Source organism: Peromyscus leucopus, chromosome 22, assembly GCF_004664715.2.
Source record: "Peromyscus leucopus breed LL Stock chromosome 22, UCI_PerLeu_2.1, whole genome shotgun sequence".
NCBI classification, from domain to species: domain Eukaryota; kingdom Metazoa; phylum Chordata; class Mammalia; order Rodentia; family Cricetidae; genus Peromyscus; species Peromyscus leucopus.
Window position 1 is genome coordinate 41,112,923 of NC_051081.1, and position 144,179 is coordinate 41,257,101.

General features: G+C 41.9%; 2 protein-coding genes and 1 pseudogene across 12 annotated transcripts in view; 2 read left to right on the top strand and 1 right to left on the bottom strand.

The window, feature by feature from the left end:
* The first annotated feature begins 37,206 nt into the window (after positions 1-37,206).
* Pum2 (pumilio RNA binding family member 2) lies at positions 37,207-119,788 on the top strand. 11 transcript variants are annotated; one of them, XM_028867598.2, is made up of 22 exons: positions 55,168-55,236; positions 56,189-56,313; positions 57,411-57,485; positions 62,867-62,975; positions 67,712-67,899; positions 68,628-68,794; positions 71,655-71,925; positions 72,149-72,242; positions 78,909-79,034; positions 81,395-81,537; positions 83,100-83,232; positions 87,064-87,207; positions 87,329-87,613; positions 91,986-92,222; positions 106,949-107,216; positions 107,582-107,711; positions 108,529-108,663; positions 111,499-111,636; positions 112,674-112,799; positions 113,012-113,133; positions 113,537-113,729; positions 116,850-119,788. In XM_028867598.2, exons 5-22 carry the CDS (start codon positions 67,720-67,722, stop codon positions 116,979-116,981), a joined length of 3,024 nt encoding a protein of 1,007 aa, XP_028723431.1. In that variant the 5' UTR covers positions 55,168-55,236; positions 56,189-56,313; positions 57,411-57,485; positions 62,867-62,975; positions 67,712-67,719; the 3' UTR covers positions 116,982-119,788. The 11 variants fall into 11 exon arrangements, with proteins under 11 accessions (XP_028723427.1, XP_028723426.1, XP_028723429.1 ...); XM_028867594.2 differs by lacking the exons at positions 56,189-56,313; positions 57,411-57,485 and adding an exon at positions 37,207-37,275; XM_028867593.2 differs by lacking the exons at positions 56,189-56,313; positions 57,411-57,485 and adding an exon at positions 37,588-37,739.
* On the bottom strand, positions 67,447-67,613 carry LOC114692044 (annotated as a pseudogene).
* Positions 119,789-142,196: 22,408 nt separating the features above from the next.
* Sdc1 (syndecan 1) overlaps positions 142,197-144,179 on the top strand; it is a 23,382-nt gene continuing 21,399 nt past the window's right edge. The window contains exon 1 of the mRNA XM_028867592.2: positions 142,197-142,579. Within this exon, the coding sequence (XP_028723425.1) occupies positions 142,514-142,579 (66 nt within the window). The 5' untranslated portion in view covers positions 142,197-142,513. The remainder of the gene's footprint in view (positions 142,580-144,179) is intronic.

Sequence of the window (144,179 nt, forward strand, 5' to 3'; positions counted from 1 at the left end):
TCCAGTTCATATATCACATATTCAAAACAACAATAAATACAAGCCTCTGCGTGGAATGCTCATATTGCAATGAGTAATGTTTACACTCTAGGTCACCTAAACAGGATGAGTTAGAGTGACTCAGGGTTTTGGCTTGTTCCTTCTAAGTTTCAAGGAATTTTCTTGGTGGTGGTGGTGAACTTTGATGGATCATTATTGGTCATTTAAACAGGCAGGAGCTCCTACCCATGTGAGTCTGTCCCTAAAAGAGCCCCCCTGCAGCTAATGTAGCCTCAGAAGATCTTCAGCTCAGAGATGATGCTGATTTTGTTTTGTTTTGTTTGTTTTAGAGAGCTGATTTTTCTCTGTGCTGAATTTAGATTCTTCTAAATTACCATTAAATATAAAACACCATTAAAGACAAATCTCCCACTTTGTCCCATTTGTTTGAAATCATGCTTTTCCAACTGAATGAGGAGACACACACTTCAGAACTTCAGAAGACCCTCGCTCTAGCCACTGGAGTTCGAGCTTTCGTCTTGTTTCATTTCGATCCTGTGCTTGTATATACCACGGATGTGAGTGCCAGCAGGTGGGCAGGTGTCACGTGTTCATATGCCTATGGAGGTTAGCAGGTAACTCTGTAGAGCTGGCTGTCGCTTTCCTCTTACACTCTAGAGATAAAATTCAGGCCACCAGGCTGGCATGGCCAGGACCTCTACCCATTGAGCTATCCTGCCTGTTTGCCACTGAAGTTTAACATCTTCCTTGGTCTCTTCTTGGTGTTTGCAGCTGAAGACATGATCTCCTATCATTCTGTTCCTGCCATCATGGCTGCCATTCGCTGTCCCACCCACCATGGTGGACTCTAGGTCCATCTAGAACCATCTTGACCAAGTCATTGAGCAGATGTGGAGAATAGAAAAGAATTCGTGTTCTTGGGCAGTGAGAAACAGAACCAGTGTCTCAGAATCCATATTCAAAGATGAAAACAGGAAAAAGCATCCCTACAGTCAAGAGAATGTTCAGCTCCAGCTGAGTCACCAAGACCAGTTTACGCGGAGAAAGAGACAATGAGATCTACACTGAGGAAACAAGGGCATTTCAGGCACAAGGTGTAGTGGGTAGGCTGTGCTCAGAGAAAATAAAAACGCAAATGGCCTAAGCATTCCCACTGGATGTTAGAGTCCAGAAGAAAACTTAACCAAGAGGACAAAGGATGGGCTAAAAAGTTCTGATCTAGTGGGGTTCTTGACACACGGCCCCGATGTGTAAGGATTTAGAAAGTGTGTCAGCACATTGTGTCCCCTGGGGGAAGCCGACAGCGGGGAAACAGAGACATATTTTAATTTACTAAGATATAGACCACAGCAAAGGACCCAGTGTAGTTGGGGCGTTTTTGTCTTTTTTTTCACTCTTTACTCTTTGGGGGCCTGCCACCCAGCTCCCAAATAAATACACTGAGACTAATTCTTTCTTCTGAATGCCTGGACTTAGCTTGGCTTGCTTCTAGCCAGCTTTCCTTAATTTAAATGATCCCATCTACCTTTTGCCTCTGGTCTTTTACCTTTCTTTATTTCTGTGTATCTTTTCTTTTCTTTTACTCTGTGGCTGTGTGGCTGTGTGGCTGTGTGGCTGTGTGGCTGTGTGGCTGTGTGGCTGTGTGGCTGTGTGGCTGTGTGGCTGTGTGGCTGTGTGGCTGTGTGGCTGTGTGGCTATGTGGCTGTGTGGCTGGCCCCTGGCATCCTCCTTTCCCCACTTCTTTCTTTCTCCTATCTATTCTCTCTGCCTGCCAGCCCCACCTATCCCTCTCTTGCCTTGCTATTGGCTGTTCAGTTCTTTTTTTGTTTGTTTGTTTGTTTGTTTTTCAAGACAGGGTTTCTCTATGTAGTTTTGGTGCCTGTCCTAGATCTCGCTCTGTAGACCAGGCTAGCCCTCGAACTCACAGAGATCCACCTGGCTCTGCCTCCCGAGTGCTGGGACTAAAGGTGTGCGCCACCACCCGGCTGGCTGTTCAGTTCTTTTTTTTTTTTTTTTTTTTTTTTAATGACTGGAGAGACAGCCGTGGGTGCTGGGAACCGAACTCTTATATTTTTGGTTGTGAGCCTAGCCTTTAACGGCTGAGCCATCTCTTCAGCCCTGCTCAGTTCTTTATTAGACCAATCAGGTGACAGGCAAAGCAACACAGCTTCACAGAGTTAAACACATGCAACATATAAGAATGCAACACATCTTTGCATCACTAAACAAGCCTTCTGCAGCATAAACGAATGTAACACATCCCAAATTAATATCCCACAACCACCCATGAGAAAAATGCCTAGCATTTCTGAATAAGAAATTGGCTGTGTGTGATGTGCTTTGAAACTATATGCAAATTAAAATGTGAGTAACCATTTGGGGGGACATTCTCGGTCTCTTGGGACCCTTTTCCTATGGTTACACAGGTGTGGTCTATAAAGCCAGCTGGAGTTTTTAGGGAAGGTTGTTTCCTAAAGGGAAGGCTCAGATGGTGGGTCTTGTAAATCATGTTCTTTCCAGAGTCCCATACTCACGCCAATTGCCTGGCCGAGTGCGTGGTTTGTGATCCTTGCTCCTCCACATCTCTTCACCTTAAGAGTTGATTTTATTCTCTTTTGTTGCTTAGAAACCAGTTTCCAAGAAAGTGCTGTGTTCAAGGTCCAGGTGAGCAGATTTAATGTGCATCTTCCAGGTGAGCTGAAAGTCCCCTTAAAAAAAAAAATTCTAGTAAGAATATCTACACAACCCAGGATGTTGCACATCACAGACCAGTGTCCTAACATTTTCCTTGAGGCTCTTAAGTACCCTTTTGGTCTAGAAAGAGCCATGTAATCTCTTCAGAGATTTATTCTCATGGTTTTAGTTGCTTCATTTGGAAGGACATGGGAGAGGAGGGGTTTTTGGGGTTTTTTGTTTTGTTTTGTTTTTTTAAAGATGTACTTACATGCCGGGTGGTGGTGGTGGCGGCGGCGGTGGCGGCGACGGCGGCGGCGGCTCACGACTTTAATCCCAGCACTTGGGAGGCAGAGGCAGGTGGATCTCTGTGAGTTCAGGGCCAGCCTGATCTACAGAGCAAGATCCAGGAAAGGCGCAAAGCTACACAGAGAAACCCTGTCTCGAAGAAAAAAAAAGGTACTTTATTTGTATGTATGAGTGTTTTATTTGCACATATGTATGTGCACCGTGTGCATGTGTGGTGCCCAAGGAGGCCAGAGGAGGGTGTCAGATCCCCTGGGAACTGGTTGGAGTTACGGATGGTTGTGAGCTACTAGGTGGGTGTTAGGATTTGAACAATTCAAATCCTGGGTTTTGAGTAAGAACAACAAATGCTCTACACCTCTGAACCTCTCCAGCCCTCCTCCACCCCCGGGGGTGGTATTTTTTTGGTTTGGGTGTTTGGAATTTTTGTTTTTAGACAGTCTCTCACTAGGTAGCCCTGGTCTGGAACTTTCTGTGTAGATCAGGCCGGTTATAGATCAGCCTTGCAGTGATCCTTCTGCCTCAGTTTCCCAAATATAGGGATTATAAGCATATACCACCCCACCCCACCTGGACATTTCTTTCATTTTTTTTTTTGTTTATTTGTTTTGAGACAGGATCTCATTATATCGCCCTGGAGGCCTGAAATTCACTATGTAGACCAGGTTTGTCACAGTCTGACAGGAATCCCAAGTGCTGGGATTAAAGGCATGCACCACTATATGCCCAGTCTGTTATTTCCTTCTTTGAAATTAAAAACAGACTAAAGACGATGATTGACAAAGGTAGATACAAATCCCCTCCCCGCCTCACACACACACAGAGACATACAGACACAGAAAGACACACAGACATAGATACAGATACAGATACACACACACACACACACACACACACACACACACACAAACAATTGTAATTTATAAAGTGCTCATACTAAATCAACCCACACAATAACCACCTTAGGACTTTACTGGTAACCAATCCTGACCTCATCTGAGACTCAAATATTCTGCAAAGGAAGGTAGGCTCGGTACCTATCTTACGGATATAAACTAGGCCAATTCTCACAGAGAAGGTCATAAAACAGCTCTTAAAAAAACACAATCTCACTGGGTGGTGGTAGTGCACACCTTTAATCCCAGCACTCAGAAGGCAGAGGCAAGTGGATCTCCGTAAGTTCAAGGCCAGCCTGGTCCACAGTCCCAGGACAGGCAAGACTGTTACACAGAGAAACCCTGTCTCGAAAAATCAAAAAACAAAGCCAAAACAAACAAACAAACAAACAAACCCCCAAAGCACAGTCTCACTCAAAGACCCGGGAGACTTGAGATCCTGAGGGAACTCAGGCCTGATGTCTGGACGGGCCCTGAGCCGAACAGCTGGGTTCACTATCCCAGCCAAGTCTGAAGTTCGTAGAGACACTTTGGGAGCCCTTGGTTAGGCAACTAGTTCGACATTAGCCTGGGAAAACATTAGGGCTGGGCCCCCTATCTGATAGTCAGGAGCCTAAGAAACAAAGGACTGGAGGAACATTGTTTTTAGTAACTGGTTTATAAGAACTGGGCTGAGTCATGTCTCTGGCCCTGGAGAAAGACATGGCATCCTGAACTTCCCAGAAGGTTATTAATGGAGAACTTTCTAAACCTGACTCCAGGAGCCACAAATCTTACGAGATTACTACCTAGCAGAAGATTTTTTTCTGATGGATAAAAATCAAAGTCAGACCATTGCTCCCTCCTGAAAACTCACTCAGAATCAGGCAGTCAATCAATCGGGTGGACAGAACAAAGGCTACTTGCTCTGGACAGCACTTAGAGAACACACACATGGGGTTGGGGATTTAGCTCAGTGGTAGAGCGCTTGCCTAGCAAGTACAAGGCCCTGGGTTCGGTCCTCAGCTCCGGAAACACACACACACACACACACACACACACACACACACACACACACACACACAAATGCCTGCCTAGACTGTTGTTCAACATAGTGGTCTCTGGCCATTGTCTGTACTCCACCCCAAAGTGTGCACTCTACTCTGGTCTACAATAAACTCCATCTCTCGTACTGCTCTGCGAACTGTTTATCTCATCTGAATTCTTTTCACAGAGATAACAAGGATCCTGCAGGTAAAAGAAGATCCAGTTCTTTTTTTTTTTTTTTTTTTTTTTTTTTTTTGGTTTTTCAAGACAGGGTTTCTCTGTGTAGCTTTGTGCCTTTCCTGGGACTCACTTGGTAGCCCAGGCTGGCCTCGAACTCACAGAGATCCGCCTGGCTCTGCCTCCCGAGTGCTGGGATTAAAGGCGTGCGCCACCAACACCTGGCTTGAAGATCCAGTTCTTGATAGTCACCAAAAGTATCACCCTAAGATGCCAGTTGAGGCCCGTCGAGTGGGTGAAGAGAGAGGATACCGCAGCCAAAATGAGGTGGGTAGCCTGAGAAGAAAAAAAAAAACGTGAACTCAAGATACTCAGAATGAGTGCTCTTACGTAAATTTGCCCCTGGGATCTGGGATCTGTAGATTAAAAGAAGGAAGTGGGAGGTGTATTTCAGAGATGGAGTGTTAGTCTAGTGTGTACAAAGCCCTGAGTTCAATAACAACCACCAAGAACAAGAAAGATGGTAGAGAAATCAGTTACCATAGTAACACGGGGTGCTAAGAACAGCACAAGACATTGGTTGGCTAGCAGTCTCTTCCATTTTATGTCCCCAGTAAGGATTCTGGTAAGCAGGGAGGAGCTTGTCCCATCAGCCTTTATTATCTCTTTGTTGTAAGAGAGTCCACACAAACCGGTTGTGCCAGGTCACAAGGACTTAAGTGACTTCGGTCTGACCATTCGGATTCTCTCTAGGCTAAAGGATGCTGTGACCTCATCCGTATGACAGTGTAAATTATTTTTCATACTTAGTAATAAATGCAAGAGCCAGGGAGAGGGCTCAGCTGGTTCAGCGCTCGCTTCACAAGCCTGACGTCCTGAATGCGATCCCGAGAACCCAGGCGGAAAAGAGAACTGACCCCACAAAATTGTCTTCTGACCTACACACACATACACAATGTACACACAATAATAGTAAATACATTTTAAAAATAATGATTTTAAAAAATAATAAATGAGCCGGGCGGTGGTGGTGCACGCCTTTAGTCCCAGCACTCGGGAGGCAGAGGCAGGCAGATCTCTGTGAGTTCGAGGCCAGCCTGGTCTGCAGAGTGAGTTCCAGGAGAGGCGCAAAGCTACGCAGAGAAACCCTGTCTCGAAAAACCAAAATAAAATAAAAATAAAAAGTAATAATAATAATAAATAAAGCACACAAATAATAATAAATCTTATCGTCAATAATGAGATAAGAGCCACTGGGCATAATGGCAATTGCCTGTAATTTTAGCACTTGAGAAGTGAATGCAAGCAGATCTGAAATTCACGATCATCTTCAGCTATATATTGAGTTCCAGGTCAGCAAAAGAGAGCTCTCCAAAAAATAAAAACAAAAATATAAAAAGAAAGAAAAGATAAAGCAGAGTAGGGGCTGGCTGGAGCGACAGTTCAACACTTAAGAGCACCAGTTGTGTAATCACTGAGGACCGAGTTCAAATCCCGGTCGGTACCTATGTGACAATCTAACCATCAAAAGGGCTGAGACCAGAGGATCACTAGAGCTTGCAGGCTTCCAGGCTAGCCAAGAAGGCATGAGATCCAGGTTCGGGGGGAGACCCCGCCTCAAAGGAATAGGCAAGCAGAGATAGAAGACACCCTCTTCTGGCCTCTAAGCACATACAAGCACATGTGCATACACTCACACACAGAGACGTACACATATGAGTAAATAAGTGAATAAATAAATAAAATTTCTTTAAAAAAAAATTATTAAGGGCTGTGTATGGTGGACGCCTTTAATCCCAGCACAGGGGATGCAGAGACAGTCAGATCACCGGGGTTGGGGTCCCAGAGTCCACATGGTGAAAGGAGAGAGTTGGCTCCCCAAAGTTGCCCTCTGACCTTCACAGGCAGGCTGTGGCGTACGTGTGCACACAGGCTTCCCACACACAAAATAGAGAAACAGTATTTTAAAGAGCAAGTGAAATGATTGGGCGCTCTCAATAAAGAAACAAGCCCTCTTTTGAGGGACCAGGAGCTTGGCAGGCAGCTGAGAGGCAGACAGACAGGGAGAGTGCTACGATGGCAAACTTCATTTTTCCTCACACGCCTGACCTGATATCAAGGCCGGAGTGGACTAGACCAACAGTTTGAAGCCAGATGTTCACCCCAAGGTTGTGGGCCCATCCTCCTCCACGTCTCCGTTCAAACTGACCAGCCCTACTTTACAGAAGGAAGCCACTCAAAGACCCTTAAAACCCCCAGCCCTCAGGCCAGGCGGTGGTGGCAGCACTCGGGAGGCAGAGGCAGGTGGATCTCTGTGAGTTCGAGGCCAGCCTGGTCTACAGAGCGAGATCCAGGACAGGCACCAAAACTACACAGGGAAACCCTGTCTTGAAACAAAACAAAACAAAAAAACCTCAGCCCGAGAGGACAAGTCATGTTTGGCTTCACAAGCCTCACCCCTGGGCCTTTCTCTCTCTCTTTCTCTGTATATTTCCTCACTCCTAATGAAAGCCTGTCTTCATCTACTGGTTCTGTCTGCTGTGTCTGAGATTTTCCCTGCTGCTCCCTGTCCTGCCTTTTCACTCTTTCAACAACAGAGAAAATGAACCTTATCAACACCCCTAGATAGGTGACTTTATAGCTTTGTCTCCCTTTCTCCCTCTTTTTTTTTCTTTTTGGTTTTTCAAGACAGGGTTTCTCTGTGTAGTTTTGGTGCCTGCCCTGGATCTTGCTCTGTAGACCAGGCTGACCTCGAACTCACAAAGATCCGCCTGCTTCTGCCTCCTGAGTGCTGGGATTAAAGGCGTGTGCCACCACCGCCCGGCTGCAGCAAGCATTCTTAACCCCTGAAGCATGGCTCTATCCTTCTTTCTTTTTCAGACAGGGACATGTGCAGCCCAGGTTAGCCTCCAACTTGCTATGTAGCTGAGACTGACCCTGAACTTCTGACTCTCCTGCCTCTACTTCTGGAGTGCTGAGATTACAGGCATGCTTCCGTGTCAGGCTTATGCAGTGCTGTGAATCTAAGCCCGGGCTTCATACCTGCTAGGAATGCACATAGCCCTCTTCCCCCTCTTTCTCTTTGATTCAGTGCAGTCCAGAAGTCATTGGGTGACACACACACATGCACACACCTGGACATGTGCCGGGTGTGGTGGTGCATGCTTATAATCCCAGCACTTAGGAGGCAGAGGCAGGTGGATCTCTGTGAGCTCAAGGCCAGCCCAATCTACATAGCAATTTCAGACCACTGAGAGATACATAAAAAGGTGGGTAAGGACCTGTATATAAGAGCATAGAGCTGTGACAATCTCCAAAATAGTAGTGTTGGAACTTGGACAGAAGATAGACACCTAGCTAGAACAGTAACTGGTCCTTGGATGTCTGGGCCCAGGTAATAATGGGGGAGTGTCCCTGCTGGAGGGCAGTCTGGCCTGGGGTGTGGGAGTCAGAGTTGGCGAGGAAGGGACGGCTCAGCACAGAGCGAGAGTCCAGTAGTGTGTGAACGGCCCCAGCAGAGTGTGGGAGGCAATCCGGCATGAAATCTTGGAGCCTGACCACAGCCTGGGGCAGCAGGAAGCAGCCAGGATGAAAGGGAGACAGTGTGTCGTCAGCAGAGCTCAGACACTGGGGCAGCGGAGGCTGGCTGGTTATCAGGACCCACGTGAAGGTGATAAGAAGAGATGGAGGTGTCGGCTATGTCTTCATCCCGAGGGGAAACGAACTGCCCAGCTCAGCATAACACAGCGTCCAGCACAGCCAGGAGGACCAAGGCTACCCAGACCACAAGGGTGGCCCCACACCTGTCCATGTGGTCCAATACAACTGCAGTGCCAGATGTGACATGTGACGATGTGAAGGTCCCTGGCGCCAATCAGAGACAGGATGGATGCTGGGCAGGTCAATTTCCCACCTTCAGAGTGTCCTGCTTTTTCTTTCTGTCCATCTCAGAACTCTATGAAGGGCTGTCTCTGAGCAGAGGCAGGCTTCTGGGCATCCTTCAAGAGCCAATAATTACAACAGCCTAAGAGAGTCTGAACCGAGAGATGAACAGTGAAGTCACTCATCTCGGAACCTCGATTCTCTGTCTTAGACCTCCTGTGTCAATGAACGGTACGTGGTAGCTCAACCGAACTTCCAGAGAGGTTTTAGTACAAACTCCTCCTATGTGCTTTCTACCACTGTTGGTGTAGAACTAAGAGAAGAGGATTCTGGGATTAAAATATAGACCTCAAGCCATTAGAAAGATAGAAAGTCAGAATTCTCCCAACTGAGCTGGCAGGATGGTTCAGTGGGTGGAGGTGCTTGGGGTGGGGCCCGATGACCTGAAATTGATGTGCCGGAAGGAAAGCTAACGCCTGCAGGTTGGTATAAGGAGAGATGCTTACACTGGGAGTGGTGGCTCATACCTGCAACCCCAACACTTTGGAGGCTGAAACAAGAGGATTGACACAAGTTCAAGGCCAAGCTGGGCTACATAGTGAGTTCCAGGCTCGCTGGTGCTACACAGACAGATTCTGTCTCAAAACAAACAACAGTCAAAAATACTGCTCATTCCAAGCCAGGTGTGATGGGTCAAGGCACCAGAACAGGGACAGCAGAACTCAGGGAGAATGCTACAGTGGATGAAGGATGAGGTCAGTATAGACAAGACCAGGACTAAGTCCACTGTGCACAGAGGAAGGATTTAACAGGAGCATGTCACTCCAGTACAGAGCCCATAACGCCAAAATGTCCTGTTGCAGGAATATGAGATACACAAGGCTAAAGAGCACTTGAAATGTCGTTTGTACAACTGGGAAATCGTATTTTTTCAAGTGTTTTTGTCAGCATATATTAATTATACATAATGGGCTTCATTATCGGAGTTTCATATTTTATAATTATGATGTTTCATTCCTATTCATCTCTGTTACCATCGCTTGTCCCCTCCCATTGCTACTGACTCCCTTTCTCTTCCCAACTAGCCCACCTTTTAGTTTTATGCCTTTTTTTTTCTTTTTTAATGACCACATGAGCTTCCTTAGGGCATCTTATAGAAGTACTGATGAGGGTCTGTTTACAGGTGCAGGAGCACCTTACAAGATGCTACACCACCAAAGAAAATGTCTCTCCCTACCCCTATCAACCATTAACTTTGTATAAATACACAAGGAAGGGCTGGAGAGATGGCTCAGTGGTTAAGAGCACTGACTGTCCTTCTAGAGGACCTGGGTTCGATTCCCAGCATCCCCATGGCAGCTGACAACTGTTGGTTAACTACAAGATCTTAACACCCTCACACAGACATGTAGGGAGAACACCAATGCACATGAAAATAAAAATTTTTTAAAATTAGAAATAACAGTAAATACACAAGGAAGTGTGGGTTCCCATGGAGCTCTCTCCCCTCCATGCCAGGATGTTGACGGACCCAATTTTGTGCAGCTCTTGTGCAGGTAATCATCAATGTTGTGAGTTCAAGAGTACAACAACCCTGTTATGTTTGGAAGTCAACATTTCACACCACTCCACTTTCTTCTAGCTCTTACATTTCTCCTGCCTTTTCTTTCTCAATGTTCCTTGAGCCTTGGAGGAGATTATGTAGACGATCCATTTGTGGCTGATGTAGAGGATCCAGTGGTCATTTATACTCAGCACACTGACCTGTTATAGGTCTGACCCCCAAAGTTACTAATGTCCACTGAAGAATGAAGCTTTTCCTAGCTTTTTTAGAAGGCAATCTGATGAACACATCCATTTAGCAAAATGACAGCACTAACTTCCTTATTAGGGTCTATGGCCTCCCAGCCTTTGCCAGTTTTACAGTACAAGATGTGAATTCTCGGGGCTAGAGAGATGGCTCAGAGGTTAAGAGCATGGGTTGCTCTTCCAGAGGTCCTGAGTTCAATTCCCAGCAACCACATGGTGGCTCACAACCATCTGTAACAAGGTCTGGTGCCCTCTTCTGGCTTGCAGTCATACATGCTGTATACATAATAAATCATAAATAATAAATAAATAAATCCATGATGGGTAAGGTGACCTGCTGACGTCCCCCACAACCTAAGTCAGAAGCCCATTTTTTAGTAAAAGGGGGACCAGTTGGGCCCCGCGGGGGGGCCCCGTTTTGGGTAACTGTTGCCTTGCTTGCTGACCTTGACCTTGATATCCTCCCTATGCTAATTCCCTGCCAGGTTCCACCCTCCTGAATGCTTAAGGGAAGTTCCTTATCTGTGTATCCTGCATAATGGGCATTAACAGCTTAGACACAAGATTGTAAAACATCGGTAGCAAACTTCTGCTCAGGGGTTCTCCCATTGTGCTGTAAGCCTGTTAAGACCTCCTCCCTCCTTCAATAAACGGCATTCGGCATTAAAAAAAAATTAAAGGAAACACTTTCTTAAAATGTGTGTGTGTGTGTGTGTGTGTGTGTGTGTGTGTGTGTGTGTGTGTGTGTGAATTCTCTCCTGTGGAGTAGACCTTAAGAAAAAAAAAGGCACTTGGTTACCCCCATAACTGACTTGCCACTACAGCACCAGCGGCTACATCTTTTCTAGCGGATTGGTATTGTTGCATGCAGGGTCTGAAGCTGAATAAGATTATTGACAATAATTCTTCTCCAGCAGCCTGCATAGCATCTCCTAGCACTATGAGGGCTGGGTAACAAGGAGGACACTCCCATTCCAGTTCCAACTTAATTGTTTGATGACCTGCACCGGATGGCACATGGTAACTTCAGTAACAGGGTCTCATAAGCCAGTTTTGATAAGCAACCAACAACAGTGGCAATTGCTAGTGATTTTTTTTTTAATTTTCAATTTTAATTAAAATATTTAAATAGGCACAAGTGTCTAGTGCAGTGGTTCCCAACCTGTGGGTTGTGACCCTAAAGACCATCAGAAAACAGGTATTTACATTATTATTCATAACAGTAGCTAAATTGCCAGGCGGTGGTGGTGCATGCCTTTAATCCCAGCACTCAGGAGACAGAGGCAGGAGGATCTTTGTGAGTTCGAGGCCAGCCTGGTCTACAGAGCGAGATCCAGGAAAGGTGCAAAGCTACACAGAGAAGCCCTGTCTCCAAAAAAAAAAAAAAGGAAAAGAAAAAAGAAAAAAAGAAAAAAGAAAAAAAAAACCACAGTAGCTAAATTACAATTATGAAGTAGCAATGAAATAATTTTATAGTAGGGGGTTACCACAACACCAGGAACTTTACTAAAGGGTCACAGCGTTAGGAAGGTTGAGAACCACTGATCTAGTGGCTACCATACTGGACAGTGAGTCGGGTTAAATAGAATTTGAGGTTACTGTTTGACTATTGGTACGCTGTGTAGGGTTTCTGCGATCTTCAAGTCTCTCTGACAATTCTAAGAATATTTTCAAGCAATATAAATGAAATTATTTCTACAAATCAAATTTGCACAGCTCTTGAGTCCCATCTAGGCAAGTCGAATGCACTCAGCTGCTAAGTGTACTTCATCTGGTGCTATCTGGACTAGGTAAAGGACGTGTAAAATTGCCTCCAGACGGACATTAGTAGAGCACAATGATGACCAGCTGCTATCTGGCCATGTGTTGCTTATGTTGTGACGCTTCCCAGGCATCAATCCCAATCTAAACCCTTCTACAAAGGCATTCCACAAATGCCTCGTGGATGGATGCTAGAAAATGTGGCCCTGTTCAGTTCAGATCAGCACCCATGAGGTTTCCTAGTGCCTAAAACACAGAAAGGAGGAAGGAAGTATGAGGAAAGTAATAAACAGACAGGAAATGAGGACAGAGAATGGAGCCAGTGGGAAAGGAAACCTCTTGAGTCAAGAAAACAGCGATTTCTAGTGCTTCCCAGGTGAGGGCTTATTACGGCATAAACAATCCACAAGCATGAAAGACAAAGGACTGGGAAGTCTTCTGTGGTCCATAAACCCACAGGAAGACGGGATATGAGGTAGGTGGGTCCCAGTGCACATCAAAGCCTAGACCACAAAAAGAAAGCTGGATGATAAACTGGGAGAGATGAGGACTTCCAGGAAAATCCCAGGAAAGGAGAGGGAGCTGGCTACTTAGGTTTCTTTCCAGTTTTTGTTGTTGTTGTTGTTGTTTTAGTTTTTCAAGACAGGGTTTCTCAATGGGCAATAGTGGTGCACACCTTTAATCCCAGGACTCAGGAGGCAGAGGAGGTAGAGGCGGAGGTAGAGGCAGAGGCAGAGATCAGATTGTCTGTTGTCCTTTCTACTGGCTCACTTCGGACTCAGGGGCCCTCAAAGTTTCTGGTACTGTGGGGAGTTCCCAGGGGTGTGAACATTCACACACCAGTTTGTCAGCTGCATGGTGCCAACCACGTTCACCTGTGCTCCTCTGCCCTGCTCCTCTTTGTCGCTGTCCTGGTTCATGACTCTGCAGTGGGGGGTGCCTCATGTCCTTCTCCTGGGACTGAGTCACTCAGGAAAATGGCAGCGTCTGTACCAAGAAGGCTGTCTCCAGTCTTTCCAAAGCTGCTGACTGGAGGCGCCAGAGGAGCTGGCCTCTCTTTAGAAATGCCCCTGGTTTTGTGTATTATTTTACCACTTCAATGCTGAAGCAATCCTGCTTGTAACACTCAAATGTCAGATCTCAGCAGCCTGTGACTGCCAAGTAAAGTCTCAAATGTAAAGCAGATGGAAAGCCTGCCTCGAGATAGCAGGGACGAAGCCCAAATCAGTCTCCTACCCCTCTCTATCTGAGGTGGAGGTTCAGGTCAATAATAGCTTCAGCAACTTTGAGGTCCAGGAGTTCCTGTTCCTCACTCAAGCCATTTCCCTGTTGGGGAATCTGAAGCCCAGCCACATCCACAGAGCCAGACTGCAAACCCTTTATCCAGCCTTATACCTCCATTGGGTTCCCTCCAAAGTACCTGCAGGAATACACACAGGAAAAGGCACATCTTGTCTTCGGAGCTCCTATGTCCTTCCACAAACGAGGTCCCCGAAAGCCTGTAAGATAAACTCTTCTTTGGGTCTGAGAACAAAGGCACCATATCTTAGAGCTTCTGTTGTGATGAAACACCGTGACTAGGGCTGGAGAGGTGGCTCAGAGGTTAAGAGCACTGACTGTTCTTCCAGAGGTCCTGAGTTCAATTCCCAGCACCCACATGGTGGCTCACAACCATGTACAATGAGATCTGGTGCCCCCTTTGGCCTGCAGGCCGAACCTGAACACTCACTGTAAACATAATAAATAAATAAATCTTTTTTAAAAAAAGAAAGAAACACCATGACTAAAACCAAGTTGAGGAGGAAAGGGTTTATCTGGCTTACATGGAGTTCATCAAACGAAAGAAGTCACGGCAGGAACTCAAGCAGGGCAGGAACCCGGAGGCAGGAGCCCATGCAGGGGCCACAGAGGAGTGTTCCCTGTTGGCTTGCTCCCCATGGTTTGCTCAGTCTGACTTCTTATGACCTCAGGACCAACAGCCCAAGGGTGTCACCATAGTGACCTGAGCCTTCCCACATCCGTCACCAATCAAGAAAATGCGCTACAGGCGTGCCAACAGGCCAGTCTGGTGGGGGTGTTTTCTCATTTGGGGTCCCCTCTTCCAAAATGACTCTAGCTTGTGGCAAGCTGACATAAAATTAGCCAGCACAGATCACTAGAGGTGACCTGAAGTCATTGTCTCTGCTCATTTTCCTCTTGTGGAGACAATACCAGCCTTGCTCGGCTGTTATAACCAGAACTCAGGGTGGGTTGAATGGACCAGGCAAGGGACTGGCCATATTCCGGAAATGAGATCACATCAGCCTTCGAGTGCTCTTAGCCTCACCCAATTGTTTCAAATGTACACACAGATGTTTATGGATGATGTCACCCCTCCAGCCCCCAGGGAGCCACCACGCAATTCCAGCCATTCCCAGTGGACCCCATCCAAAGGTGAGTGGATTGAGCTTTCAGGAAGGTTCAGTGGATTCTCCCGTGGCCTCCAGTGACATCTCTGCTACTCCCTATGCCGGCCCTGAGCGCCAGTGGCCTCCAGTGTTAGTGGCTGAACTCCATTTCAAACGTCAACATGGCTCGTTGATAATTTGCCCCTTGTTCATCTCTGCTGGAGGTCCCTTCACCTACAATCCTGGCTGGCACCCCCAAATACCCTACCCTATAGAAATACATCTTGCCGGGCTGGAGACATGGCTCAGTAGTTAAGAGTACTGACTGCTCATCCAGAGGACTCAGGTTCAATTCCCAGCACCCACATGGCAGTTCACAACTCTCTCTAACTTCAAGATCTGACAACCTTACACACCCAGACATACATGCAGGCAAAATACCAATGCAAATGAAATAAAGTAAATCAATTACTTTTTAAACGGGAAATATATCTTGTATCATTTTCTGCATTTCCACATGAGAGGGTTTTCTTAGCTGTAGCAAGCCTCTGTCTAGAGCCCAGGGCAATAGGTGCTGGAAACATTGGTAAATCTGTCAAGGAGTTAGAAATAGTAGAGGGATGGGTAGGAGGGATTCCCATGATGATGGGAGCCTACAGGGGCTGCTCGGGCCTCATTGGCTCCCCAACACCCTTGGCACAGAGGGGGGGTGTCTTTGCAGCTGCTTCCACCCAGGAAGAGAGGGAAAGATTGGAAACGCTCTTGGGCTGACAGGTGCCCTTCCTGGGGACACCCGGGGAAGGCATCTTAGGAAGCTTCATCTCCCGAAACAGTCCTTACTGGGAGCTCGGTACACAGCACCTACGCGGTAAACATCTGTGGAACGGCGGACTTGGAAAGTAAGGTCTGCATCACCACTGCTGGTTTCCTGGCAAAGGAGGCAGCAGCTTCAGCACTCTGTGTGTTGAAAGGTTGACTTCACAAGAAGTCTCAGCCTGGGGGCCCACAGCTGGATCAGGCCCTCTGAATAGGTGAGACAGTTGATTGGCTTGATCAGTTTGGGAGGCAACTAGGCAGTGGGACCAAGTCCTGTGCTCATTGCATGAGTTGGCTGTTTGAAACCTGGAGCTTTTGCAGGGACACTTGGCTCAGTCTGGGAGGAAGGGACTGGACCTCCCTGGACTGAGTCTACCAGGTTGATAGCAGTCCTCGGGGGAGGAATGGGGGGTAGACTGGGGGTAAGGGGAGGGGGTGGGAGGGGGGAGAATAGGGAAACCCATGGCTGATATGTAGAACTGAATGGTATTGTAAAATAATATATATATATATATATATATATATATATATATATATATATATATACAATAAAAAAAAGAAGAAGTCTCAGCCTGTCCAGTACCCACGTTCCAGACTTCCTCAGGAGACAGAGTGTGGGAGTCCCTGTGAGTCTCTTGTCCAGCAGGACTCCCGGCTTTACTCCGGTCACACCCATTCTGGTGACTTACTCATAGCACCTACAACTCCTCAAGCAGCATCTGGAACAGTTTGGGGCTTCATCTCTCCCCTGGCTCAGCCTCTCTTTCCCAAAGCAGTTCCCCTCTGCGGTGAGGTAGAAGCCAAGGCAAGCCTGAAGCCTACGCTGTAGAGGGTACAAGCTATGTCACCAAAGCTCTTTGCCCAGAGAGAGTTAGGATGAGCAGATGTCTCCTCCTGACGTATTCCTTTATCATTCATTCATTCCCCGATATCCTTCCTGAGTGCAGTACCGTCTCCGAGATGGAGTGCAACAAGGGAAGAAGTATATTTCTTCTGTTGTGGTGCTTCATTCTAGTGCTGGAACTGTGGAGGGGCCCCAAAACAGCTTGACCACACAGTAGCCATGACAGGCTTAGGGGCCTAGACACAGCTTCCGTGACAGGCTTACTGGCAGGCAACACCCAGATGCAGGAAAAGCCCTCAGCTGCTACCACCCAGGGATGAGGAAGTACCTGACATCCCAAACATTCCAGCCCTTAGATAAGGTGGCCAGATGCCCTTGAGTCTAGCACACACCTGTTTTTGTTTTACAGATAACCCTAGACAACTGTCAGCCAACCAGGGTCCTGGACCCTGAAAAATCCCCTCACCCAAACCTCTGCTATGATAAAAACTCCATCCCACCTGAGCTTGGGGCTCTCTGCTCTCACCGCTGCGGCGGACAGACAGAGAGACCAAGCTCAGAGCTTGAAGAGAATAAAGGTCTGTGTGGTGGTCTTTTGGGGGTCCCCGTGATCTGGGGGTAACAGGAACAAAACAGTAAACAGATAAACAACATTTCAGGCAGTGATAAGTGCTGAAAAGTAAAACTCATTAGATGAATGGGTATGGAATGACAGAGAAGGATGTAAATACTGATGTGTAATCGAGGGAGGAGCATTTGGAGAAGGTATTTTAGACATAGTACATCTGAGCGGAACCCTAAGGAGTAGAGGAATAAATAGCATGTGGATCTGGGAGGGAAGAGGGCCAAGGAAATACCCCACGGTTATTCTAAAGCAAGAGTTCCTGCTGTTGGAAGAGTAGCACACACCCAGTGTGGCTAAAAACAGCATGAGACAGATAAGGGATTTGAGAGGGAACAGGGAGCCAGATTATAAGGATTGTGGTAGAGATTCTGGACTTCCTGCCAGTGACACCCAGAGCCATTAAAGGGTTCCAGGAGCAGAAGTGAATTCCTTTTATAAAAGGAGCACACTGAAAGGCAGACAGCCAGAGGCAGAACTGCATCATCTCACTCATGTGTGGAAACTAAGAACAAAACAAGTCATCTCAGCCGGGCAGTGGTGGCGCACGCCTTTAATCCCAGCACTCGGGAGGCAGAGCCAGGTGGATCTCGTGAGTTCGAGGCCAGCCTGGTCTACAGAGCGAGATCCAGGAAAGGCACAAAGCTACACAGAGAAACCCTGTCTCGAAAAACCAAAAAAAACCCAAAAACCAAAAAAAAAAAAAACAAGTCATCTCCCAGAGCAGAGAGTAGAGCAGTGGTTGCCAGAGAGTAGGAGAGGAAAATGTAGGAAGAGGTTGGTGTTAGGTTAGCTCGTAGTTAGAAAATGAAGGGGCTAGATAGATGGTTCAGTGGTTAACAACACTTGTTCTTGCAGAGGACCCAAAGTTCAGTTCCCAGAACCTATGTGGAGGGTTTCTCTGTGTAGCTTTGGAGCCTTTCCTGGATCTCACTCTGTAGACCAGGCTGGCCTTGAACTCACAGAGATGCTCCTGCCTCTGTCTCCCGAGTGCTGAGATCAAAGGCGTGCGCCGCCGCCACCACCACCCAGTAAAATATGTTTTTTTAAAAAAAATAAAATTATAGTGCAGTGAGTTGACTACAGCTACCATAATCTATTGCATATTTCAAAACATCCAGAAGGAATTTGAATATTATCACAAAGACCTGGCATATCTGAGGTGACAGATATGATAATAACCTTCCTTTGATCCTTATATGATGTACGGCTGTCTCAACGTATCATGTTGTATCCCACAAATATAAAAGTCATTAGAAGAAATCCAAAGAAGAACTGGTATAACAAAATGGCTGTTGGAAAACACGGTAGTGGCCAGCGAGATGAATGGGCAAGTCAAATGGCTGCTGCCAAGCCTGTCGGCCTAAGTCCTACGTAGTACAAGGTGAGAACCATCACCTGCCATTGTCCTCTGACCTCTACATACACATATTACATGCATGGGTCCACACATAGACACACCCACACACAAATAACTGTACTTAAAAAATTCTTTTTTTTTTTTTTGGTTTTCCGAGACAGGGTTTCTCTGTGTAGCTTTGCGCCTTTCCTGGAGCTCACTTGGTAGCCCAGGCTGGCCTCGAACTCACAGAGATCCACCTGCCTCTGCCTCCCCGAGTGCTGGGATTAAAGGTGTGCGCCGCCGCCGCCGCCGCCGCCGCCGCCGCCGCCGCCGCCGCCGCCCAGCTTAAAAAATTCTTTTGAGATAAGGTGTCTCGGGGGTTTTTATTCCTGTGACGAGACACCATGGCCATGGCAACTCTTATAAAGGAAAACATTGAATTGTAGGTGGCTTACCATTTCAGAGGTTTGGTCCACTATCATCATGGCCGGACATGGCTGGGGTCCAGGCAGACATGGTGCTGGAGAAGGAACTGAGAGTTCTTCATCTTAAGCCACAGGCAGCAGAAGCAACTGTGCCACTAGGCATCCTCTGAGCACAGGTGACCTCAAAGCCCACAGTGACACGCTTCCTTCAACAAGGCCACACCTACTCCAACAAAGCCACACACACCTCCTAATAGTGCCACACCCTATGGGGGCCATTTTCTTTTAAACCACCACATAGGGTCTCATTATGTAGTAGTGGTTGGCCCGACACTCACTCCGTAGACCAGACTCCTCTTGAACTCACAGAGATGCACCTGCCTCTGCCTCCGAGTGCTAGGATTAAAGGCTGGTGCTACCATAATACCAGCACTGATGAGGCAGAGGCAGGCAGATCTCTGTAAGTTTGAGGCCAGCCTGGGCTACATATGATTTCCAGGACATCCAGAGCTATGTTAGGAGACCCTGTCTCACAAAACAAAAGACAAAAGCCCCCAAAGCTGTAAAAGGAATAAATATTTTAAAAAGTAAAAAATAAGTAAGTTAATCAATTAATGGGAAAAGAAACTGGGTATGGTAGCTTATAGTATAGCTATAGCTATAAGCTATACTATAAGCATTTAGGAAGTGGAAGCAGGAGGGTTAGGAGTTCAAGGTCATTTGAAGCTACATAAGGAGTTGGGAACCATCGTGATGCCAGCCACCATGAAGTAACACACCCAGGGAGGCTGGCAGGCAGGGCCAAGCTGCTTTCACATTTATCCTCCAAAACTGAGAGCTGAACAAACTTCTTTCATTACAGACTACCCAGCTTTGATCTTCTATTATGGTGATAGAAAACAGACTGATGGCATGTTCTAGGAAGAGCTATTTTCACACCAGTGCACAGGAAACCATGAATACTGAGTCTGAACCTGCTGTCTAACCAGGAAGTTTTCAATATTACATATGTATTTTTCTAGTAGGGGTACATCTCTAGTTTAATGACAAAGCAAAAAAACATGTGTTTTGAAAATGTCCATTCCTGATAGTGCAGAATGATAAACAACAGCAGGTAGCTTTTCCTTGAAACCATCAACTACTTAATTCCTAAGCATATGACTCCCTGACTCACCTCTTTACAAGCTGAGAATCACCCCAACGGTATGCAGTTATAATCTGGAAGTCACAAAAGTATGGTATATCTGCAATGGTATGGGGACTTTTGGTCAACTTTTGCTCCTGCCCTAACCAGAGATATTAAATAAGGTCATGGATTTCCTGTGTCTAAAATCTATCATTCATGTTTTAAGGTGAGGAAATCTATGCCCAAATGTAGATGGAATATTCTGTATCACCAGCCAGCTCCCAAATAACCACACAGAGACATATTATTAATTATAAATGCTCAGCTGATAGCTTAGGCTTATTTTTAACTAGCTCTTATAACTTAAATTAATCCATTTCTATTAATTTATTTGCTGCCATGTGGCTCGTGTCTTGTTTCCTCATCTTGTACATGTTCTGCTTCCTCTGTGTCTGGCTGGTGACCCTGACCTTCTTCATCCCAGAGAGCTCTCTACCTCTTCCTGCCTAGCTATTGGCCAGTTAGCTCTTTATTAAACCAATGAGAGCAACACATCTTCACAGTGTACAAAAACCACTCAAATGTGAAGAGGAGCTAGGATCTGCCCCTAAGAAACAATAAGAAGTTAGGAAAACCATCCTGTTGAGGTTTGAATGAAAATGTTCCCCACAGGCTCATGTATTTGAACACTCGGTCCCCAGTTGGTGGTTCTGTTGGGATAGACTATAGACCCTTTAGGAGGTACAGTCTTGTTGGAGGAGATACATCACTGGGGGGTGGGCTCTGAGGGTCTATAGCCTCACCTTGCTTCCTGCTAACTCTCTGCTTTCTTTCTTTTTTTTTGGGGGGGGGGTTTCGAGACAGGGTTTCTCTGTGTAGCTTTGCGCCTTTCCTGGAACTCACTTGGTAGACCAGGCTGGCCTCAAACTCACAGAGATCCGCCTGGCTCTGCCTCCTGAGTGCTGGGATTAAAGATGTGCACCGCCACCACCACCTGGCTGGCTCTCTGCTTTCTGTGTGTGATGGAGATGTGATCTTTCAGCCTCCTGCTCCTCCTACTTATTGCCCCCTCCATTGTGGACTCTTCCTCTGGGAATGGAAACCAAAATAAACTCTTCCTTCTCCAAGCTGCTTTTAGTCATGGTGTTTCATCACAGCAACAAGGGTGACTAACTGAAGAACCCACTCTATCCCTGTATGTTTATACCCAGGACATTCCCTCTGGCTGTTCATCTAATCATGTGACCTCTTCATCAAGGGGTACTACTACAACACACACAATTACAACAGTACCGGTCTTGTGCACAAACCCGCCATAGCTTATCCGCGCTAGGATAACCGTTCCCAGAACCCAAACACTGAGATCCAGATCCATACTGTGTTACTGCATATCATGGTGGAACAGTCTAGCTGACAGTGGAGGTGTTTTTGTGCCTGAGGTTTTGGGCATAAGAGTGGAATTCAAGTTAGCCACCATCAGCCATGGATATAAAGATGTGGTAGAAGTACTTCAGGATGGAAACAAAACATTGGGAGAACTCCTGTACGGGACACTGGCTGTTTCAGCCAGAAGAGCGCCATATTCCGTGTCTCTTCAGCTCATTCGATGACGGCGAGCACTAAGGCATTTCTTCCATTTAGAAATGAAAATTTGGTATAAATCAAGGCTCTGCCAACATATGAATCCTGACAAAACTAGACTGTCTTGGAAGAGAGGGGAGCTTATGGTAGCGATGCATTGGCAGGCTGTGAGCTCTTGCTTTATTTCAGAATCAGAAGCGGGTTCAACCATACCAGGACGCTATGAGGAGAAGCCGCAGCAAACGCTGCAGATGTCACCCTAACCTGACATCTACCAGGCTACTCTTAGTTGGCAGAACACACCAAGGCCCATGGGAGTGGAACAGACCCATAACTGGGTGGCCTAGGCGCTGGCAAAGAGTGTTCAGAGGATTTCTATTGAGTGATCAGAAAAGCTGTTCCTCAAGAATTCAACTTAGCACTGACTGAACTCTTATTCCCCATGGCCATGGTTTCCTCAAGCTAACGAGAGGTGGCTCTGTTACTGGAGTTTTTAGGATATGAGCCTGCGCCCTGGCAGCCCCAACAAGCTAGATTCAACCACTCACCCTCAATTTGTCAATTAAAAAGACAAGTTGTAGTGAGAAGCATAGAAAGGAAATTCATTCAATGTCATCATAGCTGGAAGAGGAAAAGATAAAGAGGAACAGTGATCCTTAAGTCCATCCTCCAGGTACTGATGGGAGGTTTGGGTTTATAGAGAGCAAATGGTATGCTTACATCAACAATTCTGGTAAAGGCAGTGTCTTGGCCTCTGATCTAACCTGAAGGTGGTCTGACAAGATGCCAGACTATGAAATCTCCTCCTGGGAGACAAGTTCCTCCTCTGACTGGTACTAAGGCTCCAGCCTTTCCTTTTCCCCCAGCATAAGATTATTGGAGAAATTCCAATATCTTGGGAACCACTCTGTCAATAGTCTGATAGCCAAACAGAAAGAACCACATGGGTCTCTAGTTAGAATGTGTTCCCTCCTGCCAAGATGGTTACAGCTTTACTAATGACTGTAGCTAGGACTCCAGCTGCAGATCGCATGGGAAGATATACTGGTTCCAGATGAGTAACACAGCTTTCAAAAATATTTTACTTGGGGCTGATGAGATGGTTCAGCAGGTGAAGATACTTGTCACCAAACCACATGACCTAATTTTGGTCCCCAGAACCCACATGGTGGAAGAAGAAAACCGACTCCCACAAGTCCTCAGACAGTCACATGCCTACCCCTCAAATATAGGAATAAATGTAGCTTAGAAATATTTTAATTGCAATATTTTTTAACAGCAAAAAGGTATATTAGATATGCCCGGGGGGGGGGGGCACTTGACTGGCAAGAATATAGAATCCAGAAAACAGTGGCCCTTCTATTTGACTGTCAGGCAGAAGGGTAGGAAGAACACATTACAGGACAACAAAGATCCCAACCTGAAAGAAGTACAGCCAGGCTGGGGATGTACTTACTTGGTGTGCAGAGTGCTTGACTAACATACACAAAGCCCTGGGTTCCATCCCCAGCTCGTTGTTAACTGGGAGTGGTGGTGCACATCTGGAATCCTAATACCAGGGAGATGAAAGTAGGAAGTTCAGGAGTTCAAGGTCATCCTTAGCTACTGAGTGAGTTCCAGGACAGCTTGGGACACATGAGACCATCTCTCTGAATGAAAAAATATACAAAATGCTTGTTTTAAAAAAAAAAAATCAAAGAAGGCCGGGCGGCGGCGGCGGCGGCGGCGGCGGCGGCGGCGGCGGCGCACGCCTTTAATCCCAGCACTTGGGAGGCAGAGGCAGGCGGATCTCTGTGAGTTCGAGGCCAGCCTGGTCTCCAAAGCAAGTTCCAGGAAAGGCACAAAGCTACACAGAGAAACCCTGTCTCGAAAAACAAAAAACAAAAAACAAACAAACAAACAAACAAAAAAGCCAAAAATCAAAGAAGCCGGTGGTGTGTGGGAGTCTGTGGGGAGACCAGCTCCTCCGACCTGCTCCCACCTTTTGAAGGGTTCTTAGGTGGAAGAGAGAGGAATGAGGAAATACCAGAATGAAAGAGAGATCTAGACAATGAGAAGAAAGACAGAAACACAGATAGCTTTAGAAGGACCTGGATCAATACCCACCAGCTTCGTCCTTTATTCAAAAGGACTTTTCATAATATTGCCAAGGAGAGAGGTAAAAGACCCCCCCCACACACAAGATCAAAGCACACCATACAGCCAAGTATAGACCCTTTCAAACACCTAGTAACCACGCCCGTGGCCAAATCATCCATTATGCAGCCCTGCTGGGTAAAGCAAGCTCAGATTCTCTGATCCTGAGTAATTTGTCACTAGGAAGCCTCTGCGGACTCCCACAGATCCCCCTTCTTAATAATATAAAGTGAGGGTAACAAGTCTATTCAGATCTGAATCAGGTCCCCACAAGAGCTCTCAAGTAGCTGGAATTACTACCATAGCATTACTCCTGCTCCCTTTGGCTGTCATACCTCCCAGTAAAGGAGTAGAGGATGACCAAGATAGATGGCCTTTTTGAATGGGTCTAAGATGTCTATAACAGTCTTGGCTGCATCAAGCCTTTTTTTTTTTTTTTTAAATCAATAAACTCCTGATGCAACCACGTCAAACCTAAGAACTCCTTAGCATCACCATTAACATTAACAGATTAATGTAATTCTAGAATGATTATTACTATACATAATTACAATTTTCAAACTTACATCCAAAAGCAAACTCTCAATAGAACTATGTACACTTTACAAACTTTAGCAAACATCCAAATGCAGTTTCTTAATAGAACTATACAAAATACAGGGTACATCAACACAAGTTAACATTAATCCACTCAAGGGACAAGACAAATTTTTTTTTTCAAAAATTGAAGAGACTGAGAAATATTAACTCCCCTTTTCCTTATAATTTTTTTTTTTTTGAGACAGGGTTTCTCTGTGCAGCTTTGCGCCTTTCCTGGAACTCACTCTGTAGACCAGGCTGGCCTCAAACTCACAGAGATACACATGGCTCTGCCTCCCGAGTGCTGGGATTAAAGGCGTGCACCACCACTGCCCAGCTTCCTTATAATTTTTTTAAGCTGCATGTTGAGCCTGGGTAGAAAAAACAAACTTGTCTATTTCTACACTAACAGTTCCATTTTTTACACATGCAGTTCGTGAGTCACCACAGATAATAAAGCATACATGCATACACAAAACAATTCATAAGTCATCACAATTAATAAAGTCTGTATGCATGAGTGAATTCAAAATTGTCCCATTGCAATTGAATCATTCCTGTCCATCCCATTTCTTAAGTCTGAAAAGTTCAAAAAGACAGTTCTGGTACAAGTCTTACAGTTCCTCTGAGTGCTCAAAATCAGGGCCTGGCTCGTCAGATGCCCTAAAGTCCCTGTATAGCAGTCCAAGTCATAAAGACTCTGAAGCAAACAGCTCCAAATATGAGGAGTCCCATAACCAACACTTTTGTTGCAGGTCTCTTGCATGCAACAACTCAGGTAAGCATCTCTGAAACCTTGCTTTGGGCTACAGCAGCACTTTACGGCAGTCTTTCCCTAGGAACTCTGCCTCAGGACAAAGGTGGCTGACACAGTAACTGAGCTACAGAGCTCTTCAAAAAAGCTCTCTGCACAGCCCGCAAACAGAAACTGCATGGCTTTTTTTTTTTTTTTTTTTTTTTTACAGTTCCAGTCCTAAGACCGGAGGGCTCTCAACCTCCTCCAGCAGCAGGGGCTCCAGGTGACCTCCCGGTGCCTCTCAGCCGCTACAAACTACAGCTTCCTCGGGTCCCATTACCTGCTCTGCTGGCAGCCCCACGTTCAGTACCCCAGGTCCTGAAAGCCTTCATGTGCTGCCCCACTTGCACTGCCAAACGTTGACCTCAGGGTAGCCACATGCCTCACCCTGCCATTGGAAGCTCAGACTGGCCTCCAGCGAGCCTCCACCATTCAGCCTAGAGCGCTGCTGACCCTGTACATTTCATTGCAGGGGTGATTTCAAAACCTCCACTGCTCTCTCCACACCAAGCCTCATCCCACCCCAGCGTCCTGTCAGCCAGCAGTTTTCCTCCCGGTCCGCACTGCCTCTGCCATGGTTCTGCCCTTGGGAATGCTGCCTGGCCTCTGCAGGGCTTCCCCTTTTCACCTCTGTTAGCCTCTCCCAGGATGTCTCTGCTGGGTTCTGGCTGCCAGGAACTCTGGCTCCAGGTGACAGACCTGCTCTGGCCGCTGGGGTCCAAAGTTTCTGCTGCAGTCCAAGCTGCCACCTCTGCTTGGCTTGTCAAGGTTGCACGTAACCTCAAGTCTTATCCTCCAGCTGGCTGACTGCATGCTCCTCACTGAGGCTCAGCCATGGCAGAAAGCATGCAGAAACCCACTGTTTGTGCTGGTTCTTGGAGTCTGCTGCCTGTAAACTTGATGATACCCTACAGGTCTCAGCTGCTAATGCCTTGTTGCTGCTGCTGCTTGAGGTGGGGGCTGCTAGGTCCTGGACTCTGCTTTCTGCATGCCAGATCCTGTCCATGCTGGGGCGGGGGTAACTACTCTACTCTACATTACTTTATATTAGACCTTCACCATATTCCTAGACCTAAAGCCTATATTCCTCAAACTAAACTTCACAAAACTTTTATGACTTACTTTAAGAAAGAGAGAGAGAGAGAGAGAGAGAGAGAGAGAGAAACAGACAGAGAGAGATACTTGCTGCAGCCTAACTTTAATTACTTTGCTTTATATTTACAATTTTACTCCCGAAGATTAGAATATCACCACCTCCTTTAATTAATTATCGGGCATGCCCCCTTAACCCACAGTGTTCCTTCTCTTTGTCTTCTTATTTCTAAGTCCCATGTTCAGGACACCATCTGTGGGAGTCTGCTCCTACCTTTTGAAGGGTTCTTAGGTGGAGGAGAGAGGAATGAGGAAATAGCAGATAGAAAGAGACCTAGCCGATGAAAAGAAATACAGAAACACAGAATAGCTTCGGGAAGACCTGGATCAACACCCACCAGCTTCGTCCTTTATTCAAATGGTTTTCTATAATATGCCAAGGGGAGAGGCAAAAGACCTCCCCTTGCAAGATCAAAGAACACTATACAGCCAAGTGTAGACCCTTCCACACACCTGGTAACCACGCCCGTGGCCAAATCATCCATTATGCAGCCCTGCTGGGTAAAGCAAGCTCAGATTCTCTGATCCTGAGTAATTTGTCACTAGGAAGCCTATGTGGGTTCCCACAGTGGTGGCAGTGGCAGCACACACCTTTAATCCCAGCACGCGGGAGGCAGAGGCATGCAGATCTCTTGAGTTCGAGGCCAGCCTGGGCTACAGAGTGAGTTCCAGAACAGGCACCAAAAACCACACAGAGAAACCCTGCCTCAAACAAACAAACAACAAACAAACAAACAAACAAAACCACCACCAACAAAAACAAACAAATCAAAGAAAAGAAACATATTCTAAGAACAAAGGTGCTCTGCACTAAAACATGTGCACAAATGTTTATTGTTAATAATAGACAAGGTAGAAACCACCAAAATATTCATTAGTTGATGAATAACTAAACAGGATGTGAAACATCCAATGCAATAGGATATTATTTTCCCAATGACAGGAATGAGGTTCCTCTGACATGGATGAACCTTCAAAAAATCAAGTGAACCAAGCCAATAACATGAAATCATAAATAATTCCATTTTAATAAAATAGTCATCTATTTAGATAAAAAGTGTTGTAAATGGCGGTGTACAATTATGATCCCAGAACTTGCGGAGACTGAGGCAGGAAGATTCCGACCGTGAGACCTATTGAACTACACAGTCTCAAGGAAACTAAAGGAAGCCCTTCAGTGGTTGCTTCGAAGTAGGAGGAGGAAGAGCGGAATGGTAGCCTAGAGATACACACTTTCTTTTTGAAGTGCTGAGAATATTCTAAAATTGGCTGGGGTAATGGGTACGCACATTTGTAGACATAAACAAACACAAACACAAACAGTGAGGGGCTAGCTGGAGAGCTGGCTCGGTGGCTAAGAGCACACTGGCTGCTCTTCCAAAGGACCTGGGTTCAATTCCTAGCATCCACCCGCCAGTTCACAGCTTTCTGTAACTCCAGTCCCAGGGTATCCAATCAGATTTTGTCTTCTGGCCTCTGAGGGCACTACACACATGTACAGACATGCATGCAAGCAAAATATCCATACACATAAAACAAACAATAACAGTGTAAAAACATGCAGAATAGTAAATGTTAAATGGACAAATTATAAAATATATAAATTCTATCTCCATAATTCTGTTTCAAAATCAGAACTAGCAAGGTTGTCTATAAATTTAAATATCAAATAACATGCAGAAAAATTGTTAGTTAGGGCATGGGGAAGCATAGTTTACTGAAGGAAAAAAAAAATCATTTTCCAGGGCTGACAAGATGGCGCAACAGTGAAGAAGGCTTGTTACTTTTGCAGAGCACCCTGGTTCGGTTCTCGGCACCAACACAACCATCTATAATTCTAGTTCCAGGGGATCTGACATTTTTTGGCCTCCATGGGTTCCTGTATACATGTGGTACACATAAACACAGACAAACACACATATAACTAAATAAATAGTTTTTTTAAAATTATATTTTCTGCAGATGCCTACACTAAAGAAACATTTAATTCTATGATTTCAATACGATAAGTTTCAAAAGATGATGTATAATCAAGTCATTGATTATTGTATGATAATTGATTATTGATAGTCACATTGATTATTTTACGTTTTTGTTCACTGTGGTGCTGGCGATGGAAGCCAGGGCCTCATGCATGTTGGGTAAGTACTCTGTCATTGAGCTTGATCTCCAGATTTTTTTTTTTGTTTTTGTTTTTTTTTTTTTTTTTTTTTTTCGAGACAGGGTTTCTCTGTCTAGTTTTGGTTCCTGTCCTTGATCTCACTCTGTAGACCAGGCTGGCCGCGAACTCACAGAGATCCGCCTGCCTCTGCACTTGACTCTTTGAGAGTAGGCCACTATGTAGCTCAGGCTAGCCTTAAACTTGTCACCTTCCTGTCTCAGGCTCTAAGGAATCTGGGGTTACAGGTATGTATCACAATGCCCAGCTACACACTAGTGATTTTAACAGAGACAATTTAACACAGGAATTAGTTACCCAGGTATCCGAGAAATGACAAACAGAATGGGTCAGTGAAGAAACACAGAGCTAACAGCTGCAGCAAACACTGACTGTCCTGGGGAAACAAAAGGAGGTGGACACTATCTGAACTGAGAAACCAGGAGGATGAATTCCATGTAGTAGGCACAAGGATTCCTAAGGAAGGGGTGGCCTGGCTACTGCTGTAGCTCAGGACCTTGCAGACCCAAGCCTGGGTCTGAGGTACTACTGCCTGGCCTCTGCTTAGTCTTGAGGAAGTACTCTGAGCTAGTTCTGGGACTGTGCAAAGAAGTTGAAAACAGGAAGCGACTGCTGCAGCTGGGCTGCTGTGTCGTTTGGGGGTCGTTCAGACAGAAGTTACATGCAAACAAGAAGCAGCAGCGGCGGCGGCGGCAGCAGCAGCAGCAGCAGCAGCAGGCTTCTCTTTCCTCCTGGCTTCCAGCATCTCTTCAGCTACCTACCATCCTCAGAGCCTGGCAGGTAGCCGCAAGCTCGCTGGTAAAGCTCGCATAAACGGCAGCTTCAACAGGGGAAGCTCAGAGCTGAGAACCGAGGGACCCCCCCCCCCACACACACACACCATCAGGAGAACTGCCTTGATCACAACCACAGCGTGAGATGAAAAGAATGAACTGCATAGCTGAGGAGGCCTGAAAAAAATCAAAACATCGCTGCAAGCGCAACTGGGCACGCACCACGGCGTGGCTGGGCGATGACCACTTGCTAGTGCACAAACTGAAGGAATGACCCGGGGGAAAGCTTGATTTGATCATAGTGAAATCAGAAGGATGACACAAGAAACTGATCGGCACAGAGGACCAAGGTGTTCTCAGTAACTAACTCCTGCCTCGTGTGGTGGTGCCTGTCTGTGCTCCCAGAATGTAAGAGGTGGAGGCCGGAGGATCAGGAGTGTAAGGCAAGCCTTGTCTATGGGTTGAGTTTGAGACCAGCCTGAGCTACAGGAGATCCTGCCCCAAAACAAACAAACAAACAAACAAACAAACAAATTAATTAATTAATTAATGTACTTTCTGTGAAAATAAAACATGAATGAAAGGACCACACTTTTGAGTTTCCAGACATCTTTATAAAGGACTTGTATTACTGTGATTTAACTTTTTAATTTTATGTGCATGGGTGTTTGGCTTGCAGGTATGTCTGTGTGCCATCCCTGGTGGCTATCTTTGCATGCCTGATGCCTATGGAGGATAGAAGAGGGTGTTGGATCCCCTGGAGCTGGAGTCCCAGCGTTTTTTCTTCCTTCCTTCCTTCCTGGCTGAGGACCGAACCCAGGACCTTGCGCTTGCTAGGCAGGCGCTCTACCACTGAACTAAATCCCCAGCTCCTCCTTCCTTCTTTCTTCTTTTTCTTTTGGTTTTTCAAGACAGGGTTTCTCTGTGTAGCCATGGCTGTCTGGAACTCACTCTGTAGACCAGGCTGGCCTTGATCAACTCAGAGATCCGCCTGCCTCTGCCTCCCAAATGCTGGTGAGTTACAGATTTTGAACCACCCTCTGGGTGGTGGGACTCAAACTCAGGTCTTCTGGAAAGGCAGCAAGTGTTCTTAACTGCTGAGTCATTTCTCCATTCCTAGCTTGTATTATTTTTATAAAGATAACAAAGTTATAAAATGAATTTACAAGACGCTTCACAAACAGTCCCGGGAGGAAAAAGGCCATTTGCATAGGGAATATTAAGATGAAATTATGCTCTAAGATGTAATCTGCCTAAATTGCTGCCCCTCAATTATAACTGCACATTATAACCACTGAGGAGCTTTTAAAAAATACCAAGGTCTAGGCTCCAGCCCAGTCCCATTAAGCCAAAATCTCAGAAGTGGGACTTGGGAATTGATAGGCGCTAAATGTTCTCTGAGGGGCTGGGATGTGCAACTCTGGTCAAAAAAAACCACTTGAGTCAACAGGTCACGTGGACACTTCCCAAGATGCAAGGCACATGGCTGTAAAGTCGAGACACGCCATTCTGTCCTAGCTACAAAAGCAGTCACAACCAGAGTTAGGGAAGAAGGAAGAACGGACACTAGATGGGCGATAGCAGCCTGGCCTGAAGCCTGGCTTCACTTGTTGTCATAAAATGCCTGTCAGCAGGAACCAGGAAGGCAACATGTGTTTTTGTTTACATCCTCTGTGTGTGTGTTGATATTTTGTTTGTACTCTAACCAAAAAAAAAAAAAAAAAAAATGATCAAAGGACAGAGCTAGTCACTAGATTAAACACAGAGGTCAGGCAGTGGTGGCGCACACCTTTAATCCTAGCACTTGGGAGGAAGAGATCTGTCTGGATCTCTGTGAATTCAAGACCATGCTACACTACGTGAGATTAATCCAGTTTAAAAGGCAAACAGAGCCAGGCAGTGACTCCCTTTAATCCCAGCACTTGGGATCTCATGCGTTTGCTCCCAGTACTTGGGAGTCACACGCCTTTAATCCCAGCACTAGGAAGGTTGAGACAGGAAATGATATGGCTGGGCAGAGAAAGGCATATAAGGCAGGAGGAGACAGGAACCCAGCCCTTTTGGCTGAGGACTCAGGGGCATTCAGTCTGAAGATTCGTGGAGAAGGATCTTCCCCTTTCGGCTGAGGAGTTGGTGAGGTGAGAAGTGGCTATTGTTTGTTTCCTCTGATCTACAGCATTTACTCCAATATCTGGCTCTGGGTTTTTATTATAAGACCAATTAGGATCTGAACAACTTGCGGGAGGGGGCGGGGGAGGCTTTCTTTCTCCCCCCCCCCCCATGCTCTGAGTTGGCACCTCATTGTATGTTGCTGATTCCAAACGGATAAGGCACACCCCTTACAGAAGCATTTTCTAGTGAGCATGATGGAACCATTGTGATTAGCTTACTAATGCTTCTCAAACATTACTGTGCATAGGTATTGCTTGAGGAGCCTTTTAAAATGCAGATTCTGATTCAGCAGGTCTGGCCACGGGCCAATTTTGGCATGTCTAACAAGCTCCCCGGTGATTAGAGAGGCTGGTCGAGGTGTCAATTACAATGTCCATCTTAACTGCCAAGCACATGAGATGTTTATATTAGTGGAGGAATACATTCTTTCCTTGTAGGTAACTCTAAGGAGAAGCCAATTATAATCACTAGTGCTTAATGAGACTGGCAGATTGCAAAGCATATGTGAAGGCACAAAAGCAAGAAACTGCTCACCGTGCACCGAGAGATGGGCTAAGGCAGAGTCAGACCACTAAAGGGTTGGCCTTTACTGGTTTTTTTTTTTTTTTTTTTTTTTTTTTTTTTTTTTTTTTTTTTTGGTTTTTCAAGACAAGGTTTCCCTGTGTAGCTTTGTGCCTTTCCTGGAACTCACTTCGGAGACCAGGCTGGCCTCGAACTCACAGAGATCCGCCTGCCTCTGCCTCCCGAGTGCTGGGATTAAAGGCGTGCACCACCACTGCCCGGCGGCCTTTACTGTTCTTAAGAACACCAAACCCTAAGAGATTCTCTCTGAAGAAGAACTCTTCTGGGTCCAATCAGTGTGGGGAACACTGCATTCTACATCTCTCACTTGGGCATTTACAATGGCTGTTTTGATTTTCAAGATGCCAAGTTTTCCTGCAGTAAAGAAACCTTCCCTCAAATAGATAGTATCTGGTAGGCAGGGCAGGGTGTATAATTTAGGGGACGCAGTACAAAATGAAAATGAGGGGTTGCTCTTTGAAAAGCCATTAAAGACTTTGTAGACAGTGACAAGAACATTAGATCAACTGCAGAGCCCTTCCCAGGGAGGCCTTGTTCCAAGGCCCAGAAAGCCAGTATGGCTCGTGGAGAAGTTGGGAGGATGAAAGGGGCAACAATAGAAAGTGTTTACTGCTGTGGATATCGCTCTATATAAATAAAACACTGATGGCCAGTGACCAGACAGGAAGTATAGTTGGGACAAGGAGAGAGGAGAATTGGGGAAACAGGAAGAAGAGGGGAGAGACACTACAGCCACCGCCAGGAAAAGCAGCATGTAAAGACACCAGTAAGCCACCAGCCACGTGGCAAGGTATAGATTTATAAAAATGGGTTAATTTAAGATATAAAAACAGTTAACAAAAAGCCTGCCACAGCCATACAGTTTATAAGTGATATAAGCGTCTGAGTGATTATTTTATACGTGGATTATGGGACTGCGGGGCTTGGTGGAACCTGGAGAGAAGCCCTCCAGCAACAGTTTATGTATTAGAAACACAAACAGACAATAACTATAATATACATATGGGTTTTGGGTAAGACTCTCAGTTGCAGTAGAAACTCAGTGGATCCAACTTCAGCAAGCAGGACAGGAGGAGGAGGAGCGGTAACAATAATAATTCATTATTAAGATTTTTTCCGAGCAAGTTTCTCAGACTCCAAGTACTTAGGCAGTCAGCCAGGCACCTAAACAAGCTGAAGAGAAACTTCCACACTGCAGAGAAACACTGCTACAACTCTCTTGACTCTATTCAAAGTGGTTCTCCATCTACATCCTCTTGTAAGCCAGTCTCCAAGAGACTTTCTAGGGGTGGGGAGTGTCTCATCCCAATTCTCTTTTCTAAGGAAGAGGCTCTGATGGTTCCATCTAGTTTAACCTAGACTAAACAGACTTTCGTTGAGCTGGGCAGCGGTGGCACACACCTCTAATCTCAGCACTCAGGAGGCAGAGACAGGTAGATCTCGGAGTTTGAGGTCGGCCTGGTCTAAGAGTGAGTTCTAGGATAGCTAGGGCTACCCAGAGGAGGGGGGGTTCAATAATCGAACTCTGTGTGTCCCAGTATCCTCTGAAGTTGATTTGGAATGCACAACGATGTGTTTTTACATAGACAAGCAAAACATGTTCATCCCATAATAACTTAATTTGGGGTACAATTTTTTTTTTGGACAGGGTATCACATGTAGTCCCAGTTGGCCTCAAATATGAGACTTTCCTGCCTCAGCCTCCTGAGTGCTGAGTTTACAGATGTGGCTAACCTGCATAGCCTGGGGATATTTCTTTCTTTCTTTTTCTTTTTATAACAAAGAAACAGATTATAATTAAAAAGTCCAGGGTTATTTTAAATAGTAAAATATTTTCTCTGTAGAAAATAGTAAAAATAACATTTCCCAATAAGCCCTTTTAAGCCAAATAATAGCTGAATTATACATATAAATATTGATTAGATTCTGGGATACAGAAGAAACCTAACTTCATCTGCTCAGAGAGCTATGTTTTACTTAAGTTGTATAAGTGAGATTCCTATTCATCTTCCCCTTCACTGTTTGATTTACAGCAGACATTTTTCTATAGGCTAATCCATAATCTAAAAAATTTTAGCCTCTTCTCCTGAAAGTACAGCCAGCATATCCTTTCATCAGTTTGATACAGTACAAATTCTTATCCTAATAGTGAAATGTTTCACTAAAGCTTGCCCAGTGATTGAACAAAACCAAAACTTATTATAAGCCACAGTCATCCTAGGGTCCCCCCTGCTATGTAGCTTCCCTGGATCTGTGGGTTGCAGTCTGATTGTTCTTTGCTTTATATCTAGTATCCACTTATGAGTGAGTACATACCACGCTTGTCCTTCTGGGTTTGGGTTACCTCACTCAGGATGATATTTTCTAGTTCCATCCATTTGACTGTAAATTTCATGATGTCGTTGTTTTTCTCTGCTGAGTAGTACTCCATTGTGTATATGTACCACATTTTCTTAATCCATTCTTCAGTTGACAGGCATCTAGGTTGTTTCCAGGTTCTTGCTATTACAAATAATGCTGCTATGAACATAGCTGAGCATGTATCCTTGTGGTATGATTGAGCATTCCTTGGGTATATGCCCAAGAGTAGTATGGCTGGGTCTTGAGGTAGATCGATTCCCAATTTTCTGAGAAACTGCCATACTGATTTCCACAGTGGTTGTACAAGTTTGCACTCCCACCAACAGTGGAGAAGTGTTTCTTAATGGAGGGATATTTTGTAATGGAGAGAGAGAGAGAGAGAGAGAGAGAGAGAGAGAGAGAGAGAGAGAGAGAGAGAACATTCTGGAGGGAGATGCTGCTGGAATGGACATCCGAAATGGGATGCCTGAAGCAGAGATCTGAGTACCATGAGTTGAACTGAATTTGTGTGATGGATGGCAGTGAGAAGAACTTATTGCACCGAGTGAGACCAACGACGGGAAGGCTACCTGTCAAGTGGGGCTTGTATTAGTGTAGAGACGGGGAAAGAACTGTCTGCAGCAGTATTTGGGAAGTTAAAAATCTGCAAGGCTTGGCGATTTAGTTTATGTGGGGAGTGGGGGAAAGGAGGAAAAGGGAAGTCATTTGGGATTGGTGACAAAATTGCTAACTGGAGACAAAGTAAGCGTCCAGGATAGGGTACAGATAGGACTTCAGTTCTTAGCATGTTTGCGGACAAGACTGATACTCAAGTGGAAGCCTGGAACTTGGGCAGGAGAAGACTTACATGGTGCTGAGGTTTGGATGTGTCTCCAAATGCTTATGGGTTGGAATGTTTGTTTGTTTATTTATTTATACAGGGTTTCTTGGCTGTCCTGGAACTCACTCTATAGACCAGGCTGGCCTCCTGATGGGTTGGAATCTTAAACCCAATACAGCTGGGCGGTGGTGGTGCACGCCTTTAATCCCAACACTCGGAGGCAGAGCCAGGCGGATCTCTGTGAGTTCTAGGCCAGCATGGTCTACAGAGCGAGTTCTAGGACAGGCTCCAAAAGCTACACAGAGAAACCCTGTCTCAAAACAAAACAACAACAACAACAAAAAGCAAAACACAAAACCAGTACAACGGTGTTGGGAAGTGGGAGCCTAAAAGAAGCGGGATTAGGAGCCTGGGGAGACGGCTCAGTTGATGAAATGTCTGCAGCCCAGGCAGAAGGATTTTGAGTTCCAGAAGCTGTTTAAAACCAGGGCATTGTGGCAACGATCCGTAACCACAGAGCTAGGCAGACACAGGCAGGATTCCTGCGACTCACTGGCCAGTCAGCCTTGTCAAATTGTTGAGCTCCAAGCTCAGTGAGAGACGAGGTGGAGAGCGATCAGGAAAGACACCTAATGACCATCATCAACTTCTGGCCTCCAAGCGCCATGCACACACATGCACACCTGCACACACAAAAACACGAATATACGTTTTTTTTTTTTTGAATAGAAGTGGGATTAGTTCAAAGGGCTCCCCTTCATGACTTAGTATCACTATTAAGGGAGTATGTTATCTTGAGAGTGGGTTATAAAAGGAAGCTCAGCCCTTCCTCTCCTGTTCTATTATCCTTTTGCACATCACCATGGGATTTACACAGCACCAAGGATCTTGCTAGAGAGTGGCAATTTAGCATTGGACTTACTTCCTAGTCTGCAGAAGCTTACGAAACAAATTTCTTTGTAAATTTCCTGATTTGGTATTCTGTCAAAGCAACACAACATTAATATAAATTTTAACATCAGTCCGTTTTTATAGTGATAAAAATCCAAAGAGATCCTGTGTTTAACAGGCACTAAGAGACAGCACATGAACAAAACACACATAGTCCCTGGACTCAGCTGCCCAGAGAAGACATATTAAAATTGGGCAGTTCCAAGGCCCTGGATATTTATGAAGTACAGGAATGTCAAAAACCAGTGGTAAGCCGTTAAGAACTAGTCCCACACGTGCCCATGCTCTCCAAGAGAGCTGTGATAGGGAGGGGTCCCAATGACTGTGACCAAATCTTTGGAGTCATTGCTATTCTCTGCAGATTTCAAGGAGGCCATGCCTCCCCAGGGCTGGTCTGGAGCCTGTCACCTGGTGACAAGAAAACATTTAAGTCTGCTACTTAGAGCAACTTAGTTTCCTTTGTGCTTACACAGTATCCGGGTCTCATCACTTGCTGGGGAGTCGGCAACACTTGCCCAACTGAGAAGTCTCTAGGAGACTAGACAGTAGACAGACATTTGCGGGGGGTGCAGTTTTTCACTCCCAAATCACCAACATCTGGATACAAAGGGGAGCTAAACGGTGGACGGCAGCGAAGCGGGAGACGGACCCCCCAAGTTTGGGGGGGGGGAGCGTGGGCAGCAGGGCTTGCTCGCACCAGGCAGTCTGAGGGGAGAACAATGAGATCTCCGGGAGGAAGAGGAGGCTGAATACATCGAGCCTCAAACAGAAAAGTCGGGTGTGTGTGTGTGGGGGGGGGGGGGGGGGGGCTGGCTTTTGCAAGCACCAGACCAGGCGTGCATCCGCCCCCCCGGGAGCAGAGCTCCACCGGGCGAGCGCAAAGCGCCCCCGCCAAGCCCCTGAACCCACAAGGCCGGGGGAATGCAACGCCCGAAGACGGCGGCGGCGGCGGCGGCCGCGCGCGCGCAGGAAGAGCGCCGCGCCAGTGCGCACGCGCGGGGTGGGGGGTGGGGGTGGGGGGTGGAGCCCGGCCGGCCGAGCGGCCCGGCGCGCGGGAGAGAAGCTGCGCGCGCGTCGCGGAGCAGCAGGCGCCGCGTCGGGGTGAGCGCTGCGCCCCCTGCCCCGCCCCCTCCCCTCCGTCCCCCGCTCCCCCCCCCGCGCCGTCCTCTCTTTCTCCCGTAGTGCTTTGCGCGCGGCCGGTGGGCGGGGGAGGGAGGGGAGGGGAGGCGGCGGCGGCGGCAGCCATGTTGTTGTGAGCCTCTGTGCCTCACCCTCGGTACTTCGGTGGTTCGGAGGAGGAGGAGGAGGCGGAGGAGGAGGCGGAGGGGGGGAGGAGAAGAAGGAGGTGGGGTGGGGGGGAGGGAGGTAGGAGGAGAAAGAAGACGTCGCCGCCACCGGAGGGCGGAGGGGGGGGGAAAAGGACGGACGGACGGACGGACGGACGGGCGGGCGCTCGGCCGACCGACCGACCGACGAGAGCAGCGTCGCCGCCGGTGCCCAACGGTCGGTGTCCCCGGCTGAGGCAGCGCGGCCGCCGCCGCCGCAGCAGCAGCAGCAGCCCCCTTGTAAGTCTCGGCCCGTTTGCTTCGCTCCGTCTCGTCCGTGGGCGCCGCCGCGGGGAGGCCGCCCGGGCTCCGGGCTTTGTGTGCGGCGGCCTTGCACGGGAGCTAGGCCTCGGGGCGTGGGGGGGAACGGGGCTCCGGGCCCCGGGCCTCGGCGGGCGGTGCGGCGGCGGCTACTGCGGGCTTGGGCCCCGCTCGCACAATGCCGGGGGAGGGGAGCCGGAAGGGGGTGTGCGCCGGCGGGGGATGGAGGGCGGGAGGAAGGGGTGGGGGGGAGAGAGCAGCTCGCCGCCGCTTTTCCCGCTTCCTTCCCGCGCCCTGCGCCTGCCTGGCCCCGGCCAGAGCCGCTTCCCTCGCCGGCCGTAGGGAACCAAAGGGAAATAAGATAAAATAAGCCGGACGCCTTTCAGCCTCAAGCCAGCCCCGGGCTTCCCCGCAGCCTGGAAGGAGCAGCACGGTGGGGCCGGGAGGGAAAACGTGCGAGTTGGAAGCGGGGTGCCGCGGCAAGGAGGGGTTTTATGAAAACCAGTCTGGGTGGTGGGGTGGTGGGGAGGGGTGGAGGGGGTCGGGGAGCGGGGTAGGGGCGGAGGGTGTTCCTCGAGGCCTTGCGAGCGTCCAGGGAAACCTTGGCAAACGGATGTGGATGTGAAAGAAAAATAAGGACTCGGGATTCGGACCTGTTCAGGTGCCTTAAGTGAGGAACGTGGTGTGGTGTTTTTTTTTTTGTTGTTGTTGTTGTTTTGTTAGAGGGACGTCTTTCGATGCTCGGAAGAAGGTGTAACTTTCAAGCCCAAGGGCCGAATGGGCGACTTGAAATATTTGAGCCCTAGTTGGGCCTGTGAATACGGTCCGATTTGGGGGAGGAAATAAGCTGTGCCTAGAGTTGGTGCCCAAACACGTGTAAAGTTAGTGCTTCTTTCCAGGAACACAGCTACAGAAACCCTGCTTTTCTTCACTCAGCCTTTTATCCTGTAACACGTTTGAACTTTTGGAGAAGGGAAGGGATTTCGGACATTTTTATGTGCAAGAAGATAAAATGCCTTGACAGTTCCTTCGTGTTTTAAGAAATCTGGAGGCAGAGGTTTTCTGTGAGGGTTTTTTGGGGAGGGGGGTGCTTTTAGTGCTTGAACAGGATCTAATGCCTGGAAAGGATACAGTGTGTCACGATAGCACTTCTAAGGAGTTACCTTGGCATGTTAAAAGCTTGTTCATGGCTTTGATTCGTGACTCTTCATCATGTGACCGAGTGAATTGGAGGATGATATAGGATATTCTGGCCAGAAATTCTGTTTAAAAATACAAAGGTGGATATTTTTAATTGGTTAATCATAAGCCTCTTGCTAGTCTAATATTTTGCTTTTTATAAATGAGTTATGTCATGTGAACAGTTAGATAGTTGACTTTTTATTTTTTGCAAGAATGTCTTTAAAATTAATTTCCGGGGAAATTAAGTTTTGTAGTGCTGTCTTGGTGTTTTGGAGCATAGCTCTTCCGCACGGAAAAAGTTACAAAAACTTTGTTTTTCAGAAACTTGTTCCAGTATTCAGGGTTTTTGTTTTCTTTTTCTTATTTTGTGTCCCTCTATCTGCTTTACCGTAAGTGGATTTGCCAGGAGCACTTTCAGCATTTTCAGACAATCTAAGCTGTTGGTTTTTTAATGACATTTCTTTGTCTTGAGTCCAAAGTTCCTTTAGGTGGTTCAGTATTTAGTAAGATTTTAAAGTAACTTTTCTTAAAAATTGTATTACGTTTTTACGGAGCTTTCTGCCGGTGTATTTGTGTTTGTGGCGTGTCTATGGAGGTCAGAGGAGAGATGGTGGCTATCAGTTCTCTCCTCCCACCTTGTGCATCCTAGGGATGGAACTCGGTTGGTTAGGCTGGAAGCAGGCCTCTACTTTAAAGTAACTTCTAATAAGAGTACAAAAATGTGGATTTTCCTTCTTTTGAACCTTTTATACTTGCTTATTCATCTTTTAGTGTTGGTTATCAGAAATACTAAGCGATTTAGGCCAAGTGTGACATCCAGAACTAATCTCGTCAACCCAGACTGCCTCTGTGTGTGCTCATGTACTTGTGTAGACAATAGTGTTGTTGGAATTTAGGACCTTGTGTATACAAAGGTGAGTGCTCTACCACCCAGGTACATAGCCTGCTTCCTTTTTATGTATGCTGAGTATAGTAATTTGAAATGGAAGTTGGTTCGTGTATTGTCTGCAACATCTTCATGGCTCCCAATTTAGAATTTCATTGGGTTTCTAAAATGGAAATATCTTGTATTTTTTCGTATTTGTAAAGCCTATATTTATCTGAAATACAGTATTTGAATACTCAGATCTCACATGCTTTGTCTGACTTGACAATCATTCACAGCTTGAGACCATTTTACTAACAGGTTAATAAGATTGCACTTGCAGGTGGGTAAATTCACTTGTGACATTAAATAGATATTTTATTTCATATTTTTAAGAAGGCATAAAAACTGTCTGGCTTACACTTAACTGTCTTTTCTCCTTGTTTGTCTATTAGGTGATTTGTAAGAGGGAATTACAAACAATGCTGAACCCATTCCTTTTTCCTGAGTGCCCGCCCCCTGCAGAGAATGTGTTCTACCTCAGAGACCAACCAGGATAGACAGCTTCTTTCTATAGCAGAGGACAGTGGTTGTCTACTGTCTAGTAGTTGTCCAGTGCTGCCTGTGTGTTAGGTTAACTACGTCTTTCTGTGTAGCTTTATCAGTAATAATGTTGGATTACTGTCAGTCTAACTTGCCTTAGTTCAGTAGGTTCTGAATTCTGGTGTTGTAGAAAAATGTTGAAACTATAATGGTCTGATAGTGCTATTTATATTGACAAGTCAATTTTTCAAAAATTATTTTGCTTTGTGGTTGAAATGTGAACTTAGACGTATTTTCAAACCTTTCTAGTGCGTGGGACACTAGAATTGTATAGGTAGATGCATGGTGCTTTTTCTTAATTTTTCAGAAAATAGTATATATTTAGAGATGAGGTAATTCATCTTTCAATAATTCAAGAGATTGAACTTATTTATAAATGAGAATTTAGGATTTGCCTAATTAACAAGTATCACCTTATAGAGTCACTTTAAATTTTAACAGAATTCTAGACACTTGTCTTCATTGACTTTTTAAATGAGTAGTTTTTTTGTTTGTTTTTGGATGCTTGCCTGACTCCTTTTTTTAGGCTGAAGTGTCTTAAGAAATTGAAAGTGATTGGATTTTCAAGAATGTTGACTGAAGGATGTTTTGTTGTTATTGCTTTTAGTTAGCCCCATTCTGCAAGTTTAGCTACTGTAGTCTCAATCCATGTCACTTATTTTCACTTTTCTTCTATTCTTTTGTGGAGGGATAAAAGACTTGAGTACTGAGAAACATCCAGATGTGTCCACCTGATGTGCCTGTCACACTAGCTGCCAACTACAGAAAAGTCAAGTAATTTCAAATGCAAAAAGGTGTCAGTATGTTTTAATTAACTGCAAGCGGGACAGGAAGAAACAAGATCATTATCACCTACTTTCTGGCAAAGTATGTGCTTGGGCTCTACAATGATCCCCCCACATCTGTTTCCTGGAAAGGATTTAGTGTACTTGGCTAGGTTCTGATAACACTACAAGACCATCTACTCAGCACTGCCTATCAGACATGTCCAACTCTTGGCCCATCGCTGCATGCCATCAAGAATAGCTGTGGATGCAGATGAACATAAAATGAAATACTTGGTGTTGTTCTCAAGTATGAATTTCATAGATAACAATGTTGTGTCATAGTGTCAAGTTTGGATATCCTTGGAATAAAATCTTTAACTGACTGCCAACAAATATATAATGTGGTGGGATTGGGAAAGTAGGAGAGTATTATTTCTGTATTTCTAGTCCTTAAGAAAAGCCTAATTTCTGTTGTAGGAGTTGACTTGTCAAGAGTAGGAAGTTCTTTTCTTTGTGTGTATGTTCGAGTGTTTGAGCACAGAAATGAATGTGCCACAGTACATGTGTGGAGATCAGAGGATAACATTGGGTATGAGTCCTTCCACCTTGTTGCAATTGGGGTCTCTTGTTTGCCATTGCATACAACAGGCTTGCTGGAGTTTTAGGGGTTTCTCTTGTTTCCATCTCCCACTCACCATAGCACCATTGGGGATCTGAACTCAGGTCCTTACTCTTAAGTGCTTTACTGACATCTTGTTATTCCTTTGGCACCATTTCCGAAAGACTTACTAGGGATAAGTGAGTCTTAACTAAGGTACAGTTGGTTTTATTCAGATAAAACAGCTAAGTGAAATAGAGAGGCAGAATGAATCTATGTATAGCCCTGTAAACAGGCAAAGTTGTAAGTAGAGAAACAATAGACTTTCCTGAGTTCCAGCAAAGGCACCAAGCTACACAGAGAAACCCTGTCTTGAAAAACAAAAAACAAACAAACAAAAAATTAAATGCACCAGGTAGTGATGGCGAGTGCCTTTAATCCTAGCACTAGGGAGGCAGAGGCAGGCGTTACCTCAGGGTACAAGACCAACCTGGTCTACAGGGCAAGTTCCAGGACAGCCAGGGCTACACAGAGAAACCCTCCCTGTCTCCAAAAAAAAAAAAAAAAAAAAAATTAGATACAGGTAGGAGCTACTTGAACTTCTCCATACTATTTTATCTGTACTTTTTGTTGTTGTATTGTTTGAGACAGGGTTTCCAGACAGCCTTGGCTATCATGGAACTTACTTTGTAGACCAGGCTGGCCTCTATCTCAGAGATCTACCTGCCTCTGAGTGCTGGGATTAAAGGTGTGCAGCAGCAGCAGCAGCAGCAGCAGCAGCAGCAGCACCACCACCACCACCACCACCACCACCACCACCACCGACTTTTATCTGTACTTTTGTGATTAAATAGAATACATTTCTTTAGTAAAATCTGAATCTTGAAGTTAGACAGTGGTCTAGGTTTTTCCTACAGATATTCTCTACTTGTATTTGGGGGGTGGATGGGGTGGAGTCGAGTAGAAAGTAAGGGTAGGACTTTAGCCTAGGTTGGTCTGGATCCTCCAGAGAGTATGACTTTGAATTTAAAATCATGCCTCTGTCTAGTAAGTGTGGGATTACAGGTCAACCGTTATGCCTGGTTTGGACCTTTTGATTGAAGCACAATTGTAATTGATTTTCAAAGAATGGAGACTAAGTTCTTTAATTTTAAATTCTGTGTCTTTTACACCAGCAAAAAAGGAGTATTAACATGAATTTTAAATGGTCTTATTAATAAAAGCTCAGGGCCAGATAGTGGGGTGATAGCTGAGAGGTCAGAGATAGAACAAGCCACAGCTAACCTCACCTTGCCAACTTCTCAGCCGATCCTGTTTCCTCAAACTAGAAGCCTCTCGAGTCCTCATCCGAGTGGATCTCAGCTCATTTGCTGCTAAAAGCTTAAAAGGTCTCTAGCTCCTTGTCCTCAGGCCTTATATGCCTGCCTGCTTCCAGTGTGGCCTTGAACAGATCTGCATGGATCTCTGCCTCCAGAAGGCTAGGATTAAAACTACAATTTATCATTGCCTAAAAGACTCCTTTTATCCAATTCAAAGATTTGTTCAAACCATATATTTTATACTATTTCATGAACCATAATATTTAGAGCTTTTCACTGTTACAAAGTCGTTACAAAGTTACAAACCATTATAATGTTAAATCAATATTTTATTTAGCCTATATGGAAAAGTTAGTATACATATAAAAACATTCATTTTTCTTTTAAGTTGTCTTGACTAGATATATTATTGGGGTTTCTGTGTTAACATTTACATAAAACGTTATGATAGGAGATAGAGAGCTGGCTTAGTCAAGTGCTTCGTATATAGGCATGAAGACTTTGTATTACTGGACAGCCCACATAAAAAGCCAGGCATGGTCCAGTTCTGGAGATGGGTGGAAACAAGCTGATTACTGAAATTCATTGATGAACTTCAAGTTCAGCTCTTGCCTTGTCTCAGTACATAAAGCTGGAATGCCAAGATATCTAATATCTGCCTCTGGCCTACTAACAAGTACATACAGCCCCTACACAACACAGTACATAGACAGAAAAGGGTGTGGTGGTATTGGGTTAAAGTCTATAGGATTCTCAGCTTTCAATGGGTGAACCACATTGACTGAGATTAAGCATGTGCTCAGAGCTTAGAAAAGTTACTGAGTGTCGGAGAACAATATATCTTAAACATATTAAACCAGGGAACTTATTTCAAAGAAGAGAGTAAGTAAATAATCTTTTTGAACCTGGTGGTGTGACATATGCCTGTAAGCCCAGCACTTTGAAAGGGGAGGCAGGAAGATCAGGAGTTGAGGGTCATTGCCTACTAGTGAATTTGAAACCATCCTGGGTTTCATGAAACCCTGTTTTGTCCCATCCCCCCAAAGATACACAATGAAAATTTTGAAAGAAAAATCTTTTAAACTGCATATTTGGTGTTTTTCTTGATATAATGGATGTTGTATTAGTACATATAACTTTAATTTTAATGTTTTTTTAAAAGTTAGTGGCCTTTTGTTACTGTTAAACCTTTTTTTTCCTGTTGAGTTTGGGTTGTTCGGTTAAGCACTAGGTAAATATTTTTGTTCTATTAATGCTTCTGTGAGGCAAATTCCCAGAAGAGAAGCTTAGGTCTGAGGATTTTTATATTGATTTTTAAGCAAAATGGCTCATTGAGGTAGGCAATTAATACTCTAGGAAGCGCATGTGTTTCAGTTTTGTGGATTCATGTATTCTGGGTCTTTTGATTTGTGTTTCTTTTTGTTGTTTGTTTTGTTTTGAGGCAGAGTTTCTCTTTATCCCTTGCTGTTTTGGAACTTGCTCTGTAGACCCGGCTGGCCTTGAACTCAGAGATCTACCTGCCTCTGCCTCCCAACGACTGTGATTAAAGGCATGTGGCATTGCTGCCCGGCTATGTTTGGGACTAAAACAATTTTAATTGGAAACCTAGGCCGTTTGATTCCTTCCCTCTTGAAGGATTTGCACATAAAGGGAGAGAACTGGTAGATAAGATGCTGTCCAGGTGACTTTTTTTTTCTTTTTATATTATCAGCTTAATACAATGTAAATTCTTATCCTAATACTGAAATGTTTCATTGAGGCTTGCCCAGTCAGTAATTGAGTAAACCCAAAACTTATAAGCCACAGTCCTCCTAGGGTCCCCCCTTGCTAGGCAGCCTCCCTGGTTCTGTGAGTTGCAGTCTGATTGTCCTTTGCTTGCTTTATTTATTTATTTATTTATTTATTTATTTATTTATTTATTTATTTATTTATTTATTTATTTATTTATTTATTTATTTATTTATTTATTTATTTAGAGACAGGGTTTCTCTGTGTAGCTTTGCACCTTTCCTGGAACTTACTTGGTAGCTGCCTCCCGAGTGCTGGGATTAGAGGCGTGCGCCACCACCGCCCGGCTGTCCTTTGCTTTATATATACTTATAAGTGAGTATATACCATGTTTGTCCTTCTGGGTTTGGGTTACCTCACTCAGGATGGTATTTTCTAGTTCCATCCATTTGCCTGCAAATTTAATTTCATGATGTCATTGTTTTTCTCTGCTGAGTAGTACTCCATTGTGTATATGTACCACATTTTCTTAATCTGTTCTTCAGTTGATGGGCATCTAGGTTGTTTCCAGGTTCTGGCTATTACAAATAGTTCTGCTATGAACATAGTTGAGCATGTTTCTTTGTGGTATGATTGAGCATTCCTTGGGTATATGCCCAAGAGTGGTATGGCTGGGTCTTGAGGTAGATCGATTCCCAATTTTCTGAGAAACTGCCATACTGATTTCCACAGTGGTTGTACAAGTTTGCACTCCCACCAACAGTGGAGGAGTGTTCCCTTTGCTCCGTATCCTCTCCAACATTGACTGTCTTTAGTGGTTTTGATCATAGCCATTCTGACAGGTGTAAGGTGGTATCTCAGAGTCGTTTTGATTTGCATTTCTCTGATGATTAAGGATGTTGAGCATTTCTTTAAATGTCTTTCAGCCATTTGTGATTCTTCTTTTGAGAATTCTCTGTTTAGCTCTTCAGCCCATTTTTTAATTGGATTGTTCAGTATTCTGATGTCTAGTTTCTTGAGTTCTTTATATACTTTGACATTAATCCGGGCACATATGAACACCTGATTTTTTACAAAGAAGCCAAAACTATACAATGGAAAAAATAAAGTATCTTCAGCAAATGGTGCTGGCGTAACTGGATGTCAATATGTAAAAGATTATAAATAGATCCATATCTGTCACTATGCACAAAACTCAAGTCCAGGTGGATCAAAGACCTCAACATAAATCCAGTTACACTAAACTTAGTAGAAGAGAAAGTAGGAAGTACTCTTAAATGCATTAGCACAGGAGATCACTATAACACCAGCAGCACAGACACTGACTGAGCACAACAATTAATAAATGGGACCTTTTGCAGGGCAAAAGACATGGTCATTAAGACAAAACTGCAGCTTACTGAATGGGAAAAGACCTTCACCAACCCCACATCTGACAGAGGACCGATCTCCAGGTGACTTTTACAGTGTAAGCTAAAGAAAGATAAGGACAAAGATCTTTTTAAAAGAGTCAGAAGAGTCAGATAGTTACCAACTTTGTTAGCATTCCATAGCTGTGCCAAATTAATGGAAAGATTTATGTTGATGTAACCAACCGTCTTATTAAATAAGAAACACAGAAACAATGTAAAAGAGAAAGCCGAGAGGTCAGAGTTCAGAGCTAAAATCTCACCCTTCCTCCTGCTGTCCCAGCTTCGCGAAAGAGACCTCCTTCCTGTCGGTTCGTTTTTTTATAGTATGTTGTTCTGCCTTCTCATTGGTTGTAAACCCAAACACATGACTGCCTCGTCACTGTCTGAATGTACAGCCCCCTAGGTCTTAAAGGCATATGTCTCCAATGCTGGCTATATCCCTGAACACACAGAGATCTTATGGGATTAAAGGTGTGTGCCACCACCGCCACACTCTTGCTATGGCTCTAATAGCTCTGACCCCCGGACAACTTTATTTATTAACATACAATCAAAATAATATTTCAGTACAATTAGATTACCACCACAGATTTATGTACTTTCAGAGGTGTTTTAAAATTACATGATGGGTTGTTTCTTTGTTGCGGGCCTGTGGAGAGGCAGCAACTTCATGGTAGAGGAATGCCATTGAACTGGCAACTTAGGAAGCTGAGCAGAGCAGAATGGAGAGTTACGTACCTCTCCATTTGGGTCCACATTTCTAATGTTCTCAAAACTTCATACTGATTGAGGAAATTATTATTAAATTATTAAATGGACTTAACTTTGAGAAGTCATCTTTACAAGCTGCATTATTTATTTATTTGGTTGGTTTGGTTTTTCGAGACAGGGTTTCTCTGTGTAGCTTTGGCACCTTCCTTGGAACTCACTCTGTAGACCAGGCTGGCCTCGAACTCACAGAGATCCGCCTGCCTCTGCCTCCTGAGCGCTGGGATTAAAGGCGTGCGCCACCACCGCCCAGCCACAAGCTCCATCTTATAAGTATTCTGTTTAAGAAAAAAGATTGTTCTGCTTTTAGAACTTTTTTTTTTTTTTTACCAGTGTCACACCTAACAAAATTTGTTTTCTCAAAGAAAGCATTTTGTATTTGATTGGCTTGACTTGTTACTAGCTAGCTTTTCTTGTGTGTCTAACTTTTGCTCCTGGGCTTTTACTCTTCTCTTACTTCTGTATATCTTACTTTCACTCTTAACTCTATGGCTGGATGGCTGGCCCCTGGTGTCCTCCTCTCCTTGTTCTCTTGCTCTTTCTTCTGCTCTTTTTCTCCTTCCATTTATCCTCTCTGCCTGCCAGCCCCAACCTGTCTCTCTCCTACCTAGCTATTGGCTGTTCACCTCTTTATTAGACCATTGGGTGTTTTGGACAGGCAAAGTAACAGCTTCACAGAGTTCCACAAATGTTCCACAGCATAAATGAATGTAACACATCTTAAAATAATATTCTACAACAACACAGTGGTTGTACAAGTTTGCACTCCCACTAACAGTGGAGGAGTGTTCCCTTTGCTAAGTTCTTGTGATATTAAAGCCTTAGGTCTACATAATAGTTGATTTCTCACCTCCCACTTTATAATTTTTGTTTTGTGGATGTATTAGTGAAATCAATTTCTCCCTCACTCTTATATTCTGAATTTGTTAGTTACTTTCTTAAAGTTTAGGTTTGGGGCTGTTTTCTTTTAGGAATGATCCTTTATAAGGGGTGGCACTGTTTCATACTACATTAATTATACTATGAGTCATATGTCTTGTTCTGCTTTTGGGGTGATGAAGTTTTAATTTATTTTTAAACATTTGTTTTGGTGTGCATGCATACCTGCCATAGAGAGTCTGTGGAGGTTAGGGTACAACTTATAGGAATTGGTGCCCTCCTTCCACCATGTGCGTCCTGAGGATCTTCAACTCAGGTTATCAGGCTTGGTAGTAGGTTGCTTTTCTGAGCCATTATGCCAGCCTGGTGCTGAGATGTTACATGAGAAAATAACATAAGCTTAGAAATACTGCTTTTTTCCCCCCTTGGTGGAATAACATATCTTTTCCACTTGTACCTTTTATTTCAACCACTTTTTTGTGATATGATAATAGTTGTCTAAAGCAGGTCATTTTCATTGCCATCTAAATTACCTAACTTCACAGGTTATCTATCACATTGGAAGCTAGCATTGATTGAGGTATGTTGATCTTTGTAGTATTTTTTTCCAAAATAAATCAGTTTCATAAGCACTATTTTGTTTCTCAAAACAATTAAAAGAATGAATGCCTTATAATGTGAAAGACTGTAATGACAAATATAATTCTTGGGTTTTTTTTTTAAGGGAGTTTAATGGGAAGCCTTATTTGCATTTATGGAAATGTATGTTTTATTTTGCCTTCTTGAGGGTTTGGGCTCTGAGATTTAATCTTCAAGGAGCTAAAACATTTTTATGTAGAAACATTTGATAGGTTTTTATTCAGTGGCAGTGGTGGACCGGAATAAAAACATTTGATTAGATGATTGGTGCTAATATCATTTTTGAAGGAGATTTGTGGTTTCTGGGTCAGTAAAATGTAAGTAATGTCCTAGGTCTCCACATTTATTTACTCTTTGTTCATCCAGCATTCTTGTACTCCCACAAGCAGATGCAGCACACTTACATTACTGTATTTCAGTATATTTAGATGCAGTAATACTTAGGCAGTGTTACACTGGTTCACTCCTGTTGCACACTGCATAGATTCAGAGTTTGTAGTCATTTAGACTAGGAAACTATCTGATGTTCACAACTGAGTCACCCAGCAAATATTAGGTAGGGTAGGTCCTGGTGGAATCTCTGTCACAATGTGTAGTGCAGGGTTATCACAGTCTTCCTGCATTTTTATTTTATGTTTTACCTTTAAAGAAGCTTACAAAAATTTGAGGGGGGGCAGGTACACATGTTTACACACCTGTGGAAGTCAGACAATTTGGGAGTCATTTATCCTTTTACCATTTAGGTTCTGGGGAGCCTTGGCAACAAGATACCTTTACCCTCTGAATCATTTTCCTGGCCATTGTTTTTGGTGGTGAGTTAAGACAAAGTGCCTTAGATAGCCCAGCCAGCCCTTGAACTGGTTGTGTAGCCAAGAATGATGACCTTGAATTTCTGATGCTTCTGCTTAAGTGCTGGTATTAGAGGCATATACCCTCTGACAAGCCCAGCTGGAGAGATGATGGCTTAGCAGTTAGATCACTTGACTGCTCTTAGAGGTCTGGAGTTCAATTCCCATCAACCACACATGGTGGCTCAAGCATTTGTAGTGGGATCTGATTCCCTCTTGTGGTGTGCATGAAGACAGGGCACTCATACATGAAAAAAGAATAAGGTCTCACTATGTATCCATGTTAGTCTGGGACCCATCATGTAATCCTTGCTGGTCCTTGTCCTTGAAGCCCTCCTGCTTCAGCTTCTCAGGTGTTGGGATTATAGGCATTGGCCACCTTTTGTGACCTTTATTTTTCTTTCTACTTTTCCCCTCCTCTCTGTCCTTAGATTAGAAAACCTTTTATCTATTTTTAAGTTTTACTGACCCTTCTGTTACATAGTCTGTTAGTAATTGACATTGAAAGAGTTATTTTTCTTTTTCTTTTTTTTTTTTTCTTTTTTTTTTTTTTTTTTTTTTGGTTTTTCGAGACAGGGTTTCTCTGTGTAGCTTTATGCCTTTCCTGGAACTCACTTGGTAGCCCAGGCTGGCCTCGAACTCACAGAGATCCACCTGGCTCTGCCTCCCGAGTGCTGGGATTAAAGGCGTGCGCCACCACCGCCCGGCTGAAAGAGTTATTTTTCAATTCTAGTATTTCCATTTGGTTGTTTTTCTAGTTTGTCTTAACTGTTGAAATTTTGTATTAGTTTTATTATCTTTGTTTCTTTTTCAGTCCTTTGATAAAAAAGCAACTTCAAGGAGAAAGGTTCCCCCTCTCCAATCCCCCCAAGACAGGGTTTCTCTGTGTAGCCCTGGCTGTCCTGGAACTTACTGTGTAGACCAGGCTGGCCTTGAACTCAGAAAGATCTGCCTGCCAAGTGCTAGGATCAAAGGCTTGTGACACTATGCCAGACTTGAGAAAGGATTTATAATTTAACTCGAAGTGTAAAGTACAGTCCACCATAGTACTAGAGGAGTCAAAGCAGCTGTTCTCCTGATGCCCACAATCAGGAAGCAGATAAAGGGATTCTAGTGCTTAGCTCCCTTCCTCCATTTTCTGAAGTTCAGGATCAAAGTCAGTCACACTTGAATTAATGCAATCAAGATAACCCCCCATATGTATTCCCAGAGGTACATTCTAGAGTCTGTCAAGTTGACAATACTAATCATCAGATTCACTTATAGCATGTTTTTTCTTCATCTTGCACAGTTATCTTCTAATTCTGTCATGAGTTATCTTGATGTTGATTGTTATGAACATGTTATGTCAGAAACAGAGAAAAGCATGTTTGTGTCTTTCCACAGTGTCAGGCATTATTTAACAGTAAATTCACAGAGCATGAGGGCTTTTAATGGCAACAGTTTGCCAGATATTCCTGCTTTCCTTGATAGCTCTGGCTAAGGTGAACACATTCTTTTATTACAATCTTATTTATTAGCATTAATTGTCTATAAATCTATACTTACGTATATATGTAGGTTACAGAATAGCTGCAAAGGTTAAAGAGGCAAAGAGTTTCGAGGAAAAGATTCCTGAGAGGCTAAACATGATAGGATTGCCAGAGTCTGTTGATAAGTTAAATAACCACAGTTGGAGAAACTGCTATCTGCTAGTTGCAGTCAGGCTGCAAAGTCAGAGTGAGCTGCAGGAGTAGGGTAAACAAAGCTAAGGGCAGGATTGGGTCTAGATAAATGAATAGACAGGTGAGTGAGTGGCAGGTCCAGACCGGTAGTCAGATGGCAGACCTTGTCAACAGAGGGGCAGAACCAAGCTGAAGCGTTATCTGCCTGTTGCGCTCTCTCTCTCTCTCTCTCTCTCTCTCTCTCTCTCTCTCTCTCTCTCTCTCTCTCTCTCTCTCTCACACACACACACACACACACACACACACACACACACACACACACACACACACACGCACCTTTGGGAGATTACGATCACAGTGCTAGGTGTTTGTTTCTTTATTGTGTCCAGGTGAGGCAGTTAGACAGACTCTTGTCTTGGTCTGATTATCAGATAAATTTTAAATTTTTGGCTTTGCCTTTCTTGATGTGGTTTTAATGAGCCCATGTGCTCTTACAGTTGGAATTACCCAGGTAAATGTATAGGGTGTTACTCTCTCTACTCCTGGACTGAGTCATTTATTAGTTTGCCATGCGGGTGGTGTTTGGACAGATGGTACCTTTTATGTGTCTACCTAGGCACACAGTGCCTCAAAATGGAGTCGAAAGCTGATTGTGGTGGAGCTGGGCATGGTCTCTCAGCACTTGGGAGCCAGATCTCTGATTTTCAGGCCAGTCAGGGCTATACAGTCAAACCCTGTCTCTACAAACCAAAAGCTGTTTGTGATATAGAGTCTCTTAGGCCAGGCACAGTGTGAAAACTGATTTTTGTTTGTTTGTTTCGAGACAGGGTTTTGCTATGTAGCTTTGGAGCCTGTCATGGAACTCACTCTGTAGACCAGGCTGACCTCAAACTCAAAGAGATCTGCCTGGCTCTGCCTCCTGAGTGTTGGGACTAAAGGCATGCGCCACAAATCGCCCAGCTCAAAAATTGACTTTTTAAAAACAATACAGTAGGTCAGGGCACGGCCTGATTTCAGCACTTGTCTTTAATTGTTGATTTTTCTTTTTCATTTTCTAGTTTCTTCATGGGTCTAATAGTATGGATTTCAGACTTTATGCTTGAATTGTTGAGAATTAGATTCTGTTGTGGAAAATGTTGGGTTTTATTTTGATGTAACTCAGTCTAAATTCCTATGATTTTTGTGGTCAGTGGCAGAAATTTGCTTAATTCTTATATTCTTAATTAGCCCTCTTGGAATTGTTTCTACTTCAGAGTCATCTACATATGTATTTTAATTTAAATGCAGAGTTTGTGTTCTTTCTGTGATCCTCCTGTTTTACAGCAGCTCTGGTTGCTCCAAACTGTTATTTAGTTCTTTAGGGCTTATGAGAGTGGGGTTTGATGTAGGAGTTTCAAAGCCCATCTTGCTTATCTTTGGACAAAACTTGCTAGCAAAAGAAACTATTGGGAGGAAAAACAATAAAACTCTACTCTGGATCTTTCTTTTGAGTGTAGGCTCTCAGTTTTTTTTTTTTGTTTTTGTTTTTTTTTTTGTTTTTTTTTAAAGTCTGGAGTTAATATTAATAGTAAAAAGGTTTGGGTCTGATTGAAGTTAACTTCTTCCTTACTAGGAAATATGAGATCCACTAAACTGACAAGTAGGGTTATGTTTGAGTTTATTTCTTTTTCTCTGTAATTTTTTTAAGTAATCATAGAAAAAGCTTATTGAATTAATGAGATGAATGAAATACTCACTTAGTAAGAACTCTTTATGATTATAGTGTTTCTACCGAGTCAAAAAGCTTATTTGCTCTCTAGATCCATATGTTGTTATTCCATTTTCGTAATTTGTCTATTTTGTGTGTGCTGGAGCATTTCATGTAGTGGGCTATCCGGAGGCAGAAGAGGATATTAGATCCTGATACAGGCGCTGGGAACATTCATTTCTCTGGTCCTCTAACTTGAACTGCTGGGCCATCTTCTCAGCCCCTGAATCTCTTTTACTAACTGACTTGAATGCTTGCCTACCAACCACTACTGTCTGATTTAGTATCCACAGCAAATCTTTGTAGCAGCTCTTCATATCAGAATATAGAGAAGAAACGTCAGTTTGTCCAGAGTTCTACAACTACCTGATATCTGAACTACAGTTTGTTTTGTTTATATAATATTTGCTGGTTGGTTTTGGAAACCTGACTGGGGCAATGTGGGAATAAAGAAACCACACATGCAGCCCACCTCTGTTGGTTCTAACGGAGGGCATCTACTAGAACCCTGGAAAGTTAGCCTTTTTATTATGTACAGCACAAGGAGGAAGGGTTAGCTAGCCTCATAGGAGGTCTCTGTAGGGAAGCAGTCATGTGAGAGGAGGAAGCTGTGGCTAGTTTGTGTACATACTGGTCAATGTTCGTAAACACTGAAACTTGGACCAGAAGAAGCTTAGCTAGCCATTATCATGGTTCTGAGGAATTGGGAGTCCATGACATTGCTGTGCCAGTGCCAGCAATACACATTGACTCGGGACTTCATCAACTCCTCACAACTATTTAGTGGAGATCAGAGGACAACCCGAGGGAGTCCTTTCCTTCCATCCTGTAGGTCCAGGCTTGGTGGCAGGCTTCTTCACCAGCTAAGATACCTCTTTGTAAGCCACATGAACGAGTTTGAGCTTTATCTTTAGGGATGAAAATACAGGAGTCACATGATCAGAGTAGTTTCAGAAAGATTATTTGGAGATTAGATTGCAGAATGGAAAGAGGTAAGATTGCAGGGTTTTAGATAAAAGGTGATATTCTCAACTAGAGAGCTGACAAACATTGAGAAGCAGGTAAGCTTGCTTTAACTGGACTTGGTAAATGATGAAAATGGGTGTAAGAAAAGAAGTAAAGGAGAACAAAATGAAAACTTTCTGTGGTCCATTTAAGGACATACAGAGAAGGAGATAACTGGGAGCTTTGGAGATCAGAGGTTTAGTTTATAAATACAAATTTGGTGGGTGTGGTATCCACCTAATCTAGATAGCTTTCAAAGCATGATGATTGTTCACAGTACAGGACTTGGAAAAGGATGCCTTCTACAGAACAACAGGAATGCTAAGATTTAAGAGATGGAGGGGGGATGGGAATCCATGAAGTAGTAACCTAGGAAAGCAAACCTAATTATCATAGGCACAGGGTAAGACAGCAGCATTTCATGAAGGAGTGTAGTTAGTGCTTACTTTCAGTGTGTCAAACCCTAGAAGTTTTGGAGGAAGAGAATGGGGTGTGTGTGTGTGTGGATGGGGTGGATAATAGGATTTTCCAATTGAATTTCAAAGCTGTAAGTTTGGAGAAGCTTTGCATGCTTTGTTTTTTCTTCTTTAGTTTCTAGTTGGAGGAGGCAGGGGACCAATAAGAACACATTGTCACATGAGAGAATGATTAGCCCTTAAGAATGGAAGGGCTGGGCTGGAGAGATGGCTCAGAGGTTAAGAGCACTGACTGCTCTTCCAGAGGTCCTGAGTTCAATTCCCAGCAACCACATGGTGGCTCACAACCATCTGTAATGAGATCTGGCACCCTCTTCTGTATATACATAATAAATAAATCTTTAAAAGAAAAAAAAAATGGAAGGGCTGAGAAGTGCTTTCTCGAGGAAACCACAACAAATACTGTAGTTAATTCACTGTAGATGAAATGTTTTCACTTTTTCACTTGAAAAGTGAATCACCATTTAATTATTTTGCTAAATATTTACAGTGAAAAAATTTTACATTGGATGAGATTTACAAATAAATGGTGAGAATTTTTCAAAAACCCTAACAATCTTAAGTAATACAAAACTATTGTACAGTAATAATTATAACACTAAAAAGAGAAATGCTTTAATGCTTGAACTCACCTTGTTTTTTGTTTTTTTTTTTTAACCTTGTTTTCTATTGTTGCACAAGAACGTGTAGTGGTCTGTTGGTACACAGAATTATTTTAAACACTCATCCATTTTAGTGTAGTTTGATGTCATGTAATTTATTTGGGAAAACCTATTTTCATAGAAACATCTGTTCTTGTGTGTTTTGGAATGCAGTAGTGTTAGTTAAAATACATACATACAATATAATATAATTAATTAATGCTTTGTTAAATTCCTGCTAACTTTCAGTTTTTGTTATTTACCAGGTTTGATCTGTGGATGAAATGAATCATGATTTTCAAGCTCTTGCATTAGAATCTCGGGGAATGGGAGAGGTAAGAATTCATCAATATTAAAAACTTATATCTTTGACTTTAATCTTGAATCATTTAAGTTGATTTTTTAAACCATAAATGTTGGAAATAGTAGTTACAGTTTTCAGACATAGTTTTTTTTTTTAAACCGTTGAAATTATGTACTTGTGTAGATGTGATTATTATTTTTTTTGGTTGCTTATTTTGTAAATCCAGTAAGTAATTATTAGTGTGCTTATTTGTGTTGAGGTGATTTTGATTGGCTTGGTTAAATGATGTCTTAATATTTGGGTAATGAACCGTATAATTAGAATTCTCTCTGTTCAAAAGAATACATCCTACTCTGCCATTTTATATGTGTATGCTGTTTGCTTTAGCTATGCTTGATTGTTACTATTCTTCCCCCAATCTCTCTTGTTCACCCAAGATGTTTGCTTAATAAACTTGTAATCCTGTGCAAGACTCGACTGAAAACACAATATCTAGTATCCCATTGCTGTCTGCAGTAGAATTAATTACTTCCTCATCTGACTTCTCATTTAGTTCTTTATAAATATTTTCATTGTGTTACTGATTACAGTTTGTTTTGTATTTGTCTCCTATAAATTGCTAGCTTTGAATGCTTAGCATATTAGGTACTCTACAATTTTGAATGGGTGTTATCTTTTCTATGAATCTGTGGTTTTCTTTGGGTCACCTAGTTAACCATACCATTACATATTTTAAGGCATCTAAAATACTTAGTTTTCCATATTCCTATTGAACTTTAGAAAACTTTGATGATAAAAACAACTCTTGTGGACATAGCTTTGTTGTGGTCTATATTACACACTCAAGTGTGGACTTTGATAATAGAAAATAACAGTAAACAGACCTAAGATGTGTAATTAATTGCTTGCTCCTGGAGATTATTTTACTTTAGTAGATTAGAGACCTTCATGAGACTCACTCCATCCAATGCTGTGCTCTTCAGATGCAGAAAGAGAGTCCAGTCACTCCTTTGGGCCACAAGAGGGCACCCTGCAGCTAGCTAACCCTCCCTTTCTTCAGAACAGCGTTTTCCAAAGAGTTTGTCATTTTCAGAGGACTGATTTAAGGGTGAGTTAAGGTGCTTAAGCTAAGTATTGCCAAAATAAATTTGTTAGTTCAGTACATAAGGTAAAATCTAATTGGGGCCCTAAGAAAAACTTGAGAGAGGGAATACTTTTTTGCTCTTAAAAGAAAGCCTATATCTTGTAGCATAATGGCTGTTGAGGCATTATTTACACTCGAGTAGACTAAACAGACAGTTGAAAGGGCTTTTTTGTTTTTTACCTGCCTCTTGTTTTCTTTGGTGTTTAGAAAGTAGAATAGCATATCTTAGCAGCAGGTCTGGGAGCACTGTAGAACATGCCTGTCATTCTAGCAATTGTGGGCCAAGGCAGTCAAGTCTTGAGCTCAAGGCAAGTTTAGGTTACTGTAGGAAGACCCTATCTTAAAATATTTAGAATAGCCTGGCAGTGGTGGTAGTGCACACCTTTAATCCCAGCACTTGGGAGTCAAGGGCAGCCTGGTCCTCAGAGTGAGTTTCAGGACAGGCAAGACTGTTACACAGTGGAAACCCTGTCTCGAAAAACCAATATATAAATAAAATAATGCATTCCTGAAGTGTTTCTGTCTTCTGTCTGTGACAGACTTGAACTTGATTTTTGTAAAAGTGAGTGAGAACACTACATTAATTCTAGGTTCAGTTCTTGCATGTGTATTAGAGATTTATGTACAAATTGACTCTTCTATTTGAAAATAACATTTGATAAAGTTAAATATACCATGGTTAAAAATTATGGTCAGAAGCAGTGGTTGAATTAGTTGTATATGGATAGACAAGGTTTTAATAGATTAGTTGCGTTGAATGGTTAAATAAAATAAGCTGAAATCCATTCTTTATTAGTAGACACATTAGATGTGCACACCAGAGTGCTGGAGGGCCTTAGTTTCCTGCTGTCTGGTGGATGGCTGCAGCCAGTTTTGTCAGTGATCTTCACCCAGTAAAAATACAGTTTTAGATAAGCAGGTTTTGCCTTTTTTTTTTTTTTTTTTTTTTAAATAGTTTACCAGTTAATATTGTTACCTCTAAGAGATAGCTAAGAAACCTACTCAAATTTCTGTCTCTGGGTTCTCTCCCACAAGCCTTTCTATCTTTCCTCATCTCACAGGCAGCAGGGAACCTTCTGGGATTTCCTTCTTTGCCTGTCTCTCTCTCACCAGTCCTTCTCCTCCTTTACTGACAGGTGAGGTGTTTGTTTTATTCCAGAATTCATTCATTGGAATAAAGTAAAGCAGCCTGTATTCTCTGGCTCTTGAATTTTCTAAAGTTGCTGTCACGTTGTTTTTATATTGTTAAAAATATATATATATATCCCCCTGTTCTTTCCTTTTAAAGGTAAAGTTTTGCTAATTGGGTCTGAACTGTTATAAATCTCTAACGTATGGAGAATTGTGTTTACTTCTAGGATTCATTTTAAATGTACATTTTTTTATATATATATTTCTTGTTGGGTTTATTGAGCTATCATCAGGAGGTCATTCACCCAAAGGAGGTGGTTCACCCAAAGATAGAAACAAATCTGTATTTATTCATAAACTCACTCTTTTCCCTCTCAGTACCATGCTTTTGTCAAAAGACCTACTGATTTCCATTGTATGGCTTACATGTGGCTTACAACAAATACGGGCCGTAGGAAGGGGTATTTGACTTTATTAGTGTGTCTAGAGATGTAGTATTTTAATTAAGTACACTGAGAGGCACATGCCTACTAACTAATTTTCAAATAACAGAATAAAGGGACCTTGCCCAAAATTTTTTGAGGAAACGAAAATTTAACTTAAGATTACTGAGCTAATAAGTTTTATTTGGGGGGTAGTTTCATAACTTAGTGTGGTAAATAAATTCTATTTTGGCACAGTAATTTAGAAAAATACTGTGTTTTAAAATTTAAAATTTGTGTTTTAAAGTCTCAAGTAGAGAGAGCCTGGCATGGTAATGAACACCCTTAATACTAGCACTCGCGAGGCAGAGGCAGGGTGGGTCTTTGTGAGTTCATGGCCTGCCGCTCTACATAGTGAGTTCCAGCTAGCTAAAACTACAAAATAAGATCCTGTCTTAAAAACAAAATCGTATGTAGAGTGATAGAGTAGAAAAGGTATTGGAGAGACTAAAGAAACCTCTGTTTTTGCAAAAGTTTCACTAAGCTATACAATTAATGCTGAATTCTTTGAGAACAGAATTAAGACTTAACTCAAAAAACTCTTACAGTTCTGAATTGTATTGGATAAATGGAATCAAAGAGCTTTACTATCCAGACATATTGGCACATGCCTTAAATCCCAGCAATCAGGAGGTAAGAGGCAGGGGGATTTCTTGAGTTCGAGGCCAGTGTGGGGTTACATGGCACCAGGACTACACCGAGACCCTGTTCAAAAAATAAAAACCTGTGGAAAAAAATCAGCTATTTCAGATAGTGTTTAGAGGATTGCAATATATTTCTAAAATCACTGTCTCAACTATTCTTAGTTAAGAATATCAGTAATCCTCAACTTTTGATTTACCTAGTAATAATTTTAATACTGAAAATTCTTAGAAATACTTATGAATTACACTAAGATTGAGAAAAAAACTATTTTCTATGAGTAGTTAAAGAGAAAAGCCCTACAATGAAACCAAAGGATTTAAATCCCAGTGGTGCTCTTTACAAGCTGTATGTGTAAACCTTTGGCATTTGAACTTCTGGCTATGTTTCCTTAATGCAGAAAGACTACATTAGACAACTATTCTTAGTTAATAAGTAGGGTTTCATCTCTTTGAAATACTTAAACTAACACAAGAAAGAAGAAATGAAATGGCTAGAGACAAAATCTTGGTAATGAGATACAGTTCTTTGTACCTAATTAAATGACTTATACTTTGGCTATGAAAGGTTCCTAGTATTACTCCTAGGTGCTAGGTGATGCATTAAACAGTCTCTTGGTGGTCTTTCATTGTAGTCTCAATCTAATAACAGGTTTATTATATTTTCTTTACAAATTAAAAATTGAAAAGCTGAAAATTGTTACTATCTTTTATTTACAGAAAATTAAAGACTAGGAAAGCACCATTTTAGGGCTTTGGGAAATTGCATCGTGGTTTCTTCATTGTTGCTGTTCTCTACAACTTCATCTTTGTGTGTGTGTGTGTGTGTGAACTTACTTGTATTATAAGTAGAGTGATCTTATACCTTAATTTTTTTCCTGAGTAGTTCAGTTATGATCTGTTGTCACAACATCCCTTTTCTTGAAAGTATCTGAGTTCAGAGATAAGCTATATGAACTTAGTTTTAGACAATGTTAATTGGCTAACTTGAGATTTTTGCTCAACAGTTTATAGAAGAAAAGTGTGATGCATAAGTGTGCCTCAAATGCTGGAGCAGGAATTTGGTTGACTTGTTTATGAGGCAGTGTGGATAGGGTTCTTACTTATTTCTTCACAGTGAGAGGGCAAGCCATAAATTCTTTCTAGAGGAAAAAAATTCTCAGTCATATCTGAGTTTTGAGGTTGGAGACAAGAAACATTGAGTGTCCCAACCATGGTGTAGACACAGAAGTTTGTGAGTTAGGGAGTGATAATAGGTGAAATATTTTTTAGATTTTAAGGTTTCTTAGCCTTGTTTTCTATAATATGAATCCTTTTTTACACTTAGAATTCCTGGAGAGAGTCTCTTTGTCTTGATTCATTTAATCTCCATTTTTGTTGAACTTTTTGTCCTTGAGTAGTTTCCTTTACCTGTGTTTAATCCATTTTAACCTCTGGGTCACAAGCTAGGAAGAATACTTCAATTACTGTTTAAATTGTCACAGAAGTTATTCTCTAAGGAGCGAGGCAGATGGCTGAGGAGGTAAGAGGGTTTGCTTTGCAAGCCTGAAAATCTGAGTTCAGATCCCTGTCACCCACGTAAAAAGCCGTGATTGCCTATAACTCTAGACTTGGGAAGATTTCAATAGCTCCCTCTGGGCCAGTCTAGCCAAAAAGGTGAGCTTTCAGTGTGGTGACAGACTGATTCAAGGCAAAAAGGCAGAGAACCATAGACAAAGACACATCTTGCTCTGGCCTCCAAACACACTGATGTATATGCACTGCATACAGCATACACACACTCAACTAAAAATACTTAAAAAAATGTATTTCTAAAGTATACTGAAGATTTTTAGTAGAAGTGTTAATTTTAGCTAAATTATTTCCTTGTGTATCCAGTACCTTATACAGATTTGCAAAATAAATATAGTTTTTCTTAGCAGTGATGGGCAAAATGGGCATTGAATATTTGACAAGGGTTTTTTTCCCCACTACTTAAGCAATACATTTTCTAGAAATTTCATTTTTTTGTAGTGCTGAGGATGGAACCCAGCGCCTTATGGTGCTGCTTTACCACTGCTCATCCCTAGTCCTACATTTTGCAGGTAAAGCAGTGGGCTATGAAGGCACTCAGAATATTATCTCAAAGAATGGACTAGTCTTCTCAGTAGAACACTGTTATTTCTACTCTCTCAGAAGATGAATGCTTCAGCTGCTTCTGTTAGTGCCTCTGGTGGTTATTTATCTTATTTCAGTATATAAAATAGGATGTTTTATATTTACTGGAGTCTTGGGTCAGTGGAGGCTATTTAAATCAAGACATGTCATTTAGAAAGATCCTAACTTGTAAAAGCTGGACTTAAAAAAAAGTTGGTTTCTTTAAAATTATGAATTTTATTTTATAAAAGATCTGTAGGCCAGGCATTAGTGGCACATGCTTTTAATCCTAGCACTGGGGAGGCAGAAGCAGTTGAATGTCTGTAAGTTCAAGGCCAGCCTGGTCTACAAATGAGTTCCAGGACAGCCAGTGCTGTTCTACAGAAAAACCCTGTCTCAGGAAAAAACAAAAAAATCTGTAAATTAGGGACATGTTTTTCTCCATTCAACACTACTTCTCAGTTTGATTAATAACACTGTCATTTATTGTGTAAGTTTTTATGCATTTTCCACCATTTGTAATCAACTCCTTTTGATCTTCTGAAATGTCTTCGGAGATCCATTTATTTCTCAGCTCTTTTCTACCAGTACCCTCTTTCAGTTCTTACTGCCTTGGCTTTGTTGTGATTTCCTTCAACTAGTTGCCTTGCTTCTAGTTCCCCCCATTCTATCAGTTTTACAACTTGAACTGCTTTCCAAAACCTGTCGATCTTGCTAACCTGTCTTGATTTCCTGTTCCTTTAGTAAAACTTTGAGTTTCCTTAACATGCCTTTAAGTGGGTCCTCATGATCAACCTGGTAAGCTTTACCAGTGGCAAATTTGGATCTTCTTATATCTTCTATATGTATAACACTGCATTTTCTTAAGTTTTGCTTTTGTTCATGGTTTCATGTTTCATTTATGCTTATTGTATTTCTCACCTTGCAACTCACCCTTCCTGAAAATATACACTACATTGTCTTTCAGACCCTAAATTGGGTATTACTGAGTTATGTTTTATTTCATTGTGTTTATAAGTTCTCTGATGATGAGGTCACCATGCCTTTAAAGAGGCAAACACAGGTAACTAGTGTGATCAATGTAGTACTAGAAGTATATACAGGTCTGATTATTATGAGTGCTGAATAACTTGGCATTTAATAGGATGAAAATAATGTCTTATGAATGCTTACTTAAAATGCCAAATGTATGTCTAAAAAAACAAATCTATTCAAGCAAACATAATTCTGCTTCCAAGTGTCAGGGATAGAGAGAGAAAGTTAATGGTCCTACTGACTGTAATTTTCACATGTTACCATGTAGGGTAGAGCATAAGATCATAAGATTATTACCTCAAAAATACTGTTAGGGTTTTTCTTTCTGTGTATTCTGTTATTCACGCTTTCTGATTTGGGCTTGACATATCGGTGCTATTTAAGAGCTAGTAAGAGTTGTGAAGTGTACTGCTGGTGAATAACTGAAGAACCAATAAAAACCCACAAAAAAACAAAAAACAAAAATCTTGTGTTCTGGAAGTTTGAGAGCTTGTTCAATGGCAGCATTTAGAAGTGAAAGAGAATTTTTAATAATTTCTTTGGGCATTTTTGTTATCTTTAACAGGAAATTTAGTAAGTCTTTTAAAGAGAGTTATATATAAAGAAAATCATGAGGCTGCTGGAGACATGGCTTAGTGGTTAAAAGCACTTGTTGCTCTTTCAGAGAACTTGGGCTCGGTTCTTAGCATCCACATGGTGGCACACAGCCATCTATAATAACTCCAGTCTAAGGGGATCTGATACCCTCCTCTGACCTCCTCGGGCACTAAGCACCCATGTGGTATGCGTGCATACATCCAGGCAAAAGTCACATAAAGTGAATAAATCTAATGAAAATTTAAAAAGAAAGAAAATCAGGATATAACAGATGTTTGAAACTAGTAATAAAGTTAAAGACCTAGAATTATCACAGCCAGTGCATAAATGAGGAGTTACGTTGCTTTTCAGTGAGACAGCTTGGAAAACAGAGTACTTGAAGGCTAACATGTACATATGAGTGATATGTTTGCAGTTCCTTATATACTTACTCTTTGTAAATTGTATGACATTATAAAAGGTTTGTTTCTTGTATTTTTTTTTCCTTTCAAATAGCTTTTGCCTACCAAAAAGTTTTGGGAACCTGATGATTCAACAAAAGATGGACAAAAAGGCATATTTCTTGCGGATGATGAATGGAGAGAGACTGCATGGGGAACTTCTCGTAAGTTATTAGTGTTTGGGGTGAAAATTAGGAATAAATTCAGTGTTTTTTTTTTTTGTTTTTTTTTTTAAAAAAACACTGCCTATTCTTAAACAATTTAGGGGGAAAATTTGTGATACCTTTGAAGCTTACAGTTCAGATTTTTTTTTGTTTTGTTTTTCTTTTTTGTGTTTTTTTTCCCCGAGATGGGGATTTCTCTGTATAGCCATGGCTCTCATAGACCAGGCTGGCCTTGAACTGAAGAGATCCCTCTGCTTCTGCAGTGCTGGGATTAAAGGTGTGTACCACCATGGTCTGGCTTTAGATTTCTTAACAGTAGTTAGCTCTTACCTGACAATACACTTTATTGATAGATAGATACATTTACCACATGATTTCAATAAGCTTTTTGTTTCTTTTTGTTTTCTGAATGATACACTAACTTACTAGAATTTCCTGTCTTAGATTTTTATTGACAGTGACTGATTTTGTCTAACTATACCTTAGTCTAGCGTTGTAAAACATTAGCCACATTCAGAAATCATGTAAATTGGTAATACAGACCCAGACCTCTAGAAACAGAACAGGTAGAAATACTTTAGATTACCATTAAGTAGCGAAGAATATAGCTGAAGTTTTCCTGTGTCCCACCCAGGCTGCAGCCGCTCAGACCCAAGTAAACACATAGAGGCTTATATTAATTAAAACGTCTCAGCCATTAGCTCAGGCTTACTACTGACTAGCTCTTACACTTAAAACTCAGCCCATTTCTGTTAATCTATAATGTCACCACGTTTTCTGTGGCTTTACCATTACATGCTACTCCTGGGCGGTAGGCTGGCATCTAACTCAGCCTTCCTCTTCCCAGAATTTTCCTTGTCTGCTTGTCCCACCTATACTTGCTGTCTTGCTTCTGGCCAGTGTTTTATTAAACCAGTGTACAAAAGCATTATCCCACAGCAGAGGTGAAAGTTAGACCTAAGAAACTGATTTGTTTTTGTTTTTGTTTTGTTTTTTCAAGATAGGGTCTCTCTGTGTATTCTTGGCTGTACTAGAACTCACTCTGTAGCCCAGGCTGGCCTCAAACTCACAGAGGTCCGTGTGCCTCCCAAGTGCTGGGATTAAAGTTGTGCATCACCACTGCCCAGCCTAGACCTAAGAAACTTTTAAGGGAAAGGAACTTGGCATGTAAAAATTATAACCTATAGAAATCATAGTATTTGTAAATTTTAAAACATATTTTGACCTATTTTATTAAAATGTTTGTGATAAATCAAGTTTGAGGGTTATATAGGTAAATATGGTTTACAGTTACTTCCTCTTTTTATTGCTGAGTGTAGAATAGCTACACAAAATTAACAAAGTAAGAAAAATCCAAAATGCCTAACCATATATTTTACAGATTACATTTCTTTTGGTGGTTGAGTAAGAATAGGCTGTGTGTGTGTGTGTGTGTGTGTGTGTGTGTGTGTGTGTGCGCGCGCGCGCAGAGAATACCTTCCAGGAATCAGTTCTTTGATCATGGACCCTGGGGATTAAAGTCAGATACGAGGCTTAGTGCAGGTGTCTTCACCTACTGACCCATCTTGCTTTTCCAACCTTAACATTTTTTTGAGAATGAATTAACAGGTGTGTTTTTTTCCCCTAAAATATTTATTTGTTTTGATGTGTTTTTGAGCATTTTTGTCTACAGGTGTGTATGTGTACCATGTGTGTGCCTTTTCCCCAGGACTTCAGAAGAAGGCATTAGGCTCCCTGAAACTAGAATTATGAGTGTTTGTGAGCTGCCTGTGGATTCTATTAACTGAACCTGGGGACTTTGCTCCAGCCCAAGATCCTTTTTTCTTTTTAATTAAATTTTTTTAAAAAATAAGTGTTTTTGTCATCCAGATTAATAAGCTATGTTAAGAGATTTAAAACTTATAGTTTAAAGCTTTTTTTTCTTTTTTCTTTTTTTGGTTTTTCGAGACAGGGTTTCTCTGTGTAGCTTTGCGCCTTTCCTGGATCTCGCTCTGTATCTGTAGACCAGGCTGGCCTTGAACTCATGGAGATCCGCCTGGCTCTGCCTCCCAGGTGCTGGAATTAAAGGCGTGCGCCACCACTGCCCGTCTTGAAAATACAAGTTTTATAATGGAGGTCAGTTCATGAGTCTTTCTTCCTCCTAACTTTAGCTGTGTAGGTAAAATTTTAATGAGTTAGTTTTACTAGAAATCATGAGGAAATTTGAAATAAATAGAATTTTGTTTACTTAACAAGTATATATTGAATGACAGATATTCAAGGCCAGCCTATGTAGCAGGGCCCTTGCTGTTGTTCCCTTTGGGGGTGGGAGCCAAGTAGGCGCAGAGTCAAACCACACAGACTCCGGGAGAATGTCAAACAACAAGCTCAGTTTATTTAGGAAGAGGCAAGCTTTATATACCCTCCACCCTACCCTGGGGGGAGGTCTGATGAATATGCATCTGCTGGTGTGACATGCTGTCTCTCATTGGTCCAGGTCATCTCCTGATCATGTTTCAGCTGTTGTTGCTAAGACCATCAGGCAGACCCAGGCTGGCTCTCAAAGTATCTTTTGTACTTGTTTGGGCTGCCTGGCTCTCAAAGCCTGTTAGGGATGAGTCATCCCGCAAGCCTAGTCCACATACTGAGGTCTATACCCATCAAAAGACTGCATACTGAGATCTTGTATCCAAAAAAGAAAGAAAATTCTTGGGCCAGTGAGATTGACCAAAGCACGCACTGCACAAGCCTGGGGACATGAGTTATGTCCCCAGAAGTCATGTCAGAGTGGAAGGAGAGAACAGTCCCAATTGTCCTCTGACTTCTATGTATGTTCCATGGCACATGGACATACACATAGTAATAGTTAAGTTTTTTCCACTGCTGTGAGAGGCTTAATCGTAGGTATTACTTCCTTGAGGCTAAAGTAGTATCCCCAACTGATAGTTACATTCTTAGCATGTTTGGAACATGCTGATTTCTGTAACTAAAGGACTTTCCTCCTTCATTGTCCCACTTTGTTAGTCTATTCTTCATATACATTTAAATATTTCCTTTTGGATTCACCTTAAGGCTATCCCTTAAGGCTGGGAAGAATCAATTGCCCATGTTTTATATTCCTGTAATATTCTGGATTATTTTAGGGACTTTATCCTCTTATGATCGTTCTTTATTAAATGTAACCCTGGGTTGGCCTGGAACTCACCGTATAGTAGAGATTAACCTTGAAATTCGGATAGTCCTGTTTCTACTTCCAAGTGCTAGGGTCACAGGTGTGCACCACTATGTCCATCTTACACAGTGTTAACGACCAAACTCAGTCTTACGCATGCTAGGCAATCACTACCAGTTAAGCTACATCTCCAGACTCTATACTCATTCTTTTTGAGGGTAAGGATTGTATGCTGGCTAGTTTTATGTCAACTCGACACCAAGAGGGAACTTCAGTTGAGAAAATGTCTCCACAAGATCCAGCTGTAGAGCATTTCCTTAATTAGTGATTGATGGGGGAGGGTCCAGCCCATAGTGGGTGGTGCCATCCCTGGGCTGGTGGTCCTGAGTTCTATAAGAAAGCAGTCTGAGCAAGCCTCGAGAGCAAATAAATCAGTAAGCAGCACTCCTCCATGGCCTCTGCATCAGCTCCTGTCCCCAGGTTCCTGCCCTCACTGCTTTTGATGATATATTTTTACATGGAACTGTGAGTGAAATGAACCCTTTCCTCCCCAAATTGCCTTTCGTTGTGATTTTTCGTCACAGCAGTAGTAATTCTAACTAAGTCAGGTTGTCTTGTTCTTGGGTTCCTTCCCCATTGCACCATAATGCCATCATGATTCACAGTATACTAGTATTTAAACTGTGAGGGGAATTGATGAAAGGAAAAGCTACAATGACAAATCTCTTATGGATACAAGTGGGAAGTAGAAGAGTCTTATTTGAATGCTGCTCTAATGTGTTGATTGTATTTAAATTATGCTAGCACTCAGATGTTAAAAATTGCCTTTTGTTTTCAACAGGCATGTTGGAGGTATAATTTTCTAAAATAAAAGAAATTGGAAAGTATTTATCTGATACTTGGGTTTTTCGCCGTGAACATAAAATTCTGGGATTTGGTTTTCTAATCAGATTGGTATTTATTATGTTAATAACTGGGTTATGGGTCTGTGTGATGTATAACTGAGCATGAGAACTGTGATCTCTTTTTTCTGTTCTTCTAGGATTTATTCCCAATGGCTTAATACTTAAAAACAACTCAGCCATCAGAGTCATTTTTCTGCCTTAATGATAATTTTTTTTTTGGTTTGACTCTTCTTTGTATAAGCTTTTATCACTAAATAAAACTCATGTAATGGTGGGAGAAACAACTCCACAAAGTTGTCTTCTGATGTCTCATCTGTATTTTAACAAACATACTGGTTTAGCTGGTAAAGACACTTTCCAGAAGCTTGACTACATAAGTTCGATCTTTGGTACCCGTGTCAAGGTGGAAGGAGGGAACTGTCGTCCAATAATTGTCTTCTGACTTACTCACACATGCATGTGCACACATATATGCACATACATACACAAATAATAAAATGTATTATTTGAAAAAACATGTTCCAGTTATTCAGAATGAAAAGCTGTTTACACTTGATCTTAGCCAAAAGGCCGAGAAGCGATGAAAAGCTGTTTGTTTATAACTAGAGGAAATACTGATTTTTCTTAAATTGATGTCTTAATTTAAAAGTAAAATTATATTGTGTTTTTCTTTCAAACAGATCATTCAATGTCCCAGCCTATTATGGTACAGAGAAGATCTGGACAGAGTTTTCATGGAAACAGTGAAGTAAATGCAATTCTTTCTCCGCGCTCAGAAAGTGGAGGCCTTGGTGTGAGCATGGTAGAATATGTATTAAGTTCCTCTCCTGCTGATAAATTGGATTCTCGATTTAGGAAGGGAACTTTTGTAAGTATTATTTTCTTTTTGGTTTCATCCTTATATCTTTACTTGCAAGTGTTTGTTGCAAAGGGTCATTGGTAAAATTTAATATTTTCAGTGACTTTGTTTGCTTTGTGGTATTTTGCTCTTTTATTTCTTCCTCTTGATATAAGATCTTACTGAATCACTTTGGCTAGCCTAGAACTCACTGTGTAGACTAGGCTGACCTTGAACTCATGGTGGTTGTCATGCCTCAGTCTCTCATGTCCTGGCATTACAGATATGGGCCGCTGCTTCCAGCTTAATTAGCTTATCTTTCTGTCCATAGAACTGAAAGAAACTTTAAAGCTATTCTTTCTTTGTTTTCTTCACTTAGTTCACGAAATACATGAAGTTTCAGAATAATTGCAAGTATTTATATTTTAACTATGTTAAGAATGGTAAATCATATTTTTAAACTTTGCAAAGGTAAAATTGCTTGTTCTTGATAGTAACTAAATCAAATCATGTATGAATTAAATATTGAATCTAATTTGTGGTGTTACTGCTTTTCCTGTACCGCTATAGTTAAGGTTGACTTAGCCCTTCTGTTATAAATGTCAGGTTGTACTCAGTCTTTTGGCCTTTGCTAAATTAATTCACTTAAAAAAAATAAATGATTGTTTTTATCATTACATGCATACACCACCTCTTGGTGCTCTTTTTTGTGTGTGTTCTATTAAGTATTGAGAATCAAACAGATTCTTTTTCCTCAGGGTACTAGAGATGCTGAAACAGATGGACCTGAGAAAGGAGATCAAAAAGGCAAGGCTTCTCCATTTGAGGAGGACCAAAACAGAGATCTTAAACAAGATGAGGAGGACTCTCAAATAAATGGCAGAGGTTTGCCAAATGGAATGGATGCCGATTGCAAAGATTTTAAGTAAGATTTCTAACTTTTTCAACAAGAAAAACATACCTCTTAGGAGTTATTGCAGTTAGTTGATGTGATTGATTTAGATGGTTTTCCAATTTAGGGTTCCTTTATTTCCTTTGTACCTTGTGTTAATCTGTATGAATATTTTTTCATAAAATTAATGATCATAAATCATTGAAAATCTTCAAAATAATATCAAAAACAGGGTGTTACGTTGGAAGAGTAGTGTTAAAAATTATGATTACTTTTTGTCTATTATGAACAATAATATTGAACTTTAAATTAAAACTTTTTTCTTTGCTAATTAGAGAATTAGAGTTTAATGTGATTTTTACCCCCCTTCTTTCAAATTGTTCTTGTATACCTTCCAGTAGGATTTTTCTCTTGTATTAACTACTTCTCTATCCCTGGCCATTTGATTTTTTTTTTCATGTTGGATATATGAGGCAAAATTAGTTTAGGAATCAGTGGTTTTTCAGAGTATATGAATTGGGCTAATACATACTTGTTTCTTCTAATAGGAAATACTTGGCTTTTAAGCTTTGAATTCTTGAAATTTTTTATTGTTTATAGCAGTTCAATACCTATTTTCGTTTAGCTGTTGGTTTTTAGATTAAGCACTGCACATTTACCTGTATGCTAGAAAGTTGATGCTGCAGGCTGACCCCTGCAGCTTCTAGTAGTGGTTGAGCTTTATCTCACAGACCACAGAACTTTAGATAACAGCATAGTTACTTTGTGAATTTTATATTCCCACACTTAACTGCCTTCATGTAACAAAGCAGAGCAATAGTCTGTTAAAGTGCCATTTTCTTCTGTTCTTCATGCAAGAAAGCATCCAAAACTGGTAAACCTCTTTTAATAAATGCATTTAATGTTCTTTATTTAGAACCTTTTACTGATTTTGCTTTTCTGCTATTACTTAAGTTTTAGTGAAGGACAGGCATTTAAAACCATTAACTATAGCAAGAAAATAGCATCACTCATAGCACAGTATTTTCTTTTTGTTCTCTTTTGCCGTATTGAGTCGTTTTGTGTGAAATGTTAAACATTAATATGAGCCAGGGAGTGATGGCACACACCTTTAATCCCAGCACTCAGGAGACAGAGGCAGGCGGATCTCTGAGTTCAAGGCCAGCCTGGTCTACATAGTGAGTTCCAGAACAGCCAGGGCTACACAAAGAAACCCTGTCTTGAAAAACAGACAAAACACCAAAAATATTAATATGAACTACTTTATTGGTATATTTTGTTCCATTAAGTTTGAAATTACTAATTAAGTATTACTACTTGACATGTAAAAATGCTTCAGAAGAATAGCTGGCTTTATGGTCTCTTTCAACTTTTCCACAAAATTTATAGTAATGCATATATCATGAGTATATACATTACTGAAATATAACTAAAATGAATGCTTAGGGCCTTTCCACCTTTTCTTTTTCTTTCTTTCTCTCTCTCTCTCTCTCTCTCTCTCTCTCTCTCTCTCTCTCTCTCTCTCTTTCTTTTTTAGCTGAGGATCGAACCCAGGGCCTTGTGCTTGCTAAGCAAGCACTCTACCACTGACTTAAATCCCCAACCCCTCCACCTTTTCTAATTGGCTGACTTTTATGTTTCAAGTGAAAAAAAAAAAAAAAACCCAACAAACTGTTAAACTGTTGTTCCCATGCAAGTTAGGTATGGCTAAGGGTGAAAATGCCCAGGGAACTGTTCTTTAACTGAGAATTACTTTATAAACTACTCTGTATATGCTAGCAAATTTAGGCCAGTGTGGAACACCTCAAGTTAGGGGCTTGTTAGGATTGATGGAACAGCTGTCATTAAGGCAAGTAAAACACTCATTACTACTGAACTTAAGTGCTTGTGGTTTGAATGTACTGTGAATGCACAGATCCTTAAAGCAGTATACTTGGAGTAAGGCTCCTGTATAAAATAGGTACAAGAGAAAGAGATAGGTTATAATTTAGGATTAAACATAATGTAAAAGAATGTTAGAAACATGAAGGATGTTGATACAAAGGGAAACCGGTGCTAAAATTTTAACCCAGTATTAATGGATCTCTTGGGGAAGTTAAAGGAGAAGCTGTAGTAGGATGGAGAGAAGTTGAGTTGTTTATTTTGTTTATATAGAATTGTTTTGTGTGTACTGTATGCTTTAAGTTCTGGAAAACTTCTACATTTACATTTCTTTTATTGTTTAAACAGAAGTAACTTGATATAGTAAGTAAGGATGGTCTTTGGGTAGCTATTATACAGGGCTCTCAAGGAGGCTGGCTGGTGGATTGGCTGCTGCTTGCTTTCTTGCTCATTCTTTTAATTAGAACTACCCAGTCGTACATTCATTCTAATTAAGGAAGCAGGTCCAAAAGATCAAAGGATTTGCTCAGAAAACCTTAGAGGATTCATTTAGCCTTTTGTTTTAGTTGAGGCTTCTTTCAGTCATGAAAACCATAACCATAATGTCTGGTCAGTTTTTTGTTGGATAGATTTTTATTTTCAGTCTTGCCATATTTGTTATTTGTCTATTTTTCTTACTTAATTTTTGCCTATGATCTTAGACAAAAGTTTCAGATAGCATAGTCCTAAGTTGTAATAATGGACAACTTTTCTTACCTGTGTATTTATCTTATTTGTATGATTGAGTTATATGATACGCTATTCAAGTTGAGCAAGTAATAATATTAAAAATACTGAAACTATGTCAACTCTTAAGTAGTTATTAAATAGGAAAAACGTGAGAAATGGAATGGTTGATGGATCAGAAAACCTTTCTTAATATTTTGGGGACCATTTGTTTTTTCATACTGTACCATCTTACCCTTTGATTTGCTACTTTTACCCATAGTGCTTTTCTATTTTCTTCATTTAGTCGTACTCCTGGAAGTCGTCAAGCCTCTCCAACTGAAGTAGTTGAGCGCCTTGGCCCCAGTAGTAATCCCCCAGAAGGATTGGGTCCTCTTCCTAATCCTACAGCTAATAAACCACTTGTTGAAGAATTTTCAAATCCTGAAACTCAGAATCTGGATGCCATGGACCAAGTTGGTCTGGATTCCTTACAGTTTGACTATCCTGGTAATCAGGTACCCATGGACTCTTCAGGAGCTACTGTAGGCCTTTTTGACTACAGTTCCCAGCAGCAGGTGAAGTATGCTTTTTATAGGAATCTCTTTAACATATAGGTATAACCTGAAGTGCTGTGAATCATTAACATGAATGATAGGGGTTTTGACAGTGTTTATTAAAATATCGTTTTAAGAAAGTTCTTCAAATAAGTTTAAAATATTCACAACTTTCTAATAAGAGTTGCAGTGTTTTGGTATTAATTTTGGTATTAATCTTTGTATTAAATGTTTTCCCTGATAGCTCTTTCAGAGGACTAATGCACTAACAGTTCAGCAGTTAACTGCAGCTCAGCAGCAGCAGTATGCATTAGCAGCAGCTCAGCAGCCACACATAGGTAAGTCTTTGAGAATTACCCTTTTTCATTTCTTGATTTGGTGACATTTGTTGGTAGTAATAGATTGCATACTAAGGATTGAGTAATGGAGGGAATTATTTTTTATTTTATTTTTATTTTTTCATCATTGGTTAAATATCTGTAATTGAGACCTGCAAAATTGTTGGGTGAAGGCATTTATCACAATACCTGACCCTAATTTAATCTTAATCCCCAGGAGAAGGAAGAGCACTAGCTCCTACAGATTGTCCTCTGACTTCAGCATGTGCTATGGCTTGAGAACACACCCACACATGTTAAAATTTGAAAATCTAAGCTTAATAAAATCTTAGTTCCTAAGATTTTTCTCAGTGGGTAGTCGAATCAAATGTTCAGAAACAAAATGTTGTTATTTATATCTACTATCCTATCAGAATATTTATTTTTAGAATTATTCAAAAACAAGAATCCTAAGGAATTTCCTTTAAAATAGTTAACTTTTTTGACATCTAGTTCTAACTAAGGTGAATTAACTCAATTGTATATTTATTATTGATAAAATTCAATCTTGGGTGCATGTTTTATCTATATTAGGATTAGCTTTGTCTTTGTTTCTTGTTTTTCCTATCAAGTACACATCTTCACTGTTTATTAATATAGATAAATCTTGCTAATAGCTGTTTGCTTTTTCCTTTCTCAGCTTTGAGTCTGACCCTTTTTCCTTATATGGAGTGAGAGTTTTAAGTGCAATATATTTGTGGGATTTTTTTTTTAAGGGTAATTATAGATTTGTGAAGTTTCAACCAGTATAGTGAATTCCCTCATACCCTTCTATTTAGTTTCTTCTAATCCTCCTCCTTAAATAATTGTAGTATATTAGCTGGGTGGTAGTGTGGCATGCCTTTATTCCCAGGTAGAGGCAGGGGATCTTTGTGAGTTCAAGGTCAACCTGGTCTACAGAGTGAGTTCCAGGATAGTCAGGGCTGCACAGAGAAACCCTGTTTCAAAACAGGGAAAAAATAATTATAGTACATTAAAACGAGCAATATGACATTGATATAGTGCATATATAGTTTTGTATAATTTTATCACTCTAGATTTGTCTAACTTGTCCATCTGATTTTGAATAAATTTGATTTATTATTTAGTTGGGAAAGTCTCAGGTGGTTTTTGTTTTGCTTGTTTGTTTGGTGCTGGGAATTGAATTTAGAGTCTTTTCATGTGATCCCTAGGTATCTCACACTGAGCTGGATTTCCAGCCCACAAGTGCTCTGTAAGGACTGACTTGTTTCTCTTCCCTCAAATTTGTATTGTCCTGTGTTAGTGCTGCTAAGGCTTCCTAGGAATTTTTTACTTTGGGTTTTTACAAGATAGATGCATTTATCGTTTTTTTCTAATTGCAGTATCCATCATTCTGGCCTTGTTTCTTTCTCTGGGCCTCCTTTATTCATGTGTTTTGCTCATGTGCTTATTAATTCAATCCTTCTCTTACTGGTTTCTGTCTGCTCATGAAACCTAACAGGTGTCATATTGGGACTTTATGGTAAAAATCTTTGGCCTTTTTAAAGTTTTTGGAGGGTTCTTTTTTTTTTTTTTTTTTTTTACAATACCATTCAGTTCTACATATCAGCCACGGGTTCCTCTATTCTCCCCCCTCCCACACCCTCCCCTTACCCCCAGCCTACCCCCATTCCCACCTCCTCCAGGGCAAATCTTCACCCGAGGACTGCAATCAACCTGGTAGATTCAGTCCAGGCAGGTCCAGTTGGAGGGTTCTTTTTGATATGAACTTCAGAATCCTCTAATCTGCTTCCAGAATATGAGATTGGATTTTAGAAATATGCGTAGGAAAAATTAACATGGCATAAATTACCCTTATTAATGAATGCAAACTGTCATTCTTTTGTTCAAATCTAGTGGTCATGGGGTGCAGCTCAGCTCATTTGGTAAAGTGCTTGTCCTAGGTTTGATTCCCACAGTTTCTTTTCTTTTAAAAAAATTTCAATATTTGTCTTTCTTTAGGTGTATGTGGGTCAGTTAGTGTGAGCATGTGCTTGTAAATGCCCTTGGAGCACATGAAAGGGTATAAGATTCCCTGGAGCTGGTGTATCCTGTACAAGATCAGCAAACATTTAACTGCTAAGCTAATCTATACAGTCCTTGATCCTCAATTCTAAGGGTCATTCATATATAAGTGAAATCAGTCTCTTGTGTTTTGCAGTTGTCAAGTTTTTGTTACTACAATACTTACTTTAATGAAATAATTTTAAGAAATGCTTTTTGTGTGTCAGAGTTCATTCAGTAGTTGATGTTTATTGAATTTAAATGATCTGAAACCATTTTGACAACTTGATGCAAACTTGGAAACCTGAATAATTTGAAAGTTTTTCTAAGGAAATAAAAGATATCAAACTTGATTTCACATGTTTTGTTTTCTTTTGAAACAGAGTTTCTCTGTGTAACAGTCCTGGCTGACCTGGAGTTTGCTCTATAGACCAGGCTGGCTTTGAACTCAGAGATTTGCCTGCCTTTGTCTCCTGAGTGCTGAGATTAAAGGCATGAGCCACCACCATACAGCTTCATCAAAGGGGCTTCATCAAACTTTTTCTATAGAAGGGGAAATACAGCAAATACTTTAAGCTTTTCAGTCCATATGGTCTCAGCTAGTTACTCCACTGAAGTAGCATGAAAGTTGTCATAAGTTATACATAATAAGGATAATGGTTTTTAATATAACTCATGGGTTCCTAAGTTAGCATTTCTTGTTTTGCATGTTCTTTTTTTTTATTTTTATTTTTTTTCCAAACATCTAGAAATTATAGAACAGCTGTTTGGTTTTGTTTTACAAAAATAAGTAGCAGGCCAGACTTGGCCCACATAAAAGTAGGTTAGAAATAAGTATTATATGCAACTTTAACAAAAAACAAATAGACACTATACATAGAGAACAGATGTTTGTAGACGAATTTCTGAATGGTCTTACTAAATAAAAAACACGGAGCCAAATATAGGAGTGAAAGACTTAGAGACCAGGGAAATAGGAATAGCCACCGGCCAGCCTTACTTCACCAGCTCTGCAGCTTCTAAATGCAAGCTACTTTTCCTGTCTTAGCCGCGCCTTTATTGCCTTTCTGTTCTGCCCTCTCATTGGCTATCTTAGCCCAGCTACCTCACTTCCTTGTCACTGCCTGTCTGTACAGACCTCCAGGTCTCTATGGTTGGTACTAGAACTCAAGGCGTGTGTCACCATGTTTGGCTCTGTTTTCTAGTATGGCCTTGAACACACAGAGACCCTTTCTGCTAGCTAAGTGATCGAATTAAGGATGTGGGCTACCACTGCCTGACTTGTATGTATGCTTACTTAAAATGGCTTCCTATTTCCTCTGATTTCCAGGCAAACTTCATTAAAGCACAAATAAAATATCACCACACTTGAAGTTTTATTTTTTTTATGTTTGTCTCAGAAAAATGAAAGTAGGAAATTAGTAAAGCTAAAGTGTAAAATGCAGACTATATTTTTGTTTGTTTTTCTTTGCTTTTGGTTTTTCTTTTTTTTTTTTTAAGACTTATTTATTTATTATGTATACAATGTTCTGTCTGAATATATGCATGCAGGCCAGAAGAGGGCACTGGATCTCATTACAGATGTTTGTGAGCCACCATGTGGTTGTTGGGAATTGAACTCAGGACCTCTGGAAGAGCAGCTAGTGCTCTTAACCTCTGAGCCATCTCTCCAGCCTTGTTTTTGGTTTTTGAGACAGGGTTTCTCTGTGTAGTTTTGTACTATTTCTTGATCTGTAGACCAGGCTGGCCTCGAATTCACAGAGATCCACCTGCCTCTGCCTCGCGAGCACTGAGATTAAAGGCATGCGCCACTGCTGCCCAACTTTCTCAACTATATTAAAATCTTTATTTATGGTGATTAAAAGTACAGTATTTTGCCGGGCGGTGGTGGCGCATGCCTTTAACCCCAGCACTCGGGAGGCAGAGCCAGGCGGATCTCTGTGAGTTCGAGGCCAGCCTGGTCTACCAAGTGAGTTCCAGGAAAGGAGAAAAGCTACACAGAGAAACCCTGTCTCAAAAAAACAAAACAAAACAAAAAAACCAAAAAGTACAGTATTTGGTTTAGGAAATACAAGTCTGTCAGATAAGAACACTTACAAATAGGCATGTGCTTGTGTGTTTAGGGAGAGTTATAGAATCTTAACAAATCACTTCTTGTGTACTGTGTTGCATGGAGGAGTGAGGGGCTAAACTTGGATTTGCAGGCTTGGCAGCAGGTACCTTTACCCACTGAGATATCTTGACACTCAATCCCACTTGCCTCCACTTCCCAATGCTGAAATAGACATGTGCCGCCATGCCAGATACCAATTATAATCCTAGCAATGAATAAAAATGCGTATTTGAAAATAGCCTGGGAATAATTGAGTCTCCTTTTTTCTTGGATTGAAAATTTTAATTAAAAAGTAAGATTTACGAAATATGGCACATTTGGCCAGAGTTAAACTGTCTGCTTTTGCTTATTTCAGTGTTTTACTGATCAGGTTGATTACAAAATTGATAGGTTCCTCTTTTGGCAAGTTGTAAGTAGCATAAATAATTTTGTGATAAAGCTGTAAAGTGTATTTTAGAAAGTAAACCTAGCTTTTCAATTTCCTTTTTAGTGGCTTGAGTAAAGCACCAATACTTGTATATAATTTTCTATTCCTGTAATAATTAAATCCAGACTAGATGAACCAGGGAGAACCTAATTTTTTTAGACTTTATTATTGTCTGTGTCACATACACGTGTGTGTACATGAGTGCCTAACGAGGCTGAAGTGAAATACAGTTGTGAGATGCTTGATGTAGGCTCTGGGAACTGAACTTGGTTCCTTTGCAAAAATCAGTTTGTACTCATAATCACTGGGGCGTCCAGCTCCAACCAGAGAGGAATCTTGGAACCTTTGACCCAGGGCAGAGTTGAGCATGTGACTCTGAGCAAATGATGTTAAGTATAAGAATATTCCTGAACCTGCATTTTAATTAATTTCTTTGCAAAAAGCTGTTTTTTAAGAAAATGGCTATGTTGCATCTGGGCATGAAATTGTGTGGATCACAGCCTATATATTTTTTTGTTTAGTTTTTTTGAGACAGGGTTTCTCTGTGTAGTTTTGGTGCCTGTTCTGGATCTCGCTCTGTAGCCCGGTTGGCCTCGAACTCACAGAGATCTGCCTGGCTCTGCTTCCCAAGTGCTGGGATTAAAGGCATGTGCCACCACTGCTTGTTTGCAGCCTATATCTTTAAAAATTAAGCCTGTTATGAAAGTAATAGAAAAATTGAGCATAACAATATAAGTGCATTGGAATTTTACAAGGGTAATCCTAAGTACAGGAGGCTGGATTTGTGTGTGTATGTGTGTGTTATACTGTTTATATGTAGACTTTACAATCTTTGGAAATAAATTTTTAAAGTTTGAAACTAGTAGTGTTTATGAGCATTTTCAGAATCTCTTTAGACTTATTCTAAAACCTAGCCGGGCATAGTGTGGCACACCTTTAATCCCAGCCCTTAGCAGGCAGAGGCAGACAGATCTCTGTGAGTTCAGTGCTAGCTAGGGAGTTTTGGGACAGTCAGGACTATGTAGAGAAACCCTGTCTCAAAAAAAACAAACAACAACAACAAAAAAAAAAACAACCAAAAACGTAACAGCCACCATCATCATTATCCATCATCATCTAAAGTTGGGTCTCTATTGATAAGAATACCAAATATTTATAGTTTTTGATCATTTTTTTATTTTACTTAATCTGTATGTACTTATTAAATTCAGAAATAGACTTAAAATCATTCTCTTTTAAATTCTTAAAGTCCTTTTTGGTTTTTTTTCAAGACAGGGTTTCTCTGTAGCCTTGAAACCTGTCCTGGAACTCATTCTGTAGATCAGGCTGGCTTCGAACTCAGAGATCCACTTGTGTGTCTCCTGAGTGCTGTGATTAAAGGTGTTAAGATTCCTTGTTTTCACATTACCTTGAGGACAAAGTCCAGACTACTTAGGACGAGCCTGGAAACTCTTGATGGATCTTGTGGGTATAGTTCCAGCTCTACTTAATTTTACTCTATAAGTTGTTTATCTCACCAACCACTCACAGAGTTTGTTAGATACCACTTTTCTCTGTGCTAATAAAACACATTCAGCTATATTTTCATTGGTAAGTTACTTATTTTCCTGTCATTTGTCACTGAGTTCCTAGCTCAAGTGTGCTAAAAGTTTGAGAAACAACTACTGAATAATAATAGATCTAGATTCAAGCACTTACTGTTTATTTAAGGCAGTGTTCCTCTGTGTAGCCCTGACGGTCCTGGAACTCACTATATAGACCAGGCTGGCCTTGAAATCAGAGATCTGCCTGCTCTGCCTCTTGAGTGCTGGCTTAAGGCATGAGCCACCACTGCCCGGCTACTGTGTATTTATTAACTGACACTATACAATCATTTCATACTTTAATATCACTTCATTTCATACTTGAATATCTGTAAAGGCCCTATAAAACAGCTGGTGTTACCTGTTCTGTAAATGGAGTTATTCAGTAAAAAATTGAACCCTTATCCATGGTCCCACTCCAGATTCAGAATAGAAATGTTTTTACCTAGTGCAGAAACACTTTACATTTTATTTATTATTTCTCACCCTTTTAAATATAGCTGGTGTATTCTCAGCAGGCCTTGCTCCAGCTGCATTTGTGCCAAATCCATATATTATTAGTGCTGCTCCTCCAGGGACCGACCCGTATACTGCAGCAGGATTGGCTGCAGCAGCAACATTAGCAGGTAACTTGTTGTTCATCATTGTTACTTGTTATGAATTTAGTTTTAACCTTGATGTAAGTTTTATTTTTGTCTGAGTAGTTTGACATTCCTCTGAGAAACTACTATATTGTCAAAAATAAACTGAAATTTGCAGGGAGTTAGTTTTTTTTTTTTTTTTTTCAACTATACTATTACAGAGCAGCAGCATGGCTGCAATAACTTTTTCATCTCTGTGTATAGTTGGTTTATATTTGTAGTTTGTAGCTTAGAAATCCTACAGTGTGGACCATACAACTTCATTTAAATAACTGATTCCAATACTCCAAAACAAAGTGACATTATTTTTCAGAAAATAATCTAGCAGTAGGTGAAACTCTTGAAAAGAATGCATATCTCAAAGTTTCTTAAGCATTACAAGCAAACTGGGGTGCAGAGGGTGTGGAAGACAATTGACTGAAGTTGTCCCTTCTAGCCAAACCTGTATTAATTGCTTAAGTTAAGAGAAACTTAGACGCTAGTTAAGTGCAATCTGACAGAACAATTTGCTGGTTGTGTGTAAAGTCATTGGGGGAAGTTTGGTTTTAGGTTGAATTGGTTACAGATACAGAAATGAGTTCAGTCCTTAAGCATGCTTTATATTTATAGAGGCAAGAATGTGTTGTGGTCATTCTTGGGTTCACTTGCATGAGTCTGCTGGTGGACTTGGCACTTCTGCATTTCAGAGATATCTTCCATGCAGTGATTGTCACCAGTTAGTACTTAGGACTATTGAACAGTCCATCTTTTTGTGGGTATTGATAACTTTCAAACTTAAAACTAATTTCAAATTCTTATTTGCTGTCTAATTTAGACTAGACTGAAAAAATCTGTACCACATGATTCTATAAAGATGTGCAGTTTTCTGGTGCCATTTAACTGAATATTAGTATGTTAATGTTAGTAGATGTGTGTGTATATATATACATTTATCTATAGGACTGAAGAAAGAAACTTCAAGGGATCATTTAGTACATGCTGCACAGTTAGCTTAGATCTTTTAGCACCATGAGTGTTCAGTAGAAATGTAATATAAGCCAGAAAATACAGCTCACCAATTTTTCAGATGGCCATAATATAAAAGAAAAGGAACGAAGTAATTTTCTAACATTCTTCACTGTAGGTTGTGTTCAAATCATTATCATTAGAAATATATTTTGCCTTTAAGTTTGTAAGAGATTTTCATTTTAATAATTTGGTCTTTTATGCTGAGCTTTATTTTCTTCTAAACTAGGAGAGTTTGGCTTTTTAAAGTAAACAAGTTAATTGTCCTAATTTGTTTTCACATGATATTAGGACATTCGCTGTTGTCTGTCACAAATTAGGACATTGACTCATTTCCTTTTTGGTGGACTTGTCTTTTGTTCTATATAATCTATATCATCAAATATCAAATAGAGCAGAAACAGTCCATTTAAATTTTCCAAGTTTGCTTTCTTCCCTTTTTTTTTTTTTGGTTTTTCAAGACAGGGTCTCTCTGTGTATTCTTGGCTGTACTAGAACTCACTCTGTAGACCAGGCTGGCCTTGAACTCACAGAGGCCCATCTGCTTCTGCCTCCCAAGTGTTGGGATTAAAGGTGTACACCACCACTGCCAGACCTAGTTTGTTTTCTTTACCCTTATTTTCTTTCTTTGAATCCTCTAGTTCTTGTCCTGACTACTAGTCTCATTTTCCTGACCACGTAAATACTGATATCTTGTTTGTTTTTGTATGATTCTCAGTTGCTTGTAAGGAGGGTGACTAATTCTGTTTCAAATTGGGAAAATGTCATTAAATCACAGGCTTACAGTTCAAATATTGTTGTTTCTTGTAAGCTTCTTCACTAGTTTATTTTTACAAAGTAAAAATTAATAATTTTAAATCACAAAAAAAATACTCTTTTTCAACTAATGAATTATCTTTAAGAAGCCTTACAGTTTTATGGTATCTAATGTACTACCTTATCTGTGTCTATACTAGACGCATACATTGGCAGTTCATACATGTGAATGTTTAACTCATTTCCTTGGTAGCCTTCACTGCTGTCATGAATGTTCTAGTCTTTGACAATCAGTAAGTATTAAGCTGGGTATGGAGATAAATACTTGCGAAACTGAGGCAGGACGTTATGAGTTTGAAACCAGTTGGCTACAAACTAAGTCTGTTCAATTTTTAAAAAAAAAAAACAAACCACACAAGCCCATACCAGAATGCTGCTACACAGAAAAAGTGTGGGAGAGTAGAAAGATGACAAGGGTATGGTCAGCTCCTGAGTCTTAGGCTTGTCTCCTTTAGTAATAACTGATCTTGTATGTAAAATCGAGTGACTGTTTTTTTTCTTTTGGTGGGGCATGTGGGGTTTAGGTCCAGCAGTGGTTCCACCTCAGTATTACGGTGTTCCATGGGGGGTGTATCCAGCCAATTTATTTCAGCAGCAAGCTGCGGCTGCGGCAAACAACACAGCCAACCAGCAAGCAGCATCACAAGCTCAGCCTGGACAACAGCAGGTAGGCCTCTCCATGAGAAATAATAACCTGAGAAGTCTCTAAATTCTCTTGAGTATGTCTGTACTTAGTATACATGCATAACTACTTATTGATGTTTGTTTTTATATTCTGATCATCATTATCTTGCTTTCTTCAAATGTGCAGCAATTTTAAAACTTAATTTCATCACTTTTAAAAAAGACGAACACCGTTAGTCCCATCACTCAGGAGGCAGAGGCAGTGGATCTTTGTGAGTTAGAAGCCACCCAGGTCTACAGAGCAAGTTCCAGGATAGCCAAACAAACAAACAAAATTCAAAAAGAGCTGCTAATAAACTTGAAGTGGTGGTAAATGTCTCTAATCTCCATCACTGGGAAGCTGAGGCATGACAAACATGAATCTTTGGCCAGCCCATCATGAATAATGAGAACAACAAAATATACATTATTAATGTCCATATCAAAGAGCTTGCTCCTTTAATTATCTTCAGATGTTTATAATGCCATTTTTTATTTAGTAAAAGGAGACAAATATAAGTGCTTTACATTTTCAAACAAAGTATTAGAGTTTTTGACAGGTTCTTGCTATATAGCCATGGAAGGCCTCAAACTCAAAGAGATCCTCCTATCTCTGCCTCCAGAGATTATCTTATTTCAGGCCCTTGCAGAAATTATCATAATAAATGTAAACACATTGTTGGTAAATATGAAAACTCTGGCTCCATATTCATCTTACTTCTACAAAAGCAACTTAATAAATACCTTGTTGCTTGCATGGTAGCTAGTTTTTCCTATGAATTTTCTTTAATTTTTTAAATGATAGAGATGCTCTGTAGAAGCTATCATTAGCTCAGTCATTGTATATCATATATCATTTAATAATTTCTTATAATCCATATCTTTGGCCAGATATATGTTGCTGGAGAGGAGAGGAGAGGAGGGAGGGAGGGAGAACTTAGATTGATTTCACTCTGCCCTGAATTATGTGGCTATTTGTAAAATATATTATTAATTTCATCATGATTGTGTTGCTTTATATTTTTCACACTGAGATTTCATGTTGAAATGAGCTAATGTTCTCTGGAATCCAAAATTTAGAGGGTTTTTTGTTGTTGTTTTGGTCTGGTTTTGTTTTGTTTGTTTTTGTTGTTTGCTTGGTTTTTGGGGTTTTTTGTTTGTTTTTTGGGGTTTTTTGAGATGGGCATCACAATCTCAAAGACGAATCATAATTTCTTCCTTTACACTTATCATGTTTCAGTTTTCAGCCTTGGAAAATAATTGTAATAAATAAGATTTAGCCATTTCCTCTTTAGTCAGATCTTTAAAAAAAAAAAAAAGTATCTTAGTAAGGCATAAATATTAGAAGTGACTTTTACCCAAAGACGTAGAACCTCCATGTTTATTTATAGATAGTTATAGTTAAAAACTAGTAGTGGGTTTATTATGATAGAAATCATAACTTTTCGTGATGAATTTACATTTCATTCTTCAGCAAATATCTAAAATCCACTTGTGATATGTACAAGGTTGTCTGAGATGAATTTGTTATTCTATTGCTTTAAGAGAGTCATTTGTCCTTTCTAGGTTCTTCGTGCTGGAGCAGGTCAGCGTCCTATTACTCCCAGTCAGGGCCAGCAAGGGCAGCAAGCAGAATCACTTGCAGCAGCTGCAAACCCAACTTTGGCTTTTGGTCAGGGTCTTGCTGCAGGCATGCCAGGTATATAAGTAGTTTGGGGAATTGGGTTTTGCTTGATTGAGTGGTTGGTGGAGGTGGGGGGCAGAGCTCAAGATTGAAAATGTTAAAAGTGACTGAACTCGGAATCTTGGAAGCTTTGCCTTCTTGATAATATATTATTTAAAACCCAGATCCAGATACTAGTACTTGAAATCAAATGTTTTTATTTTGTGAGACCCAATTGTGGGAATGACAAGAGTATATTAGAATTCTCAACTTTCTTTTTTTTTTATTGTGATGTGAACCATGGTGTCTTTTCACCTCAACTAATATAACCTCTCACATTCTAAGAGGCCCTTCTCCCATCTGATTCTAGATTGACAAGTTGACAACTAAAATTGATAGTATCATGTGTAATTATCCAATATCAGGGAAATTAACCTTTCACAAAAAGCCATAAGAAGGAGCTGGGAAGATGGCTTGGTGATTAAAAGAGTAGGGTGCCCCTCTAAAGGTCCCTGGTTTGATTCCCAGAACTCATGGTGTCTCACTACCATGTAGTTTGAGTTCTAGGACATCCAACATCCTCTCCTGGCATCTGCTGGCACCAGGCAGGTACATGGTACCTAAACATACATGCAAACCAATACCTGGACACATTTTAAAAGAAAAAGAGCAATCTGTAGAATCTCATGCGAATAAACTGGAAATTGTGTACTGAATAAATTTTTTATGTCCATCTTTGCTGTAAATAGTAGGTCTGTTACAGAAGTAATACAGCTCCTTTTTTCCCAATATAGCTCACATCTATTCTCAACAGATACTTTTAAGAATCCAGTCACCTTTTTCTTTCCATCCAGGCTCCAGTAGTTCATCTTTCCTTCTTTCCTGCCCTAACAGAGGTTTTGTCCTTAGACCCTGTTGTTTACAGGATGCCTAGAATGAAAGACAATCAGATGATCCATTCCTCTTCTCATGATTGATTCTCTAGTGGTTTCCTTCTTTTCTGAGTAAAAGTCTTAAGTCCCTACAGTGGGCTCTTAAGATCGGTGTCCTCTTCTTGCCCAGTTGACTAATTCTTCATCCCTTTCCTGGTTTCAGCCTTATTAGAGGCTTACTCTCTGTTCCACTGTTGGGAGAACACATCTTATGGAAATCTTTTTGGCTTGTCCTATACTTCTTTGGCGTTTTGTCATATGACGTGAGAAATTTTTTTTTACCTATACCTTCAAATCGTTGACCCTGCTGTCACTGCCTAGTGCTACTAATATATTCTGTCTTTAGTTTCTTTCTCTTCAGTACTTAAAACTCTTGGGAATATTCTTTCACTTTTAAAAAGACTTTATTTGTTACCTATTAGTATTTATTACCTGTGTATGCAGGTGCCCATGGAAGCCAGAAGGGGTGTAACTCCTTGGAACAAGAGTAACAAACATGTCTGAGTCCTCCCACCTGGGGTAGATCTGACCTTGGGTCTTCTGATAGACAAGCTTGTACTTCCAGCTGCTTAGCCCTCTCTCCTGCCTCTTTCCTACTTACTGTTTAGTCTACTCTTGGTGGTGGAAAAGAATTTCCTTGGGAGCAAAGATGTTTCTTTTAATTGTTCCTCCTACCTGACATAATGGTAGTTACTCGATGAATAGGTCAGGTGGATAAGTGTTTGGACAGTATGTTGGGAATGAAATAGAGGAAGAAAAACATGACCCAAGGAAACAACAGTACATCCTGTGGTGATAAGCAACATGTCCTTATTTCCAGAACATGTTTTGGTTTTCATTTTAAACCTTTTGGAAAGTTTTGAGGAGGGGTGTGATAGCACATTGGTAATTATATTAAAAGATAATGAGCTTAAAATTATAATGATGAGCCGGGCGTTGGTGGCGCATGCCTTTAATCCCAGCACCCGGGAGGCAGACCCAGGTGGATCTCTATTGTTTCAAGGCCAGCCTGGTCTACAGAGCGAGATCCAGGAAAGGGACCGAAACTACACGGAGAAACCCTGTCTCGGAAAACTGTAAAAAAAATTACAAAGATGAGATAAAGGACATGACACCCGGCCAGTTGGACAGGAGTGGTGATCAAAGAATGGATGAATTTGAGAGATTGACAGGGTCAAGTGAACAGGTCTTAAAGAAAATGACTGTCTAAATTGCTATTGGGAATTTATATACATCATTTAAAATATAGTTTAAAATGTTTTTTCTACAGAGTATTTGTAGCCCAGTATCCAAATGAGGTATCTTTTTTAAAATTCCTTCATTTAGTTGAGGCGTAGGTACAAGAATGTAGAGGTCAGAAGACAACTTCCACCGCTTGTGGTTACAGGATAGAGCTCAGGTCATCGGCCTGGCACCTTTATTTATTTGCTGAGCCATCTTGCCAGCTGGACCATAATGCTTTTGAGTGGGAGTACTCTTTGAGTCTTGAATTTAGCACCGTTGTGTGTACCAGAGAGAACTATTGGCTGACATTTACATCTTGAGATGTGAAAGCATTGGTCTTAATGGTAAAGTGTTTTCCCAGCAGAGTTCATTAGCATGAACTGAATTTGCCTCATGTTTGAAGCCTCTTTGTTAATTGTTTCTGCATGATTGAGATAAAATACAGTTCAGAACTCTATTTTCCTGTAATTTGGTATGTTCTGTGTTTTTAAAACTAAGCACACACCTGTAATCCCAGCACTCAGGTGGATCCTGTGAGTTCAAGGCCAGCCTGGTCTACAGAGCTAGTCTAGGACAGGCTCCAAAGCTACAGAGAAACCCTGTCTCAAAAAAAAAAAAAACAAAAAACAAAAAAAAAAACCTAAGTTGTCAGGCTCTTGTTACTGTGTAAGGCAAGTCTTCCTCAGCCTCAGTTCTACGAGAAAATTAAACCTTTTTGCCCCAAAATACCTTGTTAATTATGGTTAACGTTTCTCCAGTGCTACTAGAGCAGTACTTATTATGTGCTGTCCTTGGGAAGATTAACAAAATTGTCACATGAGTGATTTTTGTGTGTTTTGGTTCAGAGGTAGCATTCCCTTGAGAGAAGCTGCTTAGAGGTGAATTTCACTTTCCTGTATTTTTGAGTTATGTGAAAATGTTATCTGCCTCATCCACAAAGCTACAATAAAACTAATGCCTATATGAGAATCTTCACAAGTAGACTTTTAGTGATTTTAAGTTATCTGTTCAGGTTATATTTAAGAAAATTTCTTAAATTTTTTTTCCCCATGGGTGGGGGTTGTTGAAACAGGGTCTCTCTACACGTCACTATGGCTGCCCTAGACCAGGCTGGTATCTGAACTCACAAAACTTTAAAAAATGTATTTATTTTTAATTATATGTATGAGTGATTTGCCTACATGGATGTTTTGGATCCCTTAAAATTGCTGGTAAGCTGCTATGTAGGAGTTGGGAACTGAACCCATGTTCTTTGCAACAATAGTGTGTGTTCTTAGCCTCTGAGCCATATTTCCAGCTCCCACATTTTAAGATATTAAAGCTTGCAAGTGAAATTCTAAGGGAATATTGATAATGAGGCACTTGGTCTAAAATTTACATGATAAGCTTTTTTATTGACTCACCCGTGTCTTTCAAGCCTCTGTCTTTGTAACTGACTATATGGTGATAGTTTTCTAATATTGAGTTGTTGGTAGTCTGTAGCTTCTGTTTTAAGGACAGTAACTCTGTCCATAATGTGTAAGTAAAAGATATTGCTGATAAAACTACTTCTGAGAATGTTCACCTGTGTTTTTCAGTTGGTTGGTATTCAAAAGTTTGGTAGTAATAGTATGAAACAGTTGACAAAACACAAATATAAGGGAAAGTAGATATTGATGTTTTCTGCAGTAAAGTGTTTTCATTAATAAAGACTCATTTTGATGTTATCTAGGCTATCAAGTACTAGCTCCAACTGCCTATTATGATCAGACTGGTGCCTTAGTGGTTGGCCCTGGAGCAAGAACTGGCCTTGGCGCTCCAGTACGGTTAATGGCTCCAACACCTGTCTTAATTAGTTCAGCAGCAGCGCAGGCTGGTAAGTATAACTGACATTTTTAGAGATGATATTTTTCTGGAGTTTAATTTTTTTAATTAAATGTGTATATTTAAATATTTTTTTGGGTAGTTTTAAGAAGTATCTGAAATTTATTTTGCAGCAGCAGCAGCAGCTGGGGGAACTGCAAATAGTCTTACAGGCAACACAAATGGTCTGTTTCGGCCAATTGGCACTCAGCCACCGCAGCAGCCGCCGCAGCAGCAGCCAAGCTCTAACCTGCAGTCTAATTCATTTTATGGGAGCAGCTCTCTGACTAACAGCTCCCAGAGCAGCTCTTTGTTTTCTCACGGGCCTGGCCAACCTGGAAGTGCATCTCTTGGCTTTGGAAGTGGTAGTTCTTTGGGAGCTGCTATAGGCTCAGCCCTCAGTGGATTTGGCTCATCAGGTAAGTTTGTTTTAAAAACAAGTGTACTTTGCTAAGTGTACCTGAGGTATTTGAGTTTTTAATATAAAGATAAGCAGTAATAACATAGTGTATGAGGGATAGGAATAAAGTGTGGGGCTTTTAGTTTAATTTCACAGAATTCCTGTCAATCTTTCAAGCATTTAGAAATGTTTAGCTTAGTTTAGCAGTCCATCCTCCCCTGCCCCCAGCTTAAGAATTTAATACTCTAAATTTTGCTCATCACTGGCTCTTCCTCATTCTCCATAGTGTTGGAGAAGGCAAATACGTTGCCACCTAAAATGTGGATAACTTAAAAACAAAAATACTCATATTGGGTGGTGCATTCTTACTAGGTTTGGGTAGCTGATTATGATTTTCTCTAGTTGCCATAACTTCTAAATAATTGTTGAAACACTCTAAACAGTCCCTTAAGAAACAACCAATATACTTAAATAATTTAGCCTTTTTCATTGTAGTTAATCTAATAGATTGTCTCTACTTAGCTTAAGAAATCATAATTTTAAAACACCTTCACAATAGGTAAGAACAGCTTACCCTAATTATGTTGATAAAATTGGTGGCCTTCAAGAGGGCACAAATATGAAATTGAACTTCAAGGGATTTTTTTTTTTATAATCTAAAGTCCTTAACATTTATATTTAATAACTCTGAAATCCTTTACTCATTTTCCATCTTTTTTTACACTTCACATTCTTTTCTGATGTGGAAAATGACAAAACTGGGTCTTTGGATGTAGCTCAGTTGGTAGAGTGCTTGCTTGTTTAGCATGCACAACGCCCTAGATTTCATCTCTAGCACAGCATACAGTGGATGTGGTGATACAGATTCAGAATTCCAGTACTTGAGAGGTAGAGATGTCAGAAGTTCAGGGTCATACTTTGTTACATAGTGAACCTGAGACCAACCTAGCTACATGAGGCCCTGTTCTCCTCACAGAAAAGAAAATGGCAAAACTAATGCAGTGCTAATTATCAGTACTTGCCATTTTTCTGATATCTTCTGAACTTTTAATATTCATCTTTGTAGTAGAAATGACCTAGAACAAATATAAAATTGTAGGGAATAAAAGGCACCTTCAGTTCCAAAGAAATATAATAAAGGAGTACCATACTTGCCTACAAAATTTTCTAAATAATGAGCACAACTTAGGGCAAATCTGGCTTGGAGATTGTATTCACTTGGTTTTTGTTGTTTTGTTTTCTTTTATGTGTATGGGTGTTGCGCCTGCATGTATGTCTTTGCACCACATGTGTGCAGTGCCCTCAGAGGCCAGGAGAGGGCGTTGGACCTCTGGGCCTGGAGTTAAGTGATTGTGAGCCACCATGGATGCTGGGTTTCCTCTGGAAGAGCAGCTAGTGTCCTTAGACCCCAAGCCAACTCTACTGCCCAGTCCTTTAAATTTTTGGCTTATTTCATTCCTTTGGAGTTGGTTATCTTAATGTCCAAGTGATGCAGTCCTGTGAGACTTAGTCTTTAATTCTAACCCAGTTGAGATATTATCTCCAAAGAATCCTAAATACTCTGAGCAAAACTGAGAGAAAATACAGCTTAAAATAGACGTCCTGGACACAACACATAGTTTCTAAACTGTAGGTGTTGTCCCTTACTATCCTTGGGGGTGGTAGTGGGGAACAGCTTTGATAAACTGCATATTCCTTTCTCTAATACATGTTACTGATGCTCTGGTGCAGATTTCTAGGTCATCTACTCAATTCTATCAGATTCCCATTTGCTTTGTGAGGAATTTCCCCTTATTTTAAGACACTGGTCTCAGAACTAACCTTCATGCCTCTCACTTTATTCTGATGCCTTGTTCGGGAAATAGCCATTTTACTTGCTTTTAGGAACAATAAGACTAGCACATAGCTCAGCGTTGGAACAGTTGTCTAGCGTGCATTAGGCCCTGGGTTCAATTCCCAGCACCGTGTAAAAGTGAAATAAAAAATTTAAATTAATAATTAAAAATAGGAGGCCTTACACTTGACACCTGTAACTGCCTCAAGTTTCATCTTCACCATTTTTTGGACATTTTGTGAGCGTCCATTCAAGTGCTATACATACATATTATTAAAACGAATGTCACACAATTTCATACGTAAGTGGAATCTAAAATACATAGTAGTTTGTTTTTACATAGATTTTTCTTACCATTATGATAGTTTTCTTGTTGAATAATATTAAATACTTCAATTTATAATACAGTTGGCCAGGGAGTGGTAGCCACTGTAATGTAACAATTAAATCATCCTTTCCATGACCTGTTATTTCTAGAGTGATATTTTAGTTGAAAGTTTGTGATGTAATATTTCATGCATAGTTGATGAATGAGTAATGATTTCAGCATTTGTCTAGCTTCTAAGATTTTAAGTATATTTTGTTTGTCAGTGTTGCAGGTAAATTACATACAGAGCTAAATTTAAAGTGCTTTATGTCTTGAAGTAATTTGACTTTTTAAAAAATTAGTCTTAAAATTTTTTTAAAAATATTTCCTTTTTGGAGGAATATATTGCATGTATCATAACCAGTTTCTTTTGGTTATTTGGCAAAGGAATGATAATGCTGTTCCTCTTAGAGAGCTGGTGTCTTTTTCCTTATTGGATAAATTGATTACTAAAATAGTTATGGTAGATAAATACAATATATAATAAATGTTTCAAGCAATCACTTTGACAGTGTCCTTTTAAATTAGCATATTTGATAATAGTATATATTGACAATTTTTCCAACATCGACGCAAAAAGACTTACTATATTAAGGCTTAATTTAGATTTACTATTAAAGTGCATATAGCTTCCTTTCAGATTCCAATTCTCATATGTAAGGTCTTAAGATGGGAACTTTTCCATAAGTCATGGCAGTATTTTAGAAACTGCATTGGATGTTACAAAGTCAAATGTTGCATTATCTTGCGTGGTGCAGTGTCATTACTCCCCACCCCACCCCCTTTTTTTTCCGTGTAGGTATTTGATTTTGACAAAAAAAAAAAAAAGAGGGTAATCAGGGTTCCTCTCTGTGTTATAAGCTCAAACTTGGTTTGCTTATTTGTGTTCTCTAATTGTTTTCCTTAATACATACCGTGTATGACCTCCTTATATATGGCTTGAGATATAAAAACCAAGATTTAATAGACTTTACAATTCCTTGAAAATTGCCATATTGGTCCGAATATAGAGAGCTTGTCCTTATAAAACCTTATTTATCACATTAGGAAATATTACATGAAATTCTTTACTATATTAAAGGTCTTTGGTTAAAAGAGATTAATACGCCGGGCGGTGGTGGCGCACGCCTTTAATCCCAGCACTCGGGAGGCAGAGGCAGGCGGATCTCTGTGAGTTCGAGGCCAGCCTGGTCTCCAAAGCGAGTTCCAGGAAAGGCGCAAAGCTACACAGAGAAACCCTGTCTTGAAAAACCAAAAAAAAAAAAAAAAAAAAAAAAAAAAGAGATTAATACTTCAAAATAAAAATGTCTGTTCTGACCAAGTTTAGAGATTGGAATTTGGGGCATCCCCTTTACATTCTCAGTAAAGGATTTGACTATCCACACGCATGCTGCTTTTATAGCCAGATCTTGGATTGTTCTTCTGAGCGTGCATTCCTAGCTAGTTCAGGGGTGGGGGACTTTATAACTCGAATCAGGCGCTTAGGAGGCCAGCGCTAGAATCTTAAAAATGAGGGGGCCTTGGGGGTAAGAAAAAAAAGCTTGTCTTTGGTTTGATATAATAAAGAGAGGTATTAATTTTTCCAAGAGAAAGTTTAGTGTTTGGGAGTTTTGTTTAACAAATTATATGAACAATACTGAAAAGTTATCTTCCACTTGTATTTCACAACCAACCAGTAATATTCGGGCCAATATGTACTTAAAGGGCTTCATTTGAACACAGCTAAATTTCACATCAGATATGATTGGTGAGGAAAATTTATAAATACTCCATAGTAATATGATTTTGGGGGAGGGCATTGAAGTCTTAAAAAACAGGTTCCAGACATTAGGATAATACCAAAGTAAACCTTATTTGTTACTGTCCTGAAACATAACTTTGCAATTTAGAGTTTATAAATCATACCAGGGTATTAAAGCACAGTAATCATGTGTTGGTGGTAAATATGTGTGAAATAATGAAACATATAACTGCTCTGTTAAGGATTTGCTTATTTATTTATCGGGGTGCATTTATACCCTTCTATGATTACTAAGTTGGTATATATAGTTATCACAGTAATTATCTTCTCCATAATGTTTCTAAAAATAATTATTGTGATCACTTCTATTATTGCCCAGCAAGAGTTGGGGATAGGTTTTATTCAGTTAACACTGTATGTAATTAGGGTTTTTTTTATTTCTTCTTCAGTTGGCAGTTCTGCAAGTAGTAGTGCCACAAGGAGAGAGTCTCTATCTACTAGCTCTGACTTGTACAAAAGATCTAGTAGCAGCCTAGCACCCATAGGGCAACCATTTTACAATAGTCTGGGATTTTCCTCCTCTCCAAGTCCAATAGGCATGCCTCTGCCAAGCCAAACTCCAGGACATTCACTTACGCCACCGCCATCACTTTCATCACATGGATCCTCATCCAGTTTGCATTTAGGTAAAAAAAAACCCAAAACCCTTTTTATTTGTATGTATACATGTATGTGTGTTTGTGTGTGTGTTTTAATATATGTAAAATATTGAATGTTGGATAAAACATGCCAAATTGCTTTTGCTTTTAGATACTAGCCTTTTGAAAAAGTTCTACTTTCCTGAAATTCAAAGTGAGGGTCTAATGTACAGTACAGTAAGGTAAAGACCCTCTTTTGTATCTTATGTTCTTTTTATGACATACAGCGGTGTGTTTTTTCATGTCTGTGCTTTTGATTTGTGTGTTTTAGAGTATCGGAAAAGTCAGCTATTTATACATGATAGTGAAAGAAATTTTTACCATCAAGTTTTTGCACACCATAAGAAAACACTAGTTATACAATAATGGGATATAAATAATCTAGTTTAGTGCAGTGTTGGCCATTTTACCATAAGGTTATATCAGAGACTATCAGTTAATGTGTATGCATCAGAGAAGTTAATGGGCTTCTCTTACTTTTGAATATGTTAAAGGACAAAAAAAAATGTTTTCAGCATGTTGTATTCCTTTCTAAAGGTGAAGCATTTAGAACTTTTATTTCTATATCTAATTAAAAATTATCCTCACCTCCAGATTATTAAATTGACGGTTACCCTTTATCTCCCCCCCCCAAGCATTTGTCCATACAGATAACTGTATTTTTTGAAGGATTTTTAAAAATATTTTAGACATTACAGGCTGTATAATGAATCCCTATTTCATCAAAAAAATCTGCTATTAAAATTAGGCTTCAGCCGGGCGTGGTGGCGCACGCCTTTAATCCCAGCACTCGGGAGGCAGAGGCAGGTGGATCTCTGTGAGTTCGAGGCCAGCCTGGGCTACCAAGTGAGTTCCAGGAAAGGCGCAAAGCTACACAGAGAAACCCTGTCTCGAAAAAAACCAAAAAAAAAAAAAAAATTAGGCTTCAAATTTTGGTAATTTTTTTTAAAGTACAACTGAAATTAAAGGATTCTGTTGCTGGCTTTATGTGCTTGAAAAGATTTTAAAAAGCTTGTGAATTTTTTTAAAGTAACATTATTAGTAATATATAATATAGTAGTAATATATAACATAATAGTAATATATAAATTAGTAATCCTTTTTTACTCTCCCCAATATATGGGTATATAACTTTTCCTCGAGCTCATTTGATAGAGTAAATGTCCAAATAAAAAAGGTATTTGTTGGCAGTGGTCATCATTTTAATTTATATTATTACATGGTGAGCTAGATTTCTTTATTAAAAGACTCTGGTCCTGCATCCCAAATTCTGAAATTTTGCATTTTGGAAGATTTGTTCTTTTGAATGTATTGAACCTGTACCAGTTAGTTTATCCAGAAAGAGTCCTGAGGCTGCCTTGGAGCACTACAGTGGCAAACTTGGGTAGAGTACAGCCTCAGCTTCAGCCTCCATTATCAGCTTGTGTCTTTGTCACAAGAGCTGCTTGGTTTCTTCTGTTGTTACCAGACTCCTCTACTATAAGATGTACATTCGAAATGTGTGCAAACGTTTGGAACACAAGAACCATAAAAGTGCTGGGCGTGGTGGTGCACACCTTTAATCCCAGACAAAGGCAGGAAGGTCTCTGAGTTTCAGGCCAGTCTGGTCTACAGAGCCAAGTTCTAGGACAGCCAGGGCTACACAGAGAAACCCTGTCTTGAAAAACCAAAACCAAAAAAGAAAGAAAGCCATAAAAACAGGTGTATAGCAGTAGTTTTGTGTTTGTTAAAATTATATTTGTTGTGTCCTGTCATCTTTTCATAGGTAAGTTGCAGATCAGGTTCTGTTTACCTGTTGTTACTGCTTGTGTTTGTTTACTGAGAGCCTGTATAAATGGACTCATTCTATATAACTTGCTAAGAAAGTGAATAGATGTGATGACTTTAGGTGTCTGTAATTATACTACGATCTGGATGTGTGTTTTTCTTTTTTAGACAGTAAAAAATCTGGCTGAATTACTTAGAGAAGGAATTGTAGCCAGTTGCAGGGAATAGTCAACATCTAAGCAACCATCCTGTGTTACAGCCAGTGCTGTTGTACCCAAAGCTTCAACTGGAAAGCAGATACTCAAACTCACTTCTGATAGCAGTTAGTAATTACCTGTCTTGGTTTCTTCTGCAAGCTCCCCATTTCCTAGTTTTAGTCATGTGAAGGACAGCAATTTTAACAAGATTATCCCTGCCAAATTGAAAATAATTCAGATTACATGAATTTGCTCTTTATACCCTTTTCATGAAAACAATCTAGTCCATACTTTCTTACTATTGGATCATGAAGGAAAGCTTCTATGCTTTGTGACATAAAAAGTATTTATTATTTTGAAACACATTGTTGCTCTTAGGGCCTGGCTGACTTCGAATTTGTTGCATAGACAAATCTGACTTCAAATTAATGATGATCTTTCTGCCTTTGCCTATATCAGTGATATAGAAAGTGATTTTGAATTCTTTATCATTGAATTAGATTTCTGTGTAAGTCAGTATCAAGATTGCTGATACATAAAATACTTTAAGGAAGTAGAATTTATGTATTTGATTTTATAAATCATTTTTCTCAGCTCCCATAGGATAATCTGAGGACATGCTTTATTATCACAACTACTTTGGAGACTAAGGCAGGGATGGTGGTAAATTGAAGGTTAGCCAGGGCACTTAGAGAGACCTCTATTTCAAAGAGAAAGAGCAGATCCTCCTGCCTTACTAGAATTGGTTGAAATTAATTATAGATTATTCTTGGATAAGAGTTGAAGTAGTAAACATACAACTGTTAAATTTATCAGTGGTTCTTGGGTTCAGCATTCTCCAAGTTCTTGATGAGACATTAACTTTAAAACTCAGCTTTCCTTTTGGTTATGCTAGCTGTTTAAATTCCACAGAAAGTGCCAAAAAAGCAACAATCTCTGTTTCTAAAAATAAAATTTTTTCCAAAGAGTAAATATGTAATCAGTATATATCATTAGAATTGCTAGTCACTTTTACTGGATACCTATTTTAATTCCTAAGTTTTGAATATTTTTAAAATGAAAATCTTATTTTTAGAAAACCTGTATGTTTTTTGGTAATATATTGAACTTAGAAGAATGAAAAATATTCTTAGCCTTCTATTATGTAATATAAAACCAGGTTTACTTTTCCTAAAGTACTGTAGCCACAACATTGTTATAACTTAATTTCTTATTGACTGATTTTCTTAGTTGACTTAAATATCTCTGTAGTCATTTCGTTTGTCATGGTCCAAATATGGTGCCTTTTTTTTAGTTTGTCTTTTCATTTAGAGTTGTTTCCTCCACTGTTTTTCTTGTTTCCATTCACTCGTTGAAGAAATTGTCCTGTTGAATTTCTCACATTCTTGAGTTTGCTGATTGCTTCCCTATGGTGGTGGTAAGCATATGTTTTCTTGTCAGTGTTTCCTGTAAATGGAATTCTATCTAGAACCTTGGTTAGGTAGGAAGTGGGTTAATGGGCTTTTTTGGCAAAAATGGGACTGGGTGTTCTCCGTTCTGTTACTCTAGATAAGATACATCTGGTTATCTTGTTTGTGAAATTGTTGGCCTTGTTGATGTAATGTTTTAGCAACCTTTTGACCATTACCTAAAATACTTCTTCAGACAAAAGCAAAACAAAAATTTGCTGGGCGGTGGTGTCACGTGCCTTTAATCCTAGCACTTGGTAGGCAGAGGCAGGTAGTTCTCAGTGAGTTGGAGGACAGCCAGGACTGTTACACAGAGAAACCCTGTCTTGAAAAACCAAAAAATAAATATATATATTTCTTCAGAAGTTACAAAATATTGTAACTATAAGTTCATTATTGATGGATTTCCTTTGTAACTTCTGGGTTACTCTGAAAGGCCATTCTTATAGCAGTTAGGATAATACGTCATCCTTTTATTTTCTAACTTTCAAAATAATTGCTTGATGTCTAGTTTAGAGCCAAAAGTTTTACTAAATTTGGTCCCCTCAGATAAATTCTGTGTCACTACTTTTTAGGAGAGGAAAAGAGAATCTTGCTATATAGCCCAGGTTAACCTCAAACTCACTATACAAGCCCAGGCTAGCCTTGAATTTGTAATCTTTCTACCTTGAAAGTGCCAAAATTATAGGTATGAACTACATACCTGTTGAGGTTTACTTAAAATTCTGCCTTAGGGTCAGCACTGCTTAGTGAGTTATTTTCTGATGTTATATTGAGGTGAACAGTCTTTTACTTGCAATTGTTGAATCACACCTTTGTGGAAATGAGCATTTTAGTTAAGGATACATGTTCTGCACCTTGCATTATAATACAAGGGCGTCATGCAGTCATGTTTTTCACTTTAGTAGTCAGTGAATTACATGAACTGGTCAATATTAAACAGACTTTGGGATGTTAATTTTGCCCAACTGTATGGTAATATAAGTGTTGTAGGCAAATGTAAGATAGGCTAGGCTATGCTGCTTAGTCGGTTAGGTGCATTTGTGCATTGTAGATTTGTCAGCTTACATTGGGCTTATTGGAATGTGATGTCCTAAGTCAAGGAACATTTGTACATCACACTTCATCAGGAATACTGGATATTTACAATATTATTTTACTCTTTCTGGAGCTAGACAAGTATTGCCTTCTTGTATCTCCCCTTTAATAGACTTAAAATATGTTAGTGGTTTCTAATTTGTCCCAATGCTTATGTTCTTAGTATTTAGATTAGTTTGGGACTTCTTAGGTATAAAGCACCATTTTGTGTCTTTCCTTGGTTTTGATAGACTAAATGCCTTCTCAAAAATGTGCGCCTCCAACCCCATGAAAAGAAATATTAAGATATATAGTATGAGCCTTGAACTCAATGGAAGTAGTTGAGTGAAAGATGGCTATGAATCGTGAAGGTTCATTAATGTTGAGTAAGTAAATAGGAGTACACTCACTCTGGATTAGACATTTTTAGAACTCATCTTTTCTCCTAATCAGAATATTTTATATTAAAAAAATGGATTATTACTTACTGCTAAGTTTTTTTTCCCTGTGTAGTAGTATTTGCTAAAATTGCTGACTTTGACAGATTTATTCAACTGCTCCTCTTAGAGGAGATGTGTAAGAGTGAACAGATGGCAAGTTGATTGTTAGGCTATGTCCCATTTTTGTGTTTTATCTGTGATTGTTAAAAGCAAAGGACCACTATGAACTTTTTCAGTGTTAACTGAGTAGCATTAGTCATTTTTCCCTAAGACCCCTTCATGTTCATCATTTCATTCTTAGTGTTGTCATAGACTGGCTCAATGCTAGCTGTTTAAAATGAAAACATTAAAAAGTAAATGAGCCCAAAAGGCTCAGACTAATAACTGAAAGAATTGAGGCCAGCATACAGTTATTCCTTTTCTATTACACTATTACATGAGGAGTGGAATGATTTTTTAAAAAGTGTTTGAGTACTGTATTTTAACTAGCCTTTCAAGAAGTAATGTTTACATTATCCTGAGGATTTTTGTTTCCTTAGGAAGGCTTATTGTATAACATTATCAGACAGATTCCTTTCTCAATTTAGTTATTCTTGAGGGTTAAACAAAGAAATTCTAAAATTGTGTTTTATGGGGCAATTTATGATTGGCTTTCTGCATAAAATTTTGTTTTGTTTTTTTAAAAGGGACTCTCACTGTGTGATTCTAGCTGGCCTGGCGCTCACTGTGCAGACCAGGCTGGCCTGGAACCCACAGAGATCTGCCTGTCTCTTCCCTCATGAGTGCTGGGATTAAAGGCATGTGCCTCCATACCTGGCTGCAAATAAAAATTTATTGGTTTTGGTGGTGCTGGTTTTAAGACAGAATGATTTAATTTTTGCTCTTATGATTTTGTTCATTACGCTTAGTATTAGTTATTTTTTTCACAATTGTAACCAGATAACCGACCAGAAGCAGTAAAGGAACAAGTTCATTTTGACTTGTGGTTTGAGGATATAGTCCATTATAGCAGGAAGTTGTGTATCAGGATAGTGAGGTGGTTGGTTACATTGTATATGGAGTTAGGATTTATAGAGACATGACTGGTAATGCTCATTTTGTATCTTCTCATTCATTCTGGGAATCCCGGGTGTGGGATGGTTTGTCCACATTCAGGGATGGTTTTCCTCAGATAAACCATGCTGGAAACACCCTCACAGATGAGCCTTGCAGACTGTATCCTGTTCATTCCAAATTCAGTCAAATTGACTGTGAAAATTAACCATGAACCCTTGAAGCATATCTGTAACATTGTGGTGCTAATGTTTAGATGATTCCAGATTTAAGACAGAATACTTGGTTGGTCATAACACTTTGGCACTAGATCAGTTGAGGCCTAAGTTTAAATTTGTACAATTTGGACTTCTTGTCCAAAACTTAAATCTTTGAGCACTCAAAAGTCTCCTGTTATTTGGAACATTTTCATTCAAGTTTTCAGCCTGAGCATACTCAGCATTGAATTCTACACAAATACTCTAAAATCTGAAAATCTCAGAAACACTTGAAGTCCTGAGCATTTCACATGAGGAACACTGTTGCCCTAGACCTCATGAGGTCAAGAGTTTGCAATTAAGTGCCCTTGCTGAACTTTCCAGAAGTTACTATATGAAAGGAGGTATCATGCAGAAAGAAGTAATTTATGGTTACAGTTTGACTCCAATGGCACACTTGATTTTTAACTCAAGGATCCACTGTATGTTCACATAAGCCTGTGAACTGTGTTGTCTCCTTCATGTAGTTTTTCCTTTTTCTCTATATTCCATTGACTGAACTGTATGTGCCATTACATTTTTAAATGGAGAAGATTTATGGGATGGGAGATAAAATTTTAAGTCTAAATTTTTATATATGTTTTAAAATTCATGCCCACCGCTGAAATATTTTGTAGATGAGAGCTTTTGCTTGTGTTTGTCTACTTGATTTTCCAGCTTTGCTGACTTTAATTGATCATTAACTGTCATTATTTGCCCATTGTCTGTCTTCCCATTTCATTTTCACACTGTAGTTCGAAAGCCTGAGAGCATTGTAAAGGTACCAACTAATGGCTTCATTTAGTGTCATCATTTTTTTTCAAGTTTTTAAAAAGAAATTTTATTAACTGGCAATCATTAGAAAAGCGCAATCAAGGATCTGTGAGGCAGTCTTGAAGTACACTTAAAAGAACTGCCTGTCCTGGAACTTGCTCTGTAGACCAGGCTGTCCTTGAACTCAAGAGATCTGCCTGCTTCTTCCTCCCAAGTGCTGGGATTAAAGGCGTGCGCCACCAGTACTAGAAAAATCTTTTAAAAATAAAAGCAAAAACCTCATAACTATAAAAAAATTCATTTTTTTTTTATGGTACAATAGTTACATACATACCCAATAAAAAATGGAAACCTGATAGCAGACCTTACCCAATTGCAGTGACTAGACGGATGGAGCACCCAGAGATCGATGTGCTCATTTCATGAGCTGACTTAGGACCGTAGTTGCTACTCTAGTGCATGAAAAAGATAATCTTATCAGTGAGTTGGACTGGAGTAATTGTATGTCTGAAAGAGGGGCAGTGAGAGTATAAGTTTTGTTTGACTCACACAAGTAGATAGACACACACCATTTTTAAATGAAATGATTAATTTTCAGTCATAAAATCAAGAGAACAGAAATTTTGATTATGCCTATATGGTTTATTCAGATATTTCTCAAAGGATTGTTTTATTTCTTTGTAATATTTATGCAAATAAATTAAAAGGATCTTATTTTATAATTTTAGAATCTCAGATTTGTTTTGTTTTGTTTTTTTGTTGTTGTTTTCTTCAAGACAGGGTTTCTCTGGTAGTTTTGGTGCTTGTTCTGGAACTCACTCTCTTGACTAGGCTGGCCTCGAACTCATAGAGATCTGCCTGGCTCTGCCTCCTGAGTGCTGGGATTAAAGGCATGGGCCACTGCCGACGCGTAAATGTCTTACGTCTTTAAAAGAATACTGTAAATAGAATGTAAATAACAAGTTTTACTCATAATTACTAAGATGAATTGCTTATTCAGTGTCTTTTATGTAGTTGATTAACTTCTGCTTTAGATTTGGTTTGTTGTGGTTTGTTAGTGCAGAATTTTTTTTTGGTAGTGCAGAGAAATGAACCAAAGGTAAGTGCTAAACACCCAATTATCCAGCACAGATTTATCCGAAATTGAATACTTAATGTGATATACTCTAGCTGAGAAAAACCACAACCTCTCTTCCCTGTCATCGTTTGTACATTTGTGGTGCTCTCACGTTATTTTATTAAATAATTTAGTTCTACAGGAAGATAGTAATTCTCTGCAGTAGAAACAGTAATGTTCCTTTGTAGTTCATACTAAGTTTGTTGTTGGCAGGTTTGTGGTTAGAATTGTTTTGAGGTTTATTTTTCCCAATACATTACAAGTTAGAAAGCCCAGACCTTTCCATAACTTTAAGAGTTACCAAGACACACTGGACAGTGGCGCACGCCTTTAATCCCAGCACTCGGGAGGCAGAGCCAGGCGGATCTCTGTGAGTTCGAGGCCAGCCTGGGCTACAGAGTGAGATCCAGGACAGGCACCAAAGCTACATAGAGAAACCCTGTCTCGAAAAAAGGGGAAAAAAAAGAGTTAAGTAGGCTGGTACACTCCTGTGATCCCAGCATTTTGAAGACTGAGGCAAGAAGATTTGTAAGTTCAGTACCAACCTGGGCAACAGTTTGTGGTAGCAGATTGACTCTCAACACGTTGTGGATTTCAGGTTTCCATTTTCTATTGGATATGTATGTAACTATTGTACCATTAAAAAACTGAATTTTTTTTTTATAGTTATGAGGTTTTTGCTTTTATTTTTAAAAGATTTTTCTAGTAGTGGTGGCGCACGCCTTTAATCCCAGCACTCGGGAGGCAGAGCCAGGCGGATCTCTTGAGTTCGAGGACAGCCTGGTCTACAGAGCAAGTTCCAGGAAAGGCGCAAAGCTATACAGAGGAAACCCTGTCTCAATCTAAACAAACAAACAAACAAAAAAAAAAAAAAGATTTTTCTAAGTTTGGTACATCTTTCACAATATCTTTCTAGTTGAGTTCTTTACCACTTAATAACACCAAGGGAGAAAATAAATATGTTTGTGTGTGTTCAAGGTACAATTTGTGTTCATAACAAATTTTGATACTGCTAGCAATCATGGCTTAAGAGAAATAACCCTGCTCTTATATATAATTCATAACCTCAATCAAGAAAGGCTGCTGAGTTGCTGCAGAGATGGCTCAGCGCTTAAGAGCATGTAAGTGTTCTTGGAGAGGACTGAAATTCAGTACCCAGCATCCTTCTCACTGTCAGGTGTCACTTTGGTTCTAGGGGATAGATACCCTCTTCTCATCTCTGAGGGCACCAGGGGTGTATATGGTGCACATACATAGACACAGGAAAAACACACTCACTCAAAAAGAAATCCAGATACACCTCTGTGGTCTTTTCACTATGGCGAAAAGTATCGGAGAAAAGCCAAGTGAAGCCAGAAAGGATGAAGTAACCTTTGTCCTTTTGCCCATGGTAGTTAACTAGTAGAAATTTACCTTGCTGATCTTTTGATGGAGATGAGAAAATGAGTTTTCAGAGTATTCTTGTGTTCATTGATCTAGAAAGGAGGTAGTTTTCATGAAAGAAATCCAAGCAGTTTTGAAACCAGACAGAATCATTCTCTTTTGATAGAATAACGGAGGTAGAACTGTATGTTTTTGAGGGAGATGATATACCAGTCTGAATACTAAGTGGGTCATATGTTAAAACCTGGTCTGTTTAAATAGTCTGAGTGAAAAGGGTTTAAGTACCTTCTGTGGTGATGATACCATACACCATACATTTAGTTAGAGCCCTAGAGACTACAAGATAAGACTTCTAGGCTGCTTTTAGAAAAGAATCATAGACAATAGAATACCAGATACTTCTGTGTGAAAGACCTTCTGGTCTGCACTTACCCAGTGTCTCTGTACGTATTCTCACAAAATTATACATTTAACATGACATACTTGCTACATTTGTGCTTTTAAATATTAGCCTATTAAGATGGCATCAAACTTCTTACTATCATTACTTCATTATTTAAATATGTAGTCCTTAAAATAAAATTTGAAAAAAATTTCTTTGTAGTTTGAGAGATGGCTCAGCAGCACTGGCTGCTCTTCCAGAGGACCTGGGTTCAATTCCCAGGACCCACATGACAACTCACAACTGTCTGTAAATACAGTTCTAACACCCTCACACAGACAAAACACTAATGTACATGGAATAAAATTAAAATAAATTTAAACATGTAGTCCTTGTCTTTTCTCCAACAAAATGCTTATGTATCTATGTCTAAATATATAATTGTTGCTAATAATTAGAACATTTTACATAGTTTATACCCTATATAGTATTAGTTTTCTAAGTTTACATATTATAAATGATATTAAATGTTTTCTTTGAAATGCAGCAGTGCATTTCTGAAAATTTAAGTTGCTTATTCAGCACAAATAATTAGTAGTTAAGCTTTCTTGATTAAGTTGTTAGGTTCCCTGGCTTACTTTAACACAAAATGGGAATACATTTGTGTCACAAAGGATGACATTGTGTTACATGTCATTGTTACAATGAAACATCATAAAACAATGTTGCCTGTGTAGAGGAACATAAAAAGATGTGAACTTTAGTGTGTGTACATACAAGGTTTTTAAATATGAGGAAAAAGTGAAAAACAATACATCTTGAGTCATACTAACCTGGGAAATCCTGTGTTATTGCATCTTTAATGAATTGAAGTGACATTGTCTTACTGTCCTTCCATCTTTCACACTTGAGATTGGTAGGTACATGTATACTGTGTTTAAGCATACTAATACTCAGTATTCTAGTCACTGGATGGATAGCTACATGATTTCAGAGAACAGGAATGTATCTTGTATTTTTGAAGACTAGAAGCCTAAAATAAATGTGCAGATTTGGTCATACTCTGAAGGTTCTGGAGGTAGCTTTTTCCTTTTTTTTTTTTTTTTTTTTTGGTTTTTCGAGACAGGGTTTCTCTGTGTAGCTTTGTGCCTTTCCTGGAACTCACTTGGTAGCCTAGGTTGGCCTCGAACTCACAGAGATCCGCCTGGCTCTGCCTCCCGAGTGCTGGGATTAAAGGCGTGCGCCACCACCGCCCGGCGGTAGCTTTTTCCTTACCCTTTGACTTTCTGGTAGGTGTTGTCAGTTTTCCCTTTTCTGTGGCTTGAAGATACAGAACTCCAGTCTGCCACCATCAAGTCAATACATGGCTGTCTCCATAAGAATCTCTTAGAGCAGTGGTTTTCAACCTTCCTAATGCTGCAACCCTTTAATACAGTTCCTCATGTTATGCTGACCCCCAACCATAAAGTTATTTTCGTTGCTACTTCATAACTCTAATTTTGCTACTGTTAGAAAAATTGTGCTGTTGGAGATATGGCTCAGTGGTTAAGAGAACTGACTGCTCTTCCAGAGGTCCCGAGTTCAATTCCCAGCAACCACATGGTGGCCCATAACCACCTGCAGTGAGATCTTAAACTTAAAACTGTCTCAAGTAGAGAAAAATAGGGCCCAGTGAGATGGTTCAACAGGTAAAGATATTTAACATGCAACAAGCCTGGCAACTAGACTTGAGTTTCTAGGATACAGAGAAGATGAAAGAAGAAAACACACAGTTTTAAAGAAAACAGGGAAGAGGGATGGTAAGGATAGGCAGGTCTGAGACAGATCAGGAATTGCTATTCCAGATTGAGTGGGAGGTGAGTGGTAATTGAAGGTAATTGAAGCTAGCCAGATGTGTTCTGCTTGGTTGCTGCATTGCTTTCTTTAACACTGTAGAGCCTTGGCTGGTCTGGAACTCAGAAAGATCCACGTGCCTCTGCCTCCCGTGCTGTGGGAGTAAAGGCGTGTGAGACCATACCCAGTTTACTTTCTTAAATGATGTTGTTAATTTCTGCTATTTAGTATGGCAGAATTCTAAATCATTAGACTTCTCAGAGAAATTGAAATTGTCATGAATGAAAATGAAAGATGATATCATGAAGGCAGCACACCCTAACTGACTAGCGGCATGTCACTTTGCTGTCAGACCCTAGACTAAAGTGACAGTACTGAGTTCTGGTCTGCTTGTTCTACACACCCACTCATAGTTGTTTAAAGCTAGTGAGAGGGAGAGAGTGAATGGGATCTGTCTCTCTCTCACATAGCAGGCGGCCTAATCTCAGTGGCAGCAGAAGCACAAATAAGGGTGGCCAGTTTGTTTGCATGTTCTGCAATAAGTTTGGAATAGTTGGGGGTCTCATGAAGAAACAGGGCAGTTAGTTATTTGTTAATCTCAAATTATTGTTTGTTTAGATTGTCTAAATGTTAGAATTTTACTATATTTATTTTATCATCTAAAAATAGTGTCTTTTCAAGCTCTAATCAATTTGGCATTAACTAAACAAAGGTCATATTGGGAATTGGCTTTGGGGAGCAAATAGAAAAGCATCAAGGAATGTCTAGTATAGAGAAATTACTGATAAGTATTGGTAACATAGGTATTGCCACATAAAGTCACCTTGGCAGTTTGGTGTTGACCGTCATTAGTGCATTAAGGTTAAGTTTAGACCCCACTAACAGCAGTGGTACAAAGAGTGTATGTATAAACAATTAGAGGGTGTAAGTAGCTAATGAGTATAGTTTTTGTAAAAGTCATGCTAGCTGCAGTATTAAAGAATAAAATTGCCTATGTGTGCTATGTATGGAACAATTGGTAGAATGCTTGGCTGGCATACACAAAGGCTTAGGATTTGCCCCCATCACCACATAAACCAGGTGTGGTAATGTAGTTCTGTAATCTTCAGAAGTGATAGCAAGAGGATCAGGAGGAGTTCATGGGACTCAAGGCAGGTCTGGGATGCATGTGACCCTGTCTCAAAAGTAAAGTGGCCTAGGCCTACAGGGGTCTTAGTGGGTAAGGTGCTTGCTACCAGGTTTGAGGACCTGAGTTTGAGCCCCAGGATCCACATGATGGAATGAGAGAACTGACTTCTGTTGTCTACCCCCATCCCACCCCCAAAGAAATGTAAAATAAATAATGTGTGGTAAATCAGTCATTCATGCAATTATATAAACAGATAATGAGAACCAGTTTTCGGGAGTGATAAAACCTGAACAGAATTTGAAATACTGAACTTTATAACACAAGTATTTCACTTGTGACTACCTAAATAATTAGAACTGAAATAGAATTTGGTTAAATTACACACTTTAAATAGGATTGTTCTAGAAAGAAATTTTAGGGGCTCTATGTTACATAAAATGTCTGAGCTGGAAAGATGGCTCGGCAGTTAGCACATAATCCTTTTGCAGAGGACCCAAATTCGCTTCTGGCTTTGAGTGGCATATGACTGACTATTATTCCAGCTCTAGGGCAGTGGTTCTCAACCTTCCTAACACTGTGACCCTTTACAGTTAGTTACTCATGTTGTGACCCCCAACCATAAAATTATTTTCTTTGCTACTGTTATGAGTCATAATGTAAATATCTGTCATGCAGGATATCTGATAATGCGACTCCCAAAGGGGTTCAGTCTACAGGTTGAGAACTGCTGTTCTAGGGAGCTTTGATATTTGTCCTCTAAGGAAACCACCACCTGGGTGCATACATCCACATAAGTGTATACACTTTAAAAATATCAAGTCTTCTTCCCCTAAGATTCAGGTTGTCATTTAGTAAGTGTGTTAGACATCAGTTCTCTAGCATGTAGTTTGATGTAGTTTGAGGATACTTAACAAAGGGTGAGTGATTCTCAAATGTTTACTGTACTGTAAGGGTAGGAATTCACAGAAAGGAAATTAAGTTAGGGTAGTTGCTAGAGGTAGAGGGGTAAAGAGTGCTGTTCACACTGCTGTATTAACTTCCTGTTCCCGAGCCTTTTCATACCTTTTGAAAAGGTAACATCTTCCTCCCACTTTGCACACTGGTATTTGGTTCTCTCTACACTGGCCTGGGCTGACTCTGTAGCACGACTGTATTTAATGTACAGTTGGTATAAGAGAAGGCTGATGGTGGATATTGTTTTGTAACTGCTAAATCTGAATTTTATAGTTGTCTTTACATTTTCCTGTTTTAAAAGGACACTGTCAAGTACTTTAGCTACTATTCAGAATAGAAACAATTTCCTCATATTTAAGTTTATTTCTGTTACTGCCTTTTATTTTCTTGTATGGAATAAGTGTATATTGGAGGCTTGTGGTTATGGTTCTAGGAATAACTGCTATTCGTTACTACTATTCCTTATCTACAGGATAATAGCATTTTATGGGGACTATCTTCAATGAAACATTTTCAAAAAAGGTTTCAAAAAAGTATGCTATGGGTTCTTTAAAAGTTTCAGACTTGTCTTTACATAGAAGTATATTTGAAAATATATTTTTAATATGTTCCCCAAAGGTATAGATTTACCACTCAATGTTATTCCATTGTACCGTAAATGAATCTTTTTTCCTGTGGTGTTGGATAGAACTCAGGGCCTTGAGTATGCTAGGCAAACACTCTACCACTGAGCTACATCCTGAGACTGCAAATGAATTTTGAATCATTTTCATGGCTACAGATTTGCGTTTTACTAGGTAACTATAACATACTTGTTAATATAGTTGAAAGCTTTGTTGAAGCTTACTGACTCAATTTAAATTGTAATTTATCTGTGGAATACCTTGTCAAAAATATTTGCTGACCACGGCTGCTTTGTTGTAGGAGGACTGACAAATGGTAGTGGTCGCTATATCTCTGCAGCACCTGGAGCAGAAGCAAAATACCGAAGTGCCTCAAGCACTTCCAGTCTGTTTAGCTCCAGCAGCCAGCTCTTTCCTCCTTCTCGGCTTCGCTATAATAGGTCTGATATCATGCCTTCCGGCCGTAGTAGGTTATTGGAAGATTTCAGGAACAACCGCTTCCCCAACCTTCAGCTCAGAGACCTGATTGGACATATAGTCGAGTTTTCTCAAGACCAGCATGGCTCCAGGTATGTGGTTATGGTTTCTCACATATCTGTGTTTATCTTCCTCGGCTATATAGTAAGACTCTTTTTCTGTCTATCCTTCATTCCTTTCTTTTCTTCCTTTTTTTTTTCTTAAAGGAAGGTAAGAGTTTTTAATTTTGCTGACTGAAGTGGCATGTGCCTGAGGCTGCCCTAAGCTACATAGTGATTTTTAGGGCAGCCTGGGTTGTATTGTATTGCAAGATCCTTTTACACACACACACACACACACACACACACACACACACACACACACACACACACACACACACACACACAGTGGGGCATACAGATGACTTTAGAAAGATTGTTTTTAGCTTATCTTGGGATTTAAATTTTTTCCCTTATAGATTCATACAGCAAAAGCTAGAGAGAGCCACTCCAGCTGAGCGACAGATGGTATTTAATGAAATTCTACAGGCAGCCTATCAGTTAATGACAGATGTTTTTGGAAACTATGTTATACAGAAGTTTTTTGAGGTAAGTACATTTATATATATGCTCATTCAGTTTTGCTAGCAAATAGCTCTAAAGTTGGGCAGTAGTCATTCTCAATAAAAATGAACTAAGATCAGATATTTGAAAATCATATGTCCAGGGCTAGTAATACTTGTCCTACGTGCATAAAGACCTGAATTTGGGCCCCAAGTGCCCACATAAGTAGCTAGGCATGTCAGTGAGGTTCTGTAATCCCAGCACTGGGGGACCAGAGACAGGAACCCTGTGGCTTTTTGGTGAGGCTGCCTGCCTGAATAACCAATGTCCAGTTTTAGTGACACACAGACCCTGTCTCAAAAAGGCTAAAGTAGGGCTAGACAGATGGCTGGCTCCACAGTTGAGAGTGCTTACTGCTTTGATTAGGGTTTGTTTCCCCAGCACCCATATAGTGAGACTCACAATCACTTGTTCCGGGGACTCTGACGCCTTCCTTTGAGGGCACACACATATACGTTTTTAAAAATAAATTTAAAAGAGAAAGAGTACAGATAAGCCAGGCATTATTTTACAAAGCTTTAGGTTGCACACATAGCTCCAGTACTCAAGAGGCAGAAGCAGGTGAATCTCCCGAGTTCCAGGCCAGACAGGGCTACATAGTGAGACCATATGTGGTAGGGGTGATTGTGTAAAGATAATAAGATAAAAACAAGTTAATTTTTAATGTGATTCAACACTCCACAAAAGGTAACTACTACAAGTGCTTGAGTGTTAGATTTTACTATAGTTACAAAGTGTAGCAGATAGTATGTTGGTCAACTTTAGCAGAGTACTCTCATACTGACTTCTTACTGTCTTTCAGTTTGGAAGTTTGGATCAGAAATTAGCCCTGGCCACTCGTATTCGTGGTCATGTTCTACCATTAGCCTTGCAGATGTATGGCTGCCGTGTTATTCAGAAAGCATTGGAGTCTATTTCTTCTGATCAGCAGGTAATTGTAAGTTGAGATACAAGTTTTGTAATATTTAAAGTTAAATTTCTTTTTATCTCACAATCTGGAGAAAAAAAATGACCTAACAATTTCTACCGGAGACCTCAAGATCTTTTTATAAAATGTGTCTAGAACAGTCATTGCTATTCTAAGTTCCATAGTGGGTCTTTGATGTGTTACCCATTCACTGCTGTTCCTTCCATGGAGTGCCAAGTGATGTTTCTTTGCAGTCACCTACCTTCTTCTTACCTGCAGTTTAAGCATACATTTCACTGTTTGCAGTTTATTCGGGGTCTACCTAGTATTTCTATTGTACGGATTTTAAGCAACATTCTCGTGTTCTAGTTAGTAATTACATGTGTGTGTGTATACACACTTTAGAGCACATACTGCTCTACTAGAGGACCCAAGTTCAGTTCAGACCCAAGCATACATGCCATAATCTCACATAGATACACATAAAAATTTAAAAAATAATAATTTAAAAAATTGTCTTAGAAAAAGATTTACTTGATTTTAAAGAAAAGTGTGTGTGTGTGTGTGTGTGTTGAATGATAAGAGTATTTTAATAAAGGACCAATGTAATTCCCGTTAACATTCTTTGGGCCTCCTAGTAAGTTACGAATATAATCTTTAAAATAATTTGAAATAGACAATAGTATTCAGAGCTATAAGAATAAATGTTAATTTACTAGATTTTTGGTTTTTCAAGACAGGGTTCTCTGTGTAGCTTTGCGCCTTTCCTGGAACTCACTTGGTAGCCCAGGCTGGCTTCAAACTCACAGAGATCCGCCTGGCTCTGCCTCCCGAGTGCTGGGATTAAAGGCGTACGCCACCACCACCCGGCAAACACCATAAATTTATTTTATGTGTTTATATAACGGGAAATTATAAGTAAACAAAAGAGCTTTTTTTCTTAACTTCATCTTAATCATTTAGAAAGCCGGTTTTGACTGTTAGACAGTTAGAGTAAATTCTGTAGGTCTAAAAACAGGAGGAGGGTGGGGTCTTAAGGGTTCTGTGTCTGCTGATAAAAACCCCATAGCCAGGGCTGGAGAGGTGGCTCAGAGGGTAAGAGCACTGGCTGTTCTTCTAGAGGTCCTGAGTTCAATTCCCAACAACCATATGATGGCTCACAACCATGTATGAGATCTGGTGCTATCTTACATCCTGCAGGTGTACATGCAGACAGAACACTGTATATATAATAAGCAAATTTAAAAAAAAAAAAAAAAAACAAAAAACAAAAAACCACCATGACCAAAATCTACTTACAGAGGAAAGGGTTTATTTATTTCAGCTCACTTGACGGAAGTGAGGTCAAGACCTGGAGGCAGGAGCTGATGCAGAGGCAATGGAGGGTGCTGCTTACTGGCTTGCTCTCCATGGCTTACTCAGCCTCTTTTTTATAGCATCCACTCTGGATCACCAGCCCAGGGGTGACACCAACACAGTCATCTGGGCCCTTCTACATCAGTAACTAAGAAAATGCACCACAGGTTTGCCATGGGTCTGGTAGGGGCAATTCGTCACTTGAGGTTCCTCTTCCAAAATGATTCTAGTTTGTGTCAAGTTGACATCAAACTAACCAGCAAGGAGGAGGGAGGTAGGTAAATGTGTAAGGCGTGTGTGTGTGTGTGTGTGTGTGTGTGTGTGTGTGTGTGTGTGTGCGCGCGCGCGCGTGTACACTTTAATCACAAAACTTAAAATCTGGAAGAAAACTCCATTATTCCTGTGGAAGAAATTCTTAGTTTTAGATTTATTGAAATATGGCACAGTAGAGAAAGCCAACATATTTGAATACTCAAAGCTTTAAGTAGGTCATAGGTATCAAAAGTAGCATAGTCTCTCCATGGCTGTGCCTTTGGTATTTGGAAATAAAAGGGACTGATACTGTCTTAATGAGAACTGGTTAATAGATAATAGTATCTTTTTTAAGTAATGGGTTTTTAAGTTAATTATATTTTATAATTCAGTCTGTTTTAGTTTAAGCATAAATCCATGTTGTAGGTTGACTTAACAGGATTCCTCCATAATTGTGTTGGAATATAGTTGAGTTAAAGATTCTTTTGATAATGTATGCCTTATTTCTTAGCAGTAATATTTTCTATTCTAATAAGACATACAAATTATGTTAATAGTAAATAGTAAACGTTTATTACAACTTTTATGGTAAGCATTAGACAACAAGAAAAATGCCCATTAGTAATGACAGTTATTGCTAACAGGTGAAACACAGATAAACCTATTGTCCCATGTTTTACTCTGTTTTATGCACTTTGATAAACTCATACAGACATTAATTATGATTCCTTAGGAATAAAGGACGGAGGTGCTAAATTGGTCACGAAAATAATTTTAAAAGTGTTTATTAGCCTCGGTGGTGGTGATGGTACACATCTTTAATCATAGTATTTGAGAGGCAGAAGCAGGTGAATCTCTGTGAGTTCAAGGCTAGCCTGGTCTATAGAGTGAGTTTGAGGACAGCCAAGACTACACAGAGAACCCTTTCTCAAAGAAAAAAAAAAAAAAAAAACAGAACAATACAAAAAAAGTATAGCTATCCATTTTAAAAGATGCAGGAACCGTGTACACAGTAAAAATTGTAGTTTAAATATGGCAAGTTCACCATCACTGGGTTATGTCAGCATATATCATTAACATTGCTATCCATGACTTGCTTTAATAATTTTCTTTTTGAATGGTTTCTAAATTCTCACACACAAAAACAAAATACTTTTGGGTATACTTTGCTGATATTTTTACCTTTGTTCCATGTGAATATTTTTTAACTCTACTGGATTTTCTGATGAGATAATTTTTTAAATGACTCTTTTGCAGAGTGAAATGGTAAAGGAGCTAGATGGCCATGTGCTCAAATGTGTGAAAGATCAGAATGGAAACCATGTTGTACAAAAATGTATTGAATGTGTTCAGCCACAGTCACTGCAGTTCATCATTGATGCTTTCAAAGGACAAGTAAGATTGATTTTTGCCATTCATTTTCTTAGAGCATTATATGATTTGAATTTAGCATTCTTTAGAGTACAAGATTATACCTGGTGCTTTCTTTAAACATCATGAATGTAGGGAAGATTGGAGAGATGGCTCAGGTTAAGAGCACTGTCTGCTCTTCCAGAAGACCTGGGTTCAATTCTTAGCACCCAAGTGGCAGCTCAAAACTGTAATTCCAGTTAAAGGGAATCTGACACCCTCATACAGACATACATGTAGGCAAGACACCAATGTACATTAAATAAATAAATAATTTTTGGGGGAAATGGGGGGTGTATGTTGGGTACAGTTGTACATACCTGTAATCCCAGCATTTGGGAGATGGCAGCAAGGCCATTTGAAAGTTCAGTATCATTCTCAGTTAGGTATCATGTCTGAGAGCCAGCTAGGATGTGAGAACTGTTTCAAAACAAATGAATGTACTTTAAGTTGTCTGCCTCCTTAGTAAAGTCATTAGATAGAAAGAGTTGTCTTTTCCATAATCTCTAAGAGAAAGAGAAGAGCAGGAAAAAGACATGGAACTGTATTTACACAGGCAAAATAACTAGCAACTTGTACCAAAAACAGAATGGTAAACCCCCAGGCACACTGCTAAGCTGCCTCTTCCCCAAATCCATTCATTTCCATCACTGTCCACCCTTGATCCTGTGACTAGGTTTCCTCTTGAGGAATGAACCCAGGCCTTACACATGCTAGGCAACTGAGCTACATCTCCTTTTTGATCAAAATTACCTTAGGTTGTGTAGGTGGCTCAGCAAGTCAAAGGGAAATGCTGTCAAGCCTGATGACCTGAATTTGACTCTCCAGATCCCACAGTAGGGGAAAAGAGACCTCTATATATGTGTTGGGGAATGCTCATGTTCTGATCATGTTAAACATGGATCCACCACTCGGCTAGTTTAAACTGGGTGATTGTGTTGTCTGTCATCTATCTGTCAGTCTCATACAGTGATTCAGAAATAACAGAAAATGTACGTTTCCATCCCTCTATTTACCTCAAGGTGTTTGTGCTTTCAACCCATCCTTATGGCTGCAGAGTCATTCAGCGTATCCTAGAGCACTGCACTGCAGAGCAGACCTTACCCATCTTAGAAGAACTTCACCAACATACAGAGCAGCTGGTACAGGTAAATGTCACCAAAGAATTGGAAGTGTTTGTGGATTTGGATTTTGTTTTTGTGGTTGTTGGTTTTTTTTTTTTTTTTTGTGGGGTTTTTTGTTTGTTTTGTTTGTTGAGTAATATAATTTGTTAAACTATGAAAATAACGAGGCAAAGGAAGTTAATTGTATTCTTTCAATTCTTAATGATGGAAAGTAATTTTTAAGTGTCTTGTTACAGGATCAGTATGGCAATTATGTTATTCAGCATGTGCTGGAACATGGTCGACCTGAAGACAAAAGCAAAATTGTTTCTGAAATCAGAGGAAAGGTGTTAGCCCTGAGTCAACACAAATTTGCCAGGTATTATAACAGCCAGTTCTTCCAGCTCCTTTTTGTAGTAGGCCTGTAGTTAAATTTATACGTGTTAAGTTGTGGGGTACCTTTTTTTTTTTTTTTTTTTTTTTCTTGGTTTTTCGAGACAGGGTTTCTCTGTGTAGCTTTGCGCCTTTTCCTGGAACTCACTCCATAGCCCAGGCTGGCCTCAAACTCACAGAGATCCGCCTGGCTCTGCCTCCCGAGTGCTGGGATTAAAGGCGTGCGCCACCACCGCCCGGCTCCATTTTTGTTTTAAAAGTAATCACAAAACTAGAAATTTTACCTTGTTTTCTGTTTTCTAGTACATTGGAGCAAATTGAAGTCAAGAATATTTTGACTATAAAGAAAGAAACATAACAGTTTCTGTGTGTGTGCTTTTAACTTTTAGCAATGTAGTAGAAAAGTGTGTTACTCATGCTTCCCGTGCTGAGAGAGCTTTACTGATTGACGAAGTTTGCTGTCAGAATGATGGTCCTCACAGTGCCTTATACACCATGATGAAGGATCAGTATGCCAATTACGTGGTTCAGAAGATGATTGATATGGCCGAACCTGCTCAGAGAAAGATAATCATGCACAAGGTAATATGGTGCACAGCTCTGTGATAGGTTACACCGTCTGTTCTAATTGCACATAGACTTAGCTATCCTATACTTGTGAGTCTAAGGTTTTATATCTAATTTATCTTTCATCATAACCAAGGAAAATTATAACTATTTAGTCTTCAGTACATCAAAGACCACAGAAGGATGTAATATTACTTAAGTATTGTAAGCAACTTCCATAAATCTAGAATGACAGAGACAGCTGGCTGCCTGGACAGTCACCCAAAGTTCCTCTGCAACATTGGGGCATCCATTTTCAGCCTATAGGCCTAGAGTTTTTTAGTCACTTCTCCCTGTGTTTGTAGAATATCTGGCAGTCTCTTTTGTGAAACAGGGACCTGAAGGACCATCTCACCTTGTTTTGGCAAAATTTAGTGGTCATTTTTCTATGGGTCCTGGATGTCCACTCTGTATAACATACTGTCAAACAGTTCACGCAAGATCAGTTCTTTGCCCAGCAGGCCATTTTGTGCAAAGAAGATGAACTCCATATGGCGAGTCTTCAATGCCCATCTTTCTCTTTGAACTGTCCAGAAAGTCTAAGTTTTTAAAACATTCTAAATGCCATATTCTGTAAGTCTTTGAAGTGTTTGAAGATTACCTACCATCTTTATATATCTAAAAAACTTAACTAAAATGACTATAAGTTTGATTATCCTAGATGACTACTAATCTGTATTTTTAGTTATATATTACAATTTTAAATGAGCTGTATAAACATAATACCTTTAGCAAGAGTAGAAATATACATACAGATAACAAAATTAACTTTAAATTTGTAATAAACTAAAATCTATAGTAACACAAGACATTTTAAACAAGTTGTTGCTCTTTTAAAGTAGATTCAATAATCTACCCTTTCATACTATCATATCTATAATATTCCCCTTTCTTTAGAAAGATGGTGCATTTATAATAAACCCCCTTTAAAAAAATAAACATTTAGGGCTGGAGAGATGGCTCAGAGGTTAAGAGCACTGATTGCTCCTCCAAAGGTCCTGAGTTCAATTCCCAGAAACCACATGGTGGCTCATAACCATCTATAATGAGATCTAGTGCCCTCTTCTGGCCTGCAGTCACACGTTCTGGATACATAATAAATAAATAAATCTTAAAAAAAAATAAATATTTATTAAAAAGATTTATTTATCACATACAGTGTTCTGCATGCATGCTAGAAGAGGACACCAGATCTCATTACAGATGGTTATGAGCCACCATGTGGTTGCTGGGAATTGAACTCTGGTCTTCTGGAAGAGCAGCCAGTATGCGTAACCCCTGAGCCATCCATCTCTCCAGCCTCACTAAGATTTCTTTTCTTTTCTTTTTAATTTTAAATAGTATTAGATTTTCCCATTAAGGTAGCTGCTCTTCCAAAGGACAGTTTCAATTCCTGGCACCCTCACGGTGGCTCACAAGCATCTATAACTCCAGTTCTAGGGTATCTGGTACCTCTTCTGACGTCAGTGGACACCTGAGCACCTATGCACGCGCAATTAAAAATAAATTCAATCCTTTTCAAGACAGAATTTTTCTTTACATTATGTATTTTACTTCAAGCTATTTCCCCTCTTGAATCTAATGATTGTTTAAAATCACTGATTCTGCTGGCAAAGTAGTTCATAAGGTAGAGTTGTTTGCTGCCAGGTCTTTTGACCTGTATTGGATCTCTGGGCTCCAAATATGATGGAAGGAGAAAATTGACTCATACAGATTGTCCTTTGAAGTATGCCATGGTACGCATGTGCTCACACACAAAGTGTAATTTGTGTTTGGGGTTTTGTCCTTGTATTTTAGATTCATGTATTTTATGTGTATGTATTGCCTGCATATATGTATATATACCACATGTGTACCTGGTGCCCATGGGGGGCATCAGATCCCTTGGAACTGGAATTATGGGTATTTGTGAGTTGCCATGTGGCTGCTGGGATTTAAACCCAATTGCTCTACAAGAACAAGTGCTCTTAACCACTGAGACTTCTCTCCAGCCCATAAAATAAAAAAAAATTAAAAAATTATTAATTTCCATAAGAAAAAATGTAATATTAAAAAGAGCTCTAAAGCTGGGCTTAGTTGTACAAGTCTATAATTCCTGCCCATGAGGCCAGTATGGGAGGATTGCAAGTTTGATGCTAGACTACATAACTAGGAATCAACAAAAACAAAACTGAAAAAATATGTTAATGCTCTCTCTGACTTGATTGCTTTAGTAACCATGAGACAACATCTCACTCTTAGAATCTTTCCCTTTATCAAGAGAAAATCATCTCAAGATCCCATCATGCTCTGCATTTTGCCAGGACCATTGCCAGTGCATGGCAGTTAAGAACAGCAGCTCTTCATTATAGCTCAGAGATTTTAAAAATGCATCCTTTAAATTAATGGGGTTTTTTTTGCAACCTTAATTTTAATTTATAGTACTTATTGAGCCCACAGTATATATAGTATTTTTTAGATGTTTATATAATGCATTCTATAAAACCGTTGCATAATTTTTTTTGTAGGTGACTTCCTAGATATTGCCCGTTGGTACTCTGGAACCTTACAGGCTGTGTGTCCCTGTGTGAAGAGTGCCTGTTCATTAGTCTGCCTTGTGACAGTTAAACTGCATTCATTGCAGGTCTAGCTGGGAAGGGGCAGTATAGTTTAAAGAACACAGCAGCACCCTGGTACACTGTATTTAGGGCTGTCTCGTCTGCATGTGACACAGCAGTAGCTTGTTTATCGTTGAACAAAAGGAGTGTTACCTTTTTAAGTATTTTTGAGAGAATTTTATGGTTCAGAATTGGTTTTGTACCTAATTTGCTTTTTAATTTTTAACAGCAAGATTATCCAGATTATCCAGACTTGAGGGAGCTATTTTAAATCACAAACTAGGCAAGATGGCTCAGGTACTTGCCACCAAGCCTGAAGACCTGAGTTTAATCCCCAGAACCCACATGGTAGAAGTAGAGAACACTCTAAAGTTGTCCCCTGACCTCCATATACTGAACTGGCATGTCCACATCACGCAAGAAAATGAATTAAAAAACAGAAACAATAATAGCTTAGGTTTTTTTTGTTTGTTTTTAAACAAGATTCTTTGTTTTTCAGATTCGACCTCATATTACTACTCTTCGCAAATATACGTATGGGAAGCATATACTGGCCAAGTTGGAAAAATATTATTTGAAAAACAGCCCAGATCTAGGGCCTATCGGAGGACCACCAAATGGAATGCTCTAAGGGAAAGGAGAAGGGTCAACCATGTTTAAAGAATGGGTTTTCTTTGTGAATTATCAAAACACAATTCAACTATGAATCTTTGATTTTTTTTTTTAAAGCAAAACTATTTATTGACTTTCTTCATCCATTTGTAAATTTTTAAGGTTCTTGTGTATATTTAGGGGGTGGGTTGGTGAATTATAAATTATATTCAACCCTGAGTGGAGACCTATCAGATTGGATTTCTGGTGAAGCACAGAATGCCTGTATATGATATAACTGTATCCCCCCCCCCAAAACAAAAAAGAAACAAAAAAAGGAAAAAAAGTTGTCACATATTTTGTAAATTTATACCTTGTAAAGTCACAAAAAAATAGTTTTTAAAGGGAAAAGTACAGTATTTTAATAAACTGGCTTGCAGTCTGGTAGGTCTACAACCCCATAGCACAACAGGTTTATATAGATGTACATAGAATTATAGTTCTTATTTTTTTCCTTTATGTGAAGCCTTTTATAACAGATTAACAATCAACTGCATAAATATTATTAATATTTTAAAAAGAAAGTTAAGTTGTATTTTGGTAATTCACAAACTATCATGCAAAGAAAAACTCAAAAACAGACAAGAATAAAATGATTTGAGATAACATTATTTACAGTGGATGTGGTTTTAATAAAATTACTGCCCTATAATGTCCCTGGCGATGTACAGAAGAATTGTATATACTTACTGTAATGAGTTAGAAAAAGAAATCATGGTGGCACTTCCATTCAGTCAAACTGCACTGAATGAAAAGTTAAATTTCACACTAACTTTTCAGTTTGGTTTGCAACAAGAACGGATGGAGAGTTGTATTTTGTTCTAATTATAGAATTAAAGACTGTTGAGGAAGTATCGTTTTATTCTGTGTTTTCATAGTAGATACATAAATAGGAACCTGATAGAGGTGAGAGAGGCCACTGAGAAGTGAACTGATAGCTCAGCATTTAGCATGATTGCATATTCAGAGAGCTTTTTTTTTCTTCCTATAAATAAACACATTGTGTATGTAGGGGGTAGATGTAAGTTTACAATTTGAAAGCAGATCTTGTTTCAGTGTTTGTTATGAAAGCCTTGCTAATTTCGTAGTTACTCTCCTTGGTTGTACAGGTGTACATTTGTAAACCTTCATGCTGTAAATGGAATCTGTTTTATCTCTTTGGGAAACATTTGCATTTTAGTGTACATTTACATCCCTGCCCTCTTTAACCTGGCAGTATAGTGTTGTATAATGTAAATTTATTTCTCCAAATTGAGAGTGATTTTTTAAAAAATTTTTTATCTTTATATGGTTTCAGAAGTATGAACCAGCTTTCTTTTTATTATTGTGGAAAACATTTTGTTTTATAACATAGTTGTTGACTCTGTTGATAATGGACATGCTAGGATCTGGATCACTTTCAATTGAAGTCAGGGTATTGTGCATAGTAAATAGAAAGTATTGGACTGAGATTTAATTACCACAGAGGCCAATGCTTTTCCATCTTTAAATGTGATGTGACTTTTTTCTTTGTACAGAAGAGTACTGTATTTTTGAATAGCCTACTCCCAAGTAAGAGCAAATCTGTATGATAACATTTTTTCCTCTGGACATAAGACATTATAACAGTAACATGATGTACATTTACAAGCGGCCTTATGTACATTTCCCAACAATCTTTTTAAGGCAAAATTGTGACCATATGTGTATAATTAAAATCGTTTTTAATCCTTTGCCTATGAAAATATTTTGGAAAAAAATTGCTTTGTATATTCAGTTTCTGAAAGATAAAGAAAGTGCTTTGTATTTTGTTGAAGTCAGTATTTTGTATAAACATTTATGTTGACCCACTTATGTTCAGTGCTGAAAACTGAAATGAACATGCTATTCTGTCAGATAAATTGTTGAAGGGATTTTTTACTAGAGGTCTGCAGAACAAAAGCAATCAGAGCACAATGTTGAGTAGAAAGGTCTATCCTTTTGTTACTCAGATCATGAACCTTCAAGTTTGGCATCAAGTTTGGGGTGCCAGGAGTATTTGATGTTGATGTTGAGTTACTCTAGCTTTCTAACCCAACATTCCTTGGTGAGGCCATTAAATCCAGCCACTTGTCACCATTCTCAGTCACACTGGCTCATCAGCATGTCCCTGTCACAGTAGCAGTATTTTCTCCCGTGTAGAGAAGCACTCTGCCTCCTTATCTCACTTTATTTTGCCAGCCTCAGAGTGTCTTGACCCTGGATTGAACGAAACTTTCCCTCATCGGCCCATGGTTTCAGGGTCAAAGCTGCCGATTTGAGATGAGCAGCTCTTCCTGGTTCCCCTTCACCCTTACTTTTGGATGCTCGGGCAGCTGTCACTCAGTTCAGAAAGTGGCAAGTCCTAGAGAAAGTTGTTTGGAACTGAATCCTCCTCTAGCAGTCCTGATTCATACTTCCCAGTGCTGACAACCCAGTCCTCCTGATATTTTTAGGCATATTCTATAAAAATACCTGTTCGTGTAGAAATTTTATGATCTGCCAGTTTTGGTGCCCACCCTGATTCTACCTTCTAGTATGTTGGCATGGAACTTTAGAAAAATCGACATTTCAGAATAAAGAAATCTGATTGGGCAGAAACCGCCTAGGCTTTACTCTTGAGTGTCTCCTTTTGATATAGATTGTTTCTGGACCAGTTTGTGTAAGTCCTGGCTCTTATTGGTTCATATGAAATGTTATCTTCACTTCTTTGTATATTATGTATAAATTAGAAAATGAAACGTGTGAATAACATTGTATGAAATAAACCTGGTCTTGTGTTTTTCTCTAGATACAATATCCCTCTATATCTCAGTTACAATCTTGATTGCCAGCTTAAGTTACTTAACTTCACACAAACATGTGGCTTCCTTTCCACATCAATTCAAGACAGTGGTCTAGGAAAGCGCATGCTGGGTTCAAGCCTGAATTTGAGAATTACCTTACTATTTTCAGACTGTCAATTTAGCTGTGTCAACAGCCTGGGTGCCTGGTGGGCTAATGCTAATTACTTAGATTATTGATTGTAGGAATTGAAAATACATAGGGCTTAGGGTTTTGGTTTTGGTTTTTTTTTTAAGGTGTATTTATATATTTTGTGTAAGTGCTGTGTTTGCATATAGATCTGCCCACCAGAAGAGGGTTTCGGATCCCATTATCGATGGTTGTGAGCCACCATGTAGTTGCTGGGAAATAAATTCAGGCCCTTAACCACTGAGCCATCGCTCCAGCCCTAGGGCTTGATTCTTAATGGAGACAGGCTGTTTTATTTCTGTGTTACTCTGATAGCTGCCAGGTAGGGTGCAGTACCTCTGGGAATCTCAAATGGAGATTTCCATACTGCTAAGTGGGAAGAGGGAACACCATTACACTCACTTGTTTATCTCAGAGTTTGGTTGTTTAATCTTGGTCTGATCAGAGCTAGAAAGTCAGTCATCTGGGTTTGTGGGAAAGGTAAAGCTCTTGGAAGTATCCTGCCCAGGAAAGGAGCATACGTCATGATGTCTGTGTCCTTTGGATGCTATTTCTTCAGGATGGTTTTCTTGTGGAGGAGAGAACACTTCTTTGTCTGTCCTCCCTCTCCAACTTGCCCAGGCCTGAGTTAAGGTCTCTGGAGGTCTTCAGGTGCTCTAGATACAGAAGTCAGGAAGGTAAGGGGCTGTGGTACGAGGGTGTGTTTGTGGTGCAGAGGCCTGTCCTTTGTCTAGTCTTTAAGATAAAAGCCCAACTACACAGCATGGCCTTCAGGCATTTTGTCCAGTATCTTAGATGCAAAGGCCATGGCGAGTTACTTACTAACATGGATCAGTCCTCACATCATCCCCAACACCACAGAAACACGTCTAGGGAAGAAGGCTTCATTGTGACGGACACAGGAGGAACCTGGCTGTTTTGCTGAGTGCTTGATTAAAGAGAACTCACTGGGTGCTAGATGCTCTTGCAGAGGTCCTGGGTGCAGGTTCACTGCCCCCTCTGGCTTCTGTTCACATGGTGCACATACATTAGACATACATAAATGAACTGAGCTGGCCTCAGCCAGTTGGATAAATCATGTACCCACCTAAAGGCAGCCCCAGTAACACTCAGGAAATCTGTTTATTTGGTGTATAGCAAAGAATGCATGGAATTAAGGAGAATTTTTCCTGTTGGCATAAACCACCCCTTCCTAGCATCTCTGGACAATAAAATTAACTTGAGAACTTGCCGCAAACAGTAGATCCTTTGGAATCATCCCAGCTGGGCAGAGTAGTGTGTGTGTGTGTGATACCAGCACTCCAGAGGTTGAGACTGGAAGATAGGTTACAGCCAATCAGCCTGTCTCAGAAAAGAAGCCAGCAGCATCTAGCTCAACTCGGAGAAGAGTTGAAGCACATTCCCCAGTAATTCTTTTGATTTCCCTGGCAAGTCAAGGTTGTTTTCCTCAGCACATGTTGGCCACACTGGATCCTCCCCGAAGTCCAAACTAAAACTCCAGGAATCCTGAGTTCTTGAAGTGCTCCTATGGTTTCCGGTAGTTTATCTGTGGGGGATTAGACATACCCTTCTTTAAACAAGGAAAGAATCCTGTAGTAGTTATATTGCTGTTGCTGTGATAAAATACTCTGACCAAGGCAATTTATGGCTTATTTGGGCTTAAAGTTCCTACTGTGATGGTGAGTTTGTCACCATCACAGTGGGGAAAGCATGGCAGCAAGCACCAGGCTTGGTGGTGGAAACAGCAAACATGCCACAAGTCTAAGCTCTCAAATCTGCCCCCCCCACCTCTGTGACATGCATTCAAAGGCTAGAAACAGGATATTTGTCATTCAAATCATCACATTCTACTCTCTGACTTCCATAGTCCCATGACCATATAAAGAAAAAAAAATGTCCAACTTCAAAAGCTTCCATTGTCTTTCAGTCTTGATGTTGGGTCTATGTCATGATCATAAGTGGTGTACTGGATTGAATATTGAGTCCCACCAATTTATGGCCACCCAGAATCTATAAATACAACCTAGCTGGTAACAGGTCTTTGTAGAGTGGTCATTCTGAATGTGTTCTAAATTGAGTAGGCTGATGTTCTTATAAGAGGAAATTTGACTTGGGTGGTGGTGGCACACACCAGCGCTGGGAGGCAAAGGCAGGTGGATCTCCATTTTTAAGGCCAGCCTGGTCTACAGAGTGAGTTCCAGGACAGTGGGGGCTACAGGGAGAAACCCTGTCTCAGAGAGAGAGAGAGAGAATGGAACATAGCCTCATGGTGGAAGCAGAGACAAGACTTAGTCTGTGAACTCAGGAGCTTCCTGCCTCAGAAGCAGGAGCACAAGAGAATCCTCCTTGGAGGCTTGGGAAGGAGGGTGGCCTGCACCCTGATTTCAGACTTCTAGCCCTTGGAACTGAGAAAGCCAAGTTGTGATGCTTTCACAATCTATTCTAGAAGCTGGTACAAGTAAGGACTACTAATGTCATGGAAATGCAAACTTTACGGTCCCTCTGAAGATAGAAGGACATCTTTAGTCCTTGTCAAAAACAACGGAACCAGCCTGGGGTGTAGTTCTGTTGGTAGAGGGTTCAGTTAGCAGACAGGAAGCGGAAGCCCTAGCCAGGTTTGTTCCCTAGGAGCACATAGAGCTGGTTGTGGTGGTACATGCCTGTGTGGGGGCAGATGGTTCAGGTTAACCCTGGTGGGTACATCCTGAATTTGAGGCCAGTCTGGGGAACATGAGCTTTAAAAAACAAAAACAAAAACCAACCCTAGCCAGGCACCATAGTGCAGGTGAAGAGGAAGATGGATGTCTGTCCGTTTCAAGCCAACCTGGACTACACGAGTTCCGGGAGAGCCAGAGCTGACAGACCCTGTCTAAACACAAACACAAAAGCATAAGCTCCAAATAAACACAACCAACCTGGAGTTGTGGGAGCTGAAAGACCTGTCTGTTCCCCCGTGCTGCAGACCTCAGCTTCCAGCCACGAGTCACACTGAATGAAGAGAAGAGCATTCCTCTGCTCAACCCTAGAAATGGCTCCTTTCCTCGACCAGAGTTCTTCCAGGACTGGCAAGGCCCCACAGCAGTGATTCTCAACCTCTGGGTCGAGACCCCTTGGTCAAACCTCTAGCTCCAAACATATTTACATTTACGATTCACAACAGTTACGGAGTAGCGACGACAGTGATTTTTATGGTGGTGGTGGTGGGGGTGTCACACATGAGGTTCCACAACCTGAGGAACTGTATTGAAGGGTCTCAGTGTTAGGTAGGTTGAGAGCCACGTCCTCACAGGATCTGTTGTGGCCCGATCTCTCGCCTCTCCCCTTCCTCAGCTCTTCACTTACCACCCAGCCCCTTCTGCTCTGCTGGCCCCTCTTCCCCAGCCTCCTGACTGTCACACCCCCAGCTCCTTTCAAGTCTTTGACCGGTGGGTGACACCTCCTCTCTCATCTCTTCTTTTCCTAAAGCACTTTTCTCACTCTGGTAGACTGAAATATTTAAGTAAATTTAAGTAAGGAGTTACCGGGTCTCACCAATGAGAATGTAAATTCCATAGGACAAAATTTCGTTGGTCTGTTGTAAATATCTGTTGAATGAATGAATGAATGAATAATGAATGAATGAAGGTAAGGTCTGGATGAGAAAAAAAAAACAGCCCTTAATCTCCAGTTATTGATTAAATGACAGATTGAAGTATTGCCTAATAAGTTATCAGCACTTTTCAATCTGTTCGTTTGTTTGTTTTTTGTTGGGGAGGGTTTCGAGACAAGGTTTCTCTGTATAGCTTTGCACCTTTCCTGGAACTCACTCTGTAGACCAGGCTGGCCTCAAACTCACAGAGATCCGCCTGCCTCTGCCTCCCGAGTACTGGGATTAAAGGTGTGTGCCACCACTGCCCAGCTTAATCTGTTTGTTCTTACTCATTAATGTATCCATCCATCCATCTGTCCATTCACCTGTCTGTCCATCCATGCATTCATCCGTCCATCTGTCCATTTATCCATCCATCCATCCATCCATCCATCCATCCATCCATCCATCCATCCATCCATCCATCTGTATCCCACCTAATATAAGGAACCCAGGTCCAGGCCTTGACTGTGGCTAACAGATTTATGGATTTAGACATGTTTATTTACCTTCCAGATTGATCAAGTCCTTTTCTCCCAAGATCCCTCAGGGCAGTGGTTCTCAACCCAAAGGATCTTTTCACAGGGGCCGTCTAAGACTACTGAAAAACAGGCATTTACAGCATGATTCACAAGAGTAGCAAAATTACAGTTATGAACTAGCAACAAAAATACTGTTATGGTGGGGGTCATCACAACGTGATGAACTGTATTAAAGGGTCCCAGCATTCGGAAAGGTTGAGAACCACACTGCCTTAGGGGCTCCTGAGGGATCAGCATCTTTGGCTTGGGCTGGAGAGATGTCAGGTCAAGAACCACACCATCAGTCTGCCGCAGTTGCCGGGTCGGGTTCCTCCCTAGTTCCAACAAGAAGGCGGCATGTTCTCACACTTGCCATCTCCCTGTCTCTGCCCGCTGATGAGTGTCAGTTAAAGTTAACACAGTAGCCCCTGGGCCCCCTGTTCTCTGACATGGGTCTTCTCGGTGTGGTTGTGTGAGACCCTCTCAACTTATTAGTTCAGATCACATGGAAAGGACATGCTGCTGGCAAGCTGTTCCCAGTTACAGGGATGTGGCTGGGGGATTATCACGGTCCCTTCTTCCTCTAGGCAGAGCTGGCTCCGCTGTGCTCTCTACCCTTAACCCTTCCACCTGTCAGCAACACACCCGAGGTGTGCAGCCTGTGTCCCGTATCTCACGAGCCACTGTCATACCAAGTTCACCTCAAACCTGCACCTCCCACCTAGTGCTCTACTTCCAGAGGAAGACGTTAAGGTCCAGCAACCTTCTAGAAGTTTCTTTTGGAATGCCCAGAGGCATCTCTAGCTTGCAGTCCTGAACCTGAGGCCTCGCTACCTCCTACCCCACCCTTCCCAAAAATGCATCTACTTCTTGGTTCTGTTCTAAAGGAGAGGTTCTGTTCTTTCCATCAGCTATCCACGCCCCGAGCCTGGAGGCCACTGTGACCATCATCCTGGCTTGTGATTCTGCCGTCACATTTCCCTCCTAATCCTAAGTAGCTACCTGCTCCAAACCCACCCAGCCATCCCTACCCCTAGCCCACATCTCACCCAGTAGATGTGTTTCCCAGGGGTGCAAAGCCACTTTCACACCGGTGGTCAGTATGACGAGCATGGAAATTGGGGGCGGGGCCAATGTACACGTAGCCATGTATGATGAATCTTACCACAGGACCCAGCAATCCTGCTCCTTGCTATCTCTCCCCCCCCCCAAATACAACAACTTCTGTCCCCATCGAAAGACTGCAGGCAGTGGTTACAGCAGCTGTGCACTGTCATCCAAAGGCCCACATGTCAAAAGTGGGGTCCTCTGGACAGTGAGAAAGTACTAGGAAGAGATGGAGCCACAGGAGGTTTTACTCCATTGGAAGTTGCCCTCCCTCCAGGGAGATCGTGGGGTCTTAGTTTCTTCCCCTCTCGTTTGTGTCCTGGCCACAAGGTAAGCAGTCTTGTCACTCAATGTCACCATGACAGGCTGCATCCCTACTTCCTGAAAGCAACAGGGCCGATCATAGCTGCCAGCTCCCAACTGAACCCAAGTCATGCTGGTATCCTTATGAACTATTTATGTCAATGATGTGTCGACAGAAATGGAAAGCAGTCCGACATATCTACTGTATTTATAATTGCCACAAATTCAAAGCAACCAATGTATCCTAAATGCTGTGGATTATGCTCATTGGTTAATAAAATAACTGACAAGCCGGCAGCTGCCCAGGAAGTTAGGTGGGAAAGCCAAACTGAGAATGATGGGAAGAAGGAGGGTGGAGTGCAGACAGACGCCAGCCAGCTGCTGAGAAAACTTGACGTATAGAAATGAGGTAACAAGCCATGGGCCACGTGGCAATATGTAGATTAATAGAAATGGGCTAATTTAAATGTAAGAGTTAGCTAGTAACAAGCCTGAGCTATCAGCCGAGCATTTATAATTCATATTCAGCCTCTGAGTCGGTTTTGTGGGACTGGGTAGTTGGGACAGGGAAACTCTGCTTACGCTTAACAAATGAATTAACAGGAGCAACCAGAAGATGGAATGCTGTTCAGTAATATTTTTGTTTGTTCTCTATGGCTGTGATAAACCTTGACCAAAAGTTACCTGGGGAGGAAACGGTTTGTTTGGTTGACACATCCTGAGCACAGTTCATTGGAGAGGGAAGCGAGTTACCACAGAGGAACACTGCATACTGGCTTGCTCTTTATGCTCTGTTCAGCTTGCTTTTAGGATCACCTGCCTAGGGACTGCACCACCCACAGTGGGCTGGGTCTTCCCATATTAATCATTAATCGAAAAAGTGCTTCACAGACTTAACAACAGGCAATCTGACTGAAGGCATTTTCTCAATTGAGGTTCCCTCGTCCCAGATGACCCTAGCTTGTGTCAAGTTGACAAAAAACTAACAAGTGTAGCCACCAGGGATTGTGACGAAGAATGCCTTCGTATCTCTTCACAGCTAAAGCAGATGTACCACGTCAGTGCAAGGGTCAGACAGGAGAAACTAGTTGGTGGGTGTCTTAAGCTTGGAGTCCTGGTTACTCAGGAGGGCTGAGGCAGGGGGATCAGTTGAGTCCAGGAATTCAAGGCAAGCCTACATGAGGGGCGTCTGGTGTGGGGTGGGAAGTGTTACCAAGAAAGGGAAAAAGGATGAAGAGAAGTAGAGGAAGAGATGAGAGAGGGAAGAGAGGAGGGAGGGAGGAAGGGAGGGACATCCTTCCTCACCCAGGGCCAGGTCTCTGGTAGGCTCTTTCCTGACCCCACCCACAGGACCACTGTCCCCTTCCTAAGATGCCTGGCTGGGACATCTTCAGGTGTAAGTAATCGATATCTTGCCCAAGGTCAGGAATACCTGAGACAATATTCACTCTAGCTTGGCGTTCAAGACCCTTCATCAGCCGATGCCAATGCCCCATCAATCCCACCTGGTCTGCCCTCACACCTGCCCTCAGCATTTGTTCCCACATCTGCCCTCAGCATTTGGAAAAGCCTTTCAAGGGCTTCAGCTGTCCAAGCCCGCCTCCTGCTGGCACGCTTTCCCACCTGCGCCTCTGCTTGCCGGTTGCACCTAAGCCACCGTTTTTTTTTTTCCCCACAGGCAACCTTTCCCTGACCTCCCCACCCACCCAGTGCAGGGTCCCATGTGCCTGAATCACCCATCATTGCACCTGGTGTACTCCTCCGCCAGCCAAGACCTGTTTATTCCTCAGCAGCTCTCAGCCTGAGTCACTGTGCACCTCCAGGACCCAGCTCAGGATAGAGCCCTGGGCAGTTTAAAAAACCGTGGCAAGGACCGAGCAAGCGGAGCCTTCATCCGGGGCATCCGGACAGCTCAGCCTCCCTCTCGCTGCAGCTTCCTTGCCCTTTGGTCCTGAGCGAGGGTTGCCTTAGCGATGTGCTCACCTGAAAATCCCAGCCTCACTGATTCTAACAGCAGAGCAATTTATTCAAAAAACAAGCAGCAACAAAACCACCTAGCAGAACTCTTGACAGTTAAATAAATTAAGGGAGAGCCACCTTCCGAGTTACTAGCAGCAAAACCGAGTCTGGACTTTCTAATATGTTGCAAAGTCCTAAAGATGAGTTACAGGAGGTGTTAAAAAGCACATATACACAATCGTGTGTGTGTGTGTGTGTGTGTGTGTGTGTGTGTGTGTGTGTGTGAATGCTTTGTGTATGCACATTTGCGGCAAAAGATCGGAATAAATTCCGGCTAAACCGGGGAGGGGGAGCACAAGAAGAGATAGGGAGTAATGTTTGATTTTGCCCCTCTGTGCCTCTATTGTTTGATTTTGTTGTTTTTGTTTTGTGTGGTCCTGGCTGTCGTGGAACTCGCTCTGTAGGCTGGGCTCGAATCCAGAGATCCACCACCGGAGTGCTGGGATTAAAGGCTTGCGCCACCACTGCCCGGCTAGAGGCCATTTTTAAAACTACAGCCTGAGAGAGTGCTGGTGCATGCTTGTAAATCTTAGTATTTGGCAGGTGGAGGACGGAAGATCAGGAGTTCAAAACCATCCTGGGCTACATGAGACTGTCTCAAACACACAAACATAAAAGTGATATGTGGATAGATTCATTCATAAAGAATTCATGCCGGGCGGTGGTGGGGCACGCCTTTATTCCCAGCACTTGGGAGAAATATATGGGCAACAATATGGATCTCCTCCCCAAATAAATAAGCAAATACATACATACATACATACATACATACATACATACATACACACACACATACATACATACATACATACATACGTAAACACAACCACGAAGACCTAAACTCGGACCCCCAGCACCCACAAACAAAACACAACACAGCATTTGCCTATAATGCCGGCGCTGGGGAAGTAGAGATAGGATCCCTGGAGTTTGCTGAAAAGCCAATCTTGCTGAGTTGGTGAACTCCAAGTTCAGTGAGAGACCCTGTCTGAAAAAATAAGAAGGGTAGCAGTAGAGGAAGACAGCCCATATTGACCTCTGGCCTGACATTAGACACACACTCACACACACACATGCACACACTTTTTGAAAAATATTTATTTTTGCAGGGCAGTGGTGGTGCACGCCTTTAATCCCAGCACTTGGCAGGCAGAGGCAGGCAGATCTCTGTGAGTTCGAGGCCAGCCTGGTCTACAGAGAGTTCCTGGACAGCCAGAGTTACACAGAGAAACCCTGTCTTGGAGAGAGAGAGAGAGAGAGAGAGAGAGAGAGAGAGAGAGAGAGAGAGAGAGAGAGAGGGAGGGAGGGAGGGAGGGAGGGAGGGAGGGAGGGAGGGAGGGAGGGAGGGAGGAGGGAGGGAGGGAGGAGGAGGGAGAGAAGAGAGAGAAAGAAAAAAGGAAGGAAGGAAGAAAAGAAAAATATTTATTTTTTTTATGCCTATGAGTATTTCACCTGCATGCATGAAAAGGCCAGACGAGGGCGCTAGAACTCTTGGAACTGGAGTCATGGTTGATGGTGAGCCACCATGTGGATACTGGGAACCGAATTCTGGTCCTTTCTAAGAGCTGCAAATGCGCGTAACTACTGAGCATCTCCTCAGTGTCATGCTTCTTTAATGAGATGAATCCACACCTGTCGTACACCTTGCTGACAAATAAGTATTAGCTCACTCAGGGAGTCGCCTGGAAAATTTCCTACTAAGCTATTGGCAAAGCTTTGGTAGGGCTTCGCTTTGTTATAACCAGCAAGTATTAATTGTGAAAACAATCACAAGCCTGGTTTTTATTTTCATTCCCCCCCCCTTTGAAACAGGGTCTCAATATGTAGCCCAGGCTGCCTTAAACTGGTGACCCTTCTATCTCCATCTCCTGAGGGATGAGAGAATAGCAGTGTTTGCTAAGGAAAGTTTGAGTGACTGCTTGAAATGGCCAATGGAAAGAGCCGGGGGTGGGGCTAGGCTCTTCTCCCTTTCCACCCTCTCATCCTGGTCAGGGCTAGATGAGGAAAACCTGCAGTATTTCTATCACTTGTGGGTACAACTGCCACCCAGTGTGTGCACAGTCTTTCTGTGGCCCCAGCTCACCCCACCTTCGCACCAGAGGTCCAGTGGGTGGTTTTCCACAGAAGAGGCCCGTGGACAGCTTTCCCATTAGGTCACACTTGTACTCTGCCTGGCACACCTTTCCTTTACTCTGTACTCTGGGACAACGGACCGCCCACTCCTACTGGGCTCAGCGTCCTGACGGAATGTCGGTTCAGTGAGCCTGTCCCTGGAAAGTGAAGTCCTGAGAGCAATGACCACTTTCCTATCCAGCACCCCACAGCGGAAGGATTTCCTTTGTGTCTTGACACACGCACTGCAGAACTTCCAAAGGAGAGTGTGAAGATAAATACTACTGAGGAGCTCACGGAGGCCAGTGCAACATAAGCTATGGAGGCTGCATGTCTGTGCATGCACCACACACACCCTGCACACTCAACTCACACGGCACATTGGGTGGTCAGCAGACAGGAAAAGCGGAGACCTTGGGTTCCAGGAGAGGCTTCCAGGGCCCTGTGTGGTCTCCAGGGATCACCAACTAGCAGGAGCGAGACCCGAGAAAAGCAAGTTTTTCCCATCACGGAAGGTTTCTTCAGATCTCCACAGATGTGGCTTCTAAAATCACAGGCTGATGTTACAGACTATAATAAGAGCAATCGCTGTAAATTCTAAGAACACTTACTAAGAGCCAGACACTGTTTTGTCTATACTACCCCATTTCATCCTGGCTGTGTTTAGAAGTTGTTTCCTCGAGTCCTTGCTCTGGTAACCCCGTGCACAGGGTGGAGATGGTGGGAGGTGGGACTTTGGGGGCGTGGTTAGGTCATGGGGACGCTGAATGGGTGATTGCCATTGTCTCAGGAGGATTCACTTGTAAAAGAACAAGTCAGCCTCCCCTCTACCCCTGCTTATTACCCCCTTCTCACCTTTTGCCTTGGCCCGAGGGAGGGTGGAGCAAGAAGACCCTAACCAGGCACTGACCCATTAGGTTTGGACTTCCCAGCCCCCAGAACATTGATCCAATAAACCTCTAGTTAGCATAAGTTTCCTAGCCTGTGACATTCTGTTCTAGTAGCCCAAGATAGACTAACACAGCCCTCATTCCAACTCTGCGAGGAGCCTAGTGCTACCACACGGGAGCAATAACTGAACCTCAGAGCGAGGGTCTGTGACTTGTCCAACTCGGCAGGATCGGCGTTTGAATCCAATATGCTGCCAGAGTGCACACACTTCCTCTACTGCGGTGCTAGGGCCGGGGAACTCCGATCCCTGAGGGCTCAGGAGCTCGAGGCCCACCTGCATCCTTCATGGCTCCAGTGGATTGCTGTATAGGATGCACTAGCTCTTCTGGCTTTACTGGAAAAGTCAGAAATTGGGGGGTAATCAATTCTCTCTTCTCCTCTCCTGTCCTCTTCTCTCTTTTTCCTCTCTCTCTCTCTCTCTCTCTCTCTCTCTCTCTCTCTCTCTCTCTCTCTCTCCAGGTCAAATGTAAATCTTCCAGGCTATCACTTTGCAACCTCTGCCCCACACAGTCCCACTAAAGGAATCTGCAGTCCCTCTAAGGTGAAGGAACTCAGTTGCGGACAGGTTATGTAAATCTGCATTTGGGTCTCTGAGCTGCAAGTGAGGACTCTTGTACGTGCAGCCCTGCGCTGTACCAACGAAGCCCTGTGATTTATGCACCTACTGGTGAGCCCAGGAGTCTCTTTAGAGCTCAGTCCAGCCTATGCTGCGTCGTCGTTTCTAGAATCCTGCCTTGTGTAGATAAAATGCTTAGCGTTGTACATGTGTTAGGTCAGAATACTTAAGGAACTCGCCCAAGGTTTCAGGGAGAGGGGACAGTAAGATCGCTGTGTACACACACCTGTCTCGGACCCTCCTGACTGGGACATCTTTAGTCTCCCTCAAGGTATGGAGTGCTGTGTGTGTGTGTGTGTGTGTGTGTGTGTGTGTCTCCCAGGCACATGCTCACCTGGGCTTACCTCCTCCACTCCACTCAAGTTTTTGAGTGGGCACGTGGATTCCCTAATTCAGAAGGGCAAATTAAAGCGTTACCATGTTTGCCCAAAGCTGCCCAGGCAAAGAGTACGGTGGCCCTAAGGGTGTCTGGAAGGACATTAGATATCTAGAGGGCCTTTGTGACTCCCTGTAGAGACCCACAGCTCTACTTGCCCCTCACTAGGATCATTTACATTGATCCCCTTTCCGCAGGGGCTGGGGCTAAGCCAGAGGGGGCCTGGACTGCTCAGACACTGGGTCATTGATGATTGTTGTGTGGGATTAGCTGCTAGGGGCCAGGAGTGAGCTGTCCCACCCCAGGAAGTGGCTCAGGAGGTGACTCTTCTTGGCACACCTGGTAGGGTGTGGCCGGTGCTGGCACACCTACCTTCACGAGGGCTTCTTGTCCAAGCCTCCAACAAAGGCGGCTTCTTTGAGACAGCCTAGACTGAGTCACCAGCCTTGGGTGGGGTCCACCACCTAACCTCAGCGCCCAGGAACCACTTCCCACGCTGCTGGGAACTCTACCGGAGCCTGGATTTTCAGCCTTGCGTGCCTGCCCACCTCACCCATCTCCTCTGACCTCCCCTCTTCCCCTCATCCGCATCCCGCTACACTCAGGCTGGCTGCCTTCCTCTGGTCTTTCCCCTGTCTTTCCAGGGCATGTAGTCTCTTTCTCTGCACCCTGTTCTCCACGAAGTGGCTGGGGTGGGGGTGGGGGTTGCTGATCCTGCCTCTTTTGCTCCGAAGGGTCAGGAGTTCCCTCTGCCTGGACAAAGCCATCCTGAGGCACACAGACCAAAAATAAAGCAGAAATCAAACGATATTCAACCCCCTGGAACCTGAATGTGTTACCCTACGGGACAACAATGGAGCTGGGTGGGGAGGCACCTGGGTGTCTATAGTTGTGATTAGGTGGTGCATTTGGAGATAGAGAACAATGATTCTGGATTAATTAAGTGAAGCTCAAAGGTAGTCATATAGCTTTCATTTGTTTGGTTTGCAGTGGCAGGATCGAACCCAGGACTTTTTTTTTTTTTTAAATAATTTATTTTTATTTTACGTGCATTGGTGTTCTGCCTGCATGCATGTCTGTGAGAGGGTGTCAGATCTTGTAGTTACAGACAGCTGTTAGCTGCCATGTGGGTGCTGGGAATTGAACTCATGACCTATGGAAGAGCAGTCAGTGTTCTTAACCACTGAGCCATCTCCCTAGTCCCCAAACCCAGGGCTTTGAACAAGCAAGACAAGCGCTCTACCACTGAGTCTCACCTCAATTTGATTATATATACATCATACACACACACACACACACACACACACACACACACACACATTCTCCCCTTCCCTTCCTTCTCTCTTCTCTTCCTCCTCTTCCCTCCTTTTCTTTTTGTTTTGGAGACGGCGGTGTCTTACTTTGTAGCCCAGGCTGGTGGTCTCACGGTGTGGGATATTTGTGCACTGTGTGAAAATGTACTGTTGTGATTGGTTTAATAAGGAGCCAAAATAGCCAATAGCTAGGCAGGAAGCATAGGTGGGATTTCCGGGCAGAGAGATGAGTGGGAGGAGATAATCAGAGCACAGAGGAGACCCCCAGCGAGACGTGGAGGGAGTGGGACATACGGAATGGAAGAAAGGGAAACAGCCACATGGTAAAACAAATGAATAGAAATGGGTTAAGTTACAAGAGCCAGTTAGGAACAAGCCTAAGCTATAGGCTGAGCTTTCATAATCAATCATAAGTCTCTGTGTTGATACCTGGGGGGCTGGTGTTCCCGATGAGAAAGTATGAGTCCAGTCTTGCACTCACAGCAATCCTCCTGCTTCAGCTTTCCAAGTGTTGGGATTACAGGCATGAGCCAGCGTGTCCAACTTGATCATCTTTATTGCAGTTAAAGGGATTTTTTAAAATTCTATTTTTAATTATGTGTCTGGGTGAGGGGGTGTACATGTGCATGCAGGTGCCCTTGGAGGTCGGAATGGTGTCAGATGGTCTGGGACTGGAGTTACAGGTAATTATGCCCCCTTTCTCCACAGACACATAGGTGCTGGGAACGGAACTCAGGTCCTCTGGAAGTGCGGTCCCTAACCGCTGAGCCATCTCTCTAGTCTTTAGTTTATATTATTATAAAAGGGAGCCCAAGGGAGACGTTTCCACACAGGGGAGAGGTAGGGAAAACTGGAAGAAAAAAAAATGGAGAGATGCAGCCATAAAGCGAGGAATGCCCTCCTCTGGGTGAGCTAGGCAGGACCAATTCTCACCCCAGCCTCAGGGGGCACTGCAGGCCTCCTGGCTCCCGGAGGTGTTGGCTTCCAGAGTTGGAAGAGAATATATGTGTGTTTTTTTTTTTTTGTTTTTTTTTTTTCCCGAGACAGGGTTCCTCTGTGTAGCTTTGCGCCTTTCCTGGAGCTCACTTGGTAGCCCAGGCTGGCCTCGAACTCACAGAGATCCGCCTGCCTCTGCCTCCCAAGTGCTGGGATTAAAGGCGTGCGCCACCACCGCCCGGCTATGTGTGTTATTTTAAGTCACGAAATTTGCAGTAATTTGTCACAGCAGCCACAGGAAACTCATATACAGCCCAAACTCTCTTTCTCCACCCAAGGTCAGGTTCAAATGGCTTTAATGCTCCCTCGCCTCCACTCTCATTGGTGGGACCTTTCGGAAAGTTGTCCCTGCATTTTGGAAGCCTTTGTTCCCCTCCAGCTTCTGGTAAACAGGCCAGTATTACACACGCTTCTTTGTTTTATAAAGATTGTTTATATCTTTCTCCTCAAAGGCCGTGTGAACTCTTAGAAAATGAAAACCTTATGTTTTCACTTGAGGCTCTCCAGGATCCAGCTCCAGGCCCGACTTCCATAGGCTCTCTGCATCTACACAGTGCTGGGTAGCCATGCTGAACTCAGCTCTACTGGAAACATTCGTGCAGGGTGTCCACACATCTGAACCCTTAGCCCTCACGGACCATGGTGCCATTTTGGTGGAAGAGGCCATCAACCATGCTTAGCAAGTGAATGAACTACAAACCACCTTCCCCCTATGGGAAGGCTCCAGGGCCTCTGCATTCTCAGGAACGGCGGCGTGTGGAGGAGGGTGGTGGTCTCGGGGGACTGCACCGGGGAAGTGGATCGTCTGACGTAGAGTCTAAAAAGCAAAGACAGAAACACGACACACAGTTTTCAATATCTATGCGAGCAGACCCAGCTTCACAGTTTGCAATATCTACGCGAGCAAACCCAGACTCCTCGGCAGAAATGACTTCATTTCCAAAGCCTTGAAGTCTCACCATGGGCCCCAGAACAGCAAGCACTCCAACAGTTGGGGCGTGGACCCCTCCGGACCGAATGGGGAATGTTCCCCATCCGCGTGTGTGTTTGAACACACGGTCTCCAGGCAGCAGCGGCACTGTTCAGGATGTGGAACTGTTTCGGAAGTGGAACTTGGCTGGAGGAAGTGGGCCACTGAAAGCACGCCTTAAGGTTGGTTTATTTAGTCACATTTGTGTTGTGCATGTGGAAGTCGGAGGACAGAGAGTCGGTTCTTCTTTCACAGGTGGGTCCAAGGGATTTAACTCTGATCGTTGGGCGGGGGGGGGGGGGGGGGGGGGGGACGACACGGGACGGGACCAGATGCCCATACCCACTGAGCCAGCTTGCTGGCCCAGGGCCTCAAGGTTGTGTAGCCCAGCTCCATACCTGTCTCCTCTCTGCCTTCTGCCTGCTGCCTGCTAACTCAGTGTGCCCGCGGCCACCTCATGGTCCTGCCTCTGCATCTTCCTCTACATGATGGATTACCTCGTCTCTAGCCCGGTGAACTGCCATGTGGGTGCTGGGAATTGAACCCAGGTCCTTTGGAAGGACAGCCAGTGTTTATTTTTAACCTCTGAGCCATCTCACCAGCTCCCATCCTCCCAAACCGTGAGCCAAAATACACCCTTCCTCTCTTAGATTGCTTCCTGTCAGTGAATGGGTCCCAGCAACGTGAAAAGAAGTAACTAATCCAGACGCATTCCCTGCTGGGTCCCACGCTGGGAGTCAGGCGACATTCTTGCATTTCGTAGAGCACTAGAGCAATGCCCCAGGACCTTAGAAGGTGGAGGGTTCCACAGCCTTCCGACAGGCTTCTTCTAAGCCAGTGCTTCGAAACCTTCCTGACGCTGGGACCCTTGAATACAGTTCCTCACGTGGCGGTGACCCGCCCAACCCTAAAATTATTTTTGTTGCTACTTCCTAACTCTAATTTTGTCACTGTTACGAACTGTAATGTAAATATTTGAGGTGCAGGATATCTGATATGTGACCCTACGGGGTTCACAACGCACAGGTTGAGAACCACTATCCTAAGCAAAGCTCACTCGTGTCCACTCCTTTTCAGGGACAGGAGTCGATTGCCAACTCGAGTCAGATGCAAAGTTAAGCACGTAGTCCACCCTGGGAAAGTGGCTAGCTGGCCTCCGAGAAGCTTTCAGCGGCACCTTCAAAGCCGCTTCTCCCAGTCTCCTCCCTGGGCATCTCTCTCCCTCTCCCAGACGTCCGCCCCACACTCTTTCGGGATTATCTACTTAGTCATTCGTAGCAGACCAATGTAATCTCTGTATTAGGGTTAGATTTGCTGGCAAGTGATAGAAAATCCTGACTGAGCATTTTAAACAACAACAACAACAAAGAAGTATGCCTGTCATCATCGTGTGCAAGTCTGGGTGGGCAGTCCAGGCTTAGCGCTTATGCTCTGTGGGGGCCCGGAAGCCATGCTGCTTCCCTCTTGTTCCTGTACCATGCATGGTCTCTGTTTTGAGTTCACTGCATGGCCCAAGATGGCTACTCCAGCTGCAGCCATCACATCTGTATTCTAGCTAGGAGGAAAGGAGGAAGGGGAGGAAGAGGTCATGCCTCCTTCTCGTAGAGAGAGCTTCCCTGGAAAACACACACACACACACACACACACCATATATATATAAAATCTCTAATCATTTATCATTGGCAAACTCTGAATCACAGGGCTGCACACAGCTGTAATAGATGCTGGTAGAGGTGACTTTCCCTTGCAGCAGCTACGTGTGTGGCTGAAATTTAGGGGATTAAAACAAAGTATTTATTATTACTGTGTGTGTAGGAGGTGAGGCCAGAGGACAACTCTGTGGAGCGGACTCTCCGCTTCCACCTTTAAGTGGGCTCCAGATATGGAACTGTGGTCATCAGACTTGTGCACCAAGTGCTTTTCCCTAAGCCACCTCACTGGTGGAACTTGTACTGAGACAGGGCTGGAGAACAGACTGGGAAGCAAGCGGAGAGGTCTTCCCAACCAGGCAGCCATGAAAAGCTTCAGCAAGATGCTTTATGATGGGAAGGACGTTGGAAAATCAAACAACGGTGAGCTACTATAACTCGACCTGAATCCAATGGACAAAACGTAAAAGGGTCATCCATACCCAGGCCCAGAAAAGAGTATCAAAGAATGGTCAGGCTGACTAGAGTTCAGTGGCTTGTCACCAAGTCTGAGAACTTGAGTTTGATCCTCAGGCCCCACATGGTCGAAGGAGAGACCCAACCCTTGAAAGCCGTCCTCAGACTCCACACATGCACTGTAGCACACGTGTCTCCAAGTCTCCATATACAAACAAAATAAATCAATATTTTTTTAAAAAAAAGAATGCCAATTTCCCTAACTGCCATTGGGAGTATACATGGTTATGGGCCCTTTTGGAGACCAATTTGTTTAGAGGAATTGCTTAAAATAATTTATAAGAAATTTGAAGGTATTTGTATTATAATCCAGCGATTGCATTTCTAGAGTAACTTTTACATACACACTTGAGGGGACAGATATAAGGATTCACTGCAGGACACAGTGGTAGAATACTTGCCTAGCATATTCTGTTCTCAGCACCAAGAAAAAACAAAACAAACAAATAAAAAAAGCAGAGCGCAGACAGTAGCCTTGTATATAACATCTTAAAACCAATAGCACAGCAACAAACAAACAACAAAACGTTCATGGATACATTGTGGCATTTTTGTAACGCAACAATGAGGCAGATTATAATACAGCAATTAAAATACGTGAGTCAGGGCTACAAGTGTCAACATGAGTTAACTCTTAAAACGGAACACAAATTGAGAGAGCCCAATTGTGTCTGTGTATTACCTAGGGGCCTCCAGAGAAGCAGAACTAACAGGATATAAATATAAATAGTAGGTTTACTATGGGAATTGGTCCATGAGATTATCTAGGCAGAAGAGAAGTCCCACAGTCTCTTGCCTGTGTGCTACAGACCCAAGGTTAGGGTGCTATAATTCACTTGGAGTTCAAGAACCAGGCATTCCAATGACCAAGGATGGGAAAGAATGCATGTCTAGTTCAAGGAGAGACACAGAAAGACAGAGATAGAGACAAAGAGACAGAGAGACAGATACACAGAGATAAACAGAGACAGAGATAGAGACAGACAGACACAGAGAGAGAGACAGACAGACAGACACACAGAGAGAAACAGAGACAGACAGAGAGAGATACAGACAGAAAGAGACAAAACACACACACACACACACACATACACACACACTGCCTCTTCTTGGTATCATTCCATATTCAGTCTCTCGCCAGACTGACGTCCACCTGTATTGGTGGAAATGAATATTCTTTACTCTGTCTGCTAATTCAAACACTCATCTCTTCAGGAAGCACACTCACAAACACACATGGAAATATTTTGTTAGCTATCTGGGCACCTTTAACCCAGTGGAGTTGACACACGAAATTAACTACCATGATCTATAATCTTCCATTTCAAAACAAAAATGGAGGGTGGGCGGTGAGCGAGATGGCTCCGTGGATAAAGGCTACTGGCTGAGAAGCGAGTCCTGACACAAATGGTAATGGTCCTGTTAGTCAGGCTTGAGGGAGGTTTATTGTCGCGGTTAAAAGCAACTCAAAGCCTCAGCTTGCCTAGCGTGGGCCCGGGATGTGGGCTCTACCTCTGCACTGAGCCAGCTGCAGTGGTACCTCTGTGCATCCCGCACTGGGAAGCAGAGGAAGACTAGAAGCCCAAGGTCATGAGCTACATAGTGTGTAGACATGGGTCTCACCAACAGAAGGAAAACATCAGGCACATCTGTAATCCCAGCACTTGGGAGGCTGATCAGGCCGATGGCTGTGCATTTGAGATGACCTGGCCATCAAAGGAAAACCCTACCAAAATGCAACAAAAATGAAATCAGTAATATAAACAGATGTTTTTGGTTTTTTTAAAAATGCTTTAAGAATACAGAATGAGCTTGGCGGTGGTGGCACACGCCTTTAATCCCAGCACTTGGGAGGCAGAGGCAGGTGGATCTCTGCAAGTTCAAGGCCAGACTGGTCTACAGAGCAAGTTTCAGGACAGCCAGGGCTGCAGAGAGAAACCCTGTCTCAAAAAAACAAATACAAAAACAAAAAAACAAAGAAGAATACAGAATGAAGACAAAGCTCTCTTCCATGGTTCTTATTACCTCTTTCTCCCCCAGACCTTCTTTATTATATACTTTTGTTTGTTTGTTTATTTGTTTGTATTTTGGTTTTTCAAGACAAGGTCTGATTATGTATCTCTGACTGTCTGGGAACTCACTATGTAGACCAGGCTGGCCTCAGACTCAAAGAGATCCACCTGCCTCTGCCTTCCAAGTGCTGGGATTAAAGGCATGTACCAGTATACCTGGCTATTATATACATTTTTTTTGGCGGGGGGTTTCAAGACAGGGTTTCTCTGTATAGCATTAGCTGTCCTAGAACTCACAGAGATCTGCCTGCTTCTGGTTCCTGAGTGCTGGGATCAAAGACATGCGCCACCAGGGTTGGAGAGATGGCTCAGCCATTAAAGGCTAGGCTCACAGCTAAAAATACTATATACATTTTTAGAGAACATTTGGACATTAATAAATATATGAACATATATCACTATATGTAGCATATACTATATATATATATTAGACCTCTTACCTAAAACACATATTTCAGCTCAAAATAAGCTTCGAAAAAGCTTTCCATGTCAGGAGTTATCTTTATTTTGGAAATATTACATGGAATTCAACTGTGGGATCACTCCCAACTATTTCACTTTCCCTTCAGTGATGGGCATTAGGCAGGCTTTTGGGGGTACAGAAGAGACCCTTAGGAAGAGGAGTGGTCTAGAGAATTCTTCGGTGAGAGGGCTGGTGCATTTTCAGGTTGGCAGATGCTGTCAACCTCCACAGAGACAGCTGGTTCCCATTCAGGGCCCTGTTGCTTGCAGCCCTGTAGTCAGGTGCTAAACTTCCCGCCCACTCTCCGTCAGTTGCCACCTCAAGAACGGGCACTTCTCCCAGAGGAAAGCCATATGCGTTTGTAGGAAGAATAAGAAAATGACCGATAAAAGATTGGCTTTGTCCTTGGGGGAACTTAGTTAAAAAGAAAGAAAGAGAGAGAGAGGGGGAGGGAGGCAAGGAGGGAGGGAGAGAGGGAGAGAGGGAGGAAGGAAGGAAGGAAGGAAGGAAGGAGCAGACTTAGGGATTCACCAAAGATGAAAAGGAAAATATTCAATAACCCACGGTTAGAACATAAACCACCATGGCCTTGCCTGAGACCCTTCACCAGGAAGGCTAGAGGCTTCCTTCTAAACTTCTAAACTAGGAGACACTAATCTCCTAGCGACTCACTCTTTTTGATTTATTTTATTTTGTTTATTTTTCAAAGCAGGGTTTCTCTGGAGCCTTGGCTGTCCTCGAACTGGCTCTGTAGATCAGGCTGGCCTCAAACTCAGAGAGATCCTGCTGCGGCCTCCTGAGTGCTGGGATTAAAAACGTGTGCCACCACTGCCCATCGAGTGATCAACAGGCAGGGGTGATCAACCACATCAGTGTTTATGGCTGTAAGAGGTACCAGGAGGAATCATCCCTTAGATGTAAGGGGCGGTGGAGGCAGAGGCTCTCTTGCATACTGAGGGCAGGGAGGAATCACAAGCCAGGTAGGGTATCTGGGCTCTAAGGCCAGCAGGACCATCGCCTCCTTTCTCTGAGTGTATGCCTTTCTTGGGGTCTTCCTGTTGGAGTCCTCTTCCTTGTCTGCCCCTAAGCAGACTCATTGATCTGAGGTAAATTTATTCAGTTTGAAGGAAACCTCGAACTGGTCATGTTTAAAACATGAAACACCTCCATCAGTTCCTTCCTGTTCCTTTTTTTTTTTTTCCTATTTTGAGAGGACAGGAAGGGAACATACCAAATTGTCCTATTTTTCCTCCATATTGGGCTCCAAGGATTGAAGAGCTGATTTCAGACCCTGGAGCCACCCTCCAGCAAGGACCTGCTTTTTAGGCTTCCTAGGCTTCCCTGAGCCTTGTTATTGGGGTGCTCTTTACCAATACCCCGAGGATCAAGGCAAGAACCAAGGAAAGGACCTGTAGCCCATAGATAGACCCGGGTAAGCTGTGACCTCCCAAAGGGAGAGTTTCCCTGATGAGAAAGGTGTTCCGCTGAGTGCTAGGCTGTGGGCTACCACTGGAGGCATGGGTGTGGATGGAGGGGAGGATAAAGGGGATCACTGAACTTCCGGAAGGCGGGCTCCATAGTGTAGACTCTACACTGGAGACCTCTAAGAGCCTTGGTGCCTCAGATCCAGCTCCTCTTTCCAGCCCAAAGAACAAGGAGGAAGACGCCGCCATCTTTGGCCTCTGCCTTTCAGGTGCGAAGGTCCTTTGGCACCATCTACAGATTGAGGGCAAGACAGGGCCGGTTTTTCCCCTTTGCTCTCACAGCAGTTTGCCACGCCCGCAGGCTCTCTGTGCTCTTTTTTGACTGACGTGCTTAGAGGGTGTTGGAAACCGTGGGGTCCAAGCTCTACAGAGAATCAATCATTAAGGAACAGGAACTCCACTGAAGCTCCTCAGATGCCTGAGGTCACCTGGAAACAAAGAGGCCATTTATTTGTTTCCTTTTGGTCTTGGACTACGAAGAGAGAGAGGGCTTTGTCTCTTAAAGACAGCAAAAACTAAAAAAAAAAAAAAAAAAAAAAAAAAAAAAAAAAAAAACAAAAAACAAGTCAGCTCTTCCAGATAGTGCTCACATCTTTAAAGGCCCAGAGTTCCCAGCACTTTGCGGGTAAACACCAGTGCTCCCAAGACTCCAAGGGGCTCCATCCTCAGCCGGTGGGTGGTGGGAACAATACATCTGTCCTTCGGTGTAATATATAGCCTCATCGCTGTGGGGCTCCGAGATGGCCCCCCAAAATCTTGCTCACCTGGAGGGCGCTGGGCGCCCTCATCCAGAGGGCGCTGCAGCCTCGCGCACAGAGGCCCAACAATCGCCCTTCTCCAGGGCAGCGCCTCCGGACTCCGGGACCAGGCCGTAGTTAGGGGTGCACCTGGGTCTCCATCAGCCATGCACCAAGGAAGACACGACGCGGGAATCACAGATTGCCCGCACCAGTGCTCAGGGAAGGAAGGCGGGGTTCAGACCCGCGGGAGCTGAGGAGCGGGGTGGGCTTCGATCCTAGGAGGCGTGGACGGGGGTGTGGCTGTATCCCCGGGGGTGGGGCGCTCCAAAGGGGCGGGGCGGTCCAGAGGGCGGGGCCCGAGGGGGTGGGGCCTGGGGCTACCCAGGCCCGCGGAGCTGGGGGTGGGCGGCTAGTTTTTGCAACGGCTAAGAGCCCGTAGGTTTATTATAAGGCGGAGCTCGGCGGGAGAGGTGCGGGCCAAAGCAGACAGAGCCTAGCGCAAAGGAAGGGATCTGGCAGTCGGGAGCTGACTCGAGCCGGCGGAACCTGCAGCCCTCGCTCCGGACAGCAGCGCGCTGGGCAGGCGCCCGGGACAGCAGCAAAGCGCAGCGCAATCAGCAGAGCCGGCCCGGCCCGCAGCTCCGCGCAACCCGCAACTCCGACCCGTGCAGCAGCCCGCCGAGCTCCCGCCGCCGGTCTGGGCAGCATGAGGCGCGCGGCGCTCTGGCTCTGGCTCTGCGCGCTGGCGCTGCGCCTGCAGCCTGTCCTCCCGGTGAGTGTGGCCCGGGGCAGGGCTGGAAGGCGGCGGGAAGCCTGGACTCGCCACCAGCCGATGCCATGCAGGCGGCGGCACGTGGAGGGGGAGGGGAGCGGGGACTTCTTTCCCGCGCTGCCTGGCGGATCCAGGGGATGGTGAGCCCTTAAATAAGGACTCCTCTCCCAATTCCCTCCACGGCCCGTGGGTGCCGCGCAGGTCCCCAAAGCTCGTGGTCGAGGCTGGGGCGTCCCGCAGAGTGGAGCCTCCACTGGTTCCCGGCGCTCAATTAAGTAAAACGACTCCACATGGGTCTGAGTCCGCCGGCCTGCGGCGGCGCCTGGACTCGCTCTCTCCCGTTGCTGTCTCGCTGGCCACCTCAGCGGCCTGGCCTCCGCCAGTGACCCGGGAGGGATGCAGTAGCCATGGCCACAACGCCCTTTCCGCAGACCCTAATTCAAACCAGACTGCAGGCTGCGTCCCCAGCGCCATGGAGCCCGGGCGCCTGGCCCTTTGCACCGGGACAAGTTTGGGCGCAGCAGAGCCGGAGCGGGAGGGGGCGGACGTGCGGATCCCCGGAGGGACCAGGATCCGGGCTGTGCGTGGGACACAGGAGGGGTGGCGCGGGGCCCTTGAGTTTTTCTCTGGCTGTCCCAGGTGAGCAGGGCCGAGGTGGCAGCGGGGAGATTCCGGGAAGTTGGCTTCACAATGCTAAAGACCTTCAGAGCCCAACTTTGGGGTCGCTGAAGTTGTGCTGCCCCCCGGAGGGCCTCCTCCGCATGGCCGGCGCTGGGGACCCTCCCCGCGAGTGGACCCCGGTACGGCTCTTCCCCTCCCCCGACTCGGCTTTGTGCTGAAGCCGCGCGCAGGGAAGGCGGGTCCCTTGGCCCGCCCAGTAGGGCCGCGGGGAAAGAGGGACGAACGTGGAGCTGGCGATTGGTAGTGGTGGTGGGGGGGAAGGCCTTTGGGTAGGATGCAGCCCTCCACCTTGGGCGGGGGTCGGTCTCTCTAATGAGCGACTTGGCCGACAAAGAGCTTGTCGAGGGTCCCCAGAAAGTGCTCTCCCGCCCCAGCCGCCGTCCGCTAGCCCGCCTTCCCCAACGGGGGCGCTTTGTTCTCGGCCCCTGTAACCCTTCCCTGGGAACCGCCCCGCAGCGCCGGCCCTTGACGTGGGCCGGGTCCTGGGCCGCCGCCAGGTGTCAGCGCTGCCCGCCGGGTGTCCACGCCCCTAGCCCCCCGCACCCTCTGTGGAGTACCGGGGGGGGGGTCCTTTCGACTGGCCGGCTTGACCCTCCCCCCCCCGAGAGGCAGAGGCGAGGTGCGGAGCCTCTGGCTTTATCCCTTCCGGAAGTGGCAGTCTCCCACCGCCACATCTGGTCTGCTTAACTTTGATAGTCCTGGCAAAGAGAGACACGTGCACAGGGAAGCAGAGCTGAGCGCTGGTGGACACCCGGGTCCTGTACATAGAAAGTGGCACCTGGACACATACATCCCCGATCACTGCTAATGGGCATTGTCTTCGCCACTTCCCAGTGGCTCCATCACTCTGGAGTCTTAAGAGAGGAGGACCTCGAGACCTAACAAATTGCCCATGAGTTTGGGGGTGCGGGGGGAGTCT

What these genes read in the sequence shown, in the direction of transcription:
- Pum2 (XM_028867594.2), top strand. Translation starts at nt 55,186, where the DNA reads ATGAATCATGATTTTCAAGCTCTTGCATTAGAATCTCGGGGAATGGGA. An exon ending in GCCGATTGCAAAGATTTTAA is followed by an intron (nt 68,795 to 71,654) that starts GTAAGATTTCTA and finishes TTCTTCATTTAG; the next exon opens with TCGTACTCCTGGAAGTCGTC. An exon ending in CAAGACCAGCATGGCTCCAG is followed by an intron (nt 107,217 to 107,581) that starts GTATGTGGTTAT and finishes TTTCCCTTATAG; the next exon opens with ATTCATACAGCAAAAGCTAG.